The following is a 120,946-nucleotide window of genomic DNA, read 5'->3' as shown; positions in this document are numbered from 1 at the left end:
CCTACTTGGAAAATAGAGGGTTGTGAGGGTTAAACGAAGCAATTGGCCTGCTTCCTGGTAAACAGTAAGTGTTCAATGTACAGAATAACCAGGGACCATCAGAGAAAACTGCATATTTAAAATGTTGCTGACAGTTTCGGCAGGTTGGAGATAAAGCCTGTTCATGGGTGTTCCTGCTAACTAAATGTAAAGGTCCTCACTCTACATTTTCAGCGAAAAACAGTTCCATGGATTATGAAGAAATTGCCTAATGTAAGTTCCATTTTATATCTTCATTTTTAAAAAATGCATTGCTTTCTTAGGTTTGTCTGAGTTAAAAGACTGGTGCAAGGTCAACCAGCATCTGGCTCATTTGTAAGATGCCTCTTGTGTAATCCACATCCCATATTGCAGTCTTCTGGTTCCCACCACTTGATTACTTTTAGGAGCAACAACAAACACAAACAACAAAATTAACTGAACATTCACTTAGGAGGTTTTAAACAATATGTTGCACTTTAATGATTTAGCCAGAGGTACAGGATGTTAGTGCTAAAAGTAGGACTAGGGCCCGGCGCGGTGGCGCAAGTGGTTAAGGTCCTCGCCTTGCATGCCCGGGATCCCATATGGGCGCCGGTTCTAATCCTGGCAGCCCCGCTTCCCTTCCAGCTCCCTGCCTGTGGCCTGGAAAAGCAGTCGAGGACAGCCCAAAGCTTTGGGAACCTGCACCCGCGTAGGAGACCCGGAAGAGGCTCCTGGCTTCGGATCGGCATAGCATCGGCCGTTGCGCTCACTTGGGGAGTGAATCATTGGACGGAAGATCTTCCTCTCTGTCTCTCCTCTCTTGTATATCCGCCTTTCCAATGAAAAAAATAATAAAAATAAATCTTAAAAAAAAAAAAAGTAGGACTAGATCTGAGAACATAGATTTTAAGGAAACAACAATCTCATAATCGTATACCCTGTGTGTGAAGTGTTTAGTTTTAAATCACTGGAATTAAATTTTACCAGTGATATTTGAAATCTCTGTGAAAAATTTATGCTACAAAATAGCAAAAACATTATTTAGGACTGGTGATCAGTTTATAACATTCATTATTTTAAATTGTAACTTCAAGAGATCCTGAATGAATGAATAACAACTTTTTTTAAAAAAAAATTTATTTATTTTATTCAAAAGATTTTTGTAGAGAGGAGACAGAGGAAAAGATCCTTGATCCTCTGGTTCACTCCTCAAGTGGCCACAATGGCTGGAACTGAGCTGATCTAAAGCCAGGTGCTTCCTCCAGGTCCCCCACATGGGTGCAGGGTCCCAAGGCTTTGGGCCATCTTCAGCAGCTTTTCTAGGCCACAAGCAGGGAGCTGCTTGAGAAGTGAAACAACCGGGACACGAACCGGTGCCCATATAGGATGTAAGGTAAGGAGTTTAGGCAGTAGGCTACCATGTTGGACTTCTTTTAATTTCCTTAGAATTGTGATTTTACACTTGAAAAAGACCCTAGGGAAGGAAATCCAGTATTACACATGCATTTTGTTTTTAGGAAAATCAGCGCAAACTATGGATAGGCCTTGGAATTGGATTGCCTTTCCTGACATTCTTAAACTGACATTAAATGTCAGAGTACTATGTATCAAATAGCAGGAATACAGAGCAAGGTACATTTTAGTTTGTGCTTTCTAGAAACTAACAGTGACACATCAAACGTGTGACGCATGTCATAGCATTTTAAAATATTTAATTGGAAAGGCAAATTTACAGAGGAGAGACCAAGATCTTCCATCTGCTGGTCACTTCCTGGGTGGCCACAATAGCTGGAGCTGAGCCAGTCTAGAGCCAGGAGCTTTTTCTTGGTGTCCAACACGTGTGTAGGGTTCCAAGACTTTGTTCTATCCTCCACTGCTTTCCCAGCTCATAAGCAGGGAGCTGGATGGGAAGTGGAGCAGCTGGGATACGAACTGGCACTTGAAGTTGGAGGATTAGGTGAACCATTGCAGTGGCCCCAGCATTTTCTTTCTTCCTTTTTTTCTTTCTGTTTCATTTGAAAGGCAGAGTTAGAGAGATTTTTATGCCACAAAGGCAAATTGGTGGGCCAATCTAAAGCCAGGAGGAGCTTCTGCCAGGTCTGCCATGTGGGTGCAGGGGCCCAAGCACTTGAGCCATCATTCTCTGCAGCTTTCCCAGGTGCATTAGCAAGGAGCTGTTGTTAAGTGGAGCAGTGGGGACACCAAGTGGCACTCATGCGGGATGTTGAAGCTGCAACAAGTGTATATTATATTACAAGTGTATATTATAATACAGTACTGGCAATGACTGGTTGACAAAATACCATAGTTTGGGGTTTTTTTTTTAATTTATTTTTTATTGCAAAGTCAGATATATAGAGAGAAAGGAGGAGAGAGACAAGAAGATCCTACATCCACTCATTCACTTCCCAAGTGACCACAACAGCCAGAGCTGTGCCCATCTGAAGCCAGGAGCTCTTCGGGGTCTCCCACATGGGTGCAGGGTCCCAAGACTTTGGGCCATCCTTGACTGCTTTCCCAGGCCACAAGCAGGGAGCTGGATGTGAAACAAGCTGCAGGGATTAGAACTGGCGCCTGCAAGGCGAGAACTTTAGCTGCTTGGCCACTGCACAGGGCCCAAAATAACATAGATTTAAGGACAAAATTGTTTCTTGTGGAGGTTGAAAAGCCCAGTATCAAGGTAGTGGCATTTCACAAGGGTCCACTGTGGCAAAAGGGACAGAAGAGAACAAACATTCCCACACAGCTTTGTGGCTTTGCCTCCCAAATTGCAAATGAAGTTTATAACATTCAAGTTACAACATTCTTCCCCTGCTTCCTCTCAATTCATGTCCTCATATATAAATTCATTTAGTCCAAAGTCTAATTTTTAAAGATTTAGTTATTTGAAAGTTAGAGAGGGGGAAAAACAGGAAAATCAGATCTACCATATGCTGGTTCAGTCCCCAAATGGCAAAGCAGCTAGGGATGGGCTAGGCATAAGCCAGTCTCTAAGAGCATCATCTGGGTCGCCCATGTGCGTGATGGGCCCACTTCTTTCAGTTATCGTCTGCTTTTCCCAGGCCATTAGCAGGAAGCTGGGTCACATTCGGGATCAGTTGGGACTTGAACAGCCATCCATATTGGATGTTAGAATTATGGGTATTGGCTTTACCCACTATGGAACTGGCCTCCCAAAATATGTTTTAAATCAATTCGTTTTTAAAGATATATTTTTATTGAGGGCCCAGTACAGCAGTCTAGTGGTTAATGTCCTTGACTTACACACATTGGGATCCCATATGGCCGCTGGTTTGTATCCTGCCAGCTCCCTGCTTGTGGCCAGGAAAGCAGTCAAGAACGGCCCAAAGTCTGCACCCAAATAGGAGACCCAGAAGAAGCTCTTGGCTCCTGCCTTTGGATTGGCTCAGCTCCAGCCACTGAGGCCACTTGGGGAGTGAACTAGCGGATGAAAGATCTTCCTCAATGGCTCTCCTCTGTAAACCTGCTTTTCAATATAAATAAAATAAAATATAAAAATATTTATTTATTTTTATTGGAAAATCATTTGCAGGCAGAAAGTCTTTTATCCACTGGTCCACTCCCCAGATGACCTCAATCCAGGAGCATCCTCTGGGTCTGCCATGTGGGTACAAGGTCCCAAGGCTTTGGACCATCCTCTACTGCTTTCCTAGGCCACAAGCAGGGACCTGGATAGGAAGTGGAGCAGCCTGGACAAAAACTGACACCCATATGTGATCCCTGCACACGCAACACAAGGAATTAACCACTTGGCTATCACATGACGCCCAATTTAAATGTTTTGCATTAGCCTCAAATCGATGCAGAATGTATTTTTGCAGGGCTTATCCAATAAATTTAAATAACCTACATTAAAGAATACAGTTTTTAGAAAAAGGTTTATTCACTTAAAAATGTTATAGAAAGTGTTACAGGGAAGGGGGTAGAGATCTTAACATCACTATCCAGATGTCACAACAGCCACAGCTGGGCAAAGGCAAAGCCAGGAGTCTCCTGCTTGGGCCTCAGGGACCTGAACAGTTCAGCCAGCTCTTGTGGCTTTTCTCAGACTTGCAGCAGAGAGCAGGATTGGAAGTAGAGCAGTGCTCCGGCCAGCAAGGTGGACACAGAGAGGGCGTGGGGATGAAGCACTGACAGGAGACCAGTGATGGTGGAAGTCTCCCTTTTTTACTCCTTTTATACTCTTTCCCCTCAAGTCCTTTAGACAAACAGGATGCCAATGAGTCCCATTAGTCCAGGTGCTTTCAGCCACAAGCCCATTTCCTGTTACTGCTCAGCTTATCCAGTGCCAACTGACTCCTTAGCCCACAACAGAGCAGCAGGGACATGAACTGGTGCCTGTATGGGATGCTAGTATTGCAGGCAGCAGCTTAAACCAGAACAATGCTAGTCCCTGCTTTCTTTAAAAACTATTATATAAATGGAGAGTATACAGCTCAACAAAACTATGATGTAAAACTAAAAATAGCAGAATATGAAATATGTGTGATGTATGTGGTATGTGACCTCTCAGAGCACCCCAATGATTCCTGTATCCTAGAGTGCAAATCTCCACGAATGTGAGGTGAAACCAAGATCCTCCATCCATTGGCTCACTTCCCAGATGGCCACAAGTCGATGCTGGGCCAAGCCGAATCCACTATCAAGGACTCTCCAACATAAGTGGCAGGAGCCCAAGTGCATAGGCCAATCTTGTGCCTTTCCCAGTTATTAGCAAAGAACTGGACTGGAAGTGGACCAGCTGGGACATGAACCAGTAATCCATACAGGAGGACAGAGATATAGGTAGCTTTAGCTGCTATGCCACAACGTGACTCCAGACTGAATTTTGATGATACTCAGCTTCCTCCTTGGTTTGTAGGAACAGTGTTACTGCTGGAGAGGCCCTGTGTGGGAAGGAGATTCACATGAGTGACTCCCAACAGGGTCAGCCTCACGGCAGCTGAACATTTAATTGTGATCCTATACAAATTGTGAGTCAGAAATGATGTCATGTTTCTGGATGCCTGGCACACATCAACTGTGAGGCAATAAATGCTTTTAGCCACTATTTTTTGGGTCTGTTATGCAGTAATAGGTAACTTACTGATCATATGTCAACTTAAGATCATATGTCAGAACAACCCATATAACGGCTGTTATATGCAGGATTTTAAAGGCTAGATGGTCTCAGCCCAGTGAGGGACAATTCTGAGCATTCATTTTTGCCCCCAACCTCGCTTAGGGTGTCGCATGGGTGTTACAAGACAACCATCCCTTGTGCCACTCTTGGCTCTCTTCCCCTCCCTTGCACGTTGACCTCCAGGAAGTCTAATAATACTCAGTACACCGAACTCTGCTCAGCTTGCTTCCAGGGGAGTCCAGCCCACGACAGTCATCGTTAAGGCCTGCAGATGCCAAGTAGCTGCTCCAGTCATTGCTACGTCAGCCAGCAAGAAACGGGTGAGTGAGAGGAAGTAGAGAAGCAATAAATATTTTACTGCCATGACTTAGAAACTGCATCTTCTCCTTTTGCTATAGGGAGGACTTAGGCACACTGACCTGCAGCAGAGAAGCCTGAGGAACGAAGCCCTGTCTCTGGCCATCTGTCCAACAAAGATTGCAGGAAAAGGCGTTTGACTTACCTTTCACTATATAATAAACCATGCCACAGCTGATGCTGTAAAACTATTACTAAACTCAACAGCATCTGCGGGCCTGGAATTCAGGAAGTGCACCAGAGGGCAATCTTCTTTACCTAAGGCCAGAACCTCAGCTAAGTTTTGGGACTATCTGAGGATGACCCAAACATGCAAGGACAGGAGCCATGGGACAGCTACGGTTGTAGGGTCCGTTTGCCAGATGGCATCTTCACTCACACATTCTGCTCCTGGCTTGAAAGCTGGAATGAATTGGTCAGATGGGAACATCTCCCAGAGCCCATCTAGTGTGGCAGTCTTGGCAGTTGAGCCTCTTTTCAGGTGATTTGGAGCTTGGAGAGCAAGAATATTACTAGAGTGACAAGAAAGCAATAAGGGGATTTATGACTTAAGTAGTTAAAATAGAGAACCTGGGGTGATGGTTCAGTGGCTAAATCCTCAACTTGTGTATGCTGGGATCCCATAAGGGTGCCGGTTCATGTCCCAGCTGCTCTACTTCCCATCCAGCTCCCTGCTATGGCCTGGAAAAGCAGTAGAAAACAGCACAAAGCCTTGGGGCCCTGCATCCACGTGGGAGACCTGGAAGAAGCTCTGGCTTCAGATAATCTCAGCTCCAGCTATTGCAGACACTTGGGGAGTGAATCAGCAGATGGAAGATCTTTCCCTCTGTCTCTCTGCCTTTCCAATGAAAATAAGTAAGTGTTAATACGTTAATATAAGTATCACTTTCCCTGTACATTTTGGTCAGGCAAGTCTCAGCGCTCACAGGGAGGAAGCATACATCTCAACTCCCATTGAAGGGATGTTTAAGAATAGGCACTAGGGAACATTAGTTCTTGCCAACCGCCTTGTAAGGAATTATATTAATGGAAAAGGATATGAAGAGGAAAAAGAGCTAAGTTATTTATGGAAAAAAGCAGATCTGTATTGTTTAGAGTTGAGCCTTCTCCTTGGCTCAAATTCTTACAACTTTAAAATCAAGCTCATAACTGAATTGCTCTTTAAAAAAAAGATTTATTTATTTTTATTGGAAAGGCAGACATACAGAGAGGAGAGACGAAGAAGATCTTCCATCTGTTGATTCACTCCCCTAACAGCCACAATGGCCAGAGCTAAGCTGATCTGAAGCCAGGAGGCAGGAGCCTCTTCCGGGTCTCCCACGCTGGTGCACGGTCCTAAGGCTTTGGGCCTTCCTCTGCTGCTTTCCCAGGCCACAAGCAGGGAGCTGGATGGGAAGCGGGGTGCAGGGAATAGAACCAGCACCCGCATGTGATCCCAGCACATGAAAAGCAAGGACTTTAGCCATTAGGCTACTGCGCCAGGCCCCTCAAATGCACTTTGTAAGGCGAAGACTATTTACCAGTGGAAATGATTCTTTGATAGGTTGCTTATAGATTGTGCATTGTAAGTTATTGTAGGTCCAAACTAAGTTAATTTTCTTCAAAATATTTAGTATTGGGGCCAGTGGCTCAACCTGCAAGGCTCTACCTGCACGTGCCAGCATCCCATATGAGCATTGGTTCATATCCTATCTGCTCCACTTCTCACCCAGTTCTCTCTTGTGTTCTGGGAAAGCAGCAAACGATGGTCGAAGTCCTTGGAGCGCTGCATTCGTGTGGTAGACCTGGAGGAAGCTCCTGGCTTCTGGCTTCAGATTGGCTTGGCTTCCAATGGCTGTTGCTCTCATTTGGAGTGAACCAGAAGTTGGAAGATAGCACTCTCTGTGTCTCTGCCTCCCTTTGTAAATTTGCCTTTGCAATAAAAATAGATACTTAAAAAAAATACTTAGTATTTCAGTGTGAGTATGAGAGAACCCATATCCAGCCTTTAACTCCATTTCTACTATGCAGGACTTAGTATGTTCTTCAGCAAGATATGTCTTCCAGACCATGTAATATCCATTACTAATGTACATTATTTTCTGGATTAAAATTAAAAAGAAAGTAATACATCACAGGGCAGAAACTGTGCCTATTGAGATATCTAAAGCCTTCCAGGACTTTGGGATTTTCTTCCAGGAAGTCCAGGGAGAGTGTGGAAGCCGGAAAGTCCCTGCAAAACAGAATTGAATTCCATTAATCCCAGTTTTCTCTGCAAGGAAAGAAAACTCAAAAAACAAAATCATCTTTTTTTTTTTTTCAAGATTAGATGCAATCTAGCTTATCATTCCATGGATAAAGTTAAGCAACAGTAGGATGTAGGTCTTTTTCTAGCTCCCCAAACTACCATTTTCCAAACAGTCTTTCATGGATGGGGCTTGTTTTGTAGCTGCAAATCTGAAGGGACTGGACTAGAGCAGAGTGTCCCTGGACAGTAACCCTCTGAGGACATGGGACAACTCCTAAGTAACCTCTGGGCGTCCTGTGACCCACACCCTCTCCTTGTTTATCCTTCACTTTCCTAGCTAAGCGTATATGTCTGTCTTTGCTAACTTTTTGTTCTGTAAGAGATGGATGGACTCCTTACTCCTCAACCACTAATGTCTCTAGTGGTTCGTCTCCGATGTGCTCACTATCTGTTCATGCGGCAGCTACATTTTCTATAGCTTCAAATCTGTCATATGTCAAAGTGGTAGACATTTATCTAAAATGTATTTTTTCTGCACATGTCCCTCATTTGGACTCTGCTTATAAAATATACTGACCAGGCTGGCACAGTGGCTTAGCAATCTAATCCTCCACCCTGTGGTGCTGGCATCTCCATTCATGTTCTGGCTGCTGGTCTGGGAAAGTAGCAGAGGATGGTCCAAAGCCTTGGGCCCCTGTTTTGGATAAGCTCAGCTCTGGCTGTTGCAGCCCCTTGGGGAGTGAACTAACAGATGGAAAACCTCTCGCTATTTCTCCTCTCTTTAAAATCTGCCTTTCCAAGAAAAAGATCTTCTGTCTACTGCTTCACTTACCAAGGGGTGTAGACTGTGTAAGTCTAATGAGTCCCTGACAAGACAGATTTAATCATGCTTAAATTTGGGCTTAAAGAATCTACATCAATATTCCATTATGAAATTTCTGGTTGGGGTTGGTTTTTCCCAGTAATGTCTGTGATGTAATTCAATAAGTATATGTGCTAGAGGAGCAATTTTCAGAAAGAAAATGAAAAAACACTATAGAAGCAGAAACATTTCTGTTAGGAAAACCACCCAAGATGGTCAGGTGCTTTTCTGCTTTGGATACAGCACCCTGCTGTTAGAGTTAATGGCTTTACAATTAAGGCTACCCGCTAAGGCCTGCTTCTACTCCATATTATATCCCAGGCCGCACCCCTCATGTGTTAACTCTGATGATTACATACGATCCTCAGTGTTGAGTAGAACAAGTTAATGCTTCATTCTGGGGGATAACAGCTGATTTTCTCCAGACACCAAACTGTTGATTCAGACCCTTGGCAAGGAATTGTACTGAGCAGGCCACGCTGCCCAGGGGAGCTCAAGCCTTTCTCCAAGTGAGCGCCTCCCTGCTAGAATGAGGCTGACTCAACCCTGACTCAGCACACTGTCCCACAAGGCACAGTGGGTAAGCTACTATCTCTGCTGCAGCTCTGAAGCAGTCGAGCATAAGTCCCCTTTAGTGACCAGACAAGCCACATACCAATTTCTAGTCAATTCTACAGTCCGTTTCCTCCTCAGAATCTCTCTGTCAATCACATCAAAGTGTTGGTGGCAGTGCTGGTGTTACAGTGCAGCATGTGAAGGTGCTGTGTGATACTGGCATCCTCTATCAGAGCACCAGCTTGAGTTCCAGCTGCTTTGCTTCCCATCCAGCTCCCTGCTAATGCTCCTGGGAGGGCAACAGATGATGACCCAAGACTTGTACCGCTCCACCCATGGGAGAGACCTGCTTGGAGTGCCTGGCTCCAGCCTTTGGTCTGGCCTGGCTGTTGCAGCCATTTGTGAAATATCAGATGAAAGTTATCTCCTTCTATTCTTTCCCCTCACTGTATCAGTCTGCCTTTCAAATAAAAGAAGTGTCAGTCACTCATTTCTCTCTCCAAATGGTAAGCTCACTACCTTTTAAATTACTAAGCAGGTTTGATCATTAACCATTTTTGATTTGTAATTCAGTCACATGCCATGCGTTATACTTTCCTTCTCCTGGCAACGCAGTCATAATCAGGAACAGTTCCCGTGTGCTCACCATATTGATTCTGATGATTCATGTCAACTCGGTAGCCACTTTGATTCCCAGATAACATTTGCTCTGGCAGTCACTAGGAACCCTTTCATAGCTTCTTCAGGATGCCTTTAATTTCTTTAAATTTGCTGAGAAGCAACTCAGTTTTATGAAATGACTTGCAACTCAGTAGAAGGTAGTCACATGTAGCCATATAGAAATAGATGCTGATAAATTTTAATTTCATTATAATACAAATGCACTTTGATTGTATCTGGGGGTTGTACGTATTTTATTGGACTATGGAAGTACCATTTATTATAGTTCACCTATTTTATTTTAAAACTTCAAGTTACAGTGATTAATATTCTTTCTTATTGACTATTCAGAATCCAAAGAAATGTAGGTGTGAATTGGAACAACTTTTCTGAGACCAGCATTGCGGCACAGCAAGCTAAGGTACCACATGTAATGCTGGCATCCCATATGGTGTCAATTCAAGTCCTAGCTGCTCTGCTTTGGATCCAGCTCCCTGCTGACATGTCTGGGAAAGCAGCAGCAGATGGCACAAGTCCTCCGGCTCCTGCACCCAGTGGGACTTAGTCCCAGCCACTGCAGCCGTTTGGGGAGTGAGCCAGTGCATGCAAGATCTCTATCCCTCCTGCTCTGCAACTCTGCCTTTTAGATAGATAAATCTTAAAAAAAAAAATTTCTCACTTATCTAAATTTATGTTGTTTTTAAAAACTGAACTTGGAAACATCTATGACCTTGACCATGAAAACAATCTAGATATGAAGATGTTGGCAGAAAAACTTACATGTTCTTGTGAATGAAATATTTAAAATGAAGAAACAAAACAACATGAAAACTATTTTATTTGATTAGGTATTAATAAAAAATATATTTAAATATCTGTCACTAGTCAGCCAACATCTACTTATATCATTATTCCAGAAATTCCTTCAAGAACTAGAATTTTCTAATAACTGAGTAGCAGTCCTGAGTTATGGGATAATAATTGCCAAATGGGCAAAACAGACTCTAATAAAACACATGTGGGTGCTTCAAAACGTTCATGAAAAATGAGAATAAAAGAAGTTTATCTTGGTGCCAACATTTTGAAACCATGAACTGTTCCTTCATAATATGCTTCTTTCATGAATCTTTTGAAAGTTAAACATGATGTTTCTACTTCATTAAAAAGAAAAAAACTGCTGGAAACATTCTCCCTGGGCTGTCCTAAAATCCCATTAGATAAGATTGTATTTTAAAGACTGATTGATTCATTTCAAACACAGAATTAGAGAAGAGAGATAAAAAGATTTTTCACCTGCTGGTTTACTTCCCAGACGGTAATAACAGCCAGGTACCCAAGCCAGGGGTCAAGGGCTTCATCTGGGTTGTCTAAATGGGCAACAGGGAACCAAGCATTTGGACCATCCTCCAGTGTATTCCCACGCATTTTAGCAAGGGGCTGAAACAGAAGTGGAGTAGCCAGGATGAGAACTGGCATCTATATAGGATGCTGGTGTTGCAGGTGTCTTTAAGATTACAATTTTTTCTGCGATATACTACAGTTGGGGAAAATGATCCAAGTTGTGAGAAGGATTTGGAGCAATCCTTGGCTCCAATATTACTGAGTGACAATACTGTGTGATATATATACCTATTTCTGTGTTAAGAAATAAAGCTGTGCAAGCAGTTCGCTTGCTTAACATTGTGGCTCTACCACTTAGCAGGTGTATCATCCCTACTAATATAGGGATGTTGATGATAATACCTATCTTATAGAGTGGTCTGGAAAACCACTGGTTTAATATGTTTAAAGTGGTAGGTAGGAGTGATGAATAAGTCTAAGTTATTATTGTGTCAAACATTTAAAAATTCTCCTGGGAATTTCATCCTTTAAAAAGAATAAAGATTCCTGTGATAGAGTATGGAACAAATGCATACTACAGTACTGGAACAAAAAGTATTAAATGGCTTTTTTGGACACAATACTTTGTGTCAAAAATTTTATTTCTACTCAGTTGAAAGTAGTAAAAATGGGTAAACCTTGGCTTTAAAAGCTACATCCCAGATAGAAAGTAAGTACATAAATATTGAATGCTTGAATTATGCCCTGAGGTTAAGCTACTAAAAGCAATACCTCATATTTTGAATCACGATTTACCACATCTTATTGCTCATCGCCTATATTTATTGCAGTGCCTGGAATGGTGAGATACCCAACAAACATTTGCTCAGTGGATAAATGAATAAATAGTAAATGCTTTAGTATGGCCATGAATCTGGAGAGAACATTTTGTTTTTTCATTTAGCTCTGGCAGCGTAACTCCCAACCAACAATGTGAATACAGGTTATATAAACTTAGCTCATTGGTCAGCAGAGTAATACATTATGGCAAGTAATAAGTATTGCTTTACAGCTACAACAGTGTAACAATCTGTGCTGTTTGTAAGAAACATGAAAGACACAGATGGGTTAACAAGAGTTGATCACTGTTGCTGGAGGACAAGTCAAAGCCAATATCCTACAAATGGAGAGTTAAGGACAGTTGTGAAGGATTTAGACAAATGTGCAAAGACACTGCAATTTTAAAAAAAGCTATTCATTGGGGTAAGAAAAAAAGGTGAAAATAAATGTACTAAAGACATTTTCCTTTGACCCCATTTGCATGGACTGACTGTCCCACCAGCACAAGAGTATCCATGCTGTGGGCAGAATTTTGATTCCCAAAAGTGCATATGTTGAACCATGTGGATGGAGAAGGCAAATTAGAAGAGGTGATTGAAGATCCCAAACTGGGGAGGGAAGCCTGGATCGTCCAGGTGGGACCAGTGTAATACAGAAGGATCCTGAAGAGTAAGGAGGCAGATCGGAGCCAGAGGCAGCCTGCAAAGGTCTATGCTTGCTCGCCATCCTGGTGGACAGAAGGAGCCATAAACCCAGGCATGCAGGTAGCCCAGACGCTGGAAGAAAGGAAGGAACAGAGGACCCTCCACAGTCTGTGGAAACGTTCAGCCTTATTGTCAGTCAGTAAAACTCGTTGTAGACTTCTGAGAAAAGCAAGGCCATGTTGCTGTAAGTCATAATCTTTGCTTATTTGTTAGAGCAGCAAGTAGAAACAAGTATTTTCAAAAATCTACATCAAACCTATGGAGACACTAGTTTGTAGCCAACAGAAGCTAATTCTAGTTCTCTGGGATTAAAATTAGTAATTCTTAGAAAAGTGATTCACTTAGGGCTAGCATTGGGATACACCTGCCTGCCATGCCATTTCGTCTCCTGGCTGCTCAACTTCTGACCCAGTTGCATGCTAGCAGCCAGGGGATGCAGCGTGTAACTGGCCAGGTGCCTAGGTCCCTGCCACTTGCCAGAGATTCAGAAGTGGCCCCTCAGTTCATCCTGGCCACTCCCAGTCCTTGAGGATATCCTGGGGAGGTGATGGGAGTGAACCAGCAGATGGAAGTTCTCTGTGTTTCCCTCTGACTTTCAATAAATAAATAAATAAACAAACAAATAAATAAATCTGTTTAAAAGATTCAGTTGTTCTGAGGGTGGGGCTGGGACGGGAAGAACTAATATAGAGAATGTTTGGGTACAGAAAATAAAGATGTGCTGAACAGGATGGTGGCTTGTCCAGAGCACACAGAAAGTAACCAAAACTATTTCCAATAGCCAAAAATGGAAAGATCTGAACAACCAAGCAAGGTGGGGTAAGATGCCTGCATTTCAATTGCAGTATCTGGGTTGGATGCCTGGTTCCAGCCCCTGACTCCGCTTCCTTCTCATATGGACCCTGGCAGGGAGCACTAAAGGCTCAAGGGATGGGCTCTGGTGACCCTTGGGGAAGACTGGGATGAGTCCAAGACTCTTGCTCCTGGCAGCTGCAGCCATTGCCAACATTTGTGCATGAACCCACCAATGAGAGCTTTCTTTCTATCTCCCCACCCCATCTATCTCTTCCTCTTTCTTCCTTCTGCTTCTCAATTAATTAATTAAATTTTTAAAAAGAGAGTATTGTGTTGCGATGGCCCAAAGAAGATTTATATACACAAATCCAGAGTGATACAAATAATGAAAAATGGAAAAAATACCAAAATTAGTGTATGAAAGTTTTGAAGGACAGCAAAATCTTAAAAGTATCTTGCACCGAGCAACCATTCATTACACATGCAAAAGCAGTGATTTTAAAAAAAAAATTTTTTTCAATTGCTAAAATATAAAGTGTTTGCAACGTTCTTAAGTGGTTCCTGCATGCTATTTATTCAACTGTTTAGCCACTAGTATTCTTTACCAACTTATAAAAAAGCTAAATGGTTTATCCTGCATTTTGTTTTCAAATATTAAAAGGTTAACATGCCCAGCCCAGTAACCTAGTGGCTAAAGTTACTTTAGGCTTGTGGCCTCCAGATTCCACAGGAATTTATATGTTGTCTGCTGGAATAATTTTTTTTTATAACATTCTTTTTTTAAAAAAAATATTTATTTTTATTATTTTTTCATTGGAAAGGCGGATATACAGAGAGGAGAGAGAGAGGAAGATCTTTCGTCCAATGATTCACTCCCCAAGTGAACGCAACGGTCGATGCTATGCCGATCTGAAGCCAGGAGCCTCTTCCGGGTCTCCCACACGGGTGCAGGGTCCCAAAGCTTTGGGCTGTCCTCGACTGCCTTCCCAGGCCACAGGCGGGGAGCTGGAAGGGAAGCGGGGCTGCTGGGATTAGAACCGGCGCCCATATGGGAACCCCGGGCGTGCAAGGGAAGGACTTTAACCACTTGCGCCACCGCGCCGGGCCCCAACATTCTTTTTTTAAGATTTATTTATTTTTAATTTTTATTACAAAGTCAGATATACAGAGAGGAGGAGAGACAGAGAGGAAGATTTTCCGTCCAATGATTCACTCCCTAAGTGCCAGCAATGGCTGGTACTGTGCCAATCTGAAGCCGGGAACCAGGAACCTCTTCCGGGTCTCCCACACGGGTGCAGGGTCCCAAAGCATTGGGCTGTCCTCAACTGCTTTCCCAGGCCACAAGCAGGGAGCTGGATGGGAAGTAGAGCTGTCGGGATTAGAACCAGCGCCCATATGAGATCCCAGCGCGTTCAAGGCGAGGACTTTAGCCACTAGGCCACGCCGCAGGGCCCAATAATTTTGTTTTAAAACACATAAAAGGGACTGGCATAATAGCTTAGTGGCTAAGCCATCACCTTGCATGCACTGGGATCCGATATGGGTGCCAGTTTGCATCCCAGCTACCACACTTACCTTTCAGCTCCCTGCTTCTGGCCTGGGAAGAGGGTGGAGGATGACCCAAAGCCTTGGGACCCTGCACCAACATGGAAAACCCAGAAGAAGCTTTTGGCTCGTGGCTTTGGATCGGATCAATCAAGCTGTTGCAGCCACTTGGGGAGTGAACCAATGAATGGAAGATCTTTCTCTGTCTCTCCTTCACTTTGTAAATCTAAGTTTCCAATAAGAATAAATTTGTTTTAAAGAAAAGGTTAACGGGCCCGGCGTGGTGGCGCAAGTGGTTAAGGTCCTCACCTTGCACGCCCGGGATCCCATATGGGCGCCGGTTCTAATCCCAGCAGCCCCGCTTCCTTTCCAGCTCCCTGCCTGTGGCCCGGGAAACCAGTCGAGGACTGCCCAACGCTTTGGGACCCTACACCCGTGTGGGAGACCTGGAAGAGGCTCCTGGCTTCGGATCGGCCTAGCATCGGCTGTCACGCTGTTGTGCTTTGGATCAGCACAGCAACGGTCATTGCACTCACTTGGGGAGTGAATCATCGGACGGAAGATCTTCCTCTCTCTCTCCTCTCTGTATATCCGACTTTCCAATAAAATAAATCTTAAAAAGAAAAAGAAATAAGTTTTCCAGACCAGAGCCCCCTTTGTACAGTTAGTAAATAAAGGTTAGTTCTGAGAGATGCTTAGCTTGCTACATCACAAGACCAGCCACCCTCCCCCTACTTCCAACCCTGTCAACTTTTGTAAATTTTTAAGACCTTGATTGGGTCTGAAAAACCACCATAACCTGAGATAAAATTCCTTGTCACAGGCTATAAATAATCTAGGTATCCAAGATTATCTGAAAAAACGAGTTAACTGTTGCTGTTTTAATGTAGATATTAATATCAATATACTATAATCACATTTGACTTCTGTGACTCGTTCTTTGTTGAATTCAACTGGCAAGACCAAGTGTACTCTCTCAGTTGCATTAAATAAAACAGTGATGTTTAACTTTTTAAAATTGACTTTTCTATTTAAAAGAGTGATGGAGAAAAAGGAAGAAAGACAGAAAAAAAGAAAGAAAATGGACATGAAAGACTGAGAGAATGAGAGCTCTTTCATTCACTGGTTCACTCGTCAAAGAGGGACAGCAGCCAGATACAGGTCAGGCCAAAGTCACGAGTCGGGAACTCTATTCTTTTTTTTTTTTTTGATAAGATTTATTTATTTATTGGAAAGTCAGATATACAGAGAGGAGGAGAGACAGAGAGGAAGATCTTCCCTCCAATGATTCACTCCCCAAGTGAGCACAAGGGCTGATGCTATGCCAATCTGAAGCCAGGATCCAGGAACTTCCTCCAGGTCTCCCACACGGGTGCAGGGTCCCAAGGCTTTGGGCCGTCCTCGATCGCTTTCCCAGGCCACAAGCAGGGAGCTGGATGGGAAGTGGAGCTGCCGGGATTAGAACCGGCATCCATATGGGATCCTGGCGCGTTCAAGGCGAGGACCTTAGCTGCTAGGCCATGCTGCCGGGCCCGGGAACTCTATTTTTGTCCACCACATGCATGGCAGGGGCCGACCCAGGCACTGGAGTTGTACCTTCCAGGCATGTTACCGGGAAGCTGGATTGGAAGCAGGTAGCCAGGACCTGAGCTGGCATTCTGGTCTAGGTTGTTGGTGTTTCAAGTGGAAGCTTAACGTGCTGTACCACAGTGCCTGCCCCTTGCTTCCTGACACTGAACTTTTACTTAGCACTTGCTATGTTCTGGAGATTTAGCCTGGTACCTTTCATCATCCCATACAATGCTCTGAACACACCCTGGGCAGTAGGTACTCTTATTATCCCTATTTTTAGATATGAGAGGTTAAGGAGTTTGTACAGGGTCATGAAGAAGGAAACCAGCAGAGCTAAGGTCCTAAGACAGAAAGCCTCAACTGTATAGCTCAAACTCTTAACCTTCATGGCACCTCGAGTGTGCAGGGGGAAAACAAACAAACAAAAAAAACATCACCAAATTCCCTCCAGATTTAGAATACATAGACTTAAACTAGTAGTAAGTTCACTATAGACTTGACATCAGAAGGCTTGCAGGGACAAGACCCTGAGCAAAGTGCGGAAGGCAGGGTGGGCTCTGTGGCGTAGAGTTGAGATCAGAGAGCAGAGCAAAGCGGCTTCGAAGATCAGACACCCCTTGCGGGCTGCGGCGAGGAGAGCAGCAGCAGAAGACGGGTAGACTGGGTGGGTTTTACTAGAGTCACAACCTGCTTTTGCCCCTCGTTTCTCTCTTTCTGGTTCTCCTAGAGAATAAAATGCAAATACCTCCAAGATCCTCTGGTGCCCAGAAATGTATAAAAAGGAAACTCCTCTATACACAGTGTCGGAGGTAAACAGGACCAAGTTGTCAAGTGTTCTCTTTCTTTCTGGTGCACTACAACGCTTGTATCTTTGATTATCTTTCCTGTTCAAATTCAAATTAAGCATGTGAACATTGGAAAAGTTAATTCTTATTTTACTCGAATGAGAGGATTTTCCTTCATTTTCCCACTCTTTCTGCTGAATTCTCGCTGTTTTTAACAGTCACATGGCACAGATGTTAAAGCACAGAGAATCCAAACCTATGAATCCAATGGGCTATGTTCTAAAACACTACTGTGAGTTCGGAGCCCATAATCTATTTGTCCATGAAAGTTGAAGTTAGGAGCCCACAAACTATCCAGATCTCCCACTTGGATGGCAGGAGTCTGAGTATTTGGGCCATCACCCGCTTCCCAGGTACCTTAGCTGGAAGTGGGACTGGGAGTGGAGTAGCTGAACTCAAACTGACACTCTGAGTGTTGCAAGCAGTGGCTTATCTCACTGTGCCACAATGACTGTCCAATTTTTAAGTCCTCCCAAATCCAATCTTTAATACAGCTTCAGGGGGTTCCTTGTACTAATCATTAGTAAATATGGCTTATTTTGGAGAGCTGTTTTTCTCAATGACCAGAAGTCAATGTAATGACCTTAAAACACCTACCGCTTGTGCAGCAAAGTCACTTCTGCCTCATCCATGGCACAGTGTGCCAGGAGACACACCTTGCCCTGCTGCTGACACTGGCCATCTGGTCTCTGTATTATTTGGCCCTTGTGAGGATTTCACAATCAAAAACTAAAAGTAAACTCTCTAGGATTCTGGTCTACAGTCCAGTAATAATTCCCAAGCTTTTCTTCCTCTGAATTAGGTGTTAGAATCTGGGAGATTAGCAACACAAGTTTTCCTTATATTCTGACTGTAGCTAAATCTTTCTCAAGACAACTCATACTTCAATAAACTAAAGCTGTGATGCAGATATCTGCCAAACACAATGCTTCTCTCAGAAATGTTTTGTTGTAGGGCACAGTAACCACAATGAAATCCAAAACTTTGTTTTAGCTTGAAACACTACCAACAAATGTTTCCAAAACAATAATGCTTAGAGTGAGAAAGATGTCTGTCTTTGGGCATCCTAATGACATGGTTTTCCGAATGTTCAGGCTCTTACTGCGCCCCCCTTTCATCCTCTCAGCAACTCAGAGTTTCTGCAATAGCTAGAGATCCTTTGTGTGGCTTTTGAGTCTGCCTCTGCAAATATTAGGAAAAACACATGTATGATAAGCAAGGCACGTCTCCCTCCTTTCCCCTCGCCTCCAAATACAACTGAACACTAATAACCATGTCTGTTGTCAGTGTTTAAACACTTGGTGATTCATTTTTTTTTTTTTAATTGGAAAGTTAGATGTACAGAGAAGGAGAGATAGAGAGAAAGTGCTTCCAGCTGTTGGTTTATTCCCCAGCTGGCCACAAGGGCATGAGCTGAGCTGATCTGAAGAGCCAGGAACTTTCTCTAGGCCTCCCACGCAGGTGCATGGTTCCAAGGCTTTGGGCCATCCTCTATTGCCTTCCCAAGCCATAGGTAGGGAGCTAAATGAGAAGTAGAGCAGACAGGACAAGAACTGGCACCCATATGGGATCTTGGTGAATGCAAGGCCAGGACTTTAGCCACTAGGCTACTGTGCTGGGCCCAACATTTGCTGATTCTATCAGTAACCATTTGTCCATAAAAGCCATGACTTCACTACTTAAAGACAGTTCTATTAAACATGTATACATGTTTCACTTAAAATCTACAAAACAATTTGTGAATAAGATCTTCTAAGAATATAGGTGAGGGCCAAATGTGATAGCTTAGTGACTAAATATTTGCCTTGTATGCACCAGGATCCCATATGGGAGCCGGTTGTGTCCCAGCTGCTCCACTTGCCATCTAGCTCCCTGCTTGTGGCCTGGGAAAGCAGCACAAGGCCCAAAGCGTTGGGCCCTTGTAAACATATGAGAGACCCAAAAAGAAACTCCTGGTTCCTGCCTTCAGCTCTAGCCATTGTGGCCACCTGGGAGCAGGCCAGTGGCTGTTAGATCTTTCTTTGTCTCTCCTTCTCCGTAAAACTTGATTTCCCAGTAAAAATAAATAAATTAAAAAATATATATATATAGGTGAGCCTTGTGCAATGGCTTAGTTGGCTATATCACCCCCTTGCAAGTGCCAGGATCCATATGGGTGCCAGTTCATGTCCTGGCTGCTCTACTTCTCATCTAGCTTCCTGTTATAGCTTGGAAAGCAGAGGAGAATGGCCCAAAACCTTGGGATCCTGCACCTGCGTGGGAGACCGAGAAGAAGCTCCTGACTCCTGGCTTTGGACTGACTCAGCTCCAGCTGTTGTGGTCAGTTGGAGGAATTGGAGGGTGAATTCGCAGATGCAAGATCCTTCTGTGTATCTCTGCTTCTCTCTGTAAATCTGACCTTCCAATAAAAATAAATAAGTCATAAAAAAATAAAAGATTATACATGGTATTACCTTAATAACATGACTATAGTATTTTGGGTATTAGGCCTGCCAGCAGGCCCCGAGATCACTGAGGGTGAGGCAGATGGTGGCCTTCAGCTGCAAGAACCACTGGAGACAAGCTAATGAGGAATGTCCGCTGTATTGAGCACAGGTTAGAGGTTTTAAAGGAAGGGGAGGGCAGGAGGGAGCCTTCCAGCCGACTCCACGCCCACAAAAGATGCTGTAATTGACTGTATGACACATCTATCTCCCTAGATCTTGCAGTGATATCAGAGGTTATGGTCAGGTATACTTCCCTAGACCTTCTAGCCATGTTGGTGGTCACAAGGTCACACTCTATGTGTAGGCCTGAAGGCTGTGCCTAAGGCCATGGAGAAGGTTAGGCTTAAGCCACTCCCTCCAGCCAGCAGGGCAGGGGCCTGCATGATCGCCCAATAGTATTTACCATAAAGTGGTCATGTTTACATGGCTAAACAAGTTAATACTAAAAATTAGGGTCTAATAATAGTTCTATGTTTTCAACCACAAGCCCTATAGATAACTGGGAAATTAAGGATTAGTAGAATAAATAAGCCAGTGCTCACACGACACACTGAATTATTTTTGCAATCAGGAAGAAAGTCTCCAGAAAAGTATTTCAAGTAACAAATATATTTATTTCTGCATTTTCCAAAAGCAGTTGATAGATTTAGGTACTAGATGTGATGAAGGTGAGTATGTGACTGGTTGCCACCAAGGACTGAAGAGGCTATCCAAGCTTGTTTTTGGTAAAAGACAGAGGGCAAAGACCTGGCACTTCTAGGAGGAGAGCACTGAGTTACTACAGCAGGCATTACCTGAAAAATGCCAGGCAGGAGCACGTGGATTCTGACCCGGAAGCTTTAGAATCAGCAGGCCCACCCTCCCTGACAAGTAGGACAAGTTTTCTCAATTGTTTAAAAGGAAAAAGAAAATAATTTTAGGAAGCTGTTGTGGGAATTAAGTGAGAAGATATGTATGAAATGTCCACTAAGGACACCAAGCCACAACAGAGGGGCACCTGCCAGTATACAGTGTGGGTTGGATAGTATAGGAGGACATTGTGACCCTAGAGGGTCAGGGAGCACAGGATTAGTTGATTGGCTAATATTTGCATGAAAACAACTGAATGGCTACCTTTTGTATACCTGATTGGATATCATTTGTATAAGAACAGTTGAATGGACAGTATGTGTGTGAGAACACTTGGTGGAATAAACAAGACAAAAGGTGTTCCAAACAAAAGCATAGAAATTGTTGATGGGTTTTGTTGATGAACTCAATACTTCCTCCCTTATCCCATATGACCCTCAGTGTATAAAGTCTGGTTCTCCTAATAAACTTTGGCTTTGACCATCAGTCAGGGTCCACGCGTGTTATTATCGGCTCTGTGCACCAAGTCCATAGCTGCGGGACAGTGACAGATAGTAGGCTGGTTGGGTTGAACTAGGCTTCGGTGCCCATTGACATGTATGAGAGTTAAATTGGATGTGGGACAGACTGAACAAGCCTGTGGTACATACTGGCATGCATGGGAACCAGGGTAGGGGGCAGGCCTGGTGGGGGTTATGTGGAGTCGCCCCAACTAAGCTGCAGCTCCCACTGGTTTATGTGAGGACCGAGTATGAAGTGGGCAGGATCGAGCTGGACTACAACACCCGTTGGTTCATGAGGAAGACAGGGCTGGAAACAGAACTGACCCAGCAATTCCAACTACCAGCATGTGCATAAATTGATTGGGATTATGGACTGTGTTGGACCCTGTACTGGCAAACTCACACAAGATTCAGATCTGGGAACATCTCAGATGAAGTTTCTTTGGTGATCCCTCCAACTGAACTTCTGATCTCAGAACCCCAATCATGAAGAAAATATATCAGCCAGTGTACTCTGAATAGGTTTCATTACGATTGGAATGGCGAGATTAGCAGCAATTCAGAATTGTTGAACTATCAAGGCTGCTTGAGCAGGACCCTTGGAGCATGCCTCACACTGGGGACCTGGGATAGGTGGGAGGCTGGGTGGGGCTTTTCCCTGTTTCTCCCCTGACCCCAGATACAGGGGAAAAATGATATTAGTGTGGAAACAATGGTATTACCCACTTTCACCCTGTAGCCCTTGACCGTTTGTACCCTAATCAACTAAGTAAGATTATTAAAAAAAAAAAAAAAAAAAAGATACCAAGCTATAGTAGATTGTTCAACGTGAGCCAGATCCGAATAGTGGGAATTCTACTGGAAGGAAAGGTTTGCTCAGATGTTGTCAGCGCTCACAGCTTCCAGAAATCTGCTTTAGCACCTGAAATGAGTTCAATGGATCTCCTGAAATAAATCCTAACCAACTCTATTCATTAATATTACAAATTTAATGGGATTTCTTTCTTGGCTGGGCTGTAATCCTCCAGATTTTGCTCAACTGATAGTAAATACCATGGACTGTAGCCATGTACAACTCTAACTTGACAAAGAGAAACGCATTGAAATGCTAAGATTATGCAGCAAAGCTTTCAGCTCCACCACAGACATCATGCAAACAAGTTCCTGAAGTCAAAAAAGGGGTTGCACAGAAAAGGTGCAAACGACTTCATGCAATCAGACACATCTTAATTTCTCAAAAATCCTAAGCACACCTACAAAGTCACGTCATGTAGATGGGAAAACAAGTTGTCAACAAACCCGTTTTTCAAGCCCACTAGAGGTCTGGATTAAGGGAAGCAGCTTCCTTGTTACGATTCATATGCTTATCACTCACTAGATGTCAAGAAAACATTGTAAATATAATTTCACAACTGAGGCTTCCAAGATGATAACATCAGTTAACTCTATTTCAGTTATTTTGTTTTTGTTTTTTTTTTCCCATGAATGAAGGAAGGGAAAATATCCACAAAGGAAAATACAGGATAAAGATGAGAATCCATAGGCACATAACAAATATCTGACATATTCATTACCTGATCTCACTTTAGAGCTCTGACTGTTTTGAAATATAGCTGAAAAAATAGTTTAAGTATTTTAGAATATACTTCCAATGAAAGAAACGATTCCATTAATTGATTGGAGGCACGGATATTACAAACTCATTCCCACCAAGTTAGGCAAACAAGTTTGAGTCCAGACCCAACTCATCCTCCTCTATTCCTCTTCTCTTGCTTCGCAAAGTCTCTGCTCCTGCAGTAAGAGCTCAACTGGAGAATGGATGCAAACAGACAGCACCTTTCTCCACGCTCCCTTCACACTGATCAACTTTGAACCTATTTATCTTAATGCATTGCTCATTAAAGAAAAATAAATGCATGACATCTACTGGAATACATCAAAAGTCTCATACAGGCAAGCAGCACGTGGGAGATTCTGAAATCATTCAAGTTGAGCAAAAAGAGGCACATTTTTCAAATCTGTGACACAGGAAGCAAACAGTAACACTTAAGATCCAAACTTTAAGGAAACTAAATGAATTTTTTTAAAATATGAAACACCTGGCTATAATGTTTTTCCAATGTGATTCTTAATAAACAATTTTGCTTAAAAAACAAAACTCTAAAGCTGTTGCTAAAATCTATTTCCAGGCTTACAATAGCCTTTCTTCACTGGCAGACTATAACATAATCAGGATTATTTCCAGAAAGGGGATCAGTTAGATACCCGGGGAAAGAAGGGGTATATTTACACCCCTCAGTAACTCTGCTGTTATTTGCACTGTGAAAAATCAACAGCTATATTATGCCTTTCTGAACAGTCAATAGGTTGTATTTACACTGCTTTGAGAAGAGACAAAAGACATCTCCACAACTGTCTCATAGCAATCTCAGTTTGGTGGGTAATATGTAACAGTAATTTTTACATATAACATGGAATCAACCATACATTTACATATACAATAACAAGCACACAAAATCAAGTGACGGGTAAAGTCTCCTCAAGTGCAAATTTACAAACAGACCACAAGACACCCAACTTGGACCTATCATGGAGAAAAATCATTCACAGCCTGAGGGAGGACAAAAAATAAAGATATCAATCCAACAGAAAACAGAAAAATAATAATCACCGGAAAAGCTGTGTCTCGGCAGAGATTTCATCCACCAGAAGATGCAGAAACGTTTTTGGCCCCGGAGCACACGAAAATGGGTCTCCTGTACCCTCCCGGTTTTCTACCCAGGTGCCGGTGTAGACGGCCGGTGTGCACCTTTTTTTTCCCCCCCGAGATGAGAAGTCAAAATTTGTACTTTACCGGGAGCGGGTGCACTTTCCCCCCGGCCCCCCTTTGCTCTGCCTCCAAGATGGTAGGAAAGTTGTCGTTTCGGAGGGCAGAGGAGCAGCTCACTGGTGTTATGTCCTCGCAGTGCCTGTAGTGGTGCTATAGGAGGCTGCTGCCTCTTCTGGTGCAGCCCCGGCAGCCCTGCCTTCTTGGCTGGAGAGTATATTCAGGGATTTCCCCTTAATAATCACCGACCCCGGGAGCACTTTTGAGTTTCCAAAATAAAAATATGATCCTCACCCTTCTTGCTTGACAGGGAAAGGCTCTCTCCGGAGCCCAGGGGGAAGCAGTAGCAGCGGCAGCCGAGCTTCCTAGTCCATTGCCAGCGCCTCTCACTCTGATCTGTCAGCCCAGCCGAGGGAAAAGGGGGGAAGGAGGAAAAAAAAAAAAAAAAGCAGCTGAAAGGTAAGCAGAGGCGGCCCCAGGCCCGGCCCACATCCCCGGGCTCCCGTAGGGCGGCGGGCTGGGCCGCGCAGGCAGGGCGGGCGGCGAGCGCGCTTACGTGAGGACGGGGATTCGCCGGCCCACGCCAGGCCCCGGGCGGAGAATGAAAGGGTGAGTGGGGCCGGCGATGGGGTGGCCGGGGCCTGGGGTCCGAGGGTCTCGGGGGCGCCTGCCGGCGGCGCCGGCTGACGGGCCGCGGGGATCCAGCCGGGGCCGGAGTGGGGCGAGCGGCGCGGCCTGTGCGGGGCAGAGTGGGGGTGTGCTATGGCAGGGAGAGGGGGTGCCGGCTAGGCCTCAGGCCGGCGGACCCCACCCTGTCCCCGCACCCCAAGCCTCCGGGAGCCCCCGTGGGTCCCCCGGAGCCCCGGGGCCGGACGGTGGCTCTGCGGGGTCGAATTTTGCGCCGGCCGGGAGGCTTTCGCGCGGGGCGGCAGGCCCGGGCTGCTGGGACAGGGGCGTCAGGGCCTAAGAGTGGGGAATGGGCGCACGTTCTCTGAGCCCCCTAAGGGTCTCTCGCAAACGCTTCCCCACTCCCCAGATTCGGTAATAGTTGAATTTATTTATCCCCCTCCTCGCGCTCCAGGCGGCCTGGCCGGGGCGGGGCGGGCGGCCTGGCGGGCGTGGGGTGGGGTGGAGGGGCGGTGTGGAGTCAGGTGCAGCCGCGGCCCAGAAAGTTTCATTTTAGGCCCGAATTGGGAGCCGCCCTCTCTAGGGGAGCCCTGGTCCTCGCGCCGGGGACCCCCGAGGGAGCGGGGCGGGGGAGGGGGCGAGCGCTCGGCTATTTGGAAACTCCGTGCCAGTTCCTGTCCATGGAAGGTACCCCGCCCCTGCGCCCCGCGCCCCACCCCACTCCCCGCGAACCCTCTCGGGGCTGCAAACTCCAGCCCACGTCCCCGGAGCCCCTCGGGTTGGAGAGAGGGCCTTCTCTTCCGGTTCGGAAAAGTTTTCAAGGGATTTTCCCCCCCTTTAGCTTGATTAGTTAGTGATTGGGCTTTTGGGGGTAGGAAGAGCGGAGGTAAATCCAGGTAGTTTCTACGGGAAGATCTTTACCCCAAGCCGCCGTTTTTAGCGGGTGCCCCACAAATCGGGGGGTGTTAATTTCTGATTTATTGTCCCCTCCCCCTCTCCCCCTCCCGTCCTTGCACGCTGGCCTTCTTTGGGTCCCAAATCCTCCTGTTTCTGGGCGGCCCCGGTAGAGAGGAAGATGTAGGGGGCAGCAAGGAGACTGTCAGTGAAGAGGGGCCGGACCGAGCAGGATTTCTGGAGCGGCCCCCAGATATAGGAGTGGCCCCTCCTGGGTGGTCGTGGTCTTGGAAAATCAGCCCAGGAGTGGAAGCCCACAGGAGACCCTGCTTGTCAAAAAGCTGGGCAGCTTTGAGCTCGGCGGGAGGAAAGGAGGGCCAGGGGAGATGAGGTGGGCAGGGCAGCTCCTCTGACCACCTCCGCAGCTCCAGGATCAGGACTTTATTCTGATAGTAACTGCTTAGATTTGTGTGCTGTCCTGAACCTCGACCCTGGAAATGGAAACGTGAGAATTTTAAGGAAATTTCGACATGTTCTTGCTACAACTCAGAAGGGCCTGTGCAAGAACCCTTAGGGCACCTGAATTTAGCTACTTTGGGGGGGGGGGGTTAGTTTTCTATTTAAATGTATTCGATTTTACTTATATTTCGGTGCCTTGAGCCCTTGAAAAGTTTTAGCAGAAATGTAATTTGAACTGCCGAATCCAGATGTCCTGCTATGCAGCAATAGGATGTTCCCTGTGGTTCCTCTGGCTCCCCTTCTACCTGATCTTTAGTGTGGGAGTTGAAATGTTAATGTCCCCTAGCCACCCTCAGGGTGAGGGGTGGGTGGCAGGGGTAACCTTGGCTGTTTGGCCCTCTGGATTTTTAGTGAGCCCCGGGCTTGTATTTTGCATGTGTGGTGTGAATGTGTGTGTGTACACACTTTTGCTGCTTGGTAGCAGGCTACGGGGGCTCCACAGCCGGACCCCTTGGCTCCTCACTGATCTACAAAGAAAAGCTGCCACTTGCAAAGCAATGGGCAACCCTTGGCTTGGCCAGTGCCAACTTCTGTCTGGCATCTAAGTGACGCTGCTGATGTGGTGTCTAAGTGTGTCTGACTTTTCCTCTTGTGTATTTGGAATAAAACCCTGTTTCTTAACAATAATAGCCATGCTTAGGAAGTCTTGATATTTGAGACTGCATGGATTGCATATAAAATGCAAATTACATTTCATGGTTGTTTTAACTTTATTGATTAATTGAAATTGCTTATTGACGTGCACATTTTCATATGACTATGTACCAAAAATCATTTGTTCTATTATAGTTTGTTCTTATTTTTAGAACATATTGACTGGAGAAAAAAAATGATCCTTTGACTTTCTTTTCTTAGAATATTTTAAGGTTTGAAAAAAAAGTTTTATTGCATCATAATTTGCTATTTTGTGGTTATATTGTCAACGGTGCATTCTTTTGTTTTCTGAAACTGTATTTGTGTAATACAAGTTCTGTGCTTTTTCATATCCCCATTCCAGTTATAAATTAATTTCTTGGTTTGATTGTCACATGGACCATTTTATTACTGAAGGAATAGAAAATTTGATGTTTTAAAACTTACATTCCATTTGAAACAAGTAGAAGACTTTCAGGGAAAGTATCGAATTAATTTTAATTTGAAGCATACTTTTCTTACTGTTAAAAAATTTAGTTTAAAAATACATGTTATTATATCATTGAAAGATTGTATAAGGAAATTTGTATAACCCATCCATTCTTAGCAGATAATGTTCTTACTATTTTTAGAGAAATGAACATTTTAATTTAGGTGGTTTTAAAAATTTTGAAATATTCAATATTAAAAAAATGTCATTTCAAACAAACATTGATCCCCTCTTTGTTAGCTGTGCTGGTCCCTGAGGTTCGCTGTGTCCAGATTTGGAATAGCACTGTTAGCTTAGGAAAGATCACTTGTAGCTGAGTACAGTTGGAGAGCAGTGTTCTTAGACATGCGACACACACACACACACACACACACACCTGGTCACTTGTAAAACAGTTGGTGAATAGGTGAGACCGAGTTGCAGGCTATAAATTGTTACCAAAGCAGATGTCCCACCTGTATGTGCTATGCAGTTACATCTAAGTCCATTTAATATATCCGGATGCCCCATTGTGCTTGTCAAAACAGGCTCCTTTCCACTGTTTTCTCGGGGCACTGGCTGTCACAGGGCTATTCTGAGACACTTGGAGAGATAGTTTAAAAGATGAGGCGACACTCTCCTTTCCCTCTTCGTACTGAAGCCAGATGACTTCTTGATCCTGAATCTCTCAGACAAGGTCAGTGTTTGGTCAGATTTTATTTGTAGTCTAGCTCCCTGCTGGCTGATATTGGCCTGGGCCCTGTGTTCTTGTCCCTTTTCTTTCACTGGGCTGGTTCCTTCATCTTTGGTTTTTATCTGGAAATTGGGGGAAAAAATTGGAAAATCGAAAGCCAGGAGCCTCCTCCTGGTCTCCCATGTGCAGGGTACCAAGGTCTTGGGCCTTCCTTTACTGCTTTCCCAGGCCAACTGCAGGAAGCCGGATGGAAAGTACAGCATTCGGGATCACAGTGTTTGTAAGGCAAGGATTTAGACACTAAGCTATCTTGCTGGGTACTTTTTTTTTTTAAGATTTATTTTCTTGAAAGTCAGAATTAGAGAGGGGAAGAGATAAAGAAATCTTCCATCCACTGGCTGCAAGGCTGGAACTGAGCCCATTTGAAGGGAGGAAGTCAAGAGCCAGGATCTTCCCCTGGGCCTGCAGTGTGGTCTCAGGGGCCTAAGGACTTCAGCCATCCTTTTCTGCTTTCCCAGGCCCTAAGCAAGAAGCCAGATCAGAGGTTGGTCAGCCAGGACATGAACTGGTGTCCTTATGGGATGCCAGTACCAGAAGGCTGACAAGTATCCCATTGAGCCACTGTGTCAGTCCCCATAATGCCATTTTCTAACTAACTCATGCTCCTACCCTATTTTATGAGTAGGCTTACTCCTTCCACTCAGATGATAACTACTGGTAACATCTTTAAAAGATTTATTTATTTTTATTTGAAAGGCAGATTTACAGAGAGGAGAGAGAGAAATCTTCCATCTGTTGAGTACAGATAGGATGCTATAATTACTTTCATGGCTCACATCAACATTTCTGTGCAAATGAAAGACTGTAGTGTATTTGTAGACAGTTTCTGCAGCAGGAAGTTAGTTGTTGGATTCTATGAGTTAGTGAATGTAGAGGTGTGCCAAATATCCCAGCAAGGGAATCCAGAGGTGGCTTTACTTTTTGAGTGTTTAAAGTTTACCTCTAGGGTCTCATGCACTCTGACTAGTTTGGGGCTTTTGGTAAATTCACTTTGGAATGATGGAATTGAAGGTAGGAGTTGCTTAGGCCAAAGGTCAGGGTTGGTTCATTCATTTAACAGATTAACTTCTTTGTGTTAGGTCTGCCCTTGAGGAGCTTTTAGTGTATAGAAGAGAAATTAACTGATATCTGCAGAGTTGAATGAGGCCCTGGGGCAGGCTGTGGAGGGAGAGCTTCCTGGAGGCACTGCTGTCCTAAGTGAAAGGGAGGAGTTAGGCATTCCTGGAGGTGGGACCTGCTAGTATGAATAAATGCCTAGGGACAAAAGGCTGTTCTGTGTTGCAAATTGTGGTTCTGAGTGTAGGGCCCAGGAGCTGGGGGAGCTTGGGAATAGGGAGAGGAGAGGCCAGCCTGGCCAGGTCAAAAGGAGTTTGAGATAGGCAGGAGAATTTGGCCAAGTAAATTATTTGCAACAGGAGTGCAGTAAGAACTGTACCCCTGAGGCAGCTAGCTGCTGAGAAGAGATGGGAAGGAGTTTGCACTAAGGTGATGGTCCAGGAGGCTGCAGGGGCTGGTGGAGGTGGTAAGCCATGGGGTCCTGGCTGAAGCCGGCATGTGTTATTCTCCAAAGAGGGCACCTGTAGTGAGGCAGCTATGTTTGGGTTTGTGGTAGCTGGTCTTGGGCTTTTTCCAGAAAAGTGCACTTATGTGCATTAACAATTTTTGTATATTTGGTTTGAAGTCTGGGTAAAAACCGCTGATCTCAGGGTTGGTACAGAATAAAAATGATCATAGAAGCCTGTAGAAATGTTTTGTTTCACTTAGACTTTTTGAATGTGACTGTATGGCTAATATTTCATAGAAGAGGAAATGTTTATAAAATCATTTGGTGGGGTCATAACAACATGTATACCTTAGAATCTAAATAAGCTGTTGTCATGGAAAAAAAAAGAATTATTTTTGTGGGAGAATTTAGAACTTTATCTTCTGAAAAGTTAGATTCTTTAGAAATGTTAGGTCTGCATTTTTTTTTTAATTGCAACAACTTGCTGGAACTTGTAACAAAAAAAATTTTTTTTTAATTTTATACTCTGCCTGAGGCCCCTGTTGGCATTTCATCTTGCACCCCTGTAAAATTAGATTAAAAGAACTTCCAGACATTGACATGTAAGTGTCAGGAGCAAGAAAAAGAAAGCCACTGACTGAACAGCAAGAAAGGAGAAATTTTCAAAGTGGTCAGCAGTGTCCAGGGCTGCAGAGAGGTCAGGTCAGTGAAAGTGGAAAGGAGTGTAGGTGGGATTTGGTAACAAAGAGACCATTAGTTTCAGATTCCTTTGAAAAAAAGAATTTTAGGGTTACAGTTACAACTTAGTTTTTCTTCTGTCTTCCTGTTCTATAGTGCAGGGTCTAACTATAGGGTGGCTATAGTGGTAAGGATAAAAACTCAGAGAGCATTTTTTTGTTTAAAAGGATTATTAACTGGAGCTAATAATTGCTGTGACCAAATCTAGCACTGCCCATCTTGCTAGTATTTTCCATTATAAGATCATCACTGCATAAAAGCTCTTTTAATATTAGATTTTTAATATGAATCATAGGAATGATTTTTTAGTGGATTTTGTAACCCTAGCCCCAAGAAGGATGTGAGGGGCAGAATTAATAGAGAATTATACTATACCATTCAGATAACCACTAACAGCCAGAGGGGTACATGTTAGCCCTGCAGATTCCAGATTAAAATGATAATGCTAATAACCACTGGTTAGGCTTCTACTGGCAGTTAACATTAAGTGATTGCTGTGTGCTGGGTACCATGCTAAGGCACAGTTTATGAAATAGCTAATTCGATTTTCCTAAGCTACTCAAAGAGGTGAACTATTATCTTACCTTTGCAGAGAAGAAAACGAAGCCTAAATCACTTGCCTAAGATCATACAGCTCATCATTAGCAGAACCAGATTTGAACAGCATCACTACATCCTACCTGATCTGAGCCAGTGAGGGCTCTCCACTGTGGCGAGAATTGGCCTGCCTTGCTCAGACATCACATCAGGAACTAGAGTAAAGGCCATTCACACTTTTAAAATTCATAATACAAATGAACCTGTAGAGAGCTGTTTGAACATAGTATGTGGTACATAATACAAATTTAATAAGCTTTTCTTTGAAAAATATTCTACTTTGAATTTTTTTTTTAAAGATTTATTTATTTCGGGCCCAGCGCGGTGGCACAAGTGGTTAAGGTCCTCACCTTGCACGCCCGGGATCCCATATGGGCGCCGGTTCTATCCCGGCAGCCCCACTTCCCATCCAGCTCCCTGCCTGTGGCCCAGGAAAGCAGTCGAGGACGGCCCAAAGCTTTGGGATCCTGCACCCGCGTGGGAGACCCAGAGGAGGCTCCTGGCTTCGGATCGGCATAGTATCGGCTGTTGAGCTCACTTGGGGAGTGAATCATCGGATGGAAGAGCTTCTTCTCTGTCTCTCCTCTCTGTATATCCGCCTTTCCAATAAAAAAATAATAAAAATAAATCTTTAAAAAAAAGATTTATTTATTTCTATTGGAAAGGCGGATATACAGAGAGGAGGAGAGACAGAGAGGAAGCTCTTCCATCTGATGATTCACTCCCCAGGCTGCTCCAACAGCCGATCCAAAGCCAGGATCTAGGAACTTCTTCCAGGTCTCCCATGTGGGTGCAGGGTCACAAGGCTTTGGGCCATACTGGACTGTTTTCCCAGGCCACAAGCAGGGAGCTGGATGGCAAGTGGAGCTGCCAGGATTAGAACTGGCACCTATATGGGATCCTGGCGCGTTCAAGGCCAGGACTTTAGCCGCTAGGCCACGCTGTTGGGCCCTCTACTTTGAATTTTAATTATAATGAATGCTGTTTATATTTTTGAGTGATAAGCAGTTTTTCATTGATTTTCTTCCAATCATGAATTCATAAATTTTCTCTCATTCTTCACCCTAAAAATTTCCCTTTTTTTAAATGTTGATTTGTGCATGTTAAAATTTTTAAAAATATATTGTCATCTGTTCGCGTGTTTGTGCTACATCGATTTGAATTAAGTTTAATTTTGAAAAGATTTCTCATGGAAAAACATGTATGTTGAGAATTTAAGAGTAAGAGACTAATGTGATTTTTATCAGTCACGTACTCCGTTCTGGAATAACTTATATTGTGAAACTAAATATTGCAGGTCTAGGCTCTAGGTGGTAGACGGCACTGCACAGCAGCGACACCCGGAGAGACTCCCAGGAGGCCACACAGCAGTAGTCCCAAAGAGAACAATGTTCATATTTTTGTCAGATTGTTTTATGGCTATCACTGGCATATCAAAGAGCTGCTATTAAAATGCTTATCTTCCCTTTCTCCCCGCTGATGTCTTAACTCTGTGTCTGCAAGAAGAAACAATGGAAATGAATTATTTTATTTTCCAGTCAAACTCAGCATAAAATGCTAAACGGGATATATTTCCTACCCCTACATTCTGGTGTGGTTGTGTTTGTTATGGAAATAGCCTTTCTGTGGGACTTGATTCTTGTCTGTTCTCCCAAATAGTTATTTCTGCTTTTCGGTAATAATTAAATACGGGTGCGTACTCTGCTGTTGCTCTGAAGTGCTTAATCACCTACATTCTCTTCTGTAGGGGAATATAGATCCGTTTATATTCTAAGCAAGTGGCCTCTAGAGCTGAAGATGCTGTTCCTGGAGCTGTTAATAAATTTAGTCTGCCTGAGAATTTTTTTTTCTTCCTTTTTAAAGTACCGTTAGAAGTTAGAGTCTTGTGTTAGCTTCTTGTCTTTATTAACGTTGTACTTAAACATTTGGGTCTGGAAGACATTTGATTAAGATTCTCTGGCCTTGGATGTTTCCTTTTTTCTTTACATCTTAGACTGATTGGCAGAGAGTGAAAGTGATGTGAATTTCACCTTGGGTGAGGGGTAAAAGCAATGAACTTCCTTGTGGAAGGCTAGAGGTAAAGAATGAAAAACCTGTTAGCTTTGTCCTGAGATGTGCCCTGGTGCTTTTCCCATGATTTCTTTATCTGAAAAGGAAAGCCCATTCCTAGAGAGATGGCCAGGTGAGCAGTTGTTTTGGAAGACAGGGTGATTTGGCTAAAATCACAGCCTTTGAGAAGGAAGTTAGGGTTTGACACAGCGGATCATTTTCCTTGAATTCCTGCTTTTTAGCAGCACTTAAGGCATGTCTGGAATACATAGATTAAATTGAGCTTTTCAAGGCGGCATTTGAAAATAGAAAGTAGTTGAGTATCCAAAAGTAAGAAGCAAAGAATGATACAAAGTTGGCTTTTTTTTAGAGATTTATTTATTTTTATTGGAAAGTCAGATATACAGAGAGGAAGATCTGCGTCCAATAAATTCCAAGTAACCACAATGGCCGGTTCTGCGCCAACCTGAAGCCAGAAACCAGGAATTTCCTCCAGGTCTCTCAAGTGGTGCAGGATCCCAAGGCATTGGGCCATCCTCAACTGCCTTCCCAGGCCACAAACAGGGAGCTGGGTGGGAAGTAGAGTTGCTGGTACTAGAACCGGCATTCATATGGGGTCCCAGCAGGTTCAAGGTGAGGATCTTAGCCGCTAGGCCACCATGCCGGGCCCAAAGTTGGCTTTTTAAAAAATGTTTGTTTATATTTGTTCATTTGAAAGGCAGAAGGACAGAGCCATCTTTCAGATGCCAGCTGAAACTGGCCGGGCTGAAGTCAGGAGCAAGAAGTCCATTTAGGTCTCCCATATGGGTGGCAAGGACCCAGTAACAGTAGTTACCTGAGCCATCAACTGCTGTCTCCCAGGTTATATATGCACAGATAGCTGGGTCATGAGTAGAGAAGGCACTCTGATATGGGGTTGGAAATTCAAAGCTGTGGCTTAACATTGCACCACAATAACCACTTGGAAAATTGGCTGTTAATAGAACTTGAAAAATATTAAACGGGCAGCGGTGCAGGGAAGAGAAGGAAGATGACATTTGGTGCAGAGGTTGACTCATCACATGGGGTCCCTGTATCCTGATCGAGGAGCTCTGGGCTCACAAGTCTTCTCCACGTGCAGTTCTTGGTGATGCACACCCTAGGAGGCAGCAGGTGGTGGCTCCAGTATCGGGGATCTTGCCAGGCGCAGGAAAGACCCAGATTGGGTTTGGGGCTTCTGACTTGGGCCTGGTCCAACCTTGGCTCTTGTAGTAACTTGGGGAGTAAGTCCTTGGGTGGAAGATTTTTGTTCACTCTCTTTTCTCTTCCTGCCTTTAGACTAAAACGAAAAATAAGTAAGAATTGAAAATACTGAAAAACAGGACCGGCTTATTGCATGATGGGTTAAGCCTCTGAGGAGTGCATTGAAGCTCTCATCCCAGCTCCACTTCTGATTCAGTGGTCTCCTAATGCTCCAGCAAGGGAGCAGCCAGAACCATTGCAACCATGTAGGGGCTCAACCAGGGCCTGGAAAAAGTCCAATTCTGGCTTTCAAATAAGTCTTTAAAAAAAATTAAAGTTGGAATGAGAAGGAAGAATTAATCACACATCTAAGAAATTCAGATGGAGCAAAAGCTGCTAATAAAATGTTGAAATTCAACACTTTTTTATAATGTCACAGAAGTTGAGGTGATTTGGGAGAGCTTTGGCACCTTGGAGTAAATGCTCAGTTGACAGGTTAGAAGGAAGTTGATTCTAATAAGTTTTAATGGTTTTTTTCTTAGTTTTGAACACTTTATTCAGAAAGGTCTTAAACTTGCAAAACAAAAATTGTGAGATAGAGTATCTCCATAAATACCTCACCCCATTCCCTCTTGATAGTATCGTATTAGTATCTTTGTCATAAATAACGAACCACACCCGGCTTTCCCAATTCTTTTTTGAAAAGTATATTGGACTTTTAAAAAATGTTTATTTTTATTTGCAAGGCAGGTTTACTGGTAGAAGGAGAGACAGAAGGATCTTCCATCTGCTTGGTTCTGATGGCTGCAATGGCTAGAGCTGAGCTGATCTTAAGCCAGGAACATCTTCCAGGTCTCCCGCATGGGTGCAGGGGCCAATGAACCAGGATTGGCCTACACTGCCTTTCCACGACGTAAGCATGCAGCTGAATGGGATGTGGAGCAGTTGGGGCCCCCATATGAAATCCCGGCACTTGCAGCTAGAGGATTAGCCTGTTGAGCCACCGTGCTGGCCCCCAGCTTCCCCTATTTTTCTCCAAAGGTCTGCTACCCCTTGCATTCCTCCTAATCAGCATTTTGTGTTCAGGTTGAGCTGTTTTGTTTTATTTTTATTTTAGCTCCCACGTATAAGGGAGAACATGTGACACTTTTGTCCTTAGGTGTCACTTGTTTCCCACAGCACAGTGTCCTCCAGTTTGGTCTGTTTTGCTACAAATGACAGGGTTTCATTTGCAGCTGAATAATATTCCATGGGCACCCTGGGGAGTTTGAATGGTTTTGAACATTGCTCAGTAAATATGGGTTTGCAAATTGCATGACAATTTTTTGATGAGACAATTGATATTGTTTTATGATGTACTAATGTATTCAAAAAATTTAGTGCTTCTAAATTATATATTCTCTTGTTATGATTGTTGTTATTAGGAATAATTGTATTGATGATCTGAAGTACCCATTTTGGATTTAAAAATCATTTACTAATCAGTTGGTAAATGTAGTGGTAGCTTTGGGGCAGGAAGTCTGTAATTAAAAGTTACTGACACAGAATGTAATTACATATTCAGTGTGTACTCACCAAACACCTGCTAACTTCCAGACCCTATGCGAGGCATTGGGGTGTAACGATGCACAGAAAATTGTCATTGTTTTATTTTTTTAAGATTTACTTATTTTTTATTGGAAAATCATATTTATACAGAGAGGAGAAACAGACAGAAACATCTTACATTCGATGGTTCACTCCACAAGTGGCCACAACAGTTGGCACTGAGCTGATCTGAAGCCAGAAGTCTCTTCCGGTTCTCCCATGTGGGTGCAGGGTCCCAAGGTTTTGGGCCATCCTCAACTGCTTTCCCAGGCCACAAGCAGGAAGCTAGATGGGAAGCAAGGCTGCCAGGATTAGAACCGGCACCCATATGGGATCCCAGCACATTCAATGCAAGGAGTTTAGTGGCTAGGCTACTGCGCAGGGCCCCAAACTGTTGGTTCTTTTACGTGTTCTTTCTCTAGGGTGGGAGATTACTGAACAGCCATTTAAGTAGAAGGTGCTGAATACCCAAACAGAGAAGCACAAGAGGTTCCTCACTGGACGTACCATGTCCTCAATCTTTGGGAATCTACCTGTGGTAACCAGGGATGGCCAAGGAGGGGGACCAGTTTGTAAATCTGTTGCTGATATACTAGGCTGCTTTAAGGTTTGGTAGGACCAGAGGAACTGGGTGTGCCTGAGTAGGTCTCCTGCTTCCTTCCTTTGTTTCCTTTTTTTAAAGACTTATTTTTATTGAAAGGCAGTTAGGGGTATCACAGTAAGCTAAGCTTCTACCTTTGGCACTGGCATTCCATGTGAGAAACCTGGAAGTGGCTCCTGGCTCCTGGCTTCAGATGGACCCAGCACCAGCCTTTGCAACCATTTGGGGAGTGAACCAGCAGATGGATGATTTTTCTCTATCTCTGTTTTTCCCATTCTCTGTGTAACTCTGCCTATCAAATAAAAGCAATGGAGGATGGCACAAATCCCTGCACCTGCGTGAGAGAACCTGGAAGAAACTAGCTCCTAGTTTTGGATCGTCACAGCTCCAGCCGTGGCAGCCACTTGGGGAGTGAATCAGTGGAAGGCAGATCTTCCTGTCTGTCTCTCCTCCTCTGTATGTCTGACTTTCCAATATAAATAAAATAAATCGTTAAAAAAAAAAAAAAAGACAGAGTGACACACACAGAGAGAAAAAAGGAAAGAGTAAGAAAACCATCTGCTGGTTAACTTCACAAATGGCTGAAGTAGCCAGGACTGGGAGCCTGGCACTGACTGCTGGTTTCCCACATGCGTGACAGGGGCCCAAGCACTCGAGCCATCGCTTTCTGTTTTCCAATCCCATGAGCAGGGAGCTGCCTTCACATGCTGCAGTATCATGGCCACTCTAGTCACTTCTTTTGAATGCATAGATTATTAATCTTCTAAGGGCCTAAAATTACTATTAATATCCTCCAAAGCTACAGGAAAAACAATGGACTTTTAATTGAGCTCAATTAATAAATATTTTCCATGTGGCTTTTGGAATAGAGAAAAATGAATTAAAGCAAATTTAGCATTTATTAGAGAAAGAGCATGTGTGCCTATGTGCTGGTTTATTCCTTAAATGGGCACAATGTCTCGGGCTCTAGGGCCAAAGCTGGGAGTCAGAAAATTAATCTAGGTTTCCTGTGCAGGTGTGTGTGGGATGGAGCAGCAACCCAATGACATGAGCCTTCACTGCTGCTGTCCAGTGTCTGTACTGGCAGGGAGCTGCAATCAAACCCAGTTATTCTGATGTGGATATGGGTGTCCTAACCGGCATCTGTAATCACTAGTTTAAGTGTTGGCTTTAGTGCAGCTGAAAATGTAGAAAATTGCTTCACAAGTACTATGTGGGGTGCTGGCGTTGTGGTGCCTCAAATTAAACCACTGCTTCTGAGGCATATAACTCCAGTATCACATATTGGGTCTCTGATTTAAGTCCCAGCTGCTCTGCTTCAGGTCCCACTGCCTGCTGAAGTGCCTGGGAAGGAGGGAAGTGATGGCTGAAACATTTGGGCCCCGGCCACCCACTTGGGAGACCAAGCTTTGACCTGGACTAGCCCTGACCCGCTGTGGCCTTTATGGGAGTAAAACAACAGATGAAAGATATCTTTCTCTTTCCTCCCCTCCCTCTTTGCTATGTTCTACCTGCCTCCCTCCCTCCCTCTCTCTGTTAACTCTGCCTTTCAGATAAATAAACCTTTAAAAAAATTAAAACAGATTTTTTTTAATAAGTGTTATGAAATATAGTAAGTATGCCTTACGATTTTTATTTTTCTTCATGGTGTATTTAAAAGATAGCTCTGGTTAATGGTGGCAGAGTTGTAGCATTTCTATTTTCCCTTCTGTAAGGCAGTTTGAAAATAAAGAGAAAGAGAAACAAAAGAAATAGAGTGTTTGATAACTTATCAAACCTTGTAAGCAAAATATATAAATTCCTGCTATTCAGTGCTGTGAAAGTTGAGAGAACAACTTCCTTGACTGGGCAGTGTCCTCCGAAGCAGTTGACACACCCTGAGGCCCAAACCAATAACCCCCATGCTTGGAATGACAAAGGTGGGTGTGTGGGGCGGGCTTCCTGAGTGACAGGAGAGGTGGGGCTAAGTTCAAATCCTGGCAGTGCGTCCTACTGGTCTGTACAAGAACTTCAGAGAAGGGGAGAAGGCCAGTAGCAAGCAGCCTAGTAGAACTCTTCTTGGTCAGTTGAAAAGAAAGCATAAATTATCATCCATCCACTGCCAAATCTATGCCATGTGGACCTCTGTGAATTAAGAAGAATAGTCCACCATGAAATTAAGGCTCAACGGATGATGTTACATTGTGTGAAGCAGCAGAGCAAGTGCAAAGTTGTGAACAAGTACTTCCTGTGGTGGGAGGTAGCCCTTCTGATACAGGAGTGTGAGGATGAGATGTCAAAGCTTAAATAGATACGTGAAGGGTCTCTGGCTAAATCCTCACTTTGCAAGTGCTGGGATCCATGTGGGCCCTGGTTCATGTCCTGGCTGCTCCACTTTGCTTCCAGCCCCCTGCTTGTGGCCTGGGAAAGCAATAAAGGATGGCCCAAAGCCTTGGGACCCTCCTTGCACTCACGTGGGAGACCCGGTAGAAACTCCTGGTTCCTGATTTGGAACAGCTCAGCTCCAGCTATTTTGACCAACTGGGGAGTGAACCAGAAGATGGAAGATCTTTCTCTTTGTCTCTTCTCTCTGTAAATCTGACTTGCCAGTAAAAAATAAAATCCTAAAAATGTAGATGAAAAGACAACAGGAAGACAAAGAATGAACTGGCAGAACCAGAGTAGATAGTGAAAAAAAAGACAGTCATTATCAAATAAAGATCATTTTCTTTTAAAAAAAATACTGAAGGTTTATTGATTGTTTTTATTGGGAGACTATGATGAAGTTACTAGCTCCTGGCTTTGGATTGCTACAGTCCTGATTATTGTGATCATTTGGGGAGTGAGTAGAGGTCTCTCTTTTTTTTGTCTATCTGTATTTGGTTGCTCTGTCATTTAAATAATTCTGTCTTTAAGAATTGTTACAAATTATAGCAAAGTGAAAATTACATAAGGAAAAATACCTGAGGGTGGGTAGGTATGGAAAGTTTTCTCATTGCTCATAATAAGAGGAAATCTTGAAACATGAATGACCAATACAGAGAAATTGGGAATTGAGATGAAATATTTGTCGTGTTACATGACCGTGTGGCCATCGGTGACATGCTGCTTGGTGATTCCGTTGCCCTGTGAGCTTGCAGCCATCTTTGTATGAGTATGAACTTTGATGTTCACATAATGACGGAATTGCCTAATGACACATTTCTCAGAAACACTCCAAGTAAAAACAATATAAATTGGACCAACTCACTTATTAAAACAAAATGACTTTCAGATTGGAGTAACAGTTGAAACTCCGTAAGAGATGTGTCTGAATAGGGACTAGCAAATACTTTCTAAGTATTTGAGGCTTTGTGGCATGCAGTTCTGTTGTGACTACGCTGCTCTGTGTTAGGAAGTCATTGCAAGAATGCAGCCACGGGCAGGATGTAATGAATGAGTGCGGCTGTGTAATAATAAAGCGTTCGCTTACGAAATACAACAAACCTGTAAGTCATAGTTTCCCGGTCTATGGTTTTTGTGTGAGTTTGTTTGAAGTGGTAACTTTTATGTTGTATGTATTATAAACTGTGGTTTAAAACTTAGTGCCTCTGTAAAATTCAGAGCAAAAGTAAGGGGCAAAAACACAATGGGAAACTTCAAAAAGATATTTGTAAAGCAGAGTGATAGACAGTACACCTGTCCAGTGGTTCACTACCCAAATTGCCACAACTGGCAGGTCTGAACCAAGTTGAAGAAATCAAGAGCTTTGTCTGGGTCTCCCACATGAGCGATGGACATCATCTTCTGCCTTCTCAGGGGCTCTAGCAGGGAGCTGGATCAGAAGCAGAGCAGCCAGAATTCCAACCAGTACTCCACTGTGTGATGGAGACATCCCAAACAGTGTCAGCCCACTGTGCCATGTGCTGGCCCTGTTGTGCCGGTTTTTTGAAACCCCCAGATAAGCATCAAGTCTGAAGTCGGTGCTGAGGCAAAAAGGTGGTTTATTCAGGTTAGCCTAGGTAACCCAGCGACCTCCCCCAGCCCAGCATGGCTGGGCGGGGGAGGGGCAGCCGCAGCTGAGGCTGCAAAGATCCACAAGGAGGACAAAAGAAGCGCGAGCCAGAAGAGCCCAGGGAGCCCAAGCCCCCCAGTTCTTAAACATTTCAGGCTATTAATTATACAGTCATGACTTAGTAGGCTTCTATTGGTGTGTTTGAAATAAGCAACTTTCAAAAAGTACAAATTGATAAGCTATTGGGCTGTGAATCTTATCAAACACCAGGTACCTCCTTCCTGAGGAGTGGTCTGCCTACGTGACCTGCCAGGTGTCCTGCCGGGTGTCACGTAGGCTATCAGGCCTGAGGTTCACACAGCCCCCAGCCAAGTCATTAAGGCAGAATCAAAAAAGGCAGAAAACGCCTAGGTTCTTCAGCCCCATGATTGACAGTTTCAAACCATAAAAGCCGATAGTCCAGGGGGCCTTTGCAGTGGTATAATAAGTTAATCCTTGGCCTGCAAGTGCCAGCATTTCAGGCTGCTCTGCTTCTGATTCAGCTCCCTGCTTGAATCCTGGGAAAGTAGACCAAACGGCCAAAAGCCTTGGGAACCTGCGCTTACATGAAAGACCCGAAAGAAGCTTCTGGCTCCTGCCTTGGAATAGGAGCATCTCCCACCACTGTGGCCAATGAGGAGTGAGCCAGCAGATGGAAGGCCTCTCTGTCTCCCCTTCTCTCTGTAGATCTGTCTTTTAAATAAAATTGTAAAAATTCCTTTTTAAAAAAAGTTTCTTTTAAAAAGAAGTGTTTATGTCTGACAAGGTTAAATTTCAGACAAAACTCAGATGCCAGTAACAGCCAAGATTGGGTCTGGGTAAAACCAGGAGCCTGAACATCCATCTGGGTCTCCCATGTGAACAGCAAGAATCCATCTACTGCCCTTTATGGTGAATTATCAGAGGTGGGGCTTAATCCAGCACTCTAATATGAGATGCAGCATCCCAAGCAGCAAGTTGTAACACAGTGCCCACATTGTAATTATAGTAGAGAATTTTGACTAGACTCATCTAACCCCTGACAGAGCAAGCAGATAAAATAAGAAATGACATGACATTAACAATATCATGTACTATATAATAAGCAACATGCCTTAGGAACAATAAATAATGTTTTTTTTTCAAGAGTACCTATTAGGAAGAAAGAAGAAAATCTCAGCCAAATCTAAAAAACAAGAGATTTGTGCAGATTATGCTTCATTCTGATCTGGGATGCAGTGTCCGAGGCAGCATTGCACCACAGGGTCTGTACCTGAATAGGGTCTCAAATCAAATGAGAACTTAAAAAAACAAAATTTAGGGGCTAGTGTTCATCAGAGTAGTAAAGTTACTGCTTGGAATGCCTATGTCCCGTCTGAGTCCCAGTTGCTCTGCTCCCCTGCAGGGCCCTGTTACTGTGCGTGCTAGATGCGGCAGCTGGTGGGTGACTTGGCAGTCTTAGGTAGGTAGATAGGTAGATAGATAGCAACTGCTTTTACTTTATATTATTCAAGAGCATAGTAAAGGGCATTTAAAAAAAATAGTGGAGCAGCTGGGGCACATACTGGCACCTATATTGTATCTTGGTGCTTGGATGCTTGAGCCGTTATGTCAGCCCTAAAATCTGCCTTTCAAAAAAAAAATCTTAGTTTTTAATAAAGAAGGTAAAATACTTCTTAAAGGCAATTCAAATTCTCAACCTCTTTCATTGGAAGACAAATGTAGTAATATTTGTGGTTAATTACTTCCATGTATCCAGTGCCTGCCATGTACTAGGCATGAAACTTGGTGTATTATATACTTCGTATCATTTGATCTTTGGAGCAACCTGATGATAACAGGGCTGCTGTTATTATCCCTGTCTTGCAGGCAAGAAAACTGGTTCTGAGAGGTTAAATGATTTATCCAACGTAGCACAAGCTGATCTTCAGCAATATGGGTGACTTTGGAAGTGAGGGAGAGGGTAGGCTTTACTTGCTCCTCTCACTGAGATTCTAACTTACAAAATAGAAGAGTATAGTGTTAGAGATAATGAGTATTGTGTAATTTCTTCCTTCTTGTTTCTTATCGACTCTCTAAAAGATGCATAACCATTTTTGCCGCCCTACTTTGTGCTAAAATGGGTAACATGTAGCACAGAGCACTTAAAAAAGAGTGGTGTAAATGTGGTCAGGTGACTAGTCTTTGGATTTAAGGTTAGAGTTGGGTAAGACATGGGAAAATAACTTTTTTTTAAAAGCAGGAGTTTGTTCTATTTTGTGTTTAGTAGAAACATTGTTATGAATTGCTAAATACTCCACGAACATACCAAAAAATGTGGACTTTCTGAAGGATATTTAGGCTTACAGTTTATTCCTTTGGCATTGGGTAGGGATTTGAACTCTGAAAATAGGTACGGCATACACGTCAATGATACTATAAAAAGAGCTTCCACCTATCACAGTCATTTGGTGGGACAGTCCTGCAGGTTTGAGAAATAACTTTAATTGAGGGGAGAAGGTAAGTTAATATTTTATATTGACTTATATTTTCCTATTTGACCACATTATTGGGATCTTGGATTGCACTGAAGAATCCATCACATTAGCAAGGGTGATGTCATGGTATTCTATTTCCTGGGAGCTTAGCTTCATGTTATTTCCGTTTGTTAACTAGGCCTTTTGATATTTTCGTAGACAATCTGCTTCATCTTGATTCTGCAGCATTCCAAACTGTGGTATCCTTGGGGTTCTCTTAAGATTGCTATGATGCGGAAGATTTAAAATCAGGTATGACTGTGGGGCCCGAAGTCCCTCAGGGAAATTCTCAATTTAAGTATCCCTCATACTCTGATTTATCATTTGGATTTTTTTTTTGTGGCGTCCTTCTAGCTGATGTTCACAAGGAATAGAGTCACGTGATGTATGAAGGGAAACATATACACTTCTCTGAGGTTGACAATAAGCCCTTGTGCTCATATAGCCCCAAACTGTGCAAGCAGCGGCGACTCAACGGCTACGCTTTCTGTATCAGACACGTTCTGGAGGACAAAACTGCCCCCTTCAAGCAATGTGAATATGTGGCAAAGTATAACAGCCAGCGCTGCACCAACCCCATTCCTAAATCAGAGGATCGTAGGTAAGAGCTAATAACCGCACTCAATCCTGGGTTTAATTTGGTGAGCTTGTACTTGTACCATTTCTGGTCTTTCCATGTCTTTCTAGTGGTGGGTTAATATGTTGAGTTCAGTAAATTTTAGAATGCTTCTAAAGATGAAAAATGGAATTTTTTTACAAAAAATAGTAATAAATTTGGAGAATTATTTGAAAAAAATTGAATGTTTTCTTTTGATGATTTCCTAGACTTAGAAGTGTAGAATTATTTAAAACACACACACATCACCCCTCCCTGCCTCTCATTGTTGTTCCTTGAAGTACTGCTACTGGGTTATTTGGTTTAATGTCTGACTTGTCACCAGCTTAAATGAGAAATATTATAGGAACTAATTAGGTGTTGTGACGGATGATAATACTTTTGAGGGTCTTAAATCTGTCCCTGAACAATAGAGCATCAAATATATTACTTGAATCATTCAGAGGATTGACCAGATTTCTAAGCAACATTTGGCGTTGTTTCATAATCTTGCTTTTTTGATAAAGAATTCCAAAGAGTATGTTTATCATAATTTAGAAACAACAGTCTCACTGTAAGTGTAGGCTATCATTAGAATGATTAATTTATGTTTACGGAATATTATGGAAAAATGTTGATATGTTTTTACATTGGCAATTTGTCATCATATTTCTGGGGGACTTAAGTCTTGGTTCTATAAGCTCATGTCACTCTTTCAAGTCTCCAGAAACCCTGCTGATCATTGCAGGATGTCAAAGAGGTAAATCGTGGTTTTCCAAGTTTCACATACTTGTTAGCTTGAAATAGGAAATGTAAACTTTTACGTCTGTCTTAAAACACATGTAGCCTTCATCATGTTCCTATAAATAAGCGAAATGCTACTTGCATAGTTTGATCGGCAAAGAATTATGTGTTTTGTATGTTATATTAAGCATTTCTAACACTTTTGGTGTGAAATAATTTTGCTGGTAGAGTTCCTACCAAAACGAGTGTAATGTGGTGATTTGGGAATACTCTTAACTTAGAATTTCTAATGAGTACCAAACGCTTCGAATTACAAAGCCTGAAAGTTAACAACAGCTGCTTAGTGAGGCAAGGAATAAAATTTTAATCTCAGGTAAGACTGGACTAGGATAAACATATCTGTCCAGTTGGTGTGAGCAGACCAAAAATGGTAGTGCCTTACCCCTCCCTGTTGTTAACCGTAAGAATGGATGAACGTAGGTGAATTTTCTAGTTCATGCTCCACTGTAAACACACCTCTGGCGTTTTCTCTTGAATTCAGTGTATCACTGCTGCAGTTGTGGACCTTGGGCTTTGAGCATTTGATGCAAAGCAAGGAGTTACCTTAGTAGTTGGCAGCAAGATTGACATGAATTCCGTAATTCTCGAGAATGAATTCTCCATGGTCTGTGTCTTCATCTTTGTGTTCAAAATAGTGTTCCTGTTGCAGAACAAGATGTGAAGGGAAAGGATCTCTGTCTCTCATATCAGAAAGTGTTTTGCCTCCTGAGCACCAAGTTATATATTGTTTTCCACAACTGGTTCATGAGCCTATGGATGAAATGTTATCAATATTTCTGCAGTTATTAGCATTATTTGAAAACAGGTTAAAGTGGCCATTAGGAAGAGGTAGTATTCTTTTGTTACCTCAAGAAATCCAGATTGAATTCATGTACTAGTATGTCTAAACCTGTGCTTAAAGGTTAATAGCTACAACTATACTACATGATGTGTTATAGAGAAGAATAACACCCGTTTGAAAATAAGCTTTCATCATTGTCAGCACTGTTACCTCTGGACCTCTGGATGGGACATAGTTTTAGGTATTGTTTTAGGAAACAAGTTCTCTAAAGCTTTTAATTCACCAAGTTAGAGCTTCTGGTTTCTAACTTACCTGGTGTACATTATAGATACTAATTCATGCATGTCCGCATTTTTAAAATAGAGTAATGTTTAACTCCACGGAAGGTAGTGCTGCTAAAGTTCATTTTTTGGGTACAATTACATGGTGGGGAGATAAGGCTTATCACTGTGCCCTTGTTTCACAGAAATAAGCAGTTTTGTTTGGTTATTTTATATAATATTTTAAATTTATGGTTATATATAATTCACATCTATCTGCCAAGGAATTTTCTTATTCCTTGTACATTTATTCTTTTTCCAAACAGCTTAATTAAGATGACTCACATACCATACAATTTATCCACTTAAAGTATGCATTCACTATTTTTTACCATTCTACATGATTGTACAGCAATCTAATTTTAGGACGTTTTCATTCTCCCAATAGAAACTGTGCCCTCTGGCAGTTGCCCTTCTATATAATTGTCATAATGCAAACTTAATCATATTTGTTTATTGTTTAAGGAGATTTATTTGAAAGAGTTATAGAAGGAGAGCAAGAAGGGAAGAGAGAGAATAAGAATGAATATCTCCCATAAGCTAGTTCATTCTGCAGATGGCTGCAGTGGTCAATGCTGGACCAAACTAAAACCAAGCGCTTCATCTGTATCTCCCACATGGGTGCAGGGTGATGCAACCCCCTGGACCATCTTCTGCTGCTTTCCCAGGCCTTTAGCAGGCTGCTGTATTGGGAGCGGAACAGCTAAGACATGAACTGGCACCTGTGTGGGGTGTCAGTGTCACAGGCAGTGGCCGTACCTAGCCTCTGCTGTTTACTAGCTAAGCAAGCTTTACCCATTCTTGTTAGGAAGTGTTTCTCCTTTTAGAAGGTTTCTGGAGTTGTGATACGTGACCCGGTAACTGGCCTACGGAAGGTTAAGGAGGCCTGCATGTGCAGATTGGCTTCAGCTCTGTTCCTTATGCAGCCTTGTGTTCCAGCGGGCCTAGGCACATGGAAACCGTTTGCTTTTCATTACATTTTTTTCCTGTTTCTGGGGAACTTCCTGGTGAGTGCGATCGTTCCCAATACCCCTTTCCTCATCAGCCACAGCTAAGCTTTGTATATCTACTCTGTTTCATTTTTTGCTTAGTAGTTCATTATAATAAATAAACTTCTCCAACAGCCTTATTTCTTTTTTTTTAAGCTTAATTTATTTTTTTTTAAAAAGCTTTTTTAAAAAATTTAATTAATTACATATTGCATTATGTGATACAGTTTTATAGGCACTGGGATTCCCCCTACCCCTTCCCAAACCCTTGCCCCATGGTGGATTCCTCCACCATGTTGCATAACCACAGTGCAAGTTCAGTTGAGATTCCTTCATTGCCAGCATATACCTAGCATAGAGTCAGGCATCTTAGTGTCCAGATAAGTTCAACGGCTACTTAGGGAGACCTTTTCTGGTCTGAAGGTAGAGCCAGCAGAGTATCATCCTGATCAATTAAAAGCTCCAACATGACATCAGCAACAATTTATAATGTTATGGAATTAATTGACATAGTATTGAGTAACCAATATGTTAAAAATAAATGCAAGATCTTAACCAAATCCTATGACTACTTCATTGACATTTCAATTTTAGTTTATATACAACGGGTTCTATACATCTTAAAATAGCTATAGATTACTGTTCAGCTGTCTTGTGTCTATTTTCATTATAATATTTAGCCTTTTATAGCATTGAAGCATAATTTTGCTGAACCTGGCTATTTCTCGGGTAGTCTAGACTGGCTTATAACTCCAACAAGACATATGTCAAGAGTTTAGTTGCAGAACAGTTTTAGGAGGAGTGTACAGAGAAATCCTCAATGTCCTAGTGAGGAGTAACTAATATTTCACGTCTTCCTCACACCTTCTAGGGTGATGGAAGATTTCTCTGCTCTCCCACCCCGTTACGGAATTACATAGGCAATTAAAAGTATATTAGGTTTTACAATTCTTTGATGTAGATCATAAGCAGTCTGACTCACATTGATTGTTGGTTCGTTGGTTACTTCACGATATCTGATTGCATGTGGGATAGGCTGTTAGAGGTTGAGATAATATTACATTTTATAGGTACCATTTTTCATATTGACATCATTTCATCTTAAATTAAGGCAAACATGTGGTATCTAACCTTTTGGGATTGGCTCATTTCCCTTAGCATTATGGTTTCCAGTTGGGCCCATTTGGCCACAAAGAACTGCATTTTGTTTGTTTTAATAGCTGAGTAGTATTCCATGGAGTAGATGAACCATAGCTTTCTTATCCAGTCTTCTGCTGATGGGCATTTTGGTTGCTTCCATGATTTTGCAATTACTGATTGTGCTGCTATGAACATAGGGGTGCATGTTGGTTTCTTGTGTAACAGGTGTTTTGGATATATTCCTAGGAGTGCTATTGCTGGATCATATGGTATGCAGATTTTGAGTTGTTTGAGTGTTCTCCATACTGATTTCCATAGAGGCCAACAGCCTTATTTCTGAAGAAGCCAGCAAAATTCCTCCCTGTCGTTTTCTCTCTTATGGGTGTGCATAAAGCATACGTAACATGCTTCAAGATTATGTTGTAAGACATTTGTGAATCTACATATATTTGTTTCCCCTTAAGAGAGTTCTATGTGATCCTTCAGACTCTCGATGTGTCACTTTGTGTGCTATCAAAGAGGCTGACAGACCACAGGAGCGGCAGTAGCTGAGCCTCTGATCAGGGTCTCTCACCAGCTCAGGACTTGATGCTGTTGTCCATGACCGCAATTGTGCAGCTCCCAGTAACCCTGAGGTGGTTAGTTGAGATGCTGAGGGGCAGTTGTATATTTGGGTATACACCATCTTTAACATAGTTAGAATTTGCATTTTATAACATGTAGTTTTATATTCTACTTTTCCTGATATGTATCATGAACATTTCCCCTGTGTGTGTTTTTAAAGGTACTGCAACAGCCACTTGCAGGTACTTGGCTTTATCCCGAAAAAAGAGAGGAAGAAAAAGAATGATCCTATAGATGAGGTGAAGGTCAGGCACCAGATGGATACGATGGCCTTTAGCCTGACAGTGCCCACGCTGGCCCTGAAGATGCCCAACGGACTGGATGGAATGTCCCTCTCTCCACCTGGGGCCAGGGTCCCCCTCCATTACCTGGACACTGAGTTGGAAGACCCTTTTGCTTTCAACGAGGAAGATGATGACCTAAAGAAAGGGGCAACAGTGAGAAAGAAGTTGCAGAGCAAGTTGGCCCAGAATCGGCAGCGCCAGAGAGAGACCGAGATTTTGAAAGTTCGGCAAGAGCACTTTAGTCCCCCACCTGCACCTTCACAGCAGCAGCCTCCGCAGCAGCACTCCCACCTGTCACCTTTATCCACTTCTTTGAAACCTCCAGCGCCACCGCAGGGTTCAGTCTGCAAGTCACCTCAACCTCAGAACACCAGCCTACCAGTGCAGGGAGTGGCACCCACCACACACACTATAGCACAAACAAGGCAGTTGTCTCACAAGAGGCCTCTGCCCATCCTGCCATCCAGTAGGGCTCCCCTTGTGGACCCACCCAGGACTGACCGGGTCCTCATGAAAGCCACAGCCTTCACTCCACACTTCTCTTGTATAAGTCGACTGCAGAGACTGGTGAAACTGTGCACACAAAAACATCAGTTGGACACTGATCTCTTTCCCCACTTAGGTGAGTTACCTATTATGCCAAATCACACGTGTACAATACAATGAAATGCATTCAGGCACCTGAGGCTTTCCTCCCCTGGCTGCCACCTATGTGCTGGGGGCAGAAGAAACTTTAACTGAGTGGTGCAACAAAAGGTACCGCATTTAGGAAGCACACCATGAAGTGAGTGTGCTAGTGGAGAGAATAACATCTGCAAATAGAAGACAGAAATAGGAATTGAATAAAGCGGTCATACTTTGTTAGCAATAAAAGCAAAGTTAAAGGCAGTTTGATGGCACGCCCCTGCTGTCTAGTACCTGTGTGTCAGGGAGTTTGCCATGTGTCTTGTAGGAACTCGGGATGGTGGACAGTGTGGTTCCTGTCTCCTGGCAGGTGTGCTTTGTAACACTTCCCATCTTAAAAGTTCCCAAGGCGATACCTGTTGGTGATTTAAAAGTGAAACAAATATAGTTAAAAATGTGGCCAAATGTAATTTCTGTTTCTTCTGGATCCTCCATTTATTCAGGTTTTCTATATTTACTGTTATTTTTTTTGGGGGGGGATTGTTTTGTTTTTAAACTGTTAGTTTTTGGGGGTTTATTCTTAACTGTGGTACTAATTCTAACTTGAGCAAGAGTTATTATATAGCATGAAAATATGAAACGAGATCAATGGATATGAATAGCAGAAATAAATAAGTTGTCACTAAGTTGCTGAAAACCTCAATCTGCAAGGCAGGTGAAGAAAGAAATATTAAAAACAACTGGGAATTGCCAGGTGGACAAAAATTATATTCAGTGTTGGTAAAGATATGGTATCTGATAGTAATGCAGCAATAACTATTCATTAGATATTGCCAGCAAATTCACATTATGGACCCATCATGCAGATAAATATTGAAATGTAAGAATATGTGTGCAAGTATAATTATTGCAACAATACTTGCAGCATTTGAAATCTGTAAGCAACTTGCATGAGAGGACATCTGAAGTAAATTATGCTACTACATGTGTGGTTTATGAAGTATCATAGTTAGTAAAAAGAATGGGTGGAGATTGTGGCCCTTGATCGCACTGTGCCCATAATATATTAACAGGTAGAAAGCACTAAAAGGAATTGTATTTAGTTCATTTTGATAAGAATGAGTGAGCAAAGTAGATAAACCAGCAAGAGATATCAGCATATTGATTAAATATGTGAATAGATGTTTGCCTCCTTGGGGTGAGCATAGATACCAGGGTCAACGGAGACACACTCCCAGCTTGTGAGCGCTGACTACCATGGGGAGGGCGGACACAGACAGGCTGTGTTTGATGAGAGGGGGGAGTGGTGTCTTTTTAAGTATAATCTTATGTGAATGGGTCTACCTGTTGCTAAACTGCTTATGACTTGGGATAATAGCAAAAACTTAAGGAAACAGGTAAGCAAAAATAATAAATTGCCAACATCCCCAATCCCACTGTTACCCATTTTTGATACCTGGATATAACCTTTCAGTTTTCTAAAGTTAGGTTCTTTCTCTATTTACTATTTTTTAATTTTTCATAATGTGTTTTGACATTAATTTTTCACATATCGTTTGTTATGGCTAAATTCTGTCTTCAATTTAAGTCATTCCCAGATTATATCATTGTGAACTGCGTACATATGCATCCTTGAGCCAAGTAATTACTCTCACCTCTGTGATTTGCCCTTCAAGTAGATCCCCCACCTTTTTTTTCTTCTTAAGATTTACTTATTTTTATTGGAAAGATAGATTTCCGGAGAGAAGGAGAGACAGAAGTAAAGATCTCCCATCCATTGGTTCACTCACCAAGTGGCCACAACAGCCAAAGTAAGAGCCTGCTTGAGGCCAGGAGCCAGGAACTTTCTTAGTCTCCCACGTGAGTGCAGGGTCCCAAGACTCTGGGCCATTTACTGCTTTTCCAGGACATGAACTAGCATCCATATATCATCCTGGTGCATGCAAGGTGTGGATTTAGCCACTGAGCCATCATGCCAGACCCCAAACAGATTTCTGGAAGTAGAATTACCAATTCCAAGCCTGTGCAGGTTTTGTTTGTTTGTTTAAGATTTTGTTTGATTATTTGAAATTCAGACTTAGAAAGAAGAAAAACAGACAGATGTTTCATCTGCTGGTCTACACATACCACAGAAGCCAGGGTTGGGTCGGGTCAGAGTCAGGTGTTTCATCTGTATCTCCCACATGAGTTCAGGGATCCAAGCACTTGGGTCATCCTTTGGTGCTTTCCTTGGCACATATCAGGAAGCTGGACTGCAAGTGGAGCAGCCAGGATGGCTGTGCTACAGACAGTGGATTAATAGGCTATACTGCAGCCATAGCCCATCCCTTTTTTCTTTCTTTAAGTTTTTGACATTTTGCCAACTTTTTCTTTAGTATTGTTTTGTCGACTTTCCCTTCTGTTTAGTAGTAGGTCTGGATGACATTTTCCCCTATGTCTTTACCAGCCCTGGTTATTGTTGTTATCATTGCCTTTGCAAATTTGATAGAAATTCTGCTTTAATTTATGTATAATTGATCAATGTTTCCCAAAATTCTGGCCTTAGAAATCTTTAAGAATTTTTGAGGATACCATGGGGTTTTTGTATATGATATTGATATCTACTGTGTTAGAAGTTAAAAGGCAAACTTAGAATATATTATTAATTTCAACAGAACCAATAAGTTTGTTATGTGTTAACATTTTCTAATGTTATGAAATGTAATGAAAAACAGCATTGTTTTCCATTGCTTTGCAAATCTCAATATCTGGCTTTGTAAAATAACTAGATTCTCACATCTGCTTCTACATACGGGCAGTTGTTACATTAGTTTTAGTTAGTAGGGTGGAAATACAGCTTACACATATATATTGTATTTTGTTTGAAAAGCAGAGTTAAAGAGAGTGACAGACAGAGGTCTGTCATATTCTAGTTTATTCTTCAAATGATTACAACTGCTGGTTAGGCCAGGCCAAAACTAGGAGCCTAGAGCTCTGTGGGAACATGGGTGTGGGGGCCCAAGCACTTGGGTATCTAATGCTTTCCCAGGAGCATTAGCAAGGAGCTGCATCAAAAAATGTAGCAGCTGAACCCAAACCACATGTTATGGGGTCATTGCAGGTAGTAGCTTTCCTGCCTATACTGCAATACTGGCTCCAACACATTTCATTATACAAAGTTAGAACATCAAATTCATTAATGTTACTTCAACTCTCATAAGTCTCCAGGGGCTTGTGTTACAGTGTGTTCAGCCACCTCCTGCAATGCCCTGTATGGGGAATGGTTCAAATCCTAGCTGTTCATTTCCAGTCTAGCTCCCTGATAATGTGCCCAGCCCTGGTTGCTGGAGCCATTTGGGGAATATACTCGTGGATGGAAGTTTTCTTTCTCTATGCCTTTCAAATAAATAAATACATAAACAAACAAAATTTTAAAACATAGAAAAGTCTTTAGGAAGTTGTCAAGCTCTCAGTGATGAATGAATTCAAGTTTTCTAAAACCTAAACTTTAAAGTGAAATTCTGAAATTTTTTTCATTGGCAGCTGCGCAGCCTTCATTTCAGGAAAATTGACAAATTACCAAAGGCAATGTTTGAGATAAAGTGATGTGGAACAACTTGTTCAGTTCCAATAGAAACAAGCGTTGTGCTTTCCAGTTTGAGTGCATGTGAGTGCACAGGCAACCTTGCATTTGGTTCACTTCCCACATGCCTGCAATGATTGGGCCAAAACTGAAGCCGAGACCTAGTAAACCTGTTTAGACCTCCCATGTGGCAGGGAACCAAATATCTGGACCATCACTGCTGCCTTAGTGGGTGGCTGAAGCATGCTGTTGAACCCAATAAGATGCAGCATCTTAAATACTGAGCCAAAGACACTGCAAGAAAACCATTAAGTTTCTCATAAGCAGCACTTTATACATATTTAGTCAGACTTTTATAGGTTCAAGGATTGGAGATAGAATAAAATAAGCTATCTTTCCTAAATGAATACTTCTTAAATAAAACGTAGTTGGAAAGATGTGGTATGAAGATGCTATAGTTCTACCCATCAATGCTTCTTTTGTTTTGAGAGAGAGAAATACCCAAAGTAGCCATGGACCAAAACCAGGAACACAGGAAGTCAAACCAGCTCTCTTCTTAGGTGAAAGCAGGAACCCGGCCATTAAAACCCCCATTACTTCCTCCTATAGTCTGCACTCATAGCAATCTCAAATCAGGAGTCAAAGCTGGAGCTAGAGTTGGGTATCACACCTGTGCCAGGGTGGAATGTGGGTTTGCTAATTGGCAACTTAACTGCCGGGCCAAACACCTGCCCCCAACCATTGCTTTTGTACCATCTGTATAAATGTCAAAGCAGTATAAAAGGTAAATAATGTCTGTCTTAGTATCATTTGAAAATTATATTGATCTGAAGAGTCCTTGAAACTGTTTCGGGAACCTCTAAAGAACCATGGACCATACATTGGAACCTGCAGTTTTGGATTAATAATGTAGTTGAATGCTTGTTCATATGGTTTTTAGTCATTGTTCTTACGTTTGCCTTTTTACTTCTTCCATCTTTATTGAAATGTTTCTCTTCTGCATCGATTTATAAGAGCTTTGTATACATATTTCTTTTTTTAAAAGATCTGTTTATTTGGAAGATTGACAGGGAGACACAAAAAGAAAAAAGAACTTCCATCTGCTGGTTCACTTCCCCAAATGGCTGCAACAGTTGGGGCTGAGCTAGGTTGAAGCCAGGAGCCGTAAATGCCCCAGTCTTCCACATGGATAGCAGGTGCCTAAGCACTTGGGCCATCTCTGTGTTCCAGGTGGGATAGCAGGAAGAATGCAGGACCAGCCAGGAAGCAGAACACTCCCCTGTGACTTGCTTGCATTACAAGTGGTGTGTTAACCCTGCCGGGCCACTTGCTGAGCCCAAACATATTTCTTGTTTGCTGCAAAACCTCTTCTACTTCTTACCTGAATGCTTTCAAATGTTTATCCTAATGATTTTGGAGTTTTGAAATTATATATATATAATCTAATTATACATATATAATATATATGTATATTTTTAGGATTTTCTATGAGACAAGCTTTTGTTTCATTTTTAAAGTTGTAATTATTAAGAATATATATATATAGTTACATTAAAATTTTTTTCTTCATTCACATTTTAGTCATATATCTGGAACTCGTGTTTTTGAAATGGAGTATTAGCTTTATTTCTTTTTGCAAATATTTGCCTCTAATTCCAATCCTTATGTATATCTTCTGCCAGATTTTTATGATTTCAGTCATTTTGAATGTTGATAAATCTACAACCTTTGAAACCATGAAGTTTTATGTTATGCTGAGGCTAATTTTGATCATTTTTGAGCAAAAACTTAGATATTTTAAAAGTCTAAGCATATTGGAAGCTTGAGATTTTCCAAAAAAACATTCTTTTAGGGAAGCTAGGGAGTGTAATTCACTCTTATAACCAAGCACAATCTGCATCCATGGTCAGCAAAGGATAAGTAAAGACTTATCCTCGTAATTCGCTTTTACAACTGTGTCTGGGCTGGTTCTGTCAGCTAGTTACAGTAAAACTAGTGATAATGAACCCAAGATCAAAGGTTTGTTTTATTGGACAGTGAATATCACAACAAGAGAAACACTTCATCTTTGTTCTTGTAACTCAGAGAAAGTGAAACTGCCTTATAGAAGTCATTATTGAAATGGTTAAGACATGGGTTATGTTCTAATTTTTAAAGGTACTTCAAATTACTTTAAAGGACATCACATTTCAGTGCACTGCAGTTGATACTGTTGTGGTTGCTTTGTTTTTAAATTAATATTTCTTTTAATGACAAGTTTTAAATTATTTATTTATTTGAAAAGTAGAGTGAGAAACAATGACAGGTGAAGGCACTGCCAGCTGCTGGTCAGTGCCCCAAGTGCGGACAATAGTGGCACTTTATCTTGGTCTCCCTTGTGGGTGGCAGGTACCCAGTCACGTGAGCCATTGCTTCTGTCTCCCTGCATGCTCAAAGAAAAAGCAGGAATCTGGATAAGTGTAGCAGGGACTCAGATCCAGGTGTCCAATAGGGTTCACAGGCCTCCTGAGCACGCCGTCTCCACCTGTGCCAAATGCCTGCCACTGTTAATTATTCTAGCTAAGCAAAATTAATTTACTAAAAAAAAGCACACTTTCTTTGTTTGAAAGGTAGAGGTACAGAATACAGAATGAGAGAGAATGAAAATCTTCCATCTGTTAATTCACTGCCCAAACGGCTACAGCAGCTGGAGCTGAGCCCATCAGGAGCTTCCTGTGGGTCTCCCATGTGGGTGCAGCAGCCCAAGGACTTGATCCATCGTCTGCTGCTTTCCCAGGTCATGTGCAGGGAGATGGATGGGAAGTGAAACAGCCAGGACACAAACCAGCACCCATATGTCAGATCTGAAGGGTGGAGGATTAGCCTATTGAGCCACAGCATCAGCCTCAGGGATTTATGACACAGTTTAATAGGCACTGGGTCTCCCTTCCACTCCCCAAGTTCCTTCCCCTCCCCACTGATCTCCCAGTGATTTACTTTTTAAGATGGCTTGACATTTTAGGTGGTCATCTTGAAACCACATCTGGTTTTCATTCTGTGAGTGATAAATGTATTACTTAACTTTAAACACTTGTTGTTTGCATTTTAATGTTTTTATAGTTTGTCCATTGGACACATGTAAATGCATTTAAGCTATAGAAGAAATCCATGCACGCCTTTTTAACTGGGTGTAGGTTCTTCTTAACATAAGTGTGTAATGAGAATGATCTTTTGCCATTTTTTCCCAGTTTTATTTATTCTCTATTATTTACTTGAAAGGCAGAGTTTCAGAAGGAGGTAGGAGGACAGAGAAAAAAGAGAGAGGGAGAAGGAAAGAGAGAGAGAACTTCCATGTGCAAATTCACTCCTGAAATGACTGCAACAACTAGGACTGGGCCAGGCCAAAGTCCAAAGCCTGGACCTCCGTGTGACCACCCTGGAAGTCTCCCATGAGGCTGGCAGAGACCCAACCACTTGGCCATCTTGTGTTTCCTTTCGAGGTGTGTTGGAAGAGACTAGATGGGCGGTGGAATAGCTAGAACTCTACGTGGTAGTGGCTCAACCTTCTCATCTTGCTGGCCCCAGGAAAACAATTTAAATATAAAGACACACGATGGGGATTTAAAGTCATTTTGGATCAAAGGAGAATATATTTCATTTGCATAGGTGAAAAAAGTTCAAGAGTTCTGTTGTACAACATGGTGCCAATAATGATATTTTGCTACTTGAGAAATTCTCCCTTTTTTCACTGCCTGATTTCTATCCTTTCCCTTGCGCTCTTCGTACCCTATTAGTAAAGTCTGTAACCAGGGGTTCATCCTCAGACCACAGCATAGCTGTTTCATTAGTCATCTGGTCTGAACCTGAGTGGATTCCATATTTTCCTTATTAATGTCTCTGTAAGAACAGAAATGAGACTCATCAGGAAACCTTTACCCACACTCTGGTAGCAGTTGGCAGTTGGTGTTGAGTTGTATTATTTTGGATGATCTTATTTCTTCCATGTTTTAAAAGCGGGATTTTGTTTTCTAACTTGGCAATGTCTTGTCCATCACAGGATTGGACTGGTCTGAAGAGAGCGGAGAGGAGCTGGAGGACTCCGAGCAGGCCTCACCCTACCAGGTTGCATGGTCCATCCGAGAAACCCTCAGATATGAAAGACACATGTAAGTCATCTCTTTAAATTTCTCTTCTTAAATGAACACTGTAGCTAAGTGAAGTTTTTCCTTGCTATCCCTAATTTTGTTCTCTCGGATCAAGTTTTATTGTGGTGGAGAAAAAGTGGATACTCTTGTGTTTTGTGGTAAATCTATTGCCATACTTTTGCCTTTTATCACTGAGGGAGCCAGTTGTAATTGAAATAAGAATTGAGGGGGACCTGGAACAATTTCTTTGTTTACAGAAAGGAAAGCGAGGCCCAGCCCAGGCAGATTAATGAATGTGCCCGTGTCCACTAGAGAGCGGTGTCTGCCGTGATCTATCCCCAGCGCCTTACATTGCCTCTCCAATCCTAAATATGCCTTCAGAATGAGTGTTTTCCTCAGGTGTGCAAACAGTGATACTGGGAAGACTTTGCTTTGGCATTGTAGGGACTCACTTGGTGCAGTGAGCCTGTGTCATCAGACAGCCAGTGATGCCTTACACACTCGGCTAATGATTTACTTAAAATATTGTGGTTGAAATAGAAGTTCAGCAAGATAAAAGGAGGACCATCTGTCTGCCCCAGAGAGATTCCCATTCATTCATTTTTGCTATATATTTTACAAATAGGCTATGGTTTTTTATTTTCTGTAGTTAAAAATTTGATTTGTTATTGTATTCATAGGTAATTAGGCTTAGGGGACTTACTCATTTGAAACTACTCTATAAACCAGAATGTCAATTTATAGTAAGAAATCCACTCATCAAGTAGTATAAATGGTCACTGCATAGAATTACATAAGAAGCAAATGATAGAGCTTATTTGGGCATGGAATTGAAATAAGGAGTTTTATGAATGACCAGTGTCATTAAATTTTAATACTCTGATACATCTGCTTCTGTGTTGGGGATTTATTTCCTTTCCAGCTATCCTTGCCTCACTTATTTCCTAAATAATTTTGAAGAATACTGCTGTATTTTTTCTTGATGTTCCCATTTATATATATGATTTATATGTATGATTTAACACTGTTTCTTTATCATTCATGTGTTCCTTATTTCAGATGGAGTACAGTAGAGATAATAGGATTAAGGTTTTTTTTTTAATTAAAAAATTTCATTTACTTATTTATATGTACTTGAAAGGCAGAAAGACTGAGACACATGGAAATATTCTCTATCTCTAAACAACCATAGCAGCCAAGGCTGGGCCAGATCGGAGCCAGGAACCAGAAATTCAATTCTGGTCTTCCACTCGGGTGGCAGGAGCCCAAGTCCTTAACCATCCTCTGCTGCCTCCCAGGATGCTCTAGCAGGAAGCTGGATCAGGAATAGAGTAGGTAGAGCTGGAACTCGTAGAACTGTCCTCCAGTACAGGACGTGGGCGTCCCAAGCAGTGACCCAAATGTTTTTCCAAATGCCCACCTCCTTCTTATGGAAGGTTCTGCACGCTTATATTCCAGAGTCCATTGCATTTCACAAGAAAAACAATCATTATGTTCATAGTTGAAGAACATTTTCATGCTTAACTAGGATTTGGCTTAAATGTTTGGAAGGTCTGGCTTTGTTTCTGAGGTTTCCTGACTGCTCCATCTGGTTGCGTGTAGATAATCACTGCCTTGGCCAGTGTCTTGCAATTGTCCCCTGTGTTTTCCTCGAGTAATTTGATGGTTTCAAGGCTTGGATGTAGCTCCCTGATCCCTCTTTTTGTAATTTTAAAGGTAGTACCTAATTTAACTTGAAATCTTCCTTTTCATATAGACGCTTGCCTGTACCTTTAAGTACAGATTTTAAGTAACCCCAGTGTTGGTAAGATATTTTCATTCACTGCAGATTGCTTGTAAGCCTTGTTTATTCCTTGCTTATATTGTGGGTAATTTAGAAGTGATTTAGTATCTTTCTTTTTTGGGGGGGGGAGGGATTTTGCTGGCTAATTTCAATTCTGTTGATACCAGAAACAACCTTTGAACGTTGTGCTCTGTAAAAATTAGATGATTGGTTCATTCCAAAATACCCAAGAAAATCACTGCCTGAGGCCAAAGCCAGGAACCTGGATTTCAGTCTCAGTCTCCATGTGACAGAAATCCAGTCACTTGAGCCATCACCTCTGCCTCCCAGGAAACTGGAAATTGGATTAAGATGTCAAAGATAGAGCTAAATGCCAGGTTCCTTTAGACCACTTAAGTTAAATTTAATTATTGGGCTTACTATATTTAAATCTAATACCTTTTATTTGTGTCTGTGTGTATGTGTTTTCCCTTTTAAACTATTTATTTGTTTATCTATTCACTTGTAAAGCAATGAGAAAGAGATCGATAACTTCGATCCACTGATTCACTCTCCAAATGCTCGTACTGGCTGCGATTGGGGCAGATCAAAGCCTGGAGCCTGGAACTCTATCCTGGTCTCCCACCTGAGTAACAAGATCTCAAAGACTTGGATAATCTTATATTGCCTTCACAGGCACATTAGTAGGCAGCTGTATTGCAAGTGGAACAGCCAAGATTCAAACCAGTGCTCACAAGGGATATGAACATTGCAGACAATGGTTTAACCTGATGTGCACAATATGGGATCCTTGTATTTTTAAATTTTTTGGGGGGGCCTGGCGCGGTGGCACAGTGGTTAAGGTCCTCGCCTTGCACGCCCCAGGATCCCATATGGGCGCCGGTTCTATCCCGGTGGCCCCGCTTCCCTTCCAGCTCCCTACCTGTGGCCCAGAAAAGCAGTCGAGGACGGCCCAAAGCTTTGGGACCCTGCACCCGCGTGGGAGACCTGGAAGAGGCTTCTGGCTTCGGATTGGCATAGCATCGGCCCGTTGCGCTCACTTGGGGAGTGAATCATCGGATGGAAGATCTTCCTTTCTGTCTCTCCTCTCTGTATAGCCGCCTTTCCAATAAAAAAAATAATAAAAATAAATCTTTAAAAAATTTTTTTTTAAGATTTATTTCTTTTTATTGGAAAGTCAGATACACAGAGAGAAGGAGAGACAGAGAGGAAGATCTTCCTTCTGATGATTCACTTCCCAAGCAGCTGCAACAGCTGGAACTGAGTCGATCAAAAGGCAGCAGCCAGGAGCTTCTTCCAGGTCTCCCTCACAGGTGCAGGGTCCCAAGGCTTTGGGCCATCTCGACTGCTTTCCAGGCCATAAGCAGGGAGCTGGATGGGAAGTGGGGCCACTGGGATTGGAACCAGCTTCAATTTGGGATCCTGGCACATCAAGGTGAGGACTTTAGCCACTAGGCCATCACACCATTCCCTAACTAAATTTTTAAAAAGATTTAATTTTTTTTGGAAAGTCAAATTTCCAGGGAAAAGGAAAGACAGAGAGAAAGATCTGCTGTGCATTAATTCACTCTCCAAATGGCCACAATGGCCAGAGCTGAGCTGATCCAAAGCCAGAAGCCACCTCTGGGTCTCCCACATGAGTGCAGGATCCCAAGGCTTTGGACTGTCCTCTACTGCTTTCTCAGGCTACAAGCAGGGAGCTGGATGGGAAGTGGAGCAGCTGGGACATGAACTCGTTTCCATATGGGATCCTGGTGCTTGAATAGCCAGTTGAGCCAATCGCCAGCCCAACTAATTATTTTTTATGATTCTATTTTATCTCCTTCATTGACTCATTAATATTTCTTTTCTTCTTTGTGTAGTAACTATTCTCTTGTTTTATAGTATACTTTTTTCTTTTAAAGAGTTTTTTTATTACTTTGAAAGACAAATCTTCCTTCTGTTGTTTGACATTTAAGGAAATGACTCAAATAGGCAGCACTGGGCCAGGCCAAGGCCTGGAATTCGGGCTGCATCTGGGTCTCCCCCAAGGGTGGCAGGCCGTCTGAGCCATCTTCAGCCACCTAGTATAGTGCTTATTATCAGGAAGGCTAAACTGGGAGCAATGCTGGGACTTGAACTCAAAACTGTGATATGGCATAGAAACATCTCAAACAGAGCCAACTACTGTGCCAAACACCCAGCACAAATGTATCAGTTTGTTTTCCGTAGTCTGTCTTCGGGTGTTAAGTGACCTCTTGTAAGAAGAACCTTGCATCAATGTATTTTCACTTCTGCTCATTTTACTTACCTATTTGACAGTCTTTACTCATTGTGTTATGGAGACATTTATATCTGCACTTATTATTTTTAATTCTGAGGTTTCACTTTTTTTCTCTTTATCTTTTTCCCTTACATTTATTATTCATTTTATTTGGAAGGCAGAGAGAAAGAAATCTTTCCTCTGCTAGTTCATTGTTGAAATACTAACAGCAGCCGGGCGTGGGCAGGCTGAAGCCAGGAGCCTGAAACTCTCCCATGTCTTTGGGCCATCACCTGCTGTTTCCCAAGGTGTGCGTGCAGAGGAAGCTGCTGTCCTAAGTAACATCTTAACCACTGTCACAAACACCAGGCCTTAATCCATCTATAAGTGTGTGATAAAATTTACTAGTTCTGGTTCTGAGCTTTTCTTTGTAGGGAAGGTTTTTTGAAGTTAATTTAGTCTTGATAGCTGTGTTTTTACTTTGTTTTGTTTTTAAGATTTTTACTTTTTCTTGAATCAGATTTAGAAGGTTTTGTCACACTAGGAACTTGTCTGTTCCGTCTTTGGTATCTAATACAATAGAATACAAATTTCGTAGTATTCTCTTATAATCTTCTTATTCCCTTTAAGATTATAGATAGCATCTACTCTTTTTTTTATATACTTCTTTTTATTATTATCATTTTATGATACAGTTCTATAGGCCCTATGATTTCCCTTATCCCCTCCCCAATTCCTTCCCCACTCACTGAGTTCCCCTATAACATTACTATAATATAGTTCTTCTTACACAGTCATATGTCCGTCATTGTGGGCATGGACATTGGCAAGACGCAGTATACAGTTTCATTAGGAATCTGTCTTTGTCTGGAAGTAGAGATGCATACTGCATTGTATCCCCACATCTGAATATGATAGTCTCCATTACATAGTTACTATACATCTCCTTAAATGAAAAGCCACAATACAAAATCAACAACAGGAAAAAAAATATATAAATTTGCAACACCATGAAGTTAAATAACATGTTACCAGATATGATAGTCTCTTTTACACAGTTACTATACATTCCCTTAAATGAAAAGCCATAAAACAAAATCAACAACGCAATGAAGTTAAATAACATGCTACTGAATGATTAATGTGTTACTGAAGAAGTGAAAAAGAAAATCAAGAACTTTCTAGAAGAAAATGATGCTTCTGTATGACCTATGAGTCATTGAATAATATATAATCAGAAGAAAGCGTTTTGAAGAGATGAAACTAACAAAAAATATCAAAATTCATTAGATGTAGCTTCTGCTGATCTTTGTTGGTGAAATGTGTCTCCTGTAGGCAACGAATAGATGGGTTTTATTTTTAATCCAATCTATCACATTTGATTGATGAGTTTAATCCATTTACATTCAGGGTTAATATGAATGGGTGGTGATTTGATCCTGTCATTCTAGCAATGGTTTGTTCATTGATTTAGTCTTCTGTTGTTATTTCACTGGGATGTTCTTCACATTTGCCTTTGGTTTTGGTGGGTGCTATTCTTTTTCTCTGTCAAGAGAATATCTTTAAGTATCATTTATCGGGCGGCTTTGAAAGAAGCATATTGTTTTAACTTTTTTTTTTAATGATTTTTTTTTTGACAATCTTTACATATTTAATTGGGGTTAAAAAAAAAAGGTTCAAGGCCTAAAGGGGGATATAGAGGGAGAAGCCCCACCCAGTTTCCCACCCACCCTAAGTCCCGGATGTGGGGCATGCTCCGAGATACTCGATCAAGTGGTTCCAATAGTTCACCATTCATGGGTCACTGCCAGTCTCACCACTCCAAGCACAATGTGGTAGTTGAAGAGTCCATTGATTGACACAGTCCCTTCTAGAGTCTCCATCTGCCCAGTTTTTTGCTGCCAACAGATAGCTGAGGTTGTTGCTTGACTTGTTCTGTCTTTTCTTGGTTAGGACTCTGAGTCCGGTGTCTCGACTGGGGAGATCCTCAAAGAAATTTTGAGGTATTCCCAGTCCAGATTCCTGTGTGTTCTAGTAAGGATAGGGCCCGGCACAGTCCATTGCCCCGATCAGCTGGTGGTTGCAGTTGCTGGGTCGGTTCTGTCTCCACCCGTGTCCTCTTGTAGTCCGGCCTGGTTCTGCCCTGGACATACTTGGCCCTCGCACGTACCAGTAGGAACTGCAGCCCAGTCAGGGCGGCCCACAGTAACCCCAACCAGGCCCACCCCCTACCCTGTCTTGCCAATATGTATGGCATACTAGTCCAATCTGTCCCAAATACCCTTCTGTTCATATACTTGCCAACGGGTGTTGCAACCTACTTCCATCCAACCATCTCATCCAACCGGCCCTAACGGATGTTGTTGGGTGTCTGTCTAGCCACCCCAGCCCCGACCTAGTTCCCATGCCCTCCCGTGGAAGGTGATGACCCAAGAGGGAGGAGCCCACTATTTCCCTCCCAGGTCGCTCCCATTCCAGTTGTACCCTCTCCAGTTGGCCCTGTGATTCAACTCGACATGTCTAACCCTTTGTATCAGCTTCTGCCAGCTGATGCTACGACCAAGCCCCAACAACCTTCACCTACTCTGATTGTAGCTTGCACCAATGGGAATAGTCAGCCCAGCCTGGCTTTCACCCAATCTGGTCCACATGAAGTACGCAGGTGCTGTGTCCCTGCCTGGCCTGGTCTACCCCCTACCCAGCTCACGCTCCTCAGTGTAAGTTGCTGTTCAGCTAGGGAACCATCCCTTATTCCCCTGTCAGCTCTGCCTCCTCCCTTCCTGGTTCTCACGTGTGCTGGTTGGGTGTTATGGCTGCATCCGGCTCAGGCTACCTCACCTTGGCATTCCAAATTGTGTGTTGCTCTTGTCACGACCGGACCTGGTTCGACCCACACTCTGTTTTGGCGTTCGGATTTACCAGTGGATGACATGAGCAGATTCAGCCTGGTCCACCCCCGACCCATGCCAAATGCATGCCAGTGGGACACTTTCCATGACCTCTTGGCTGTTACCTTCCATGTTTCTTGCGCTGACCTGCGGGGTCTGTGTCCTGCCAGAGGAGTTGCCCGGGCTCCTCCATCAGAACCCCTCTAAGTGCCAAGTTTCGTGCATACCAGTGGGTCCATGTGCCAGTTCGCCTCCTGTCCTAGCAGGAATAGTGGCCTTTCCTAACTGGCCATCATCCCATTCTGGTTCTTGCTGTAGGGTGTTTCAGCCCAGCCACGGTCGTCCACACCCCCATATAGCTCGTATATGGCTCAGTTGGGGTTGGGACCTAGCCTAGTCTGTCCCACGTCTACCCCGGTACTCCAAAGTGCCAGAAGGTGTTGCGGTCTGGCCCGGCCCGATATGTCTTTTTCCAGTCCACACTTGTGCCAAGGGAGACGACGACTGTATCCAGACCCGACCGCAGCCCCATCCACCTGTCACGACCCCTGCCTTAGACACCGTGGCTCAACTCTGAATAGCATCTACTCTTTCACACCTAGTGTTTGTAACAGATGACTTCTCTTTTTCTCCAGCTTGAAGGGGTTATCCATGTTGGACATGTTAAAGAATCAATATTGTTTTTCTATCCTCTCTTTTTTCCATTTGTTTCTTCCCTATTTATTATGTCCTTTCTTCTGTGTGTTTTGGACTTGGTTATTTTCTTCTGGTTTTGTACTGATTTGACATCCTTTTAAGCATAGATAATTGTAGCTATATATTTCAAAACTTCATCAGTAAGTTATGGTATCTACCTTCCTCTACTTAAAATATTTCTTAATTTCCTCAATGGTTTATGAGAAAGGGCATGGTAGATGTGTAGGGTAAGAAACGGAAGAGGGAATGTAGGGTTTCCATTTCCATTTCTGGGTGCACCACCTTCCAGGAGCTTCCAAATGTTCACCTGAGGAAGCTCTTTAAGCATCACCCTTTGGGATTTTTATGGAAGCTTTATTGCCTAGGAATGGGTAAACCATGGGTAACTGTACTGAGGTATGATTGGAGGTATGATCCAGTGCTAACAGACTGGGTAAGGAAACCCAGCAAAGTCTGTCAGATTTAACATTCTTTTCAGCCTGTCTTTACAACATTCCTTCCTCTAGGGTGTGGGGCACAATCTGTTCATAAGAGATTTTGCTTATGGCCAGCTACAAGACAGAAAGTCAGTGATAGAGTTCTTATTACCCTGTTTGGGGAAGAGAAATTCTAGTTGTTGTGGCTTTGCCTTGGCTACTTACCTATTTTCTGTCTGTGTAGATGTGGATATCAATGCCAGACATTTCATGTAAATGCAGTCATACATTGTAATCTTGTTGGAGAGTATGCTCCTGTGATGTGATTTTAATCTGTCAAGAATATTGAGACCTATGTTAGAACCTAGCCTACGATCTGTTTTAAAGAATATTTTATGTTGCTCTTGTGTAGATGCGTGTTCTGCTGGTGGTGGTATTGTTACCTAAAACTAGTTGATATTTGATGGTATTTTGTTCTGTTCCCCTGTTTATCCTCTATTGCTATGTCTATTATTGCAAGTGGGATATTAAAAGATCTAATATTGTGGAATTTTTTTTCCTTTGCTTCCATTAATTTTTGCTGTATGTATTTTAGGACTCTTGTTATGAATGTACGGTATATACCGTCTTTTTGTACTGATGCCTTTATCATTAAGTACCCACCTTTATCTTTAAGACATCTCTGTTTTGAAAATGTTTATATCGGGCCCGGCGCGGTGGCGCAAGTGGTTAAGGTCCTCGCCTTGCACGCCCGGGATCCCATATGGGCGCCGGTTCTAATCCCGGCAGCCCCGCTTCCCATCCAGCTCCCTGCCTGTGGCCCGGGAAAGCAGTCGAGGACGGCCCAAAGCTTTGGGACCCTGCACCCGCGTGGGAGACCCGGAAGAGGCTCCTGGCTTCGGATTGGCATAGTATCGGCCCGTTGCGCTCACTTGGGGAGTGAATCATGGGACGGAAGATCTTCCTCTCTGTCTCTCCTCTCTGTATATCCGCTTTTCCAATGAAAAAATAATAAAAATAAATCTTTTAAAAAAAAAAGAAAATGTTTATATCTTTAAGACATTTATTTTGATTTGAAAGGCAGATTTAGAGATAGAGTAGGGTATCAGAGAGAGAAAGAGATTAAAATCTTGCATGCACTGATTCACTCCCCAAATAGCCAAAATGGCTAGAGCAGGGCCAATCTGAAGTTGGGAGCCAGGAGCTTCTTCTAGTCTCTCACATGGGTATAAGGGTCCAAGAATTTATTTTTTTTAATTAATTAATTAATTTTTAAAATTTTGACAATCTTTACATAGTTAATTTGGGTAAAAAGGTTCAAGAGTTATAGGAAAGTGGGTAAGAACTATTATTTCCATATTGTTTCTTTCATGTATCTGAGGTAAATGGGGATATTAAGGGAGAAGACCCACCCAGTTTCCCACCCACTCTTAAGTCCCAGATGTGGGGCATGCTCTGAAATACTTGCTCAAGTGGTTTTGATAGTTCACCAGTTATGAATTACTGCCAGTCTCGCCACTCCAAACACAATGAGGTCGTTGAAGAATCCACTGATTGACACGGTCCATCATAGCATCTCCATTTGCCCCGTATTTCACTGCCAACATATAGCTGAGGTGGTTGATTGACTTGTTCTGTCTTCTGTCTTTTCTTGGCCAGGGCTTCAAGTCAGGTATTTCGACTGGGGAGATCCCCAAAGAAACTTTGTCTGAGGTGTTCCCAGACCGGATTCTTGTATGTACTAGCAAGTACAAGGCCCGGCACAGTCCATCGCCCTGATCAGCTGGTGGTTGCAATTGCTGGGTTGGTTCTGTTTTCAGCCCCAACTTCCACTTGAACCAGTGGGTGTTGCAGTCCAGGCTGTTTCTGCCCAGCACATACTGTGGGCCTACCTAGCCCAGCCCTGGAGACCTCCCCCCTCGGTCAGTGTACTTACCCCAAAGGGAGCAGCCGTGGAGTCCAGGCAAGCCCAGGCACAGCTCACCACATGCACGTGGTCGCTGGCTTCTGGGATCCAGGCAAGAGACGCCCCGTCCCAGGAGGGTCGAAGAATTTAGGCCATCTTCTGCTGCTTTCCCAGGTGCATTAGCAGGAAGCTAGATTAAGTGGGGCAGCTAGGGTGTGGAAAAATGCCCAAATGAGAGGCCAATGTTTCAGGTGGAGGCTTGGCTTGCCACACCATAGCACCAGCTCTTGAAAATATATTTCATCAAATGTTGTAGCATATATGCCATTTTCTTCCCTTTCAACCTTATTTTTGTCTTTTAATAGGACATAGACCTACAATTAAATTTTTGTTGTTGTTGTTTAAATCTTGGGTCCAACAATGCATTGGCTAAATCCTCACTTGCAAGTGCAAAGATCCCTGGATACCAGTTTGTGTCACAGATGCTGCACTTCCCATCCAGCTGTCTGTCTATGGCCTGGGAAAGCAGCAGAGAATGACTCAAGCTCTTGGGACCCTGTGCCCTTGTGGAAGACACAGAGTTAACTCCTGGCTCCTGGCTTTGTATCGGCTTAGCTCCAACTGTTATGACCATTTGGGAAGTGAGCCAGTGGATAAAAATATCTCCTTTCTGAAATCTGCTTTTCCAATAAAAATAATTTAAAAAATTTTTTTAAGAAATTTTAATTTGAAAGAAAGAGACAGACAGATGGGGAGAAATCTTCCAACCACTGCTTTGCTTTCCAAATACCCACAAACAGCCAGGGATGGGCTGAGTCAGGCCCAAACCAAGAGTTTAGAACTCAGTCTGACTCCTCTACATGGGAAGCAGAAAACAACTTAAGCCATCACTTGTGCCATCCAGAATAGCAACTAGCAGGAATCTCATTTGAAAGCAGACTAGCTGGAAATCAAACCAGGCACTTCGGATGTGGGATTTGGGCATCCCAAGCAACAACTGAACCGCTGTGTCACTTACACATTTTTAAGTGTAACATGAAGTGTAATTCAGATGGATATTTAAATTTACAAGAGGTTTAACAGTTTCATAAGGTGCTTGTAGATTTCATATTCCCACCAGCATTGTCCCAAATTCCAATCACCAAGTATCCTCTCAAACATTTGGTGGTGTCAGGTTTTGCTTGCTTGTTTGTTAGTTTTAGATGATAGAGAATGAAGTGTCAGTGTCAGTTTACTTCGCATTTCCCTGAGAACTGATGATGTTCAGCACCTTTTCATGCACTTGTTAACTACTCTGAGATCTTTATGTAAATTGTTTTTTTAAGCCTTTTGCCATCTGTTTGGTTTGTATTCTTGATTTTTAAAAATTTCTTATAACCCATTATGTGTTGTAGACACTAGTCATCACACACAGAGGGTACTTCCGAGAGTTCTTGGGAGATGGGTATTCTGTCTAGTCATTGAGGCAGCAATTGAGATGTCTGTGTCTCCTGCCAGCATGCCTGGGCTCCATACACAGCTCTGGCTGCTGAAACTGCTGTTTGCGGGGACAGGGTATGGCTGCAACAGGTGGGTCACCACCACCCACATGGGAGAACTACTCTGAGTCTGGCTGCTGGCCCCACACGTTGCAGGCATGTGGGGACTATAGTGAATAGCTCTGAATGCCTGTCTTTACTTGCCTTTCCTATAAATAACTTTTCTAAAAAGTTGATGGAAGAGCAGACATTTGCCCTAAAGAACACTTAATTCCACATAAGAGTGCCTGGAATAAGGGCCTAGTTCTGCATCCTGACTCCAGCTTCGCAGCCCCTGGGAGGCAACTGTGCTGGCTCTAGTGGTTTTCTACCTTTTCTCAGTTGGAGGCTTGAGTTAAGCTTTGGCCAAACTATTCCAGGAATTTGAGGAGTAAACCAGCAGCTCAGAGCTCTCTTCTTCCCTGTCTGCCTTTGTATCTGTGTCACAAACAATGTCAATGGTGAAAACAAACAAACAAGCAAAAAGACTACATGCATTTCAAAAGCATTTGTACCAAAATACCTAACTTCTAATTCCAATTTTTCATAAATATTTTTGAAATATTCTTGTGTATTGCCAGAATGTGTTCTTGAAGTTCCTTGCTTTGATTTCTTCATTATTAATTTTTTGAAAAGCAGAGATTTAGAAATCTACATCAATTGTAGGATTGACATTTTAATGATGTTAAGTTTTCCAATCCATGAGTTGAGGATACTGTTCTAGTTTGTATCCTTTTATGTTTTTTCTTAGTAGATTTTAGTTTTCAGTATGATACGTGTGTATGTGTATAGATATAGATAGATAGATACATACATACATATAGATATTGTCTTGCAGCATTTTGCTTCTCTCTGAGTCAGAAATAAGCCTCAAGAACTTTCATAGTTCTATAGCATGCATTAACATCAAGATGTATCTTTCCATGGTTAGCTTGAGAAACACTTGTCTGGTCTGTCCTCCTTCAGCAATAACAGTTTGACAAGTGATCATCTTTTTTTTTTTTCTAAGATTTATCTATTTATTTGTTTTATTGGAAAGTCAGGTATACAGAGAGTTGCAGAGACAGAGAGGAAGATCTTCCATCCGATGGTTCACTCCCCAAGTGGCTGCAAGGGCTGGAGCTGAGCCAATCCAAAGCCAGGAGCCAGGAACTTCTTCCAGGTCTCCCTTGTGGGTGCAGGGTCCCAAGCCTTTGGGCCGTCCTCGACTGCTTTCCCAGGCCACAAGCAGGGAGCCGGATGGGAAGTGGAGCTGCCGGGATTAGAACCGGCGCCCATATGGGATCCCGGCGCATTCAAGGCGAGGACCTTAACCACTCACTATTGTGCTGGATCCAAGTGATCATCTTTTTCTTTTTACTTGCATCTAAGACCTGCATCTTTCCTCCTCTTTTTCATTAATACCATTTCCTTGCTGCTAGTTGAAGATTCATAACCATTGAGTCATTACTGACTGTCTTGTTTCTTTCTTATCCAGTTGCCGATTTGAGTTAATTCTTTCATGATTGTGGCTTTTGTGTGTGTTGTTCTCTCTGGTATCTATGCCATTTTCCTCTGTCACTGCCTTGTCTTTCAGTTGTTGGTTGTTGACTGAAATCTGTATCTCTTCCCCGGATATGCTGTGTTGCCATTTCTAACGGATCTTGTACAGCTCAGCTGATGCCCTGTCTACTCTTTGAATTCTGTTTTGATGTGGAGTTTTTCTGCCCCTCGTGTGCCAGTTGCTCCTGTTGCTCACTGTACACGTGGGATGCCCCTCCCCTGTCTCTGCTCGTGGGAGCCGTAGAGGGATTACTGTGCCTTCCATCTTCCCCTTCAGCTGATTACTTTCATCCTGCTGATTCCTCTCTGCCATTGGTCATTGTGATTTCTTCTCTGGGTTTTATATTCATTTTGTTACATGCTATCTTCTGTTTTTTCCTCTCTGTATTTCGAATCTGTTGAAAGTATAGTCTTTCGGGCCTGGCGCGGTGGCGCAAGTGGTTAAAGGTCCTCGCCTTGCACGCCCGGGATCCCATATGGGCGCCGGTTCTAATCCCGGCAGCCCCGCTTCCCTTCCAGCTCCCTGCCTGTGGCCTGGGAAGGCAGTCAAGGACGGCCCAAAGGCTTGGGACCCTGCACCCACGTGGGAGACCCGGAAGAGGCTCCTGGCTTCGGATTGGCATAGTATCGGCCTGTTGCGCTCACTTGGGGAGTGAATCATCGGACGGAAGATCTTCCTCTCTGTCTCTCCTCTCTGTATATCTGCCTTTCCAATGAAAAATAATAAAAATAAATCTTTTAAAAAAAAAAAAGAAAGAAAGAAAGTATAGTCTTTCTCATGCATACTAAATTTTCTTTGAAATCTGCAAAGTTTTGTGTTTTTTTTTTTTTAGTTGTCTGTGAAATAAAAGTTAAACTTTTCATCTTCTGTTTAGGCTTAGAAAGTTTACCTAACACTCTGCTCCTAGATAGCTACTGAGTACTTGCTGCTCACATCCTGTCCATCTCTGTATCTGGGTTTCTGCTATTATGAGAGGCATCCTTTTTTCACATCTTTTGACTTCACCTCGTCTTGTAGGTTCTCTTATCATCATCTCTTCCTTAGAATTTCCCGACCAGCCAACTTTCCAGGGAACCTCACTGGTACTTTCTTCATAGCTTTGTTGTGGAAGTTGCCGTTTCTCTTCTCACAGTAGACGCGAGTTACTGGCTATATCAGGACTCCCAAATTTAGACCTACTGTGACTCTTTATGGGATAATTCAAAATAAATATTCCTAGGACTTACTTCATGGAGATTCCAGCGTGCCTGCAACAGCTGGGGCTGAGCCAGACCAAAGCCAGCAGTAGGAGCTCACTCTGGATCTCTCACATGAGTGGCAAGAACTGAGGTGCTTGAGCCATCACCTGCCACTTCCCAGGCTGAGCATCAGCAGGAAGCTGGCATCGGGAGCAGAGGCAGTGCTTGGACCCACGTGCTCCAATAGGAGTTGCAAGTGTCCCAAACAGTGTATTAACCACTAGGCCAAATGTTACCATCTCCCAGTAATGATTGATAGATCCTCTTGTGCTTATTTTGTGTACATTGAATTGTAAAACTCTGAAACTCGGTCCTCTCTTCCATAGTGCTCAGCATATTAAGACACAAAATAAATGTTGAATGTTGGATAATTGAAAGATCAAAGATACAGTGTATGCATATAGCACAAATACTGAAGAAGAGAATAAGATACTAACAGAAGTAACCTAATACTGACTATTGTGAAAGAAAGTGGTATAATGTAATGAAAGTAAAGAAGAAAAATCCAGCAATGGTTTTAAACACTTTCAATAATTAATAGTCTGTAGTGAGACATGTGTAGAATTTACTTTATGTTACAATACCAAAGGAAGAAAATAACACTGACCAGTTTTCATGTTTAGTGTACATTATTATAGCAGAGAGCAATACCACATTGCTTATAAAGAAGTGGTATTTTTCACTCTCACCGATAGTGGACATTGCTAACTAGCCACAGCTTTGTGAGTGTGAAAGAACCCTCAGCTTCCTCCCACAGCAGTCATGACGTCACCGCGTGATGGGAAAAACCTATGTGCAGGTGCTCACCTGTGAAATGCTGCTCAGGATCCTTTTCTGGTTGTACTTGATGAGGTACCAGATTCATGGAGCCCCAACACAAGAAAACAGTAGTTCAAAGCCGCATGGGCAGCTGTTGGATACTGTATTGCTAAATTCCTTGGCTGTGTTTCTGTACGACCCGTCTATGCCGGGTTAAACTGTGCTGCATGTTTTCTCATAACAACTATGTCCTTTACTCTGACTTGTAGGAAATAACAGAAAAATAATGCTTTTTTTTTCTCTATGACTTCCTTCTGAAAGCACTAATGCCTACATGTTAAGGTTAAACTGCTAACACACTGGCTTGTTCCTATCAGCTTGGTAATTGTTGAGAAATATCATGCTATTTTCAGTCATATTAGAATTCTCTAATTCTTGCTAAGTATGTCTTCATAGGAAATGAAGTTTTGTTTATTTCTTTTATTTATTTGAAAGAGTGAGAGAGATGGAGAGACACCAAAATCTCCCATCTGCCAGTTCACTTCCCAAGTACCTATAGCAGCCAGGCTGGGTCAAGCTGAAGCCCAGAGCTGGAACACAATCCAGGTTTCCTACATGGATGGCAGGCACCCAAGGACTTGGGTTATGCCATCTCCAAGGTTATACACCAACAGGAAATTGGGGACTTGAACCCAGGCAACTCCAAATGTGAAGTCCAAAGCAGGGACAACCACAGGTCTCACAGACTAATGTTGTAAGCCTGCTCATCAAGCTACTATTCATTATTTCTCTGGTGCTTTTCTAAAATGAGCCTAATCTGTTTTTCACTTCTCTGTCTGCCTCCTAGGTCAGATGACGATGACACCGAGAGTAGGAGCTCCAGGGTGACCCAACTTTGCACTTACTTTCAGCAGAAATACAAGCACCTCTGCCGCCTGGAGCGGGCAGAATCTCGTCAAAAGAAATGCCGGCATATGCTCAGGAAGGCTTTGCTGCAGGCAGCCAGCAAGGAACCCGAGTGTGCTGGGCAGCTCGTCCAAGAACTGCGGAGAGCTGCATGTAGCCGGGCCAGGTTAGAGCCAGCCACAGCCCCTGTTCCTAAGGAATTTGTCTCCACTTATTTTGTGTGTGTGTGTGTGTGTTGCTTTTGTTTGCTTGTTTCTAAAGATGTTTGTTTATTTGAGAGTCAGAGCTGCAGAGAGAGAGACAGAGGGAGAGATCTGGTTCTTTCCCCAGATGGCCATGATGACCAGGGTTCAACCAGGCTGAAGATAAGATCTTTGCATGGGTCCCTTATGTGGGTGCAAGGGTCCAAACACTTAGGCCATCCTCCTGGGAAAGCAGGTATGTTAGCAGAAGTGGAGCAGCTAGGACATGAACCAGCACCCCTATGGATGCTGCTTTGCAGGTGGCAAATTTACCCACTACACTACAATGCTAGTCCCCTTTTTCCTGTATGTTTTGAGAGAAAAGCTGAGACACAGTATGAGATAGATGTGTAAGTGTAAAACTTATAAACATTGGAGTATCTTCCAGATCTCCCACACAGGTGCAGGGTCCCAAGGCTTTGGGCTTTCCCAGACTACAAGCAGGGAGCTGGAAGGGAAGTGGACCTGCCAGAATACAAACCAGCACCCATATGCAATCCTGGTGTGTGCCAGGCAAGGACTTTAAATACTAGGCTACCATGCCAGGCCCTAAGTGGTAAAATAGTACTCCCATGAGGTGTTTGGATGTTAAATTTACTACTGATGGATGTTTTGCTAGGATTTAATTAAAATTAATTCAGTGAAACCATGAGAATGTGACTTGTCTTAAAAATATAAATATAGGAAGACCAGTGCTGTAGTATAGTGGTGCTATAGTTTCTGCCTGTGGCACCAACACTCCACTTCTGATCCAGCTCCCTGCTTTTAGCCTGCGAAAGCAGTGGAGGATAACGTAGGTCCTTGGCCATATCTCCCTGACCCACATGGGAGAGCCAGGGGAAGCCTGTGGTTCCTAACTTTGGATCAGCCCAGCTGATCCATTACTATTCTACAAGTACAGCTTTCTCTCTTGTTCTTTGACAGTTTCAGGCTATTTTCTGTTGATGTGTACATTACCCAACAGATTATGTGTTTCTGCTATTTTATTATATTGAATTTTCTTTTGGAGGGGGGAATTTGTTCTTTTTATAATGCAGATATTTATTTATTGTGCAACCTTTGGAAAAACAACAAAGGAAAAAACCCACTAATATTGACGCTCACAAAACAGAGTTGAAATATTATTAGCACTTATGGTTTATTTCCTTCTAGTCTTTCTGCATTTGTGTGTCTCTGTGTATGTATGTTTGTGTGTAAAATCTCCATGTAGCTGTGTGTTTATATTAATAAGCAAAATTAAGACTATGCTGGGTATATTTTTGTTTCCCTGAATTTATTCCATTTTTATTTAATTATGATATTAGTTTATTAAAATACAGCTTTTAACAGTACATGATATATATCAGTCTGTGGACTTTTTCTGCTGTATGTGGGCATTTAAGCAAACCTAGGTTTATAGTATTTATGTACATTCAAAAAAAATCTTTTCCCCTTAGAAGTATATCAGAATCATTCCCCTGTGTTCTTAAAGATTTTTTTGAAGCCATGATTTATGTTTACTAAACATTCCTTTGGACGACACTCTGTTTATATATTGGAAATGATTGATATTTTAGTGAGGAAATGTGAGCCAATTTCTGTTTTGAAGTTTATCTATGTGTTCAATGCTTAAGTGCAATGACAATTGCTTAGATTGTATTCTTTCAAAACAATTTGTAATATAATCAGAAACTGAAAAGTTGTATTTTCTAAGCCTGATGAGTGCTGTTATGTATATGTTTTAAATTTTTCACTTTTTTATTTGAGAGACATGGACAGAGAAAACTCCTATCCACTGATTCGCTCCTGAGATGCACACAGGGCTGTAAGAATGCAATCCTGCAGGATTGTCCCAGATTGCATGGAGCAATTTGCACAAAGTTGGAATTTTTCACTAAAATTCTGTACTTGAAACTATGAACATGGGACAAGTTTGTAGAAAATAATTTATGATTCTATGATTTTTTTTCACAACACTTCCCAAACCAAATTTACTGGTAGTTACAGAAAGTAATTGATGATAACATAATCTTATTCAGAAAACAAAGTACCATAATATACTGTATCCAAACTTCCAGATTGATATGATGTCATTTGGTTATGTCCCCCATGATTATTGAAAAGCTTATTGCCTGTCATGTCACTGAAATGATATAACAGTGCTTCACAGTGATTGCAGCTCATCGCCGTACTTTGTGTTTTAGGTTCATAAAAGGTAGTTGTTAGTTCCCTAATTCCTGCTATTTTGGTATTTTGCTAATAAAGTCCTAGTTTCACAAGACATTTAACTAAATGGTTTAGAAACTAAAAACTAAATTGCTAAATATATATATCCTTTTAAGGTCGAGATTGTATACAAATGAAGAGTATGAAAAGCATTTCTTCTTACTATTTTACTTTCTTACTTCTTTACTTCTTCTTGGCATTTGTTAGTATGTGGAATATTCCACTGAACACCAAAGGTCCATGTTTTGTAGCCCATAATTGTACAGTAACTGATGTTTGTGTGAAAACATCATTGTTTATGTATGATATTACAAGAAATGAACAAAGAATCTTCATATTAACAACATTAAAAAGCTTGGGCACTTTGTTTTGAAAGATTGTTTAAATGATCATTTGTTAATCTAAAAAGTAGATCTGTAGCTTATTTACGTCATATTAGCTGTGAGGGTATTGCACTTCTGCCTTTGGATTTATTTTTTAAGAGAGAAATTGATTGGTAAGTTGGAATATCAGATGATTTTTAAAATTTGAAATGAATGGCTTCTTTAGAAGACTAGAATAAAGCAAGTGAGGGAATGTGTTGAACGTTAGGCTTAGTAGATAACGGATGAAAGTAGTAAATTGTTCATTGAAAGTTGCTCCCTCAATATGAAAGTCTAGATCAGAAAACGGAAGCTTAGCTGCCATAATAGTAAAGTTTTATTTATTGGAAGTTGTATATCCTTTCTACAAAGCTGAAGTTAATAGTTAGACATCTGCTGCGGGATATTGTAAAAGTCTTTAAGAAGAAATGAATTCTGTAGTGACCCACTTCTCCACTCTTGGGATCCTGACAAATCTTGCAAAGTTCTTGATTAAGGCAAGTGCCGTGACTACCCTTGGGTATCCATGAGAGTGGTATCTATGAGAGTGGTAATTAGAATAAAAGGATTCTTTTATTTAGATTTTATGTAAATTTGCATGTAATACAGATTCTGTATTATTGCCTATTTAGCTTCAATCATTTCATAAAGCCCTAAGAAAGATAATTGGAAAAAACTATTCAAAAAAAATTTTAAATATTAAAATGGGGGAAGATCTGCAAGCATGCAAAATGATTATGCATTATGGTGTGAGAGGGACCTGACTAATTAGGGATAAAGACAGGAACCAAATCCTTGTGACTTATGACCAAAAGTCACGGTTCAGTGTTTCTCACAGCGTATATTGTATGTAAGTGGTTGAGATGTGTGCTGGATCTTCCCACGCTGGAAGTAGCACTGATGGTGTGAAGTGCCCTGTCTGCATGTTACATGGTAAGGGAAGGCTACGTAGTTTTCCCAGGGTCACACAGCTAGTTACAGGTAGAACACATTCAGATCTAAGTGTGTTCAATTCTAGCCTCAAGTTCTTCATCACTTTTCTGTCTCTTGTTCCTTTTATCAAAAAGGACACCAAAATATCCCTTAAAAATAAAAACAGAAACAGACACTTACAGCCTCTTCTCAGCTGGTTAATTTGCTTTGAATGTCATGGCTTGGAGAAATAACATGTTTGGTAATTGTAATAATATTTGCTTTCTCTAACTCATAATTACATTTTATTTCATGACTGAAGATAGTATAAGTAGTTTAAATGTGGGTGGTGGGCGCTGTAGCCTAGTGGCTAAAGGTCTCACCTGGCACACACCAGGATCCCATATGACACTGGTTCACATTCCAGCTGCTCCACTTTCGTTCCAGTTCCCTACTTGTGGCCTGGGAACGCAGTCAAGGACAGCCCAAAGCCTTGGGAGTCTGCACCTGCATGGTAGACCCAGAGGAGGCTCCTGGCTTCTGGCTTCTGATCAGCTCAGCTGTGGCCCTTGTGGCAACTTGGCAAGTGAATCAGTGGATGGAGGAATCTTCTCTGTCTCATCTATAAATCCGAGTTTCAAAAAAAAACAATTTAAATTCTAAAAAAAAAAAAAGTGGGTATTTAAGAGTGGTAACATAATATTGAAACTTTACCCTGAATTTTTAAAGCATTTTTTTAAAAAATTAATTTTGTCTTTCTTTTCTTCCTTAGCTTAAGCCAGACCACGTTAAGGGAGGCGGAAGCAGCCACATGCAGCGGAACGGTGAAGGGGGAACCATGCACTAACAGAGCCCTTCCATTCACCAGGCACTGTTTTCAACGTATCCTTTGAACGTGCACTGAAAACCCAGTCACTCATCTGGGACTGGGTACTTCATTTTTTAAAGCCAGTTAATAGCTTTTGAAATTATAACTGATGTTTAAGATCATTTTTTATGTAACTTGTGATTTTCATGGAATCCTGAGTAATTTTTTTTCTGCTTCATATCATTGTCATTATTCATTCAAGAATCACAACAAAATAATCAAGATTGACAGGAAGGAGCAGGTTCTTTCATTGGCTGTCAGTTATAGCTCATTAATAGAAATCTGGTTTGTCAGGTAGCATGAAAGATTCAGCTCTAACACCGATGGGGAAAAAAGCCACATCCCATGATTTTAAATTGTTTTTCATCTTTCAAGACAGTCCCACAGTTCTCTAGGTACCTTTTTTTCTATAAGATTAACCTGCTACTGCAGCCAGTACAGTGTTGATTTGTAATTAGTCCGAGGAAGTAGACATCACAGAGGAGGAAGTTGCATTAGGATAGTAAACGAGTAAAACCGTGCTGGGGCGCTTCAGGCTGCTCATGAAGTCTCATTCCTCTCACTTCTGTTAAATACTGAAAATGAGATTACATTTAAACAACTTAGATAGTGTCAATTGCTCTTCTTTACTGTCTGATTTCTGCCTTCCTTTCTGTTCTTGGAGTTGCACTTTCCCAGCTTTTTCAGCAGTTGTCCCTGTGTAGTAAAGGCTTTATTATCCTGCCTTCTGCATAAACAGCCAATGTCTTCCCTGAACAGATGAAGGAAATGTAATGGCTCAATGTGTGAGTGCGTAAAGATGATGATGATATAAAGTTGACATTGGCAAATTTAAAAGTAAAATTTGGATTTAAAACTAGGTTTTCGTTAAGTTTGAGCTTTTACGACAGTAAAATGAGATTTTCAAAGTAGAACAGATTAGCATTTTATAATTATATCTTTATACTCTTTTTTTTTTTTTTAAGATTTGTTTATGTATTTGAATGGCAGAGTTACAGTGGGAAAGGATAGAAAGCTTCCATATGCAGTTCACTTACAAAATGGCTACATTGGCTGATGCTGGGCTGGTCCAAAACAAGCCAGGAGCTTCTCCCAGGTCTCTTACATGGGTACAGGGTCCCAAGGCTTTGACCTATCCTCCGGTACTTTCCCAGGCCACTAGCAGGGAGCTGGATGGGAAACGGAGAAGTAGAAACTCGAGTCAGCACCCGTATGGCACGTTGGCATCAGAGGCAATTGCTTTACCTGCTATGCCACAGTGCCAGTCCCAGGTTGTATCATTGAATTTTATTTTGTTTTAATTTTTATTGCGAAGCAGAGTGGAGAGAGAGCGTTCACTTCCTGGATGCCCATGTGCTGCTGGAAGTTGAAGCGAGAGCTGGGACTTCAGCCTGTGTGTCACATGTAGGTTGCAGGAACCCAGTAACTTTGAGTCATCCCCACTGCTTCCAGGTCCTGCACTGGAGTCAGGAGTGGAATTGGATCTCAAACTTGGGCACTGTGTTGGAGGATGTGACTGTGTTAAGTGCAAGGGCAAATGCCACCCCAGGAAGTTTTTCTTGTAAAAGTTTTTAAACCATTGTAAGGGAATTTCCAGGAAATACTGTGATAGGAAGGAGATGACTCCCCAGATGACAGTATCTGCTTTATAGAATGGCCATGGGGCCGTCTGTACTGTTTACTGCTCAACAGGCTAATCCTCCACTTTGAAGAATCCCAAATGGGTACCTGTTCTTGTCCCAGCTGCTTCAATTCTGTCCCAGTAAGGATCCTTTTGGCCTTAGAAAACAGTGGAGAATGCTCTGAGTGCTTGGAACCCTGTACCCATGTGGCAGACCTGGAAGAGGTTTGTGGCTCCTGGCTTTGGATTAGCTTACCTCTAGCTGTTGCAGCCATTTGCACGTAGGCCAGTGGATGGAGGATTTTTTTTTTTTTTAAGATTTATTTCTTTATATTGGAAAGGCAGATATATACAGAGAGTTGGAGAGACAGAGAGGAAGATCTTCTGTCCGATGATTCACTCCCCAAGTGGCTACAACATTCGGTGCTGCACCGATCCGAAGCTAGGAGCCCAGATCCTCTTCCGGATCTCCCATGCAGGTGCAGGGTCCCAAAGCTCTGGGCTGTCCTCAACTGCTTTCCCAGTCCACAGCAGGGAGCTGGATGGGAAGCAGGGCTGCCAGGATTAGAACCAGCACCCATATGGGATCCCAGCACGTTCAAGGTGAGGACTTCAGCTGCTAGGCCACGGCGCCAAGTGCCTGGATGGAGGATCTTTCAGTCTCTCCTTTCTGTAACTCTGCCTTTCAAGTAAAGATAAATAAATTTTCAGGCAAAAGAAAGAGAAACAAGAATGGTCATAAAGAAGGCTGCTGTTGGGAGCTGAGAGCAGAATAGACTTTTTCAGAAGTATTTATACCAGATAGCTAATGATGGTAAATTCAACCATTATCATGCTTCTATGTCAGTAGCGGAGCTAGTACTTCAGCTTTTATAGATAATAAAAATTATATTTAATTGCACATCATTAAAGGGAGAAACAAGATATATATAGGAAATGGAAAATAACATGGTTTCAGTGTGTTTTTTTCTTATAAACAAAACCCAGATATCCTCTTGAATCGCTCCCAGCAGCTCTTCTCAAGCTGCACGGCCAAGTTCGCAGACGGGCAGCAGTGTTCCGTGCCCGTTTTTGACATCACACACCAGACACCCCTGTGTGAAGAGCATGCCAAAAAAATGGTAAGCTTGCCTTTGATTGTCTGCAACAGAGACTTTCAAACCAAGACACAGCGGTATGCTGGCCCCTGCCTCAATACATTTATACTACTGCTTTGTAATTTACCCTTCAGTCTTAGTCTGTTTTCTGCACCCAGTTTTCAAAATGCAAATGGCATAATTTAGCCTTTAAAGCAGGCTTTTTGGAATACATGTCCGATCCTTTCAATAAGCTTGATCAAGGCCCCTTTCGTATCTAAAGCAAATCCAGATTCTTACCACAGTCCATGAGGCCCTTTCTGGTGTGGCCCTTGTGCTTTGTTTTACCTCCCCTCCTCTCTCGCCCTCCTCATCCTGGAGTTGTCAAGATGCTGGCTTTTTGCTGCTGTGTAAACACAGAGTGTGCTTCTGCCTCAGGGTCTTTGATCTTGGTTTTTCTCTTTCGCTGGAATGCTCTTTTCCCAAGCTTCTTGGCAGCTCCCACCTTCATTTCATTCAGGCCTGTAATGAAGTGTCTCACCAAAAAAGTCTTCCAATTCCCTGTTCTGTATCAGTTTTATCTGTATACTGTGCTTGCTTTTTCTTCCTACGATTAACCTAACATATGAGAATAATTGTTTGTTGTCTTACCCTTCCAGAATGTAAACTTCACAAGACCAAGAACTTTTTTCTTCATTACTATATGCTTCGTTCTTAGAGCAGAGATGACTCAGTAAGAAATGGATAGATAGATTAATGGTTGTGCACTTGGGAAAGACTTCTGCAATGAGATGGCCATTGGCAGAAAAGGTTTAAGCTACAGGAAGTGCGCGCTGCAGGCAGTGCTGGAGGTTCCGGCAGGAAGGAGAGCATGCAGTATGCAGCAGGCAGTCAAGTGCATTGTCCTGATGTAAAGGTAGAATATGACAGTGAGAAAGTGGGAGGTGAAAGGTATTCTAGTATTCACTAAGGCTAGATAAGGAGCACTTGTTGCCAGCCAAGCCTCTAGCACAGGAGTAGTAAGGTGTGTCCAGCCTGTGGCTTATTTATGGTCCATGAAAGTGTTTGGTCTGGCTGTCCAAAGGCAAGTGCATGTATGACCTGAAATTCAGTAAGTTTATAGCATGTGAATTTTTAAGTCAATGATGCTGTTAGTCCTATGACTGATGTTACAAGTACCCAGTGACCTTTAGCAGAATAAAAGTTCCCCATCCACTGCTCCAGGCAGTGGGAAAGCTCTCTGGAGGGACTAAATGAGGGGCTGTCAAGAGCAAGGCAGAGTGTAGATCATGGGCAGTTCCATGTGGCATGCCTGATGTAAGACTACGAAATATTGCAGGGCTACAGAGGATCAGCCTAGGAGAACCATGTTTTTTCCTGCATTCAAGTTTTTGAATAGGATTACAGTTTTTTGGATGTCCTGAATTCGTTCTTATTTGTCTTGATTTGTTGTTGTCTGATCTTTTAATGTATCTAGTTGTGAATTACCACTGAATGCTTTGAATCAAAGATGGCATCAACTGCAAAAGTCCAGCTTTAGATATCACCAAAGAAGGAAAAATGTTGCTAATGATGCAATGCTTTCTTAGAATTTGTGCTTTTTACTTTTTATTGTAAGTGCTGCTAAAATTTACTTTGATATAGATTTTTATCTTTGGATCATTAAGGTTTCTGTACCACTTGACATGTAAAAGGCAGCATTTTCTAGCCCCATGTCAGCTATAACACAACTTCATCTACTTTGTTATTTGTCTTTATCACTTTGTTGTTGCTTAGCAAAAAATGAAAACTTAAGTAATCAGTTCTTCAGTAATAACCACTTGCTCCACTAATAGCAATTTTATACCCTTATTGCTCTTAGTGCCTTTCTGCAAACACAAATAGTTTCCCACCACATGTAGTACCAACAATGCCTATACTTCAGTTTGAACGATGCCAGTACAAAGAACTGTAGCCTGCTTTGGGCATGTGTGGGCAATTTCCACCTTTAATGACCATCTCCTGGCAGACAGAGGTTGTAAGATGGCAACAATTATAAAATTGATGCAGAGGTATTAAGATGTACACAGTAAGACTGATGGAAGGTGGTAGCTTTGTTGGTTAGTGTGCAAGAGACCAGGTGGTTTCTAAACTACAGAAGAGTCTGAATGCAGGGTACCCACATGGTTGGTTCCAGTGAGGGCCCTCCTCCAGGCTGCAGCCTCCCAACCCAAGATCTCTGCGTAACAGATGGCGAGCCAGCTCTGTGTGGCCTCTTGTGTCAGGGTGCAGATCCCATTCATGCAGGCTCCACTGTCCTAGTGAAGGCGTCACCCTCCCATACCATCGTACGGAGGCACACAGCGTTCTTTCTATGACACGATGGAAGCTTCTTGTTTTCTGTACTGACTGCTCTCCCTTTGCGCGCTCACTGAAACGCAGCAGGTATACTCTGTGTCCTTCTTGTCCCCTCCTTTTGTCTTCTCTCCCCAACCCCTGGACATTATTTGAAGGACTTTTAATGTGTCATGGGTTTTCAAGTCTACATCCCCTGCCCTTTCTTTAATTTCCATGCACTAGATGTTTTCTTCTGCTTCCCTAAACATCTGCATATCTCAAACTATATATTAGCTGAAATGAATTCCTAACTTCTCTTCCAAACCTACTGATGTTGCCATCATGCACCAATCACCAAAAGCAGAAACCTTGGAGATATTTTCTAACTTTATTATCCCTTCATCCCCAGTATGTCCAAGCAGCTGTTGGTTCTTGAGAATTCTTTTGCAAAGGTTCTTTTGCATTTCCATTCCCCTTGTCCTTAACCATTTAATTTGGGTTGATTATGTTTGTGACATTTGCTTTAGTCCTAAGTGATCCTCACCTTTTCCCAGCTATTTAAAGTCTTACGTATTATCCTTACATTTCTCAAAACTGGAAATAATTTTCCTTTTGTGAATCCCGAAGAGATATTCATTTCATCTTTGACTAGTTTTCACTGTATTAGATCTATGTACACATACATACATACATGTGCACATAGAAATTTCCCTGGGAAAGCAGGTAAGCAAGTTTTTGAGAATACAGCTTGCTGCTTTCTCTCTCTGATACCATGACACTTCTTACTACACTGGCCTTATTTGCAGGATGAACTCAATGTTAAATTGATGTGAGTTAAATCAATATTTTTCATATTCTCATGTGCAGTTTCAGGTGTTGGCTAAAGTATTAAGAAATACAAAAATATTTTTCAACAGATTATTTTCCCTCCATAATCTTGGTTTTTAAAACCCATTTGTTTGTCTTGAAGGATAATTTCTTGAGAGGAGATAACTCCCGTAAAGTTCAGCACCAGCAGCAGAGGAAACCCAGGAAAAAAACCAAGCCTCCTGCTCTTACCAAAAAACACAAGAAGAAGAGAAGGCGTGGACCTCGTCGACCCCAGAAACCCATCCCCCCTGCAGTCCCACAAGGGAACCTCAGCATGCCCACCAGCGTCTCACTGCCAGTGGAGGCCTCTCAGATCCGGTCAGTAGTGGCACTGGGGTTGGCTTTCTCTCTGCGTCACAAGGTTATCGTGGTGTTGGTTCTAGGACTTCAGAAGCCGTTTGTGAATCAGTCCAGATTGGGGGACAAATTTTAGTATCTACTTTGAGTTGCATCTAAAATAAAGCAGATTCTGAAACTGAGAATTTTTAATTGTATATGATCAAATTTGTTTTCTATTTGAATAGAAATTACATACATATTCCAATAGAAAGAGCACATCAAACATGTGGTGTGTTATTAATTTTGGCCAAAAGATTAAGCATTTTCACTTGATGAATTAGGCTTCTGTCTCAGCTCAAAGTTAAAATTTTAATTAAAATTTAGATTTTTAACTGTTTATTTCCTGTTTAGAACTTAATTTTTAAAATTCTAAAAGGAATTGCCGCACTGTTAAAGTGTGATTCATTGTGCTAATTTGAAGTAAAGACCCTTACTTACTGTTTTCTCTTAGTAAATGGCTAAAAGTTACAGAAATGTGAGTGCTCATAGCGGAGTCTGTCTTTTTGCAATGATTCTGCCTTCACAATTCTTTCTCTTAAAATAATGACAGACACATCTTAAGTTGGGATTTCCCTTGTTGGCATTAAATATTTGAAAACCTACCTGGCATTAGGCTCTTTGCATTTTCGATGAGCTTGTCTGGTGTGAAGCTGTAAGGGAAGTAGTGGTACCAAGTGGTCGTCTTTGCCAGGAGCCCATCCACACCTGAGCTGAGTGCTGATGAGTTGCCGGATGACATTGCCAATGAGATCACCGACATTCCACACGACTTGGAATTGAACCAGGAAGACTTTTCAGACGTCTTGCCACGGCTACCTGACGACTTACAAGATTTTGATTTCTTTGAAGGTATGGTCAATATTTTGATCTAAGGAAGCAGGTTTTTAATGTATGTATTAAAGAAAACAGTTACATGAGATGTGGGATATATATATATACCCACTTAAAGCACATCTCATGTGCTTTATATATATATATATATATATATATACCCACTCTGTATAGAAGTTGAAGGATACTTTTTCCAATACAAAGTTTACTTAATCCCACTTATTCTTCAGTGATTTTCCCTTCTTTACTCTTAGAATGTTTCTTTTGCCATTACACATTAGATATCTTTAAGTTATAAAAGTAGACTTAATTTTAAAAGGTGAATTTAGTTGAAAGGCAGAATTACAGAGAGACAGATCTCCAATCCACTGGTTCACTCCCCAGATGGCTACGGCTGGAGTTGGGCTGTGCTGAAACACTTGGGCCATGTTCATATTCCTCTGCTCCTAGGCCATTAGTTGAATTGGAAATGGAATAGCCAGGACTTGAACCAGCACCTACATAGGATGCTGGCATCACAGGTAGAGACTTTACTCACTATGCTGCAGTGCCCAGCCCAAAAGTAGATTTCTTTTATTTATTGGAAATAAAATTGAGATGGATCAATGGGCTTCCATTTTATAAACTTTAATTAGAAATGAAAAAAGGCTGATCCCAGTGAGATGACTCAGAGGCTACATTCTCATATTGCACACATCCCGTATGGGCACCAATTTGTGTCCTGGCTGCTCCGCTTCCCTCCAGCTCCCTGCTTGTGGCCTGGGAAAGCAGTTGAGGATGGCCCAGAGGCTTCAGACCCTGTACCCACGTGGGAGACCCAGAAGAAGCTCCTGTTTCCTGGCTTCGGATCAGCTCAGCTCTGATCATTGTGGCCCCCTGTGGAGTGAACCAACGGATGGAAGATCTTTTCTTCTGTCTCCTCTGTAAATCTTCCTTTCCAATAAGAATAAATAAATATTTACAAAAAAAAAAAAGAATGGCAAAAGATTGAGAGGTAAAAGGATATAAGAAATTGTGCAATTGTGAATAGAATATATCAAAGCTCTACTGACTCTTGATGGCTTTTGTTGACTCAGGAAAGAATGGAGACCTCCTCCCGACTACCGAAGAGGCTGAGGAGCTTGAACGGGCCTTGCAGGCTGTAACTTCTCTCGAGTGCCTGAGTACCATTGGGGTACTTACCCAGTCAGATGGTGTGCCAGTCCAGGAGTTATCAGATAGAGGAATAGGGGTATTCTCCACAGGTACTGGAGCTTCAGGAATCCAGTCCCTGAGCCGAGAAGTCAACACGGACCTAGGAGAGCTGCTGAATGGGCGCATAGTACACGATAATTTTTCTAGTCTAGAGCTGGACGAGAACCTGCTCCGTTCTGCTACCTTGTCTAACCCACCTACACCCCTGGCAGGGCAGATCCAGGGGCAGTTCTCTGCCCCAGCCAACGTTGGCCTTACTTCTGCCACTCTGATCAGCCAGAGTGCACTTGGGGAGAGAGCCTTCCCAGGACAGTTTCATGGACTTCATGATGGCAGCCATGCCTCCCAGAGGCCACATCCTGCCCAGCTGCTGAGCAAGGCAGATGACCTAATCACCTCACGACAGCAATACAGCAGTGACCATTCACACTCCTCGCCCCATGGAAGCCATTATGACAGTGAGCACGTGCCGTCTCCCTACAGTGACCACATCACATCTCCCCATACAACATCCTACTCTGGTGATAATATGGCAGCTACCTTTTCAGCAGAGATGCCCATCATGGCGCAGCACTTGATTCCAACCCAACTCGAGGTGCCACTTGGAGGAGTGGTGAACCCCAGAACTCACTGGGGCAATCTCCCTGTCAACCTTGGAGATCCCTCTCCATTTAGCAACCTTCTCGGCGCAGATGGACATCTTCTTTCCACTTCCCTCTCCACACCACCCACCACTTCGAACTCAGAGACCACACAACCTGCCTTCGCCACCGCGACCCCCAGCAGCTCCAGTGTGCTTCCGGGGTTGCCACAGACCAGCTTCAGTGGCATGGGGCCTTCCGCTGAACTCATGGCCTCCACCTCTCCCAAGCAGCAACTCCCTCAGTTCAGCGCAGCCTTCGGCCACCAGCTGAGTTCTCACAGTGGCATTCCTAAGGACCTGCAGCCCAGCCACAGCTCAATAGCCCCTCCCACAGGCTTCACAGTAACAGGTGCCACAGCTACAAGTACCAATAATGCATCTTCCCCCTTTCCCTCCCCTAACTGAGCGTGTCTGTGCATTTGCAGGCAGGTGGGGATCCTGGCATTTTCTATCTTTGTTTCCTCTTTAGCATCCCTGCCCCTTTTTCCTAAGAAGATTTTTAAAATATGCTATGAGGATTCGAGGGGCACCCGTTCCCAGTTCAACAAGCAGCCAGCCCTGCGGTGGACCTTGCTTCAGTGTTCACGTGTGCTCCTTAGCACTGGTGCTCATTCCCTCCTGGCAGGTCCACTCAGTCCCAGTGGTTCAACACGATGACTGGATAGGATTGATTTTCAGCAGCGAGTCCTAGAAGTGGAAGATACCTCAGATTATCAGTGCCCTTTACTATTTCCTTATATTCAAATCAGTGCTTTCCATTCTATTGCCAGATTTTTACATAGGTGGTTCTAGGTAAAATGATCCTATTGATTGAGTTCCTGGGTAGGAGATAGCAGGTGGCATGTACAGGAGGCAGGGTAGGGCAGGGACTTAGCACTAACAGTTAAACACTGCAGTGAGGCCAGGCTGCCATTCCCATTTGCAGTTGTGTTTAATGAAAAGAATTCATCTTTGACCGCCTGTGATTATGTGTACGCCCACACATACATTTTTTATGCAGTCCAGGAAGCAACTCTCGCATTGGCTTGCTTTGTGTCTGTTTCTCCCTTCCTCCCCAACCCCCCCTGCCAAAATAAGTATAAGGCTCTTTTTTCCTTTCCTGCATCTCACAACCCTGGTAAGGATGATCATATTCCCCACCCAGTTAACTGAAGTTTCTTGACTAGGGAAGGTGGCAGTCTAATCATGTGAATAGCACAACCCTTCTCTGCTAAACGTTGACCCAAGAAGAAACGGAACACAAAAGTCTGAATTTATGTTGGCGGTGTAGGGGTGTCATGAAAATTTCGCCTGGAGGGATGGCCGGGCTGAAGAAGGTCTGGGCTCTGGTGGTCACTTGGCCTGTTTAGACATACATTTGCTTTTTAATTCTCTGTCATGAAATACCTTTGTGAGATGTAATTAAAGAAAATATTTTGATGTGAAAAAACAGGATAGGTCAGATAGATTTGAAAGATGAAATCTGTGAATTCCTTGATCCACTTTTTGCTTTTGAATTTTTCATGTTTACAGTAGTGATTCCTTGGTAAGATTTGTAAAATGTTGAAGACACTTGTAGAATCAGTGAACCAGTTGTGAAGTGATGTGTAATATCTGAAGGATGCACATTTTAAATTTTCTTTCAAAGCAGAATATGAAAGTTAGACAGAAATTTTACCTTACTCTTTGGTACTTTTAAAATAATTTAAATCCGAATTTGGAAATAGTTTCAAGAAATTTTTTTTTTAAAGTACCAGGATTCTAGAGTTTAAAATCATGTTGGGTAGTTTAGCAAGTTGGTGACTATGAAATGAATATGTGAGGTTTCTTCTTGCCTGCCTTTCCCGCTGCCCTGCGTAAAGATCTTAGAGGTAAAGATCTTAAAGGCATCTCTACTCTGCTTTTGCTAAGAAGTTTCACTGTCCCTTGAGATACCATTGGCTATTTATACCTGAGTCTAGCCTAATTCACACACACACACACACACACACACATATATATATATATATTTTAAAAGATAAGTAGAGAGACATCTATTAATGATGTGGTACAATAATTCATTTGTCAGGGAATATTTGATTTTAATTCTTTCTCATAGGTAAAGATTTGGATGTATTTTCCTACTTCCTGTATGTATTCTCTTTATGCCATGCTAGTTCTAACCAGTCCCTTCTTTTGAAAGCTTTTCTTTCTCTGCTTTTTAAAGGAATAATGGTGATCAGCAGGCATTATGCAGATACCACGTGCCTGATAAAGAGGGGAAATGTCACATGACTGTAGAAGTCATCATTATATGCCCTATTTTGTATTTATTGAAAGTTTTTTCCTTTGGGCCAAAAATATGTTTGTAATATACTTAGGCTTTTTTTTAATCATGATAATTGATTGGAAGATTTATTTTTTAATATCTTTGCCTTTTTTGCAGATTGAGAAATTTCTAAATTATAAATTATGTCACAAAGCAAAATTATATTTGGTATCGCCATAAATTTCTATTCTGAATGGTGAGAATAGATAATTTGAACATTACTCACCTGTAAACCCATGTTAATAACCTTTTTTATTTTAATGTACTGTAATGAAATGATTAAGAGTGGTGACGTCTGCTCCAAGTGTCATTTAGTTTGCTGAGCTATATTCACGTCCCAATGTAATTATCCCTACAGAACTGTCCCTTGCCAGCTATTGGGTGTAGTCTGCCTTGTGCACTAACCTAAAGGTTGTAGCAGAGCTGTGTGTCGACTTCCTTACTGACCCTCTGACAGTGAAGGGAATCGTAGGTAGTCGGTTTGAATTTTTTTCTGGCTATATCTCCCTCTTGTTAGCTGCTTAAAATTCTTCAGTTATGAAAACTGAGTTTGCAGTAAGTTGCACATTTTATTGTTTGCAATTTTCTGTTTCATGTGCATTTAAAAGCCCTTCTCTGCTTTCTGGTAAGGAGGCATGGAATGATCAGGAATGTTGTCAGTTACAGCTTCACACCAAAAACTTTGAGTCAATTCAGTTTTGTTTAGATGCCCAGGGTGAAAGCTGAGGAAAGGGTAGTCTTAGAAAGTACCAGTGTAGGGTTGAGAACTTAGCAAAACAACAACAACAAAAAAAAACACTCATTGCATCTCCTTCAAATCAAACATCCAAGCTTGCTGTTTGCTTTGCTCTTGTTTCTTGGGAGTCCCTCTTTGGAAGAGAGAACATCTGTAAGCCCAGAGATGCCATTACGTTTTCTTCTAGCTAATGAAGCAATTCTAGTCTATTAGTAATGCTGTTGATATATAACGAAAGGAATGAAGTGTCTTTTATTCCAGAAATATGAAAAGTAGAATCTTTTAAAATAGCACTTCAGCTATCATAAGGCAATACTGGAATCAAAAACAAATCTTCTGTAAGATTCTAATTATTGGAAACTAGCTTTTATTCTGGGGTTAAGTGTATGAGAAATAGTGTCAAAGGAGGTTCACTCTGTTTCTGCAGTTGTTTGGGACCATTTCTAAAGGCCAGTTAGCTTGTGTTACTGTGAGTTAATTTCCAGAGTTGCTGCAGTTAATGGGGACATTCTGTCCCCTGTGAATCTGAATTCCAATGTAATATGTGATAATCCCTGACTCGGAACTACAGCATCTGAAGAGAAGATGGGCTTTCTCTCCCTCACTGTCTCTAAATAGCTGTTCATAGTATTTTAATAAAAATGCTGAAGACATAATATTTTCCTCTGTAAAAATGGCTTAGCAATTTGCACATCTGGATAGGTTATATAGCTCCAAAACAACTCTGACAGTAACTTAACCTACACCGAGTGACAGACTATGCAATGGAAGTTTTCTAATTATCGTGACATATCTTATACAGCGAAGGCTTGTCTTCTCTAGTGAGCTCACCATGTGGATACAACTGCTTTATAAGAGACTTTCTGGGTCATTTCAAGTTTGACAGGTGGTGTAGTATGTCTAGTGTCCCCCTATAAGATGATAATAATTTCATGAGAAGCAAATAGTAGCTATGAAAATCAAGTTTAAGAAAAAAAATTACCATTTTTAAAAAATTGATGTTACTGTCATTAGTAGCTGAAGGCTAAAGAAAGTTCATCTTTCTCTGCCAAATACCTGTTTATGAGTCACTTCTTAAATAAGCCTGGTCTGTCAACTGAAGGTTAGGTCATCATTTTCTGTGATGAACACTACAGCTTCTCCTTGTCAGAACTCACCCCAACCAAGGACCTCATACCCCAGTGTCAAAGGTGCATCTTGCAGGGAAAAAGCTCCCACGGCAATGGAGAGCTGGTGCAGATCACTGCCGGGCTGCAGGCTCCCGGGTTCCTGCCCATGGTCCTGCCTCTGCCATGGAGTCATGGCTCAGCTGCAGGTGGCCTGCTTCCCGACCATGCTTGTGGGGCTGTGGCCTTTGCTGCATGTTAGTTCAAAAGGTGTGTGGGTCGGTTTCAAGAGTTTGATATTCATGACAAACTGTTTTAGGTATCTAGTTTTCAGTTTCTGTATTATTTTTTTAGCCTCCTAAAATTCTGCTTTATTCTATTCTCATTTTGGTATGTAAAGAATAATGGAATGGTCTACCAAATGATTATTAACAAAACTGTAGTTTGATGAGGCAATTTAGAGGATTCCTTGAAAGAAAATTTAATCATGCTGAACAGTATTCATTTGTATCTCTCTCATTGCCAATATCTCCATGGTTCCAAGGATGTTTTTCTTGACCGAAAAAAAAAAAATTCTGGGGGTATATATATAACATATAGACATATATACACACTATATATCACATACACTATATATGTATATATAATATTTCTATCTACACATACACAGTATGTGTGTAGATATGAAAGAACATAGATTCCCCCCCCAATATATTCAAGATAACTGAGTCTTTATTGCACTGTTTAGAAAAGAAAAATGGTTTAATGACTTCTTAATATCTTGACTCCTACAAGCTTTCCTTATAGGACATTGTAGAGGGAAACAAAATCATGTCCGGTAGCAAAAAGTAACATTTTACTTACTGTCTTGAAAGAGATTTGTAGGAAAATGCCAGTGAAGAACATATTCAGTTATCTGTTAAGCATTTTCATCCAACCACTGAGGGAGGGAAGAAAACATAAAATATACATGAATAATTAATGTGTTCTAATACCCAGTGTCCTTGATGCTGCGATTGTGGGTTTGGCTTAGGCAGCCTTATTTCTAAGGAGCAAAATACCTGTTTTCACTCCAGCTCTTACCTTGACTTACCTTTCCTGTCTATCACAGAGGGCTAATAAGAGGAAATGTAGCATTTTGGAGAAAAAGAGAACAAAATTGGTGTGACTTTCTTTACCCTGTATCCCTGAATGTTGCAAATATTTGGCTAGTTTGAATGGCAGAGTTATTGATGATGTCAAGTTTATTCTGCCAAGCATTCTTAGAAGATAAAAACTTCACTTGTGGGAAACCGTGCCGGGCAGCACAGCTTTCCTCCGCCCCTTCTGCCTGCTTGCCCCTCCCCAGCCGCAGCACTGACATGTCTGTGCACAAACCTCCCTGCGCTCGTCTTAGCTGAAGAGTAACAGAGTCCTCTTCTTCCGCTGTTTTTGATTTGTTCCTTTAAGCTGGGGACCACTGAAGTAAGTTCTATATGCACCCAAAGTTCCCCTTGGAAAAATTTTCTACATGCAGTGCAGAAGGCTCCAATACAACTAAATGCCACACCATTGCTTTTACTTGGGGAATAGACTGATTTGCCCTTGAAATGACTGCAGCCTGCATCATAAAAGTACAGTTGGCTCCAGCGGCTTCATGCTGAAATGGTGGCAAGTTGGACACTTGTTGACATTGTCTTCAGCTGTCTGGAAGGGTTGAATCAGTTCCTCTCAGCAGTGACAGTTCTTTTCACTGTATAGTATTCAGTATGTCTCAGGGATTCCTTGTGGAAATTAGGGCAGTTTTTAAAATAAGACAATAGTTTTAAAAGAAACTAAAGGTGACTCATCATTGAAGAGAGCGCAAGAAAGAGAAAACATTTGATTTCAGAGCCCACAGTGTCTTGCATAGGACTTTTCCCCTTTCTCCTTCAGGCTCTCATCTCAGCTTCTGCGTACAGAATCCTTTCCCATCATGCACAGCTTTAAAACTTTTATTTAAGAATTTCCTTCCCCCAATGAGCTTTCAGAATACTTATTGTAGATTTTAAGAAAAAAAGGTATATTAATTTATGCTATTAACATCACCTCATAAATTATAAGTTTTATACTAAAGCTGTATTGAGTGTAATGAATTATGTTGCCTATGTGTTTAATAGCTTAAGAATTATATATGAGCTTTTTTTTTTTGGCTTTGTTTTGTTTTGTTTTACAAAACAACCTAGTGAAGCACCTTTTTACACTGGATCTCTGCCGTGTCAAGGTGTATAGCTATCCTTTGCTACCTTGCAGATATATGGACTGAAAGGATATCCTGGGGCCTCAAAATGTAGAACACCTTTTAGACCATTTATTATTACTCATAGAATTATTGAGAATCATGTTGTTTAGTAAATGATCTGTGGTTTACACTTACGATGGTTAGAAGCTTAGTTACAGGGTAAGTAGAAATACACAGCTCACGCAAACTCCAACTACTGTAGCTGGAATTTGTAAACTAAGTTTTTAAGATCTCTTTTATTTCCTATGGATCTACTCTTTAATTTACAGTTCATTCTGTAAGTCGGGAAGTAAAATAGAGAAAATAATGAATCTAGGTATTCTCAGTGTCTTATTCAGGAACTTTTTATCCCTCCTCACTAAGGAATTCCCACTGTGACTTAAATATAGGATTAACTCGTGTGCATGTTTGTGTCTCTCTTTTTACACACATGCAGAAATATACATCGGGGGCACGTGTGTGAGAGTTATGAATGTGTGCTATGGTAACTGAATGTATTATAGAAATATGATTTGTTTAGTCAAGGGTAATGGAATTACTTTCCCATTGTCTCTGTTGTATAAATATGCCAAATTCTTATGTTAAAAGGCTAGCTCTGATATCATGTACATTTTATTTTAATCTTTGGGTTAATTTATGCTGTATTTTTAAATTGACATGAGAAACAACAGATTCTAAACCAGCCTCTCACTTTTGAACATAAGAGTAGGAGGGGGAGAGAGAGACAGACAGGAGCTGTGTTTATCTGTTAGAGCGAAGGGACCAGAGATCTTTTGAACTTTTTATGTTAGTAATAGATTTCTTTATACGCTAGTAAGATTTTCAATCATCTTTTCTTGGTGAAGTTAGAATCTAGGACTTTTATAAAGAACTTTTTGAAGGTGTTGGTATGTTTAAGGAGTTGGTGGGATCATTTCAACGTGCATATTTCAAAACCGAGGTGATTTTATTTCTAAAAATTTGCCACATTTACTCATTTGTGTTATTATTTGCTGCAGCCCTGTATTTTGGCTATAGGAAAAAGTATGCTTCGCTTGCCTTTTACCTGATTCATGTGGAATATTTTTAAAATGCATTCCTGTATTTTGAGTTTTCAGTTGTCACTTTATGATACATTCATTAACGGGTGACTGGTCATCTAAAATAGTAAAAACGAGAGTTGGTCCAGTCACATTTATTTTTAATATTAAGAAATCATAAACTTTGAAGTATGTCAGTACAGCTTCTGATAATACAGCTGGGTTTGCAGCTGTCTTTGAAGCCTCATTTACTTCATCTTGAGATACAGTCAGGACCTTGGAAAGCTCTATATGTTGCCCTTTTTTACAGTTATGTGTTTTGTAGCAAATTCTAGTCTCATCACTTTTGCTTTTGGATTTTAGGAAAATCTGCATATTTCTTGTACATATGCATGCAAATGAAAGAAGGGAGATTGTACTGGTGCCATTTCTCCCTTCAGTTGCTGGTTAATGGGATTTGCTAGAATAAATTCTCCCTGATTGAAGGGTGAAAACAGACCCTTTTGTGTATATCTGTACAGAGATGTGTATATGGGATGTGGTGGCACTTTGCTGAATGTGAACTTGCCTTGTCAATGGAAAGATAGAAAAGTATTATGTTTATTTATACATTTGTATAAATCTATATATACACGTATGTATATGTGTGTGTATAGATAAAAGCTATATACATATATTTCCCTAAAAAATGTGTGTGTATAATAAGTAAACAGACTTTGTCAAACTCTGGATGACTCTGTAAGATGGAGGTGACAGCGTGAAGCACATCATCAGTGCGTACTAAAGTGGAAGTCCTGTGGGTTATAGCCTTGCCGTTGGTTATCCTAGATGAACTCTAGCTCTACTCTCGCTTCAGTTCCACTCCACTCTGTCTTCCTGTATATTTCTGGTCAATCTCGCGTTCAAAACAAAATTGTTCCTCTCCACACACACAACTTAATTATGTCATTTCTAGCTAGAAACATTTGGCTTAAGCACATTTCATTAATTTGCTGATTGTTTATTTTTAAAGATCCTTATCTCTGAAATTTTCCCAGAAGATACAAGTTTTAGTCAAAATTTCCATAGTCAATTTAGAGAACTGGGAGTCATCTTTGTCTCAAATGCAAACAAAAAGCCAATATCCAAACAAAACCAATTGGAAGGTGATTTGGGAATATTCTGCTGAAACTACAAAGGAACACAATTAGGACTTTATGACTGATATTAGTGCCATGTTTATTTTTACACCATCATTTAAAGTTTGATTTGCCATGTGGTTTAATCATACTTTTATCACTAACCTAAGGGAAGCATATAATATCACATGTATGCCTCTTGAAATCTGTAATTCATTTTTCTCATGATGAAACTGCTTTGATAAGTTCCTATGTAATGAATTTTGCTGTTTCCTTTGGATTTTTCTCATATTTAGACATTATATTTTAACTTTGCTGCATCTCTAAAAACTTGCATCCTTAGATATTGTGCCTTTAAAGCTCTTATGCACACACAGGAAAAAAAAGTGTATATATACATGTTTGGGCATGTGTACATATACTTTGGTATACACTCGCACAGTATGTCTCGTATATATTGTGTTAGTGGATATAGATACCCAGAGGCAATGCAGTGTTGCTCTCTAGATATATATGTATATAAATAGTGTTTATGGCTGTATATACACATGTACATGTATGAGTTTTAAATGGCAATCTTTTACATTTAGCAAATGCTGCCCCTACTGGAATATTGTCACTGCAATAGCAGTTGTATGTAATGATTTTAAATGCATTATCAGAAATTATTTAAGAATTTTTAAAAGTGTCATCTAAAGAAATCCACATTATTTATTTATCTTCCTTTTCCTTTTGCTTTTTTGTTATGTAGTTTTGACTGAAAGACTTATTTTTAAAATGCCATCTGTCCCATGAGAGACAAAGTTTACTTGGGGAACTTTGTCCAGTTTTCCTCCTTTTGAAACGGAGATGTACCATGAACCAGCCTATTTATTTCAGTCAAAAAGTGATCCTGATCTGACCATTAGTGTGTGTCATCCACCATCTCCTAGATCAACTTAATTCACCAATTTGCCTCTTCCTTTCATTAATAAATAATGATCATTAAGATCATTTTGCCTGGGGGGAAGTTAACTACTCTCTTGCTGCAGGGAAATATATCACCTAATTGTTATTCTGCCTTGTTCAGGATTCAGCTTTGAAAAAAGACAGCTCTAGCTCTCTCTTGAAGCTATCTTAAGCACACATTGCATCTATTTCATTAAAGGTCTTCCTAAAGGTTTTATCTTCTTCTTTTTCTTAATTACTCCAAGTTGCATATTGACAGATTTCTTACTCCTCATAGCTTCAGGTATTTTTCATTAGTATATCAGTTTAGCAAAAAACATTAAGTCAAGAACATTAAGAGAAAAACGCTTGATATTTCATTTGTGATGAATTGGCAGATTACATCTCTCAAGACCTTGTAGAGAGAAAGTGGTAGATGGTCCTAAAGTCTAAGACATTGCCAAAAGGAATAGTGGAGTACCCCGGAAGGCTGAATTGGAGAGGTTGGAGTTGTAACAGTTTTACAGAACAGCTCAGCTGGAACTTGATATCAGAAGCAGCCTTTAACAAAATGCCTCCTGACAAATTCTATGGTATTAACTGGAGGATAGGAGTGTGAGTTAAAACCAAGTTGCAGTGGGAAATCAAAGGTGAGGTAGCTTCTTGGAAACCAGTAAATGCCACATTGGACAGTTTTAAAATCGCTTCTAACAAAGTAACTGCATGGTAGCAAGGACTAGCAGTTCTCAAAGCATTTCTTTTTTTCAGTGTTCTCATTCACCTTGGCACATAGGTATGCTAACAGGCCATATGTTAAAAATATATACAAAAAAAAAAGCTGCTTAAAGGGAACTTACAAACTGAGCGTCTTCATTTCTGTATTTAATAGTGTCTGCAAGCTTAGTTATATGCACAAAAACCAGGAGCCACTCATTTCTGCAGACGGTAGAGGAGGATGAGGCGATGGGCAGGTGGGGATAGGAACCCTTGGTTCTGTTGGAAAGGCCTTTCCATGGCACTGAATGCAGTGTTGTTCGGTGGGTACCGCATCAAGGGAGATGATGGGCTTTTGGTTTGTAATTTCCCTTTAAACAAGAAGAGATGGCTCACATTTCCATCTATATCTCAATGAATGTACTGTATTACTGTTTTAAAAATTTGATGAATAATAATGGATTGGTCTCCTTTTGTTATCTGGTTCTTGTTTAATTTGTTTAAGGGTTTTTGTATACAAAAGTTTACATTTTTATGTATATTTTTCTTGTGTAAAAACTGATGTAATATGTGTATAAAACTCTATGTATTATCTGTATATAGTGTGACAAAATGATTTTTCTTTCTTTCTTTTGGATGTATTAATAAATCTTGCTGTGAAGTAGCTTCGCTTTTAGTGTAATTTCCTTTACCTGGATATTTGTGGATGTTGCTAATCCATGGTAGGTATTTCCACCTCTTTGATTTAAACAGAATTTTATTGTACTGTACATTTCTTCAAGAACTAAGGAGATCCGGTTGTGGGCCTTTTGGTCTAATTAGAATGTGATTGTTAATATGTAATATGATTGGCCCAGCATGGTGGTCTAGTGCTAAAGTCCTTGCCTTGAAAGCACCAGGATCCCATATGGGGGCCGGTTCTAGTCCCAACAGCTCCACTTCCCATCCAGCTCCCTGCTTGTGGCCTGGGAAAGCAGTCGAGGACAGCCCAAAGTCTTGGGACCCTGCACCCACGTGGGAGACCTGGAGGAGATTCCTGGCTCATGGCTTTGGATCAGTGCAGCACCAGCTGTTGTGCTCACTTGGGGAGTGAATCATCAGACAGAAGATCTTCCTCTCTGTCATCCTCTGTATATCTAACTTGGCAATAAAAATAAAATAAAGGGCCCGGTGGCGTGGCCTAGCAGCTAAAGTCCTCACCTTGAACACTTCAGGATCCCATATGGGTGCCGGTTCTAATCCCGGCTGCTCCACTTCCCATCCAGCTCCCTACTTGTGGCCTGAAAATGCAGTCAAAGATGGCCCAAAGCTTTGGGACCCTGCACCTACGTGGGATACCCAGAGGAAGTTCCTGGCTTTGGATCGGCATAGTATCGGCCGTTGCAGCTTAGTTGGGGAGTGAATCATTGGAGGGAAGATCTTCCTCTCTGTCTCTCCTCCTCTCTGTATGTTTGACTTTCCAATAAATAAATAAATCTTTTTTAAAAAATATGTAATATGATTGTGGATCAATTCTGTTCAAGGTGACTTTTTTAGGTTGCTTTTTTGAAAGAGTTACAAAAAGAAAAGAGGAGACAAAGGGAGCAAGCTTCCATCTGCTGGTTAACCCCCTTGTTGTAAGCCAGGCTGACACCATGCTGCTCCAACACTTCCACATGGCCAGAAAGGGCCAACCAGTTAGGTAATCTGCAGCATTTCCCAGGTCATTCACAGGGAGCCGGATTGAAGTGAGGCAGCTGAGACAAACTGGTGGCTCTATGGGATGATGGCAGCTTAGTCTATTATATCACAGTGGTGACTATAACATCCAACCCTAAGGTCAAACCCGAACTTGCATTTGAAAATGCTAACTTGTAATAATGAAATTCTGATACGCTATTTTTTTAAAAAAGGTATATTTTATTTTTATTGGAAAGTCAGATATACAGAGAGGAAGATCTTCCATCCCGATGGTTCACTCCCCAAGTGGTCACAACAGCCAGAGCCGAACCGATCTGAAGCCAGAAGCCAAGAGCTTCCTCCAGATCTCCCATGTGGGTCCAGGGTACCAAGACTTGAGGCCATCCTTGACTGTTTGTTCCCAGGCCACAAGCAGGGAGCTGGATGGGAAGTGGGGCTGCAGGGATTAGAACCAGTACCTATATGGGATCCCTGTGCATGCAAGGTGAGGACCTAGCCACTAAGCTACCATGCCAGGCCCATCAAGCTGATTTCTATTTCACTTAAGTGGGAGTTCCTTTATTTTCTTTTTTTTGTTTGTTTGTTTTTGTTTGTTTGTTTTTTATTGGAAAGGCGGATATACAGAGAGGAGAGACAGAGAGGAAGATCTTCTGTCCGATGATTCACTCCCCAAGTGAGCGCAACGGTCGATGCTGTGCCAGTCCGAAGCCAGGAGCCTCTTCCGGGTCTCCCACGCAGGTGCAGGATCCCAAAGCTTTGGGCCGTCCTCGACTGCTTTCCCAGGCCACAAGCAGGGAGCTGGATGGGAAGCGGGGCTGCCGGGATTAGAACCGGTGCCCATATGGGATTCCTGGCCGTGCAAGGCGAGGACCTTAACCACTGCGCCACCACGCCAGGCCCGAGTTCCTTTATTTTCAGAACAGAATATCAGAACAACTTCATGCTATGTAACCAATGTTCAAAAACCCACAAAGCACTGGCTTCTTTAAAGCATTGTCAAGTGCTTGCCTTTTATCTTGGATTTTATTTTTTAAGAATTGGAACATTTCTTGTTCAGTAGTTGTAAATTATTTTGTGGCACACACAGGTGGTAGGACACAATTCGCAGATAAGTAACTCTGGTCACCTCCTTTTGTACGGTATGGAGAAGCATTTCGTCTTGTTTTTCTTGGTTTGTAATTCTAAAATTCTGCTCTGAGACTACCTACAGCACTAGAGAAATCGCCATACAAAGAAAAATTCACCCATCCATTTCTCTGCTTTTGAAAATGACAACCTAAGGAGAATAATGCATAAAATCATTCTGTCCATTTCTTCAGACTGTGGTTGATTTTAAACTTGTTATTTTCGACTTAAAGATACTATTTTCAAAATTTCTGCACAAACCTATGGATAAGTCATGGATTTGACTTTTTTGTAGAAACAGCAGCCTCAGGTGACATACTTGCTAGTGTGATGTTTGAGTTGAGGCAGTACCTTTAAATATCAGGGCTGAGTTCCTGTGGATTGCTGAAAAGCTGCTTACTTGTGTTAATTTGTACCTTGCAGCAATAATGTATACCTTCTGGACACTAAGGTGATACTTTGCTTCACAGAACTGTCGAAAAGTTCCTTTGTAGCTATCTGTAAACTCCATTGTCTTCCCAACCTCCAAGTCATGTGTTGAAGAGATATCTATCGCTTCCCACTCTAGAATTTTATTTATTTAAAGATTTATTTATTTCTATTGGAAAGTCAGATATACAGAGAGGAGGAGAGACAGAGAGGAAGATCTTCCCTCCAATGATTCACTCCCCAAGTGACCACAACAGCCGGTGCTGCACTGATCCAAAGCCAGGAGCCAGGAATTTCCTCCAGATCTCCCACGTGGGTGCAGGGTCCCAAGACTTTGGGCCATCCTCGACTGCTTTCCCAGGCACAAGCAGGGAGCTGGATGGGAAGTGGAGCCGCCGGGATTAGAACTGGTGCCCCTATGGGATCCTGAAGTGTTCAAGGTGAGGACTTTAGCTGCTAGGCCATCACACTGGGCCTCCCACTCTAGAATTCTAACCAATGCCATTGTTTTATGTATATGTTCCTATTTCTTTTTCTCCATTATTTTCAACCAGTTTTCTTGTCTTTCCAGCTACCCAATATTTTTGTGTATTAGAAAAGCAGAACACGTGCTTACAGTTGCTGGTTCACTTTCCAAATGCCCATCACAGCCAGCGGCTGGACCAGGCCAAAGCCAGGAGGCAGAAAACCTGTTTGTCTCCCATGATGCAGGAGAGGTGAACCCAAGTACAATAGGTACCATATGCTGCTTCCAAGGCTGCATGCACATTAGCAGGAAATGGCATTAGAACCAGAAGTGGGACTTTACCCAGGCACACTGACAAAACCAGCCCAAGTGAAGATAAGCCTGCTGTACCACATCCTCCTCTGCTTTGCCAGGCCACAAGCAGGGAGCTAGAAGGGAAATGAAGCAGCTGGGATACAAACTGGCACCCATATGTGATCCTCATACATGCAAGGTGAGGATTTAGCAACTAGGCTTTCATTCCAGGCTCAAGAATTATTTATTTGAAAAATTTACAGAGAGAAAGAGATCATCCATACTCTGCTTCACTCCTCAAATGGCCTCAACGGCCGGGAGCTAAGCTAATCTGAAGCCAGGAGCTTTTTCTGGGTCTTGCACATGGGTACAGGGGTCCAAGGACTTGAGCCCCTCTCTGTTGCTCTCCCAGGTCATAAGCAGGTAGCTGAATGGGAAATGTAGAAGCTGACACAGGAACCAGTGTCCATATGGAATGCTGGCACTAACCGGTGGAAGATTAGCCTGTTGAGCCATAGTACCAGCCATTTTGGCTCATTTCTTTTTTTTTTTTTTTAAGATTTATTTTTATTATTTTTTTATTGGAAAGGCGGATATACAGAGAGGAGAGACAGAGAGGAAGATCTTCCGTCCGATGATTCACTCCCCAAGTGAGCGCAACGGGCCGATCCAAAGCCAGGAGCCTCTTCCGGGTCTCCCATGTGGGTGCAGGTTCCCAAAGCTTTGGGCCATCCTCGACTGCTTTCCCGGGCCACAGGCAGGGAGCTGGATGGGAAGCGGGGCTGCTGGGATTAGAACCGGCGTCCATACCAGTTGCACCACCGCGCCGGGCCCTTGGCTCATTTCTTAACTGGATAGTTTTGTTGTTTAGTTTCTTGAGCTCTTTATAGAGCATGGATATTAGTCATTTATCAAATATATGATTTGCCAATATTTTCTCCCATTCTCTTTGTTGCTTCTTACTTGCAGTGCAATAACGTGTTAGTTTGATGAAGTATTTGCCAATGTCTTACAGGGTTTCCCTTATGTTACCTGTTAGTAAATGGAAGATATCAGGCTGTACCTGAGTTGACTTTTTTGGTACAAAATCTGAGAAGAATTTCCTTGCTACTTTGATAGGAACCACATTGAATGTGATTTGGATAGTATGGACAGTTTGATGATGTTAGTTCTTCAAATACATGAACAGGAAACAATCTTCCATTTTGTGGTGTCTTTAATGCTTTATAATTTTCACCGTAGAAATCTTTCACATCCTTTATTAAATTTATTCCAAGATATTTAAGTTGGTGGTGGTGGTGGTGTCTGTGCGTGTGTCTATTGTGAATGCTACTGATCTTAGAAATATTTTTAGCTGGAACATCGTTTGCGTATACAAAAGCTATTGATTTTGTGAATTTGACTTTGTACCCAGCCAGTACTTTACCTGTTATGAGTTCCAATAGTCTTAGTGGAGTCCTTTGGCTTCTCTTATGGAAAAGATCATGTCATCTACAAGCAGGGATAGTTTGACTTCTTCCTTTCCAGTTTTTATTTCTTTGATTTCTTTTGCCTAATGGCTCTGGCTGAAACTCTCAGAACTATATTGAACGGCAATGGTAAAATTGGGCATCTTAGTGAAAATGCTTCCAACTTTTCCTCATTCAATATGAAGCTGTCTGCGGGTTATGTGTTGCCTTGATAATGTTGAGGAATGCTGCTTCTATTTCCTATTTGCTAAGGTTTTGATCCTAAGGATGTTATATTTATCAAATACTTCCTCTGCATTTCTGAAATAGTCATATGAGGTTTTTTTAAGGTTTATTTTTATTTTCTATTTTTTTTTAAGATTTATTTATTTTTATTACAAAGTCGGATATACAGAGAGGAAGAGAGACAGAGAGGAAGATCTTCTGTCTGATGATTCACTCCCCAAGTGACCACAACAGCCAGTGCTGCACTGATCCAAAGCCAGGAGCCAGGAACTTCCTCCAGATCTCCCACGTGGGTGCAAGGTCCCAAGACTTTGGGCTGCCCTCGACTGCTTTCCCAGGCCACAAGCAGGGAGCTGGATGGGAAGTGGAGCTGTCGGGTTTAGAACTGGCGCCCATATGGGATCCCAGCACATTCAAGGCAAGGACTTTAGCTGCTAGGGCACTGTGCTGGGCCCTATTTTTTATGTTTTTTGAAAGGCAGAGTTATAGAGATAGGGAAAGAGACAGATCTTCCACCCTTGTCTACTCCCCAAATGGCTGCAATGGCCAGGACTGGGCCAGGCCAAAACCAGGAGCTTCATCTACATCTCCTGCTTGCTTTCAGGGACCCAAACACTTGGTCCATCCTTTGCTGCTTTTTCCAGACCAATAGAGCCATCAACAGAGAGCTGGATCAGAAAAGGAGTACCCAGGGTGTGAACTGGCATCTGTATGGGAGGTCAGCAACTTAGATGGCAGCTTTACTGCTATGCCATAAGGCTAGACCCAATCATGACTTTTATTATTTGATGTATTAATGTGATATATCACATTTATTGATTTGAGTATGTTAGTCTATCTGTCAGAGAGAAATCCCACTTGGCCTAAGTGTAAGGCCTTTCTAATTTGTTCTTAGATTCTATTAGTCAGGAATGTGTTGAGGATGTGTGCCTCTGTGTTCCTCAGAGATACTGGTTCTCTTTTTTCTGTTCTTTCTTCTGGTTTTGGATTAAGACTGGCTTCATGCCCTAAATCAGTTTTATCTGAATTTAGGATGTATATTCCTCTAATTTTTTTTTAATTACTTTTTTACTTTCTAACAGCATGGAATATTTTTTTTTCCATCCTCACTTTCACGCTGTGTCTATATTTGTTGGTGAGATGTCTCTTTCAGGCAGCAAATAGATGGGCCCACTCAAATATTGCCACATAAGAGAGAACATGCATAACTGGAATTAAAGGTAGAAACTGAGAGCTAAGAAGAGTGAAAATGATGTGTGATTCCTCCCAGATGATGGTCTCCAAGCGAAGGGCAGGGAACGCTTTCTCGGGGAGTGTATGTCTGAATACAGTTGGGCAGTGGTTGGCTGTTCTGAAGTGGAGGAATCATTCAGATGGAGGGAACAGCAGAAGCAGCCATGGCACCCTGGCCTGTGTGAGCATGAAATGAATGAGGGAGAGACGAGGGCAGACGGAAGCTAAAGAGGGACCAAGGCAGAATGGGACTGGAAGTCTAGGGCTGAAAATGAGCATCAGTCGTAACTCAGCAAGACCAGATATTACTGAAGCTAGTACTCTGAAGATGTGTTGTGAGAAGAAATGCAGAGCTCTAGAGACTCAGAGGATCTGATGCCAGGCTTCCAGGATAATATGGCTGTGCACTTCAGAGCAGGAATCCCTTGGTTTTAATCTTGACTATTATTTATACATTGTAGGACCTTGAGCAAGTCTACTTCAGTTCGTCAACTGCAGAAACCTCTGTACTGCATTGGGAGGATTGCATGACAGCACCCATGTGAAACATGTAAAAATATCCTTGGGAGCAAGAGTTACACAGTCATCAAGGTGCACTTGCGGGTTGACACGGTGGCTTACAGGCCCCTACAGTGCTGGCATCACATGCAGGTACCAGTTTGAGTCCCAGCTGTTCCATTTATGACCCAGCCCCTGCTAATGGCCTGGGAAAGCAGTGGAGGATGACCCAAGGCCTTCAGGTCCCTGCAGCCATTTAAGGGACCTGGAAGAAACTCTTGGCTCCCAGTTTCAGACAAGCCCAGCTCTGACCATTGTGGTCGTTTGTGAAGTGAAGCAGGTGATAGAAGATCCCTCTGACTCTTTCTGACTTTTAAATAAGTAAATCTTCAAAAATTAAAGATGCCACTTGGGTCACCCCGTCCCATGCTGGAGTGCCTGGTTCAAGTCCCAGCTCCTCTGCTTCTAATTCAGCTTTTCACTGATGTGCATCCTGGGGGGCCGTGGGTGCTGATTTTATTCTTTGTGCCCCCTGCCACTCATGTGGGAGATTTAGTTTGAGGCCTGGATTCCTGCCTTCAGCCTGGCCCAGCCCTGTTGTGGGCATTTAGAGAGAGAGAAAATGAGCAGATAAAGATCTCTCTCCTCTCTGTGTATTTTCCTGTCCCTATGTGTGACAGCATTTCAAATAAAGTGAAAAACAACTTACATACACACAAAGCAGTCCTTGGCATTTATTAAGTACTTAGTACATTTTAGATGTCATGAGCAACAGCCTCACTCATCCACTCTAAGCATGGGTTCAGGAAGTGCAGCAAAAGTGAGATTTTATTAATCTTGCAAGAATGGATACGTGGTAGGCCAACACAGCTGGGGCGTTTACAGCAAGTTTAACATTGGTTAGCATAACAATGGTTATGCATTGGTTAGCACTCAGGCTCTTTCTGTCCCTTATTGGTTGAGTGAATACATGCTGGCAATCTCCCTGGCATTTACTTCAGCTGTTTGAACCACTAACATTCTGTTTGCTTAAGAGTTTTCAGGCACATGTAGCCTAGCTGGTATACTAGCTAATTGTCTACTCACAGCTAAACATCTTACTTTGAAAATGAACCAAATGTTGCGCAGTGGTGCAAGTGGTTCAAGTCCTCGCCTTGCATGCCAGGAATCCCATATGGGCGCCGGTTCTAATCCTGGCAGCCCTGCTTCCCTTCCAGCTCCCTGCCTGTGGCCTGGGAAAGCAGTCAAGGACGGCCCAAAGCACGGACCCTGCACCCGTGTGGGAGACCCGGAAGAGGCTCCTGGCTTCGGATCGGCATAGTATCGGCCGTTGGGTTCACTTGGGGGGTGAATCATCGGACAGAAGATCTTCCTCTCCGTCTCTCCTCCTCTCTATATATCTGCCTTTCCAATAAAAATAAAATAAATCTTTAAAAAAAAAAGAAAATGAACCAAATACTTACTTCTCAATCCCTTTAAAACACACACACACACACACACACACACACACACACACACACACACACACATTTGGTCTTTATTTCTATTTGGCAACTTTAAAAATTAAAAAAAAAAAAAGATACGAGAGAGGAGAGACATTTCATCTGCTGGTCCACTTCTGAAATGGCCACAACAGCCAGGACTGGGACTGGTCACAGCCAGGAGCTTCTTCTGGGTCTTTAACATTGGAGGGCAAGGGCCCAAGTACTCTAGCAATCCTCCACTGCCATTCCAGGTGTGTTAGCAGGAAGCTGGACTAGAATCGGAGCAGCAAGGACTCAAAATAGTATAGTTAAGGATGCTGGCTCTGCAGGCAGCAGCTTAACTCATGGTGCCATAGCACAGGACTTCAAAGACCTTCTTTTAACCTTAGGATATTTCGTGGAATGCCAGGGTGAAGGGAACAGTCCATTGAACTGAAGCACAAATTCTGGTAGGGATTCTTCTTTGCAGCATACTGTTAGACATCAGCCCGGGGTATAAGGAGGGCTGAGTCATTAGCACAGCTGTGCACATTTGTGACCTTCAAAATAAATATGTGGGTCAACAGTTCTCCCAGGGATTGTTGAACTTAGTTCCCTGCCTGGAGAAGCAAAAGGAATACCCTGTGGAGAAGGAGGACATTGCCCTGGAGGACAAGGACAACCAATGATGGGCTTTTACAAGTCTTATTTCCCTTTGTCTCTTGGTCTCTGTATAGAATTAGCATGCATCAGGATCAGGATCCCTCCACAGGAGTCACTTATGCCTGAAGTAAGGGGTCATCCTGAGAAATGGACCCATTCTAGTTAGGCACTCCTGTTTCTAAAATGCCCCGACTGGGAGATGGCATTGTGGCATAGAGAATAAAGTCACCACCTGCAGCACTGGCATCACATATGGGCACTGGTTCAAATCCCAGCTGCTCCAGTTTGGATCCTATGCCTGCTAATGCACCTGGGAAAGCAGCAGAGGATGGCCCATGTTCTAGGGCTCCTGCACCCGTATAGAAGACCTAGAAGAAGCTTTTGGCTCCTGACTTTAGCTTGGCCCAGCCTTTATCCTTGGTGCCATTTGGGGAGTGAGCCAGCAGAAGGACGACCTCTGTCTCTCCCTCTCTCTATAATTCTGCCCTTCAAATAAATAAAAATAAATCATAAAAAAGAAATTCTGCCTGAATTTCCCCTTCAAGGTCTTTAAAAACTTTTCTCAGAGCCACTTTAAGGATTCTTTGAGTAATTCACACCATCCCCACCTGTCCTTTTCCAGTTTGGGGGTCTCATTTACTAGTCCTTTAACCTGAGTGCACGAGTTCACACTCTGCTGGTCGTGCAACTGCCTGGGTAATTAGGAGCACTTGATGTGGGCCCTGCTCAGTGCTGTTGGAGCTTATCTTCTTTCTAGATCTTAATCAGCACTAAACTACCAGGTTGAAAGTGATGAACTCAAGAGGTGGAGTCTGGCTAAGGAGTTCTTTCAACCCTCTAGATGATAAAAGTAGAGGAGATGGCCAGTAAATAGCTCCTTAGAAAGTGATCTTTGGTTTCCATAGTAGGTCAGGAGCTCTGCAGTCCAGCATAAGTCACAGAACCAGTACAGATCATAGGGGGACATTCCCACCAGTTCTAATCCTAAGGAGTGCTTTGGCAAGGCATTTGGCCCAAGGTAATTTAACATTAGTTTAGCATGGGGTGGGTGCTGTGATACAACAGGTAAAGCCAGCATCCTTTTTCACCAGCATCCCATATGGACGCCTGAAAGAGTCCCAGATGCTCCATTTCCCATCCAGCTTGATGCTTCTCCAGGCTTGGAAAAACAACAGAGGATGGCCCAAGTGCTTGGGCCCCTGCACCCATGTGGGAGAGCCAGCAAAAAGCTCCTGGCTCCTGACTCTGGCCCAGCCTGGCTCCACTGTTGGCAACCATTTGGAGGAATAAACCAGCAGGTGGAAAATTTCTGACTCTTCCAATCCTTTATGTAAGTCTGCCTTTCAAATAAATAAATCTTGTGAAAAAATAAATGATCAATTCAGCAACCTGCTTTTTTTGGATTCATCCTTTCTATCTTTCCTGAAGAGTGAAAGTACTAACTCTTTCATTTAAGATCCAAGTCTCCCACAACCTACTTTAGTATCATTGATGTGAAATGTTGCTTGTGGTCTTACTGTTCTCTACAAAGGTTAAATCCATGTACAGTTGGTTCTGATCTTCATCTTCCCATGTTGGACTTTTCTGGAAAGCCGACCTGAATGCTTTGCAATGGCCTTGACTTAGGAGGTTTGCCTTGTGTGGATTCTTTCTAGTTAACTTCTTCAACTCTGTACAACCTTTACACAGTTGCTTTGGGATGATAGAGTCCCACACTCCCAGAATGTCTATAGGTGGCATCACACATGGCTCAGGACTCCAGTGTCTTTTTACATAACACAAACATTAATGTCTCTTGTAACCACAATCATAAATTTGTCATCATGTTATAATCATGCAATACATTTCTAGAGGTTCTAATCAATTGACCAAACAATCCAACACCCAGTTTTTCCAATGAAGGGTGAGTAATGGCGACAGGGAACACATGAAGCTTTTCCATTGGTTACAAAACCATAACAAATCTAATTAGCGTGTGATACCGACCTCATAAAACCACAGGACTCCTAAAATCCCAACTCATGGGCCCGGCACGATGGTCTAGCAGCTAAAAACCTCACCTTGAACGTGCCGGGATTCTGTTTGGGTGCTGGTTCTAATCCCTCAGCCCCAGTTCCCATCCAGCTCCCTGCTTGTAGCCTGGAAAAGCAGTTGAGGATGGCCCAAAGCTTTGGGACCCTGCACCCGTGTGGGAGACCTGGAGGAGATTTCTGGTTCCTGGCTTCGGATAGGCGCAGCACCGGCCGTTGCATTTACTTTGGGAGTAAGTCATCGGACAGAAGATCTTCCTCTCTGTCTCTCCTCCTCTCTGTATATCTGACTTTACAATAAAAATAAATAAATTTTTAAAAAAGCTTATTACTTGGTATAATGGTCTGATACACAGAACAGAAGGTAAATTGTTGCTCTTTATAATGTAGAATCCAAATAGTACATCAGATTTTGTTGGTGGAGGGAAGGTAAGGATTTTTAAAAAAAATTTTGTGGTTTTAGTATTGTTTACACATGTGAGAAGCGTGCACACCCATGTGGTCTTCCTATTAGGGTGAGACGGATCGAGTTATGCAGGAAGGTGGGAGGGACAAATGTTTCAGCGGTTAAGGCCGGGATCCCATATGGGCGCCGGTTCTAATCCCAGCGGCCCCACTTCCCATCCAGCTCCCTGCTGGTGGCCTGAAAATGCAGTCAAGGATGGCCCAAAGCTTTGGGACCCTGCACCCGTGTGGGAGACCTGGAAGAAGCTCCTGGCCCCTGTCTCCTGGCTTCGGATCAGCATAGCATTGGCCGTTGCACTCACTTGGGCAGTGAATCATCGGATGGAAGATCTTCTTCTCTGTCTCTCCTCTCTGTATATCTGCCTTTCCAATAAAAAAATAAAAGAAATCTTTAAAAAAAGTTTCAGGTTTCAGCACCAGCCATTGTGGCCACTTGAGAAGCTTGCTTTGGGGAATTATTTTGGTTCTAATATTAAATAAGTTATTGCTAGGAAAGGCAAGGAAATGTTAAAATCACATATTAAATTTGATTAAAGTATTTAAAGTAAATTATTAAATATGGAAACTACTCTTGATGCCATTGGACTAGTCTAGTGGAAAAAAAGTGAATTTTTTTGAAGGCATAATTTGAGTCTTTATAGAAGTCTCAGTTTTGTTTTGGAATGAATTCTAAGGTGTGTGTGTGTGTGTGTGTGTGCACGCGCACACACATTTAAACCAAACATGGGCATTTTAGAATTAGATGGCTGCCGGAACCCATAGGCCCACTAAAGTTTAAACTTGGGAGAAAGAATAACCTCATTTTCTGGGCCTTTGCTTCTTCATCTGCTAACCAATGAGGCTAAATGTGCATCAGAAACTTTGTTCTGGAACTTTCAAGGCTCCTAATAGGAGCTGTTCATTTTTCTTTTGCTGTCTAAGTGATAAATTGTATCTAACGAGACTTGTTGATTCTCTGCTGGTGGAACCGTGCTTATCAGCAGACGTAGTATCTCTTCTTGCCATTCCCCACACTTTTCCAGTGTGCTGCAGAAAAATTTTTAAGAAGCATAATCATCCTATGAGACAAGCTATTTCGGAGAGTACTCTCCCAAACTGTATTTTCTTCTGATAAGATGTATTTTTATTGGAAAGACAGATTTACAGGAAGAAGGAGAGACAGAGAAAGATCTTTCGTCTGCTGATTTACTCCCCTAATGGCAGAAACAGCCAGATCTGAGACAATCCGAAGCCAGGAGCCAGGAATTTCCTCCAGGTCTCCCACGTGGTTGCAAGGTCCCAAGGTTGTGGGCCATCCTCAACTGCTTTCTCAGGCCACAAGCAGGGTGCTGGATGGGAAGTGGGGCTTCCAGGATAATAACCAGTACTTATATGGGATCCTGGCATATGCAAGGTGAGGACTTTAGTCACTAGACTACTGTACTGGGCCCCCAGATTGTATTATAAGAGATTTATTCATTTATTTAAAAGGCAAAAGGAGAAACAAATCTCCCGTCTGCTGGTTCAGTCTCCCCCATCGTCTGCATTAACCAGGGCGGGAACAGGCTGTAGCCTGAAGTCTGGCATTTCATCCATATCTTCCACACGGCTGGTAGGAATCCAACTACTGCAGTCAACCCCAGCTGCCTCCCAATATGCAGAAAGCTGGAATCTGCAGAGTAGCCAGGGCAAAACTGGAGTCCAGGCGCTCTGAGAAGGGCCCCCCGAACCGCAGCAGAAGCTGAACTACTGCACAGTCAATTGTACTTCTCTAAGACCTTTTCTACTGCAGCCTTTCCTATATATTGGAATAGCTACTTATTCATTACGCCTGCACAGTTGTTTCTCTTGGAGCAAACTTGTAATCTAGCCACTGGTTGGCATCAGAAAAGGATTTGGATTAGTTTCAGTGCCATTAAGAATGTTTGTGGAATAATAGTCTTGGTGCGCAGCCTCATCTATTATTCAAGAACTAATTATCGTTTTGTTCCCTACCCAAGCTCCTTAATTCTAACTCCTCTGCTGGCTGCCTGTCTTACAGACATGTCATGCTGGATCAGCTCATGTGCCGCAGCAAGCAGGGCACATAAGGACTCCCCAAGCTCAGATGCGTCCAACGTTGTAATTGAGGAATTTAGTAAGGGGAGGCTTTGAAAGTCATTTATGAGCCTTAGCCCTTCTAGTAAGGTTGACACTGACCCTAGTATATGTTTTTTCTTTTCCTTTTCATGCTATTTTTAAAAATATTTGTTTTATTTTTTATTACAAAGTCAGATATACAGAGAGGAGGAGAGATAGAGAGAAGTGGAGCTGCCGGGATTAGAACTGGTGACCATATGGGATCCCGGCGCATTCAAGGTGAGGACCTTAGCCACTAGGCTACGCCGCTGGGCCCTTGACGCTATTTTTTAAATAACCAGTGCACAATGGTCTTAAGTAAATTAATGTCTTACTATATAGGATATTAGAGTTGGAAGGGTATTTTAAATTAATTCCATAATGCGAGAACTACCCTTCTATCTTCTTTCCCTCTTGCGGGGAGCCCATCCTACTATGGGATAGTCAATTATGAAATTTTTATACTTACTTGAGATCTGTAATTACAGCTATTGGTGCCTATCCTAGATTTGAAGGATACACTTAGTGACAATGACATTATTTAAAGTATCTTCCAGTTCTAACAATCTAGGCTCCTTTGATTTCGATAGTGAAGCCAATATTTCCAATGACTGATTCCTACTTATTATTATTATTATTTTTACAAATATTTATTTATTTTCATTGGAAAGGCAGATATACAGAGAGGAGGAGAGAAAGAGAGGAAGGTCTTTCACCTAATGATTCACTCCCCAAGTGACCACAACAATTGGTGCTGCACCAATCCAAAGCCAGGAGCCAGGAACTTCCTCCAGGTCTCCCACGCAGGTGCAGGGTCCCAAGACTTTGGGCCGTCCGCAACTGCTTCCCAGGCCACAAGAAGAAAGCTGAATGGGAAGTGGAGCTGTCAGGATTAGAACCCAGTGCTTGTATGTTCAAGGTGAGGACTTTAGCCACTATGCTATCATGCTGGGCCCTACTTATTCTTTTTGAAAAAATTTTTTTGTTTATTTGAAGGCCAGAATTATGTGCGTATGTACACACACACACACACACACACACACACACACACACACACACACAGAAGTGACTAATGGCCAAAGGCCAGGGTAGAACCAGGCTGAAGACAGAAGCCAGGAGCTTCTGCTGAGTCTCTTGCATGGGTTGCAGGGACTCAGGCACTTAGGCCATCCTCTGCTGTTTTCCCAGGAACAATAGCAGGGAACTGGATGGGAACTAGCACAACCAAAACACAAACTGGAGCCCATATTGGCGTTACAGGTGGCAGCTTCATCTACTTTGCCACAATACCAGCTTCTGAATCATAGTGTTTTTTTAAAAATTTTTATTGTTTTCTTTTTATTTAAAAGGTAGGGTTACACAGAGAGAAGGAAAGTGGGAGAGAGCTCTTCCATCCACTGGTTCACTTCCTAAATGACTGCACTAACGGGGGCTGGGCCAGGACACAGGAGACAGACACTTGTTTCAGGTCTCCCTGCATGGGTGCAGGTGCCCAAGGTGCCCAAGGACTTGAGCCATCTCCACTGTTCTCCCAGTCTATAGGCTGGGAGCTGGAACATGAACCACATGAACCAGTATATGTATGTGGGTGTGTGTATGTGTGTGTGTGTTTCTAAAGATATGGGCAGATTTGAACAGGAAGGGATTGAGCACAAACATCCACAACAGCTGCTCTCAATTACTTAACGAATGTGGATGACACTCATTCCATGTAATTCTGGAAAACAGGCCTGGGAGTAGTGGCTGAACATTCAAGAGGTGAATTTGAACCTATTAGAAATAAATTCGTAATACTTCTTAGGGATAGAAAAGGATGTTTTATTGGAACAGTGCATTCTTTCTGGAGGTTTGCAAGAAGTTGGCTGTTCTTCTTTCAGAAGGGGTTCCTGCTTTGAAAGGCATTTGGAATAAATAATTGTACAGTTCTATGACTTCCATAAGCAGATTTTGTAGAAAGGAGTGTCCAGGGTGAACTTCTTGTGCCATTTATGGCTTAACAGGTGGCATCAAGCCTCTGCCTGCTGCAACATGACAGAAACACTAAGTCTCAAAATTGATCTTTGTGTGTGCCCAGAAGCCAAAGTCAGCAAGCAAGCAGACAAACAAATATTAAATGTTAAGGGCCTGGCATGATGGCTCAGTGGCCAAATCCTTGCCTTGCACACACCAGGATCCTTTATGGACACTGGTTCTTGCCCCAGCCGCTCCGCTTCCCACCCAGCTCCCTGCTTGTGGTCTGGGAAAGCAGTAGAGGGCGACTACTGCTTGGGATCCTGCACCTGCATGGGAGACCCAGAGGAAGGTTCTGGCTTCTGGCTTTGGATTGGCTCAGCACCAGCCATTGCGGCCACTTAAAGAGTGAGCCAGCGGATGCCAGATCTTTCTGTCTCTCCTTCTCCCTGCTGGAGTCCCTGTGAGAAAGTTCCTTCTGCAAAATCCTCCTTCTCCTTCAGGAACCATGCCCTCCGCACCCTCCTTTCTGTAAAGCCCAGCCGGGTCGGGGAGGGAGGCAGATGGGGGGAATGGCTAATGCAATCAGGCCGAGGGACTACAACACCCAGAGGCACCCCAACCTCCACCCTCGTACTGGCTGATGCAACCAGGCCAGGGGACTACAATGCCCTGAAGCCCCCGGACCAGAAGTGATGTATGGGCCCAACCAGGTCAGAGGGAACCTATGAGCATTCACGTTACCTTATAAGGAAATGTTCTGTTCGTTAGACCCCGCCCACTTCCTGTTTGGCCTGCGTATAAAAGCCCCTGCTCTCAGTTTCCCGGGAGTGACTTCCCTGGCCCTAATCTGTGGCAGTTGAACCTTCCTGGGAGCGCTCCCGATAAAACTCACTTTGAGCCGAACTTGGATTAGACATTACATTTGGTGCCGTGACGCCGAGGCTGCTGCTTCCTCGGCCCCGGCTCCAGCCTTGGTTGTGTCACCTCGACTTGAGACTCTACCTCCGGCTCCTCCTCAGAACAACGTGGCCGTGCGGGGTAAGTCCTCTCGGTCTCTTCTACGCCTCTGTGTTTCGGGGTTTTTCCATTTTTTGTGGCCGTTAAATCACAGCTGTGTCAGGGATTTCCTTCGGGGCCATCCAGGACTGTCCTCTGGGCCTCACTCGACTTGTGGAGGCGTCCCAGCCGGGTGACGGAGCCATTCCGTTTGCTGGACAGATGACCTGTGGGGACACCTGCAGTTTTCGTCTGTCCCGTCTGGGGCCTTAGAGAAGCATATGGGGGAACTCTGGGTCTCAGTTTGACCCTACGATGCCCGCCCTTAGGGTAGCTCCTCGTTAAACCCAGGACCTTTGTAAAAAAAAAAAAAAAAAAAAAAAGGTTGGTCTTTTCCTCTACTGTGACCCAGCCACAGTACAAATTAACCAGTCATGCTGGCCAGCGGAAGGCACTTTTGATTTAAACATCCTCCGCAATTTAAACAACTGCTGCCGTTGGGCGGAAAGTGGTTGGAGATTCAGCATGTGTAAGCCTTGCAAGTTCTGTGCTCCCATCCCTTCATGCGTGCCTCCTGTGCGATTTCCCTGGCCCTGCGTCTGTGCTTTAATCGGGACTTGGATTAGACATGACAGTTCCCAGGACAGGCATTTGGCCTGGTAAAGAAGACTTGCATATCACATTGGAGGGCCTGGGTTGGAGTCCTGGCTCTGTCTCCAACTCTAAATTCCAGTTATCTCCAGAGCCCGGGAAGCAGTGGAGCTGACTCAAAAACTGGATTCCTGCCACGTGCCAGGGCCTGCATTTCTGGTTCCTAGCTCGGGAGTGACCTTGCCCTGGCTGTTGCAGGTGTTAGTGGCTGTAAGATTCTTTCTCTCTGGTCCTTCTCTCTCTCTCTCTCTCTCTCTGCGTTTGAAATAAATGTGAGTAAAATAAAAAAGCAATGAAACATGCATGGGTAAACTCACGAATGTGGATTCACATTTTGTCTTGCTTTGTGTTTCCATGGGACGATGCTACGGCAGAATCTTGCTATGGAAAGTAGGGTCCCTGCACTAACAGCAGTGGCAGAATTAAAAATGCAGAATCTTCGAGCCTTCCCTGGGCCTCAAGGAGCAGACTGTGTAATTGAACCAGCTCTCCAGGTGTTTCAAGTTGGAGAAGTGTCTTAGTAGGAGACTGCTTGGTTTAGTGGAGACACCTGCTCTCAGCAGGCCCTGTAGTTCCAAAGCACCATACACCCTACCTTACACATGAAAAGGTTCTCAAAATGTTGCTGCTGAGTTGAATTTGCAGCAGTAGGCTGGGGTCCTACAACATGAAAAAAAATTGCCTTGGGCAGTGGGGGTAGGGTGGAAGAGGGTGTGGCAAAGGAGACCTCTGATCTCTCTCCTGTGTGCTTGCTAGAGTCCCTAGAGAAAGCTCCACCTGTAAAACTCTTTTCCTGAGCGTGTCAGAAAAGACAAAGTCCGTGTTGGTGTACTTCAGTTAACGATTAACTTCACGGCGGGAGCCGTTGAGACCGTGAACTTTATTTTCTGGCTGTTTCTCAAAAGTTATGGGAACTTGATTTAATCATCCTTTTGTGGAAAATTGAAGGCACTGAGAATAGATTGAGCCTTTTAAAATATTTCTTTGCTTTTGTTTTATTTTGAAAGGTGGAGAGACAGAAATACTCCATTCACTGGTTCACTCTTCAAATGGCAGCAGCAGGCAGGGCTGGGGCAGGCTAAAGCCAGGGCCTCAGAACTCAGCTGGGTCTCCCACATGGTTGGCTGGGATTTGAGTACTTAAGCCGTCATCCACTGCCTCCCATGGTGTGCATTTTCAAGAAACTGGAATTGGAAGCAGAGCTGTAATGAACCTGATGCTTTGGTACGGAGAGCAAGGCATCCTAAGTGGCATTTTACTGCACCAATCACCTGCCCCTGGGTCCTTTTATACTCAGGTGACGTGCATTGCGGTACTCAACCGAGTAAAAAAAGATTTGAGTTTTTCATTTGTGGCCTGGCTTTCATTTCCTTCTCTGAGTAGATAGTTCATTTAATTTCATAGAACCTCAGTGTAAGATGTCCTACCTATAAACCATGCATTTGTGTTTTCAGAGTAGTATTGAGCTGGGTAGGCATTTAGCATAGCAGTTAGGATGCCCACTTTCCTTGTTTGAGTGCTTCGGCTTGATAGTTGTCTCAAGCTCTTGACACCAGTTTGCTGCTATTGTAGACGCTGGGAGGCAGCAGCAGATGGCTCCAGCGATTGGATCTGCCCTTCTCATTGGAACCTTGGCACGCCCGGCTCCTAGATGTGAGCCCGAACCAGGTGTAACCACTATAGGAACCTGAGGCATGATCCAGAGCTCTGTGTGTGTCCCTTCTTCAGAAAAGAAAAAAGGAAGGGAGGGAGAAAATGAACAAATAATGAAGAATGAGTCAAGTGAAATGTTAAGCAGCTTTATTTTCAGACCTTATACAAGCGTGTGCCATCATTTCTATCTTCGTGTGCAACATCGGGGAAAAAAATCTGTGAGCGATGACCAGCCCGAGGGTTCTCCCTGGGGCACAGGGGAGGCTGGTGGGCAGCAGCTTTCCTCTGACACATGCCTGAGTTTGCCTGTGGTGCCCTGCAGGCCAGATGGCACTGGTGTGCCCTGTACTGTGCCCAGAGCAGGCTCAAGTATTGATCAAAAGAAACTGGCTAGTAGGAAGGGCTGGGGATGGAGAGTACAGGCTTTTGTGATTCTCTCTTTGGGCTTATTTTGGGCAGGTGGGGGTTTTTCTTTAATTGCTAATAGTTTTTTTCTGTTATTTGTAGCCACGAATGAGTACTAATTCATCAGAATTTAATATGAAACATTGTAATGGTCTAAAAAATGTTCTATTAGCTGGTTGTTTTTGGTAGCCAAATTTAGTATTTTCAATCTTACTATTTCTGCTACCCTTCTTCCTCCTTTTCTTCCCTTCCTCCTCCTCCTTCTTCTGATTAGTTTTAATTGAAAGGAAGGTTTACAAAGGGAAGGAGAGACAGAGATAGAAAGATCTTCCATCTGCTGGTTCATTCCCCAATTAGCTGCAACAGTGGAAGCTGAGCCATTCTGAAGCTAGGAGCCGGGAGCTCTTTCCAAGTCTCCCATGTGGGTACAGGGGCTGCAAGGACCAGAGCCATCTCCCGCTGCTTTCCCAGACCACAAGCAGGGAACTGGATGGGAAGCGGGGCTGCCGGGATTAGAACAGGCACCCATATGGGATCTTGGTGTGTGCAAGTTGGGGACTTTACCCACTAGGCTACTGTGCCAGCCCTCAGAGGCTGAGTTTTATTTTAAAAATTTTTTTCAGGCACATAATTAGTATTTGCATAATAATGTAATAGATTATAGATTGCCGTTTACTTTTTTAATTATATGTTAATAATCTTAGTTGATTAGGGTACAAAGGGTCAAGGGCTACAGGGTGAAAGTGGGTAATACCATTGTTTCCACACTAATATTATCATTTTTCCCTGTATCTGGGGTCAGGGGAGAAACAAAGGGAAAAGCCCCACCCAACTTCTCACCCATCCCAGGTCCCCAATGTGAGGCGCACTCCGAGGGTCCTGCTCAAACAGTTTTGATAGTTCAACAGTTCTGGATTGCTGCCAATCTCGCCATTCCAATTGCAATGAAACCTATTCAGAGTTCCCTGGCTGACATAGTTTCTTCATGGTTGGGGTTCTGAGATCAGCAGTTCAGTTGAAGGGGTCTCCAAAGAAACTTCATCTGAGATGATCCCAGATCTGATTCTTGTGTGAGTTTGCCAGTACAGGGTCCAAAACCGTCCCTCATGCCAATCAGCTTATGCACATGCTGGTCATTACAATTGCTGGGTCTGTTCTGTTTCCAGCCCTGTCTTCTTCATGAACCAACGGGTGTTGTAGTGCAGCTCGATCCTACAGAGGCTGAGTTTTAAAGTCTTGCAATCTGAGAGTCTAACCCAGCCTTTCCACTCCCTGACTGTTCTTGGCCATTTGCAAGTTATTTATCCTCTATGGTTAGTATGTAATGGATGTGGGGCTATCAAAAACTTCTTGGAATATATATATCATGAAAAAGCCATGCATGGATTTAATTTTTTAAGAACCAGAATCAAATGCTTAAAAAAAAACATATATTGAAAAGGCAGATTTACAGAGAGAAGGAGATAGAGTGAAAGATCTTGGTTCACTCTGCAAGTAGTCATAATGGCTTGTAGCTGAGCCAATTTGAAGCCAGGAGCCAGGAGCTTCCTCTGGGTCTCCCACGTGGTTGCCATACTTTATTGCTTTCCCAGGCCACAAGCGGGGAGCTGGATGGGAAGTTGAACAACCACTACACAAACTGGTGCTGTTATGGGATCCTGGAGCATGTAAGGCAAGGATTTAGCCACTGAGCCAACAAACATGCTGGGTCCCAAGAATAAGCTTTATTTTTAAGTTTTAATATCAGTGCAAATTTTGAAGCCTCCTTCTGTATTTTCTGTTTCTCTGAGAGATTCTCCGGCTGCTGTGACTTTCCTGTGAGGCGGCCCTAGGCTCGCACTGGATAGTGGCTGCCCACTTCAGGTGGCGTGAACTCCTACCCCATTGCGGTACTACGGTCTGCAGTTACTGACTTACCTGACACCATCTGATCAGCTTTGGGTTCCTGAGAGTGGGATGAATGCGATGGCAAGTGGCAGCTGTATCAAGATGGGACACCATGTGTATCACATGACATTCTCTGCAGTTCAGCGTTTCACCGCCTAGGCTCTTGCTCAGGCTGGGTCTTCCTCAGTTCCTCTCGAAGGAAGTTTTTCTTCCCTCAAGGCTTTGAGTAAGTGGTGTGTGTCATCCCCATGGGGTTATTTTTCCTTCTTCCACACACTCAGGACAAACCTGCCCTGTGCTTGATGCTGCATCTTTGAATATCCTTCCCTGTCGTTTACACAGACACCTTCCCTGGACTAGGACATGGTGTCCAATGCGGCAGTGAATCCATCTCTCCTCTTACTTTCTAGCTGTGCAACCCTTGGCCGTCGTGCCAAGGGTCGGGGGCCACAGCCTGAATTGAGTTCTTTAGGAGGGTTCGGTTTTCCATTTGCACACTATTGACTGGGAAAGTAACATGAAAAAGTATCCTTGTGCAGGGTTGCAGAACCCTATGACAGTAAGAGCATATGATTCAGGCTTTAGAGGGGTGCACATTCGGTACACAGGTTAGAACTTTAGTTGGGATGCCTGCATCTTGTCGAAGAGTGCCTGGTTTGCATCCTGGCTCCACTTGCCGTCCGGCTTTCTGCTAATGCACACCCTGGGAGCAGCTGGTGGTAACTCAGATACTCAGTCCTTGTCACCCACATGGGAGAGTTGGACTGAGTTCTCCCTTGCTGACTTTGGCTTGGCCAAGCCCTGGCTGTAGTGGGCATTTGAAGATGTCAGATCTCTCCCTCCCAACAGACAAAATCAATCTGTCTCTGTCTCTCTCTGTCTTCCCCCTCATCCCCCTCCCCCTTCCCTCTCTCACTCTTTCCCTTCCTCTCTCCCTCACCTCTCTGAACGTGTGTCCCCTACTTTCAAATTAAAAAAAAAAACCCCGATTGTGAAGAAACCTCACTTTCTTGCTCCTTCCTTTTGCAGTGTGTGATAGGAGCCCAGTAGCTATTGGATAGAGGGAAGAAAGAGGTCCTCATAGCTGTGCTGGAACCCAAGTCTTATCATCCTTCCTCTAAGCAAGTATTTTATACATTAAACCAAGTTGAATTCTGCATTGGATATGAACTGACATTCTCATGAGTGTGCTCAGCACACTTGTCTTCCAATTAATTAGAACACTCCCCACTCTACTTCCGGAAAGGTTGTATTCTTCGTCCTTAGTCATACACACTCTTGCAGGAGTCAGATGTAGCATCTTTGTGTGTTCATTTCACACTAAAGGATGGAAAGAGGTGGGGGATATAATAATGGAAGAGGTGGGGGATATAATAATGGAATCAGTGTGTCTCTATGTCTCTCCCGGGCAGTTTGATACAGCACATTGCTTCCTTCATTTTCTTAGACTTTTGTTCAGAGGAACCACCAGAAACATCTTCTCTAATTTGAACTTGCTCTCCAAAAGTGAGCACGGCTTTTACTCAAATGCTATTCAAAGAAGGAGAGGTTCACACATCAGGGGAGTGGCAGGTGCTTTGAGATAGCTTTCACCTGACTTGCCGTGTTTCTGCTTTATAATTGGATGGTGGGTGGTTGTGAAAGAGAGGCATCAAAGTTGACGTGTTAGAGGGAAAAAGGAGAGTTCTCGTTGTAAGAAATCCCTCAATGTATTTCCATAAGTGAATTCTGTATCACAGTGATGGTTCTCAAGTGTCTTCAGTGTGTACTGCATGGAATGCTGGCCCTGCACAAGGAAATCATTAGGATGCAGTCATTTGTAGCCAGTTGCAGGAAGACTTTTTTGCTTCCTCTTCTGAGTTCACTTGTACACACCCCCACAACTCATGTTTTATGGTCATAATTCTTACCTGATTTGGAATTGAGATCATTACAGATGTAATTGGTTAAGATGAGCCCCTTGCGCAATCTAACCAATGCCCTTATTAAAGGGCAAAGTTGGACATGGAACACACACACAATATTAAAGAATTATCCAATAATAGCTGCTAAAGAACAGTAAGAAAGTCTTTACTCAGGATTGCCCATTGCCATGGGTATAAGGACCACTGCAATAGCATCTTGCAATGGGGGAGAGAGAGTGGACTCATTTCTGAATAGAGTGTGGGCAAGTGGCTAAGAGGAAGGGCTGGGGTGAAAAGTGGAAACTGTCCAACTGGGGCAGGGGGCTCTGGCTAAATGGACCAGGTGGGATTTTTACTGAAGACAGCCAGGCTGAGGGAAGATCAGATAACCCCTAGAGGGAACAGTGGAGGTTGGGGAACCTGATCAGAATAATGAGGGTGTGGACTTTGACTAAACTGACTTAGCAGAGTTGTTGACAAAACTGGATAGTTATAAGGGAGTGCAGGTAGACAAGGGAGAATGTTCAGAAGCCCGACTAAAATTTGGCCAAGCATGGAGTCTGTCAGAGGTCTCTGTGTGAACGTGTTGGGGAGATAAGTGTGGTGTGTGCCCCACAAGGAATGCCAGCAGCCAGCCATCAGAAGCTAGGACAGAGGCAGTGTGGGGCAGGGCTGCAGGGCGGGGGGATTCTCCCTCACGCCAACAGGGCAATGGGCCCTGCTGGGCAGTTAGGTCTTTGCATTTGGCAGGGAGAATGGCCTGGAGAACTGTGATGGGGCAGACTCCTGTTGTAGGTGTGAACTAACACACTCCCATTCACCTCTAGTTTCCTCCAGTGGGTATGCTCACAAAGTTGAGGTGCATACCTGGCATCCTGGCTGGAGGACTCACAAAGGCGAGAACACTCCAGTTTCCTTGCTTCTGCTTTGATCATCTTTCCCAGGAGGTGGGCTGTGAGTGCTTGAGCAAACATAAAGATTCCCAGTTGCTGTCCATTTCCCTGTGCACCTGTGCTTATGAATTGGAGACACATGCTACCCCATTCCCCAAGAGACAAATCGGTAAGTATAGGTGAGCTCAGCACATAGTGAAGTGTGTGGTGAGTAAGGGTGAGCTGCCTTGATTCCCCGACCTCTTCTATTTGTCATTGTTACCACTAGTCTTCACGTTTCGCCCCCA

At 42.6% G+C, this 120,946-nt stretch overlaps 1 protein-coding gene and 1 long non-coding RNA gene across 4 annotated transcripts; one reads left to right on the top strand and one right to left on the bottom strand.

Moving 5' to 3' along the window:
- Nucleotides 1-7,598: 7,598 nt before the first annotated feature.
- LOC121159426 lies at nucleotides 7,599-24,469 on the bottom strand. The gene is made up of 2 exons (XR_005884360.1): nucleotides 24,388-24,469; nucleotides 7,599-7,715 (listed from the first exon to the last, which is right to left on the bottom strand). It is a non-coding gene; the product is annotated as an uncharacterized LOC121159426 (long non-coding RNA).
- On the top strand, nucleotides 24,291-96,755 carry INO80D (INO80 complex subunit D). Of its 3 annotated transcripts, none has more exons than XM_040984545.1 (11): nucleotides 24,291-24,552; nucleotides 42,953-43,045; nucleotides 43,148-43,394; nucleotides 48,207-48,952; nucleotides 56,553-56,661; nucleotides 72,476-72,700; nucleotides 77,028-77,137; nucleotides 79,732-79,865; nucleotides 83,107-83,324; nucleotides 84,037-84,194; nucleotides 85,253-96,755. In XM_040984545.1, exons 3-11 carry the CDS (start codon nucleotides 43,177-43,179, stop codon nucleotides 86,416-86,418), a joined length of 3,084 nt encoding a protein of 1,027 aa, XP_040840479.1. In that variant the 5' UTR covers nucleotides 24,291-24,552; nucleotides 42,953-43,045; nucleotides 43,148-43,176; the 3' UTR covers nucleotides 86,419-96,755. The 3 variants fall into 3 exon arrangements, with proteins under 3 accessions (XP_040840479.1, XP_040840477.1, XP_040840478.1); XM_040984543.1 differs by lacking the exon at nucleotides 24,291-24,552 and adding an exon at nucleotides 24,629-24,702; XM_040984544.1 differs by lacking the exon at nucleotides 24,291-24,552 and having other exon boundaries at nucleotides 42,805-43,045.
- Nucleotides 96,756-120,946: the final 24,191 nt, after the last annotated feature.

Source organism: Ochotona curzoniae, unplaced genomic scaffold, assembly GCF_017591425.1.
Source record: "Ochotona curzoniae isolate NIBS_2020 unplaced genomic scaffold, NIBS_Ocur_1.0 contig_4148, whole genome shotgun sequence".
Taxonomy (NCBI): Eukaryota; Metazoa; Chordata; class Mammalia; order Lagomorpha; family Ochotonidae; genus Ochotona; species Ochotona curzoniae.
The sequence above is the reverse complement of the archived record's forward strand: the minus strand, read 5'-3'. Positions and strand labels throughout refer to the sequence as shown.

Bases quoted from the DNA above. Each gene is read 5' to 3' on its own strand.
- INO80D (XM_040984545.1), top strand. From the start codon at position 43,177: ATGTATGAAGGGAAACATATACACTTCTCTGAGGTTGACAATAAGCCC. The intron at 43,395-48,206 runs GTAAGAGCTAAT...GTGTTTTTAAAG, and splicing joins CCTAAATCAGAGGATCGTAG to GTACTGCAACAGCCACTTGC. The intron at 79,866-83,106 runs GTAAGCTTGCCT...TTTGTCTTGAAG, and splicing joins AAGAGCATGCCAAAAAAATG to GATAATTTCTTGAGAGGAGA.